At 41.9% G+C, this 144,179-nt stretch overlaps 1 long non-coding RNA gene across 6 annotated transcripts; it reads right to left on the bottom strand.

Moving 5' to 3' along the window:
• Positions 1–35,047: 35,047 nt before the first annotated feature.
• Positions 35,048–124,132, bottom strand: LOC113939149. Of its 6 annotated transcripts, none has more exons than XR_003525137.2 (7): positions 124,031–124,130; positions 121,531–121,761; positions 101,059–101,174; positions 99,796–99,967; positions 97,892–98,017; positions 45,741–45,844; positions 35,048–35,724 (listed from the first exon to the last, which is right to left on the bottom strand). It is a non-coding gene; the product is annotated as an uncharacterized LOC113939149 (long non-coding RNA). The 6 variants fall into 6 exon arrangements; XR_003525143.2 differs by lacking the exon at positions 35,048–35,724 and adding an exon at positions 42,085–42,502 and having other exon boundaries at positions 121,531–121,640; positions 124,031–124,132; XR_003525136.2 differs by lacking the exon at positions 35,048–35,724 and adding an exon at positions 42,085–42,502.
• Positions 124,133–144,179: the final 20,047 nt, after the last annotated feature.

Here is a 144,179-nt window from a genome sequence, read left to right as displayed (position 1 = left end):
GCAGAAGGCAGCACACAGCAGTCATGACACAGCACCAGCCTAGGAGACCTGCCTTGCTGGCCCCCAGAGGCAGGGTGTCAGGCACTACAGAGCATGGAGCTGTGAGAAATAAGGAGTGGAGAAGAATTAGTGGTGGGGTAACAGTCACATCCATCTTTTGCTGAAATGGTTCAGACCCTAATGTGGATCTGTGAAGGTTTTCATTCTTTTGGAATTTTACCTGGCATTCAGTTTATAGCCCTCTACAAAATTCCAATGTGTCAATACTGCAAAAGCCTCTGAGTCAAAACGTTCTGGGATATAGGCAGCTTAAACCAGAACACAGGAGAGAGTGGGAATATAGAGGAATTCCACAAAGGAACTGGCCAGTTGCTGTGCCATCTTGGTGGGGGCAGCGTGTCAGCTGGTCAACATATGTGTATAAATTACCTGAACCATAGCTGGAAATCAAGTAGTTGTTGGAATATATGCTTCACAAAGAGCTGTCCAATGAGTGGAATCAGGTTACAGACATCCACAGGGAATATTCGAGGTCAGGTGATGACTATTATGCCACATAGTATGTCTATATCAGAACAGGAGCCAGGTCAACAGTGGAGAAATAAGGACTCTGAGGAGGAGCCTGAACAAACTTATGTAGGCAAGATGTCAAGAATTCTGCCAAGTATAGAAGATAAGGGTTCCAATCCCAATGTTGTAATTGGAGTGAAAGCCAAGACCCTAGGCTTAGCAAGGAGTGTAAATGGAGCAAAAGTTAGGTAAAGGATGACTCCAAAGTTAGACTCACAGCAGCAAAATGATTGTTGCTGATTATCCCACCAAGCTCAATGGTTTCAGTTACATGGACCTGAAAAAGAATAAAAGTTGAGAAATCTGGTAATCACCCAACCACCACTTTACTTGAAGTACTGAAATCTCAGGCAGAGTGACATGGCATTAACTCTCAACCCTGTAGTGTTCCTACCTCTATAAAGTGTGTGATACATCAGTGTGAGGTGCCCTAAGAGATCTAGTCTTTCAGTAAAGTGGAAACCCATTGAAATTCAGTATGTTCCCATATGAGATTGGAGAGTTCCATTATTATGTTATTTGATCATTTCTTGTCTACCATAAATCTTGCTAGATATTTACCATGACCTTGAAGATAGAAAAGGCTTATAAAACTAGTATCTGTCATATATTGCGTGGAACTTATATGCTAGGCTCTGTACTGAGTGTTTTTTCCTCTTCTTCAAGCCTCACAACAAAACTGTAAAATAACCCTCAGAGGGGGGTGGGGGGACGGAGTAGCCAGGTGATGGATATTAAGGAGGGCACAGGTTGTGATGAGCACTGGGTGTTATACACAACTAATGAATCATTGAACACTACATCAAATATTAATGATGTAATATATGTTGGCTAACTGAACATAATAAAAAAATAAAAAGAAAAAACTGTAAAATAAAAAACATTATTTCCATTCTACATACAAGAAAACTGATATCTGGATTGTGTAAGTAATTTGCTTGACATCACAAAGATGATAAGCAACAAAGTGATAAGTAAACTCCTCCCTCCTTCTCTTGACCACATGGTATTTTTACCTCCCTACTTTGCTACCTTATAAAAATTATCATTCTGAAAATGGCTCAAATGCATGAAAAATTCAACAAATATCTACATCTGTAATGCTTCTCAAAAAAAGAAATAAAATCTATGCATCAGACATTTGGGGATAATTGATTACTTTAGTATATCAACAGCCCATTGTGAATGAAGGAAGAAAGTTCTTGAGGAGGAATGCAAGGAGAATTTCTCAATCAAAATTCTAACCTGGGACTCTCATTGGAGAAAACCAATGTGATTTCATTGAAATGGACATTAAGGAATATAAAACAGGGTTGGTATGGGATTTAAATGGACAAGAAACCAGTGCATTCTGAATTTGTACTTAACTTCCAAGAACAAATTGTCAATCAGAGTCCAATTCCAAAAACGTGAAAGAAAGCTGAAATGCCATCTCAAAAAATCTCCAGAAATGGATATGTCCTTTTGAGAACAATCATCACAGCACAAATATCAGAGCTTATAAGAGCCTAGAAATGTAAATGTGAATGTCACAAGGACATTTATATTTTTCAAAAGTTATCTCTAAAAAACTGCCCCCAAAATGACAGTATTATACTTAGAAAAGTGAAGGCCAGACCTCATCTCTCCATCCTTGATATTTGCAAGACCCAAGAGGTTAAAAGTAGAGCAGACCAGAAGAGCTTCAAATAGGGGACTAGAGTGCTCTCCTGATCTACTGGTCCTAAATACCACACAGCTCAGGGTGTTCAAGGCCAAAAAAGGTACTCAGGAACTTACCCAAAGAGAAGCTTTGGGCCAAAAAGCTTCCTGGACCAGTGTTCTCCAAAGACCACCATTTGGGAACCACTGATATATAGAAATAAGGACAAGATTAGAAGGCATGGGATTTAGGTCTGACCATGGCATCTACACTTCCATATCCATGTGATATTGGACTAATTAGTCATCTTCTCTGTGCTTGGGTTCCCTACTCTTAAAATGATCTGATAATGCCAAGGACTGCCAAACTCACAAAATCTCCCTGAGAGCCAAATGAAATGAAGGATGTAAAGGTATGCTCTTAGATAATATGGTTCATATGTAAAATGGTGTTAGTAACTCCCTTAAGATTGAATTCTTTTCCAATTTTTCTATTTTTAACTTTTAACTCATTTTAGTTAGAATTATAAAGATAACCATAAAAAAAAAAAAAAAACACAAGCGTGCATATAGTTCTACAGGTTAAAAGCTGATCCTTCCGGAGAGGAGCCTGGGAGTGAGGGGGGGATAGGCTGGGGATTTATGTGTTTCATTATTGCTCTTCAGGACCTTTGATTCTTTGATAATTGCACATTTAACTCCAAGTAAACAATTTGCAGATAGATATGTATCAATTCGCACCATCTCAATTTCTTTTTCCCAAAACACTTATGTCACTATTTTTGTTTAGCTATTGACTAACTTTAAAATTTACACACTGTCTTTGATTCCTTTCTTTTATTCGCCAAATATTGACATTATCTCTTAAGCAAATTTTAAGATGAATTGACTAGGAAACTTGCCCTTCCCTTCACTTCATCACCTTGCCCCCCACCCCACTTCCACTCATAAATTTACAGTTTGGGTTTACATTGTCAAGGTTGATAATATTTACATTTTGTATCAACACTGTTCTAAGCATTAGCTACTGCAGGAATGACGTCCTTAAGACTTGACTCTTTTAGCGTGTTTGGGATTCCTAAGTATCTGTTAATGTCAGTAAGTATACATTTAAAAAATGAAAAAAAGTTGGGTGGGGGGAATATATTTGCCTTCCATGGAGTGTAAAATTCCTTGACCAAAAAGCCTTGATCAACAGATGTAACATTTAGAAGAAAATTAAATGCTGAAAACATTTTTCCCCAAGAAGTTTAGGAGAGGGATGTGTGGGGTAGTGTCCATGAACAATAAAACTCTTCAGTTGTTTTCTAGTCCAGGTTGCCTGCAATGAACGCAAGGAATGGTGTGGAAGAGTACTGAGTCAGTCAGAAGGTATTTATGTGCTCACCCACACATTCCTGTTTGCACAGTAATGACAGATAAGTTGTATACATCAGTTAAACATCATGGAGGTTGGCTCTTTCCAATCACCACCCACTTAATCTTTTTGTTGAATTGGCACATCTGAAAACAGTCGCCCTGGACCCAGTGTCAAAACCAGACGGGGTTCACTCATCAGCCATTGCTCAGGTTTTTCTAGAAACAGCACCAGTAGAGAGCCTTGTCTTTCTTTCTTTCTTTTTTAAGATTTTATTTATTTATTTGACAGAGAGAGACCGTGAGAGAGGGAACACAAGCAGGGGAGTGGGAGAGGGAGAAGCAGGCCCCCCGCAGAGCAGGGAGCCTGATGTGGGGCTGGATCCCAGGACCCTGAGATCATGACCTGAGCCGAAGGCAGCCGCTTAACTGACTGAGCCACCCAGGCGCCCAGCAGAGAGACTTTTCATCAGCATTTACAAATTTGTGAAGGATTAAGGTGTTCATCAGATATGATCTTAGCAAATTTACACATGTAATTCTTGCTGCTTCATGATCAACAGAAGCTTTGTCACCACAGATTTTCACATATTTTACACCCTGACACTTTTTAAGTTTCTGCAGCCAATTTCCTGAATATTCGCACTTACCTTCAGTGTTTATTTCTTCATGGGCTAGCCTGGCTGCTTTCATGATTAATAAACTGATCGTTGGCATATAGTTACTTTGTTTTCAAATCTGATAAATCTAAAATCAAAATCTTCATTTTTTTGACTAATGCAATGTTTCACTCACTTTCCTTTAGTTCTTGTTTGTTGTTGTTACTATAAAACATCAACAAATTGTCTTATATTTCACTAAGTTATATGTGGTGGTGGTTCCCGTATTATATTCTTTGATAAGACACCTCACAGACATACTGTCCCAGGTAACCTTTCTCCTTGCACTCCTTGATCTTAAGCTTCACTACTGAGTAAATCTTTAACCTAAGCATTGTGCTTGTTCCTTTATTTCTCAAATCCTCCTTCAAGAAAAATTTCTTTTAGTGCAAAGAATGTAGTTAACTGACAGCCTTCAGCTATAGTATGTTCAGGATTTGTTTCAGCTTTTGAGCCAATTCCATGTTCTTCCTAGCCAGCCTCCAGCCAATGACTAAGTACAGGGAACAACAGGGTCTGACCATCTACCTCATTAATGAGCAGTCTTTGCTCCAGAATGCCTGTTGATCTGACTGATACTTTGTCTGGCCTGAGGTTCTTCCTGCCCAGTCCCGCGTCCATCCCCTCTTCATTTCTTAGAAGTAAGACCTGCATGGCAATCTGAAGACTTTCCCAGCCCAGTCCTGTTTCCATTCCCTTTCATCTCCCATAGGCATTATGCTCCAATAAAGATCTTGTATTCCTCACTCCATCTCACTGTCTACTTCCAGGAAAACCCAACAGACACACTGGCAATCTTCTCTTCAAGATGAGCTGATAGGTAGCTGGCTATCATATTAGTGAACTCAGACCATCCTGGATTACATGGATGCACTCTAAATCCAATGATGATTGATTTTATAAGAGACAGAAAACACAGATGCAGAGAAACCCACGTGAAGATACAGGCAGACATTGGAGTGATGTAGCCACAAGCCGAGGAACACCAGAAGAGTAAGAAAACATAACCACTCAGTGATCGAATATTAAGTATCTACAATCTAACATATAGGTAATCAAGAGAAAGCAGGATGATACCCAGGTCCAAATCTTACAAACTCACAAACACTCATGTGCATGTACATGCGTGTGTGCACACACATACCACTTACACATACTAGTAGCTCATTTTGAGCACCTCTCTGTGTCAGGTACTTTGTTAGTCCTCTTATACATTTTACTTATACATAAACTTTAAATATATCCCAGAATGTGAGGATTTTTCTAAGTTTTGAAGTTTATTTATGTGAAGATATGTATGATGATGTATGAAGTAAAGAATGTGAAATGAGATCAATATGACAGGAGGACTTTGTGCTGTGAAATGAGGATAATAATGCTCTCTTCTTAAAGACAACAGACTAGTTTCAGGTATATAGTGATTCAACAGTTCTATACATTACTCAGTACTCATCACAATAAATGTACTGTTAATCCCCTTCACTATTTTGCCCATTCCCCCACCCACCTCCCCTCTGGTAACCACCAGTTTGTTCTCTGTATTTAAGAGTCTGAGGTTTTTGTTTGTTTGTTTGTCTCTTTTTTTCTTTATCTGTTTGTTTTGTTTCTTGAAGTCCACATATGAGTGAAATCATATGGTATATTTCTTTCTCAGACTGACTTATTTCCCTTAGCATTAGATCCTCTAGATCCATCCATGTCACCTGTTAATACTTTATAAGCTTTTTCTTAACTTTGGAAGGATTGTTTGGGAAAGGGAGCAATGGCATATGATAAAGAAACATCTGTCTGAAAAAAAAAAACAACAAACAGACTAGACATTTGGGGCTTAGCCCAGGACACGGAGAATAATAGCAAAATATAGGCTCTCCATTGACCATCTACAAATAATGACCTAGAAAAACAAGGTCCACGGAAGCTATACTTTATTGGCAAAAATCCAATCAAATAAAGAATGATAATATCTCTTAATGAACTGCTGTGTCTGTGTCATTTCAAAATATTTTTAATAATATATATTTTTCCATGTAATAGATTAAGTTGACTTAGTGGATAGCCCTGCTTTGCCTTTTGTTATGGGACTGACCCTTATTTCTAGTTATATCCTTCTTCAGGCCTCTGATATGTCTCTTTCTTTTTTTTTTTTTAAGATTTTATTTATTTGACAGAAAGAGCACAAGCAGAGGGAGAGAGAGGAAGAAGCAGGCTCCCCGCTGAGCAAGGAGCCCGATGCGGGACTCGATCCCAGGACCCTGGGACCATGACCCAGGTCGAAGGCAGCCGGTCAACCGACTCAGCCACCCAGGCGTCCCTGCTATATCTCTTTCAAAGATCTCTTAAACATACGTTTTTACCTCTGCCCCCTCTAAGAACCCTACTTAAAACTGTAAATGGATGAAAACAACCAAGCAAAACAAATGATGGACATGCAAGGGAAAGAGAACATGGAATAAAACAACAACATTTGGCAGCTAAAAGGAGGATGAGTAATAATATTTACAGCAGACTTGAAAAAGCTATATCCTTGACCAATAGCAGAGTAAAACCAAGAAGCTACCTTTTCCTTCCTTAGAACCTTCAGAGGGTTTAGGGATTAGTTATAGCAAGTACCTTTGAAAGTGAGTCCAAAAAAGGAAGATTAGTTCAAAGTCTATTTATAAAGTAGCTAAGTACTCAGACTCCCACCTTCACTTCTTATAGTTGGGTAGATGTTCCATTTCTACCCAACAGAACACAAAAGTCCTATTCTTTGGAAAGAATAAATCAGAGGGTTATCTTTATATACCAGGCCTAGATATAAGGCTTGGATTTCATACTAAAAATAGGGATAACTTTCTCTGCTAGAGATAGATATCTGTAATGATGAGACTACAGAATAATTGGAAGTAATTTTGCAGCAAACACACCAGAAGATAAACAGCCAGATGAACATTTTTCCCTATGATATATACACCTTGTGAAGCTACACACTTCTTACAACAAGCTCTAAATTTTTTGGAAAACTTGGAGGAAATTAACTATAAGCCATGTTTTTTGTTTTTCTTTATCCACCTTGATGGTAGACTTTATTATAAGAAACAACAATGGTTCTTCAGCAAATAAAGTTAGCAATCGTAGTAGATAGTGATACTTTGGCTTATAAATATACAAATGCAATGTAAAGTAGCAATTCTTCCTGTCTGGCTCATAAACAACTCAAAAGGCTTTCAAGTGAAATGTCCTAAAAATGTTCTGAGTTATTGTATGAATATATATGCTGAGATTCTGACTCAAGATAATTGATTGAACCTACTGACTTGACAGCTCTCAACAGAATGACCATAAAGGAATAAAACAAGAAAATCCATAAGAACAACAACAACAAAATTAAGAATGGACTCATCACAGGACAAAAAAAATGGGAACAGATTCATCACAGGGTAAGAGGTTTCAAAAACGTTCTGGAAGATGGAAACCAGATGGCATAGTGGTGGATGACAGGAAACCGAAGGAGCTACAGCCTGGAATGTGTATGGAAATTGCTGCCCTGAAATCTTGGAACAATATCCTGACAGAACATTACAGAAGTCCTAGACTTGGCAGCCAAAGGTAGAATCAAAGGTAGTCCTGTGAACTGGGGCTAGAAAGAGGGGACTACATAAATATCCATTTGTGGAACAATTAACTGCACCCCTCATGATCTGTACTCAGAAGAACAAGCAGCCATACTTTTTACTTGTAGGCAAAACAGTAAGGTAAAATAGAGAGATCTTCAAGACTGGAAATGACAAGGACTTCTGGGAATTTTACGGATGGGGCCACCTCTGGAGACAAATGGTACATCTGAAGAAGCAACATCATGGACACTAGGATCCCCAGCCTCAGAAAAGTGTCTGGTGTCCATGGAAACAGAGCTGAGTATTGGCATGTGGGGGGGCAAGGAATATATAGGAAATCTCTGTACTTCCCACTCAATTTTGCTGTAAACCTAAAACTGCTCTAAAAATTGTCTACCAAAAAAAATAAAATAAAATAAAATAAAATAAAATAAAATAAAATAAAATAAATATATAAATAAAATATTTTAAAAATTAACTGTCAATGGATGTTAACACTAGTGGGAGAGAGTTTGATTAAGAGTGTATTTACAAAGTTTCAAAGTATTTACCACAAATTATTTATTAATTACAAGGAAAGAACTGAATCTCTACAGTGTAGAAACCTGGTATATACCACTATAGTCCAGCAATCAGACATCACAAATAATGAGAAATAACATTATGCAGCTTCTGATAGATGCACCAAGGACAGCAGCACCTTTCTGCTCTTCTGGCCAGATACACATAACCTGAATCCAATCATAAAGAAACAACAGACATCCCCAAATTGATGGACAGTCTACAAAATTACTAGTCTGAATTCTTTTTATTTTATCTTATTTTATTTTATTTAAATTCGATTAATTAACATATAGTGTATTATTATTATTTTCAAAGGTAGAGTTCAGTGATTTATTAAAAGTATCAATTCACTCCCAAGATGTAATCCAAGCTGCCACTATTTCTGTCCTGAATGATGGCACTAACCTGTATGATGGTTTTGTGCTGTTCCAAACTATCTAATGTGGTTCTCCACATTCGTTCTCTGCCTTGTTCTGGGTTCAGTCAGACCATGAGGGAAAAAAGCAAAATTTGGAAGGCAGAAGGAACTCACCAGCCATTATGCCCTAACAGTTGGTGTAGGGAGATAGATGCTAGTGTAGCTTGTGTATCTTGCTATTCATCAGCTGGCTCATCTGGTTGATGCAGAGCAGCAGCCAGACCTGCAGATCCTCCACCTTCTTCCAGATCCTTCCCTTCATCATCTCCAGGTCCTGAGCCAGGTGTGTGTGCAACTGCCTAAGGAAGGGCTCCAGCTTCCTCTGCAGGTCACCCAATGTCATGAGAGGTAGTGAAAAAAGAATACAGGTTCAAGTCTGTCCTCAGTTGCCAAGCTTTTCATCTGGGTTGCCAACCCTCCTGACCTGTATAGTGATTGTAGACCAAAACTGGATGGAGGCAACAAGCCACCCTTAGACATTTATACCAGCTCCCACAATTCTGTAAGGTCTAATCCCTGTCTGATTGGACTATAACTGATTTACACCCAGAATAGGTCTCTTCCTATTCCTGACCCTCTCCAATACACCACAGCAGAATGAATTTTATAAAATATAAAGCTGATCATGCCAACACCTCCTTTTCTAAAACTTTCCAAGACTGCCCATTCTTCCTGGGATAAAAATAATTGCTCCTAACACCATCTGCAAGTCACCCGATCTGGTCCCTAAGCATCTCCCCCGTGTCACCTCTTCTTCGGCTCCCTCTTGTTCTCTTCTCGAGCCACATTCACCACCTTTGGTCCATAGTTCTCACCAGGCTTCCTTAAAGCATGAGGCCTTTCCATATGCTATTCCCTGAACGCAGAACTCCCTTTGCTCCTCTCTTCACGTGATCAGTCTCTTCTCATCTCTCAGATCTCAGCTTATGCTGAGCAAATTCACCATCCTGAGTATTCATAGCTTCAAACTAGTCTTCATGTTAGTTGCCATATAGTACAAAAAATCAACTTTACTTCTGTTCATGTGATCTCTTGAACAATATCTATCCCCTCTACCAGACTGTATGTTGCACGAAGGCAGAGTCTGTGTGTGGTTTGGTTCATCATTATATCCCCAGAACCTAACACAGATTCTGGAACACAGACAAATAACAAAGAATTGTTAAATGGATGGATGCATGAATGAATGATATTGCTTCTGTGTCTTTATACTAAATATTCTTTTTTTTTGCTTTAGCAACTTGGAGTGGAATTCTGTGACCCTTAATCAAAATAGTCTTGAATGCAATAACCATCTCACCAAAAACCTACAGCATGTAGTTTTCATCTACAAAATAAAAGCAGTAATTGTCACCTTGCCAATCTTGCTGAGCTATTGTGAGAGTCAAACTAATTGATCAAAATGAAAAAGACTTTATAAAGTTTGGTCATCCCTGTTCAGGCCTACTCTGCTCGGCCCACCTGGATCTTCTAGATCCTGGCTGCACCTGATGAGAAGAAGCTGGTTCTCATTGTAGGATCTGCAACTGCATGTGTGGATGCCCAGTCATTGTTATACAGCCCAAGATAATGGTATAAATTGGCACTGGTGGCTTACAGAGAATTTTATCCAGATCCAGGAGAGATTCAAGTAATGCCTTGCTAAATGGCAGAGTGTACAACCATAGAAGGCAAAGTGCTTACGTTTCAGAGTGACATAGAAATGTCAGAAGCTGTTTGAGCCCCTATTGGACATGCAGAATATCATTTCCACCCATTAAGCATGTCACCGGTGAAAAACGGGGAGATTCAAGACGATAAAGCTCACCAAATATGTAGCCGCCTGATGGCCTCTGGTAACATTTGCTGACAATATCCAGTGGCTCATGGCAGCGAAATGTAGCTTCTCTGAGAGCACAGTGTGTACGTGTACCAGAGGGTTCCTTTAAAGCAAGCTTCCAACTCCAACAGTGGCTCTGCTTCTGAAGTCACAGCTATATAAGATAGAATGGGCACCAAAGCTCTCTCTTCAGTTACTATGACCCCCAAGTATCCACAAGGGTTAGCCCAGCTAAATCCTAGGAAGGCCAGGCACAAGAAGTGGCCTTTAAATACACACACACACACACACACACACACACACACACACACACACACACGGGGAGGGGGGTAGGTAGGGAGGGAGAGAGAAGGAGAGGTTGAGAAGCAGACAGGTATCAAGGCACCTGACCACTTAACACATTTCAATGCCTTCCTATTGTTCTCATGATAAGGACCAAATCCTTAATGAGTCCTTAAGGTCCTTGATAGTCTGGTCCCTGCTTACCTCTCTAGCCCCTTCATATTCCATGCCTGTGCTATCATACAGTACTTACTTCATCTTATACATGCCCACACTTACTTTCTCTTTCTCTCTCTCTCTCTCTCTCTCTCTCTCTCTCCCTCTTTCTCCAGCCATATGGACTTCCTTTTGTTCCTCATTCTCTCCATGGTCTTTCTGTCCAGACATATGGCCTTTGCACATGATGCTCCCTTTCCTTGGAAATGCTCTTCCCTCTTTGTCCATTGGGTATTGCTTACCTTTTCAGACCTCAGCTGAAGCATCTCTTTTTCAAGGAAGTCTTCCTTGACCTATCAACAAGGTTAATACCATGCCTATAAGGTCTCCCATTCAAATGTTCCTCTCCTGATTTTCAATTCACTTATGTGCCTATATGATTGATGTTTGACTTCGACCACTGGGGTGGGGCTAAGAGACTTGCCAAGTTTTGTTCACCATTATGTGCCCAGTCATTAGCACAGTACCTGCCTCTAGAAAGTTTCAATAAGTATTTGTGGAGGAAATCACTGAATTTTTAGCTATGTTCAACACAAGATTTGATTAATGCCTCTATGACTATTGATGTGCTTTTATTTTCCTTCTGTAGGATCAAGGGTAATATAAAAAGACTAATTTAGCCTCTTCACAAGACCCATGTCTCTGGCTCACAAATGTGGCCACCTCTCTTACATTCTTCTTAAGAAAACAAAGAGTCCTGACATGAGAATTGCACCATGAATCCATAAGTTGATAGCCAGTAACACTGAACTCAGGCATTTCCCCCTTTTATTATTTGTTGGATGATGTATGTTTTTGAGGCTATCAAAATAAGCTACAGGAAAGCTGCCAATGTGTTTCTGAAGTGACTTTTGGCAATCTATTTCCATCAACCTCATGCGGTTCTGCACCTATTAACACATCCCTTTGAGATTCGATTTTATTCCAAACTCCATCCGTTCTAAAGCACACAAATCAAATTAAACACCAAGAAATTTCATCAGAATATTCCAATTAATTTTAACCCATTTCACTCAGTCTGACAGTTCCAAACACTGAAATTTATTTCATTCTTGCTGAGTACACATGAACTGATTTTGCTTCCACTGGATCCTTTGCTTTTCACTCCTCTGCGAAGCATCTCTAAACATGTCTACTACCACACCTTTAAAACTTCTAGAAAATCTTCTCAATTCCTAATAATTTGAAGGGGTCTATGTGTTGCTATGAAGATTTCAATCCCCTCCTTCCCTCAGTAGCATGACCCATTTGACATCACAGAATAAAATGGAGAAGCCAGACTGACCACAGGGGACTTTAAGGACTACATAATTGCCCTGACCAATAAGAACAAACATTATGGTGCTCAAGCCTGCCTCAGTGTAGAAGCTGTGTTCTCATATAGAACTAAACAGAGAGTATATTTCTTTTCAGAGTTTGAAATGATGAGAATGAGCACTCTGACATGTAAATCTTATACTGGTTACCTTTTGCTATAGTAAGCTCAAAAGATTTTATTTTTTCCAGAAAGGGATATCAAAATACATCAGGATTGAGACATTTAGTGAATGTGGTTGCTAGATTTCTTCTAGTTTTCTGACAGCAGATGTGGTGAAAATGGCATTCTGCCTGTCCATGATGAGGTCCATAAGCCACAGTGGATTTATATACTCAATCATGTTACCCTGAAACTCCTGTATGATAATTGTATATATTGTTGGCAAGTTTTGGCACTGGAACTGGCATTCATGTTATGGGTGGAATTCCTCATTATGCCAACCAGAATCATCTTGCTGAACTGTTCAGAGGCTGCATAGTAATCCCTGTGTGTTACACATGAGAAATCTGTGTAGCAACAATCTGAATGTGGACCCATGGAATCCTTTGTCTCCTACCGACCACCAGTCCATCTAGAGCCTTAACTACTTCTGTATGATTTTGCCATTTAACACTGTGCTAGTCTACCAACGAACAATGTAAGCTTTTCAGTATGCATCTAAAAGCTTCTGTTAGCTTCATTCCCACACTACATATGTTCTATGCTATATAGTAGCTTATTAGCTGAGTGATCTTATCCATTCACCATCTTCTCTTGAACCTCAATTTCCTCATCTATGAAATGTGAATGGTAATATCTACCTTATAGAAATAATATCTACTCTTGTGACACTAATAGGAAAACCAGAAATAAGCAATGACATAGCTTAAGCCACCTCAAGTGGGTAACACTTGACTAAAACATAAAGGCATCATCCAGATCATCTTGAGCTTTGCCTTGTCATGAGGTTATCACAATACGTTACTAGTATCAGTCTCCCCTTGAAAAAGCTGTGGTCCCTGGAATTGCCATGTTAACATAATGAGGATAGGCATCAGTCCTACTTGTGGTGGTGAGATTTTTAATTTTTACCCCTCCTGTGAAGTTAATAGTCATATCAGTAACACACAGTAACATGTCTCAAGTCCAAACAAATGTGTCCATTTTGGTCAAGGCTGTATAATTTTCCAAGAGTACCTTAAGAGTTTCTTCATGGTATCTAGCAAGGGATCTGGCACACATTAGGTTAGCAATTAGTGTAGAATGAATGGGAGGAAAGGAGAGATTAAGGGAAAGTCAACCTCTCTAAATTAGAGGCTGAAGAGTATTTATGATTCATCATTGGGAAGTGAAATACCACCTCAATTTGCAGCAAAAAAGTAAGAAACTACCAATATGCTTCCTTCATCTGAGCAGGCCCAATTCTACAGTTTAGGGATTCAGTCACTCCAGCTGTGAGGAGGTCCCTAATCACAGAGCTGGTAGCATCTGGAAGCTTCTATTCCAGGGACTTTAACCTGAGAATTTCATTTCACATTTCCAATGGCAAACTTTGTTCACACTATGTTCCCTATGTACCATTTCTTGTCTCTTTTGTATTTTAAAAATGTGAAAATCCTTCAAAATATATCCAACACTTTATTCTATACCCAAAATGTTACTTAATAGCATGATGATCTTAAACTCAGGATTTCCTGACTATATAGTCTTGAACGAGTTACTATGTGAATCTGAATTTTCTCCTCTTCGAGATGAGGAATGTAATACCAAGTACATATGGTTATCATGAATATTAAATAAGTTATATTAATATAAAACATTTAGCAAAGTGCCTGATATACTTAACACTCAAAAATTATTGGTTATTTTTATTACTATTCTTGTTAGTATTTTGACTCATCATTATATGTGTATGCATATCTGTGTGGGGGAAGAAAGCATGCATATACATATATTCTGTTGTCTTCACAAATGAGTTACATGTTCCTGAAAAGCAAAAGCTATTTATAACACTTTTTATGTGTCTTTCTTAGTGTCTAACTCAATGTTATGTCCACAATAAAGCTAAAAAAATACTTACTCAAAGAAAGAACCCAAAGAAACAAGAGGGCACAATTCAGGAAGTGGGTATTTTAGTTTACATCCAATGCCTCTAATTTTCCTTTTGATTCTAGATATTTCACTCAGAATTTCAGCACATCCAAATGAGATATAGGACCATGAAATTACAGAGCATTGTAGAATTATACACCCTAAACTTACAATAAAAATGGGACTCCAACTTCCAGCCTCCATGAGAGGGAGTCCATTCATTCATGCATTCAAATGACATTTATTTGGTTTCAGCCATAATGCAGTCAGTGAACAAGATAGATACAGTCCTTAAACTAAAAAGCATGCATTCTATTGTTGAAGAAAGAAAAATAATAAATATTAGATAGATAGGTAGATAGATAGGCAGAATTGCTGTATAGAAAAATAAATCAGTATTAAAGTATGAAGAATGACTAGAACATGGAATGTTTTTCCATCTTTTTGTTTCTTCTTCAATTTCTTTCATGAGTGTTCTGTAGTTCCTAGAGTATAGATCCTTTACCTCTTTGGTTAGGTTCATTCCGAGGTATCTTATGGTTTTTGGTGCTGTTGTAAATGGAATCATTTCTCTAATTTCTCTTTCTACAGTTGCATTGTTAGTGTATAAGAAAGCAACTGATTTCTGTGCATTGATTTCGTATCCTGCCACATTACCAAATTGCTGTATCAGATCCAGTAATTTGGGGGTGGAGTCTTTTGGATTTTCCAGATAAAGTATCATGTCATCTGTGAAGAGAGAGAGTTTGACTTCTTCTTTGTCAATTTGAATACCTTTTATTTCTTTTTGTTGTTTGATTGCTGTTGCTAGGACTTCTAGGACTATGTTGAACAATAGTGGTGAGAGTGGGCATCCTTGTCATGTTCCTGATCTTAAGGGAAGGGCTCTCAGCTTTTCCCCATTGAGGATGATATTTGCTGTGGGTTTTTCATAGATGGATTTTATGAACTTGAGAAATGTTCCCTCTATCCCTATACTCCTATATACACCTATATACACCTGTATACTCCCTATACAGGAAAGGATGCTGTATTTTGTCAAGTACTTTTTCTGCATCAATTGAGATGACCGTATGGTTCTTCTCTCTCCTCTTATTAATGTGTTCTATCACATTGACTGATTTGCAAATGTTGAACCACCCTTGCATCCCGGGGATAAATCCCACTTGGTTGTGGTGGATGATCCTTTTAATGTACTGTTGGATCCTATTAGCTAGGATGGAAAACATTCCATGCTTATGGATCAGAAGAATAAACATTGTTAAAATGTCTATGCTAGCCAGAGCAATCTATACCTTCAATGCCATCCCGATCAAAATCCCAATGACATCTTTCAAAGTGCTGGAACAAACAATCCTAAACTTTGTATGGAATCAAAGAAGACCCTGAATCGCCAAGGAAATGTTGAAAAAGAAAAACAAAGCTGGGGGCATCATGTCGCCCAACTTCAAGCTATATTACAAAGCAGTGATCACCAAGACATCATGGTGCTGGCACAAAAACAGACATATAGACCAATGGAGCAGAATAGAGAGCCCAGATATGGACCCTCAACTCTATGGTCAAATAATCTTCAACAAAGTAGGAAAAAATACGCAATGGAAAAAAGACAGTCTTTTCAATAAATGGTGCTGGGAAAATTGGACAGCTATATACAGAAGAATGAAATGCAACCATTCTCTAACACCATACACAAAGATAAACTCAAAATGGATGAAAGACCTCAATGTGAGACAGGAATCCATCAAAATCCTAGAGGAGAACATAGGCAGTAACCTCTTTGACATCGGCCACAGCAACTTCTTTCAAGATACATCTCCAAAGGCTAGGGAAACAAAAGCAAAAATGAACTTTTGGGACTTCATCAAGATAAAAGGCTTCTGCACAGCAAAGGAAACTGTCAACAAAACAAAGAGGCAACCCACAGAATGGGAGAAGATATTTGCAAATGACACCACAGATAAAGGGCTGGTATCCAAGATCTATAAAGAACTTCTCAAACTCAACACCCAAAACACAAATAATCCAGTCAAAAAATGGGCAGAAGACATGAACAGACACTTCTCTGAAGAAGACATACAAATGGCTAACAGACACATGAAAAAGTGTTCATCATCACTAGCCATCAGGGAAATTCAAACCAAAACCACGCTGAGATACCACCTTACATCAGTTAGAATGGCAAAAATTAACAAAACAGGAAACAACAAATGTTGGAGAGGTTGTGGAGAAAGGGGAACCCTCTTACACTGTTGGTGGGAATGCAAGTTGGTACAGCCACTTTGGAAAACAGTGTGGAGGTGCCTCAAAAAATTAAAAATAGAGTTACCCTATGACCCAGCAATTGCACTACTGGGTATTTACCACAAAGACACAGGTACAGTGAAAAGAAGGGCCATATGTACCCCAGTGTTCATAGCAGCAATGTCCTCAATAGCCAAACTGGGGAAAGAGCCGAGATGCCCTTCAAAAGATGAATGGATAAAGAAGATGTGGTCCATATATACAATGGAATATTACTCAGCCATCAGAAAGGATGAATACCCAACTTTTCCATCAACATGGATGGAACTGGAGGAGATGATGCTAAGTGAAATAAGTCAAGCAGAGAAAGTCAATTATCATATGGTTTCACTTACTTGTGGAACATAAGGAATAGCAGGGAGGACACTAGGAGAAGGAAGGGAAAAATGGAGGGGGGGAATCGGAGGGAGAGATGAACCATGAGAGACTATGGACCCTGAGAAACAAACTGAGGGTTTTAGAAGGGAGGGGGGTGGGGGGATCGTTAGCCTGGTGATGGGTATTAAGGAGGGCACATACTGCATGTAGCAATCGGTGTTATATGAAAACAATGAATCATGGATCACTACATCAAAAACTAATGATGTATTGTATGGTGACTAACATAACATAATAAAATTAAATTAAATTAAAAAAAAAAAAGAATGACTAGAAACTAGGGAGAGAGAAAATGCTACTCCAGCCAGGATGGTTGGAAAAAAGCATCCCCAAGGAAGTGCCACTTGAGCTGAAGCCTGATAAATATGAAAGAACAAGCCACATGAAGGTCTGAAGGAAGATGGCTAGGCAAAGCACAGGCAATAAAGTCGTCATGAACTTGGTATGTTTTAAAATAATAAAATAATAGAAGATAAGTGTGTCAGGGAAGTAATGAGTAAGAGGAGAGTATTAGGGAGTGAGTGTGGAGAAGTGGGGGTGGGGGGACAGACTCCAAATGGCTGATAGACACACAAAGGTATTTTTTTAAATTATGTTTTTATCAGTTTCAGAGGTAGAGTTTATTGATTCATCAGTTGCATATAACAGCCAGTGCTCATTACATCACGTGCCCCGCTTAATGCCCATCACCCAGTTACCCCATCTCCCCACCCACCTCCCCTCCAGCAACCCTCAGTTTGTTTCCTAGAGTTAAGAGTTTCTTATGGTTTGTCTCCCTCTCTGATTTCATCTTATTTTATTTTTCCCTCCCTTCCTCTACGATCCTCTGTTTTGTTCTTTAATTTCCACATATGAGTGAAATCATGATAATGGTCTTTCTCTGATTGACTTATTTCAGTTAGCATAATACCCTCTAGTTCCATCTACATTGTTGTAAACGGTGAGATTTCCTTTTTTTTTTTGATGGCTGAGTAGTATTCCATTGTGTGTGTGTGTGTGTGTGTGTGTGTGTGTGTGTGTGTGTGTGTGTGTGTATACACACCACATCGTCTTTATCCATTCATCTGTTGATGGACATCTGGGCTCTCTCCATAGTTTGGCTATTGTGGACATTGCTACTATAAACATTGGGGTGCAGATGCCCCTTCAGATCACTGTTTCTATCCTTTGCACACAAAGGACTTTCAATTTCATTCTAAATGCAGTGGGAAAGGCTCAAGTAAGTGAGAGTTATTAGATTTGTGTTTGAAGTTTTTTTCCTCCTGACACCAACCAATTTTGACACCAACTGGGTATTTTACAATTCAATTCAATTCTAACACTAACTATCTGGAGCCATATGAAGATGTGACAATTCAGACTGCCACTCCAGTCTAAGATGGCAGATCCCACAGTTTTAAGGGCTTGGTCCCATAAGACTGCCCTCATGTCAGACACCAGTTGTACATATCAGGTCCCCAGTTACCCACACTTCAGTTAAACTTGCCTATAAAGTCAGAAGTTCCCACTCACAGGACTCAGAAAACATTTTCCTCTCCCCCTCCAATTTCTCCCCCTTTGGATTTCCCTCCCTTCCCCTATGGTCCTCCGTGCTCTTGCTTATGTTCCACATATGAGTGAAACCATAAGATAATTGTCTTTCTCTGCTTGACTTACTTCACTTAACATAATCTCCCCCAGCTCCATCCATGTCGATGCAAATGGTGGATATTCATCCTTTCTGATGGCTGAATAATATTCCATTGTATATATGGACCACATCTTCTTTATCTGTTCATCTGTTGAAGGGCATCTCAGCTCCTTCCACAGTCTGGCTATTGTGGATATTGCTGCTGTGAACATTGGAGTTCATGTGCCCCTTCTTTTCACTACATCTGTATCTTTGGGGTAAATACCTAGTTGTGCAATTGCTGGGTCATAGGGTAGCTCTATTCTTAACATCTTGAGGAACCTCCATACTGTTTTCCAGAGTGGCTGTACCAGTTTGCATTCCCACCAACAGTATAAGAGGGCTCCCCTTTCTCTACATCCTCACCAACATTTGTTGTTTCCCGTTTTGTAAATTTTTGCCATTCTAACTGGTATAAGGTGGTATCTCATTGTGGTTTTGATTTGTATTGCCCTGATGGCTAGTGATGAACCATGAGAGACTATGGACCCTGCAAAACAATCTGAGGGTTTCAGAGGGGAAGAGGGCCGGGGGAGGGGGTAATGGGGTGATGGGTATTGAGGAAGGCCCGTGTTGTGATGAGCACTGGGTGTTATACTTAACTAATGAATCATTGAAAACTGCATCAAAAACTAATTAGGTACTATACAGTGGCTAACTGAACATAATAAAAAAATAAAAATAAAATAAAATCTAATTTGTCTTAAAAAAAGAAAACATTTTCTTAATTATTATTTATTTACTTACTATTACCAATTTATTATAAAGGACAACTTGGGACTAGCCAAACAGAATTGATGCATAGATCAAATTATGGGCAAGGGACAGGGAGGCTCCATGATCTCTCTGGGCACATCATCCTCCCAGCACCCTGATGTGTTTACCAACCCCAAGATTTCTGAACCCCTTTGTTTAGTAGTTTTTATGGTTTCATTACATAAGCATGATATTAATCATTGGCTATCGATTTATGCCCAGAGTTTGGGGTTGGGAATGAAAGTTCCAACCCTCTAATCAAACCTTGGTCTTTCTGGTGACCATCTCCTTGAAACTGTCTAGGGACCCCCCAGTAACCAGTCATCTCACTAACATATAAAGATACTCTTATAACTCAGAGATTTCCAGGGTTTTAGGAGCTGTGTGTGCCAGGAAAAGAGGACAAAGACTAAATATGTATTTATTGTACCACAGTGCATCTATTAATAGATGTATAAAGAAAAGATTTTTGGAAGGACAAAAGTGAAAGCAATGGGGCACGAGCCAGGCAGCTGTTGGCATAATCCAGGCAAGCAATTAACCCACAGTGGTTAGACTACAGTGGTAGCAGCAAAACTGACCAATAGGCCTCTTTGTGGATACTCCTAGTAATGGTGATTACTAAGAATGCAAGAATAACAGCTCCATTAGAGGACAGAGGATAGAAAACAGAGGATACTCAGGAAGTCTAAATATTTAGAAATGTCTTCTCTAAGCACTTTGACAAGAAGTATCAAGACTGTTGGAAATATCCATGTTCCTTGGTTCAGAAATCTCACAGTAAATAATTCATCTTAAAGAAATATTTTAACAAAAAAGAAAGAAGGAAGGAAGGAGCAAGGGAGGGAAGAAGGAGGGAGGGAAAAGAAAGAGATATGTGGAGTTATTTATTGTGGCATCAATTGGGAGCAAAAAAAGCCCTTAAAATCTGATCATAGAAAGATGATGAAGAAAATTATGGTACTATAATTAAGTGGATTTTTATCAGCCACTAAAAATTAAAATTATGAAGAAAATTCATCATAAAAATATTTGTGGTAGAATGTAAAGCAAACAGAGAGGACTGTGAAATATATGTCAGCTTATACCCACATTTTTACATGGGTCTATATGTGAACAAGGCTTGGAGAAAAGTTATTAATGTGTTAAAAAGATTGAAGGTGAATTTTTTTTTAAATCATTTTCCATGAATTTTATAGGCAACTGGTTTTGATTTTGGCTTCTAAGATTTTGTGTTCCCTGGAGAATTGTCCAGACCAAGGAAATCAAACTGCTCCCCGGTAAATAAAACATAAACTTCCCCCAATAAATTTAACCATAACTCTAAATGAATCAGAGGAAATTGCTCTCTTTTGGAATCATAATTCTTTCTGCAAGGCCCAAGGCCAAGGATGACAAGGTACAAATGTAAATCTGGAATCAAATCTAGAAGGTTGTATGTCATTTTAATGTCTTGGAACAAAGAATATACTCTTCTAACACTTTGTTCTCCCCTTCTGTAGTTCCCATTTCTCTTCTTGATGGAACAAAAAACACTTCCAGGAATGGATTAACATTCTTTCTATCAGCCTTGTTGTGCACACACCAGGGAGCAACATATCCTTGTAATAATATCAACCCACCCCCAAGAATTCAGCTCAGTAGATAACCACGTCCCATGCTTTGTTGGTGTTTGACTGCCTCTAAAATGGCATAACTGGAATTTAAAAGAGATGCCACTACATCCTACTGAGTATCTTGCCCCATGAAAACCTAAATGTAACATCTCCTAAAGACAACCAACTCCCCAAATGATAGAACACAGAGGATACAATGATAGAATCTTGAATTAAGAGTATGTTACACAGACTGTTTTCTAAAGAATCAGGATGCCTTGAAAATAAAATCAAGAAGAGACTTAAGAATCTTACCACAGTTGTTCTCCAAGGCCTAGTTGGCTTTAACAATCAGAGGCCCTTCCTCCTTTTAAGTCTGTGACATGAGCAAAGCAAGAATTTACCAAATATATGGTGCTCATAAGAGTCCAGAAGTAGAAAGCAAGGTCTTTGAATTCAGGGAATTTATTATCTCATGAGCATGAGAGATTCACACCAGCATCAAATAGAGAACAATGAAGACGTGTAATGAAATGCTAACAGTAGCAATGAAGTTACGTGGTAGAAGGGACAGAGCTCCCCTTCTGTCAAGACTTAGTCTTACCTTCCAATTAAACCAGTTACCAATTAAGTGACTTTAAATGAATCATTTTATTTTATTTGAGCTTCTGGTTTTTTGTTGTTTTTTTTTCTGTAAAATGGGAATAATAATAACAATCATCAGGCCTCATATGTGTGAGAGTCGCCCAACACAGGGAAAAAAAGTTAGGAAGGATGCCTGCGGTTTTGAATTTTATGCAGACAGTAGATCACAATTTCAAAAGTACATGGCATATCTTGAGGGTCAAAATAATTGCCCTCTTAAAAACTATATATATAATGGACACAAACTGACGAAGGAGCATCCTTAAGTCCTTTTGTCACCACTAAGAAGCAGGCAATAAGAGCACTTTGGAGGAGCTTCTGAGTTGGCAGCCACCCTGGAGGTTGGTATCTGTCTACTTGGAACCAGTAAAGGTTGAAAGAATTCACTTGTACACACAATCTAGTCTCACAGAACCAGGGAAATTCCTGCTCTCCTGGGTTTATGATATGGCCCTTCCCCTATATGAGCCTCATGTAAAAAGTTACTCTATGAAAAACTTACCTTATTTAAAAATTGAGTATTTTCAGTGGTGCCTAGGTGGCTCAGTCAGTTAAGCATCTGCCTTTGGCTCAGGTCATGATCCCAGGGTCCTGGGTTCGAGTCCCACATTGGACTTCCTGCTCAGTCAGGAGTCTGCCTCTCCTTCTCTATCAGTCTCTCCCCCAGCTCATGCTCCCTCTCACTCTCTCTCTCTCAAATAAATAAATCTTTAAAAAATATTGAGGATTTTCAGAAAAGAGTCACCTTCTTCAAAATACAATGCCTACTACATAAAAAAGAAGAAAGAATGGAAGTAACCTAAACGGCAAAGAACACTCACCAGGAATATATGACCATGGAAATTATAATGGCAGATAAAATTATCAAAATTAGCACCATAAAAATTAAACAACTTCCTCTTTAAAACAATGGGTATAAAGGTTCAGTAATACAAGATAAGTTCTAGAGAATGCTATGGGATGCGATGCTTATGGTTAACAATATTATATTGTACATTTTTAAAATCTATTAAGAGGGTGGATCTCATGTTAAATGTTCTTATCACAATGAAATAAAAATAAAAATTAAACACACACACTTACACATACCCACACACATGCACATTTCCAAAGTAAAGAAAACATTTGTTCAAAAATTCTATAGCCTTACCAAAAAAAAAAAAAAAAAAAAAAAAAGTCGTCAGCTTGTAGAACTCAGGGAAAAAATAGTAAGGAAAGTAATCCTAAATGAAGGGCACAATAGGAAGGTAGAGAGGACAATTAATACTACCAAAAACACAGTAAGGGCCAAGAGAAGAAAATTAAGAAAGGCATATAAGTGAAAAGATACAGATTAGAGACTTAAAGTAAAGAACATAATAAAATGGAAAACAGGTAAGAGCTGGGGGTCATGAAGGAAGTAACCAGAAAAAAAATAGGGAGAAAAGGAATAAAACTCAGAAATAAAGTGAGCTTAGGGGCGCCTGGGTGGCTCAGTCGTTAAACGTCTGCCTTCGGCTCAGGTCATGATCCCAGGGTCCTGGGATCGAGCCCCGCATCGAGCTCCCGGCTCCGTGGGGAGCCTGCTTCTCCCTCTTGCACTCCCCCTGCTTGTGTTCCCTCTCTTGCTGTGTCTCTCTCTGTCAAATAAATAAATAAAATCTTAAAAAAAAGAAAAGAAAGAAAGTGAGCTTGACTATATCAACTGAAAGGCGTATGTCCCAGTAAAACTTTACAAACCATTAACACAAAAGTATACAATAATAAAGTTAACAGATTTCAAAAATAAAAAATTTTTCAGACAAAATAAGAAGATCAAGTCATTTCTAAGGGCAAGTCATTTCTAAGATTAAGTCATTTCTTGGGGCAAGTCATTTCTAAGGCTGGCCACAGTCTTTTCCACAGCAACCTTTAACCTATAAGAACAAGATTTATGAAGCGCTCTCTGAAGAAGAGAAAGCAAGATACAAGAATTTTATAGATAGGTAAAATAATGTTCAAATACAAAGACAAAACAAATATTCTCAAACAAGAAAGTACTTGGGAAATAGAGTGTCCATGTGCCCTTCTTGAAGAAGCTCCTACTGGGTAAAATTCAGCCAACCAAGAAATCATTAGAAAACCTCTAGCAAATGTACTGGTGGTGAGCAGTGAGTCCGTTTAGAAATAAATGTATGAATACTAAAACAATTGTAGAAATTATGACTGTTAAAAGAAACTCAATGTAATCATGACTGTGTAGAGACTATATAATTAGCAAGAGTTTAGAAGAGGTAAAAATGTTGAGAGGTAGTATAACCATGCTGAGTCCCTCATATTACATAGCTGAGTGTTGGGGTTAATGTAGAGCATGAAATCAGCCATAATACCTAGCTTGCTAAAATGTAATACAGAGGCCGCTGGGGGCGAGGGAAGGTTTCCGACAAGGGCGTGGGCCTTTGGAACGCTGGGGCCCGCGTGACCACTCTGCCATTGGAATGCCACGGGGGGAGTTGCCTTTCCCGAAGCTCTCTTGGCCCAAAGAGCCATCCTGTGATCTAAGAGATGTATGCATTGTCCCTTAGGCTATGTTTAGTAGAACACGTAAATTAGCATATCTTATCTTTCCCATAAATCCTCTCAGTCTCCGTAAGACCCCACGTCACACATCACGTGCTTGAGACACAGTGATAAGGATTTGTTATTATCCTGAAGGACCAATAAAAGCCGGAGCAAAGAAGAGCAAAGGGTCTTCATCTCTGTGCATTGACCCCCTTGCCTTCTCCTCTCTTTCACGGCAAAGTTTGGAGTCATCTTTCATCCGTTGGTACAGGGTTTGCTGGCCATTCCCCGCAGCTGAGTTCTATAACAATAATAATTATTTTTTATTTTTGTTTTTTATTATTTTTTTATTATGTTATGTTAGTCACCATACAGTACTTCACTAGTTTTTGTAGTGTTCCATGATTCATTGTTTGCATATAACACCCAGTGCTCCTTGCAATATGTACCCTCCTGAATACCCATCACTGGGCTAATAATAATATTTTTTAAAACCTGACCAGGGAACGTTAAAAAAGAAGTTTAAAATACTCAGGAATACAGTTAATGAGAAATCTGGAAGAACTATATGAAGAAACTTTAAAATACTTCTAAAGGATATACACATATAAAAAAAATTAAGCCAAGGAAAGGTATAATGTGTTCTAAGATATAAAGACACAATGTGTTAAATATGCTAATTACTCCCAACATAGTATATACATTTAATGCAATCCAGATAAAAATTTAAATTTGATTTTACCATAAATTTCAAATAAGGCACTCTGGTTCTAAAGTCTATATGCAAAGACATATTTTTAGTATATTCTGAAAATGAAGAGTAATGAGACAGGAAGTACTCTAATCAGATACTGAAATATTTTATAAAGACTACAAAAATTTAAATAGCATTATATTGTCACATGAATTATAAAAACATTGGAATGAAATGGAGAACAGAATCAATATGTATTAAACCTCAATCCATAAGTGAAACAGGTGGCTTTCCATACAGTTGAGAAAATACAGATTATTCAGTTAGTGGTGTCAGTATAACTGAGTACCCGTGGTGGGGGGGAACAAAATTATGCTTGATTCCAAATCCATTCTTCACAACAAAGCAAATTTCAACTAGAGAAAATATTGAAATGACATCATCAGATCATAAATGTTCTAGAGGAAAATAATTTTTTGAATTGTAGAGGTAATTTTTAAATATAATTTCTGCAGGGTAAATAAGTATGACATAAATTCCAGAGCCAAGAAAGGGAAAAATGAATAATTTTGATTAATACTTTTAAAAATACATCATGAAGGGAACAGGAAGCTTCCAGAAAAAATATACAACTGGCTCTGAACCATATAGAAGATGTGCAGTCTCATTATAATGATATGCAAATTATAACCATAAGGAGATACCACTCCCTTAAATATCAGATTGACAAAAAGTTTTTTTAAAAGCTTAACAAAATGGTTTGACAATTGCATTTGCAGTGGGAGTAGAAGTTCATCTGCTCTATGAAGAACAACTTGGAAAAATCTATTAAATATAAAAATGTATACCCAGCAATTCCACCCTTTGGAATTTATCCTTCAGGTATTCTTGCACTTAAAAAAAAATGATATATGTATACTACATAATTATTTGTAGTGGCAAAAGTTTCACAGCAATCTGAATTTCTATCAGTAGAGAATTTATGTAAATCATAGACAGCTAATAACAATGAAATAGTACACAATGAACAAAAGAATGAGAGATTCCTCTATGTACCGATATGGAATAAATTTCTAAGACATATTGTTAAGTAATAAAGGCAAAGTACAATGTGTATACAGTAATACAGTATGAGTCTGTGTGTGTGTGTGTGTGTGTGTGTGTGTGTGTGTGTGTGTGTGTGAATATGTATTTGAAAACTCATAGACTATCCCAAGAGGAATTCACAAGAAACTGGTAGTAGTGTGTATCTCTGGAGAGAGGAGATGGGTATCTGGTGGACCGAAATAGAAAAAAAGAGCTACTTTTCACTGCCCCCTTTTATTTGATTCTGCTAAATTTTGCATTATCTGATTTTAAAAAATGGATTTTTTAAACTATTGTCTCAGGCAATTAGAACCAGACCAGGAAGAGGGAAATGAAAGGTTTCATTTTTTATTATAAGCTCACTTCTGTATTATTTGATTTAACATACGTTATTTTTATCTTGGTTAAAAATTCATAAATTAAGCATAAAAATAATTTTAAATACTCTGTTCTATTTAAAATACTCTATCCCACTATTCAGCTGTTTGTTCCAATTTTAGGAGTAGAAAATATGTCGCTGTAGCTGTAATAGAGACAAAATGTTCAACAGATTATGGGAACACAAAAAGAGATCGATTAATTCTGCAGGTGGATGGACAGTTACCAGGACACTCAGAGATGGAATGCACAGGATGATAAATTCACCAAACACCGGTGCAAAAGCCTTGTGGGTATGGGGTACAGCATGAGCAAATGCATGGAGGTGCACAGAACCTGTCATGTTTGGGAGCCACAGTGATCTGGTGATGCATGGCGGTAAGAATGGCACAGAAGAAATGGCTAGAAGTTGCAAAGGAGAAAGGGCCTCGAATGCCATGCTATGAAATGTTGACTTTATTTAGTACATCAGTGGATCCTAAACCTGACTCGTTATCAGAATTACCTAGGGTAACTTTGTAAAACTAAAAATTCCCACAGCCCTCCTCCATACCAATAAAATCTGGCTCTGATAGAAAGACCTGGGAATCTGTAATTTTATATTAAAACCCCTCTGCTTCAGCCATAGACAAAGGAGAGTCATCAGAATTCCATTTATGGTGTTTGGGTCACCACTCTGTGTGCAAGGAGAGAGGAAGGGAACCGAATGTCCCATTAGGAGGTTATTGGGAGCTAATCATATGTATAGCCTCCCTTCTTATACCTGTCAGGCTAAAAATTAAGATCTCTTCCCAGGCACTTAGAGTTGTAAACTCATTCTCTCCTGGACTATGCTGAAGGTGGAATAGGAATGGAACTGAGGAAAAAGTGGAAAGGAGAAATAGCTCCTCTGTTTGATATACTACATTTTCCCTGCCCCTGCCTCCAAGCATCCTCATTATGTTCCTGCGGTGAATACCTAGTCAGGAAGAACATAAGAGATACAAGAGCAATCAAGAACATTCACTAAGATTTTTCCTTAGAAACAAGGCCTTTTCCCCCCTCTCTTCTTAAAACAGCAATAACCACAACCCATAACCAGTCCCTGTCCTGGGCAGCAGATTTTGTGTGACCTTTTGATAAGCTGACTCAGTTGCTACCCTCAGGTTCCAGACTGATGTTAATTACACAGATGATGCTCCCCAGAAACTGGTGCTCACGAATTCCTCCAGAGTCCTCCTGTCAGTAAAAGTTGTGCTTCATTGATTCAACACAAAAGTGATGAGCACAGAAGTATGAAAATGCGTTAGACATGGGTCCTGCCCTCAAGGATCTAACCCTTCCCTAGTGATCAAGAGATCAGCCACAATTCCCTCATCCTGCCAGGGTCCTGTCAGATCCTAGCAGTGAAGAGTTACCATGATGTGGTAGCAGCCGACAGGGTGGGTAGTTGGTAGAATAATCCTGGTGAACTTTGGTCTCAAGCTGAACACAGAATATTAACCTTCAAGGGGTGCCTGGGTGGCACAGTTGGCTAAGCTACCAACTCTTGGTTTCCACTCAGGTCGTGATCTCAGGGTCATGAGATAGAGCCCTGCATGGGGCTGCAAGCTTAGCATGGAATCTACTTAAGATTCTCTCTCCCTCTCCCTCTGCCCTCATACACACACACTCTCTCTCTCAAGTAAATAAATAAATAAATAAATAAATAAATAAATAAATAAATATTTTTAAAAAAGATAAAAGAATCTTCGGTATCATTTAGTCCAATCACCTCATTTCATAGATGAGAAAACTATAGTGCAGAACAATACAGTGATTTGCTTAATGTCACACAAGGAGCAAAACTGAAGCTGAAATCGAACATAGCAACTTCCACTCTGAAATTCATAGGTTAAGTGATTATAGTTTCAAGTTCCAATACCATAACTAACTTTCCCAAGTAGGGCATGAGTGTCGTGGGTATTAGATTCACTTCATCTCTTAAGATAGATGAAGAAATTAGAGAACTTTTAGTTAGAGGGACAGGGGATCTATTGACCCACAGGACGGAGATGACAAGACTTTGGTTCATTCACATGCCCAACTTCTGTAACAGTTATTAAGTGTCTGTGATCAATAATAAGTAATACAGATAAGGTCCCAGCTTTCTGACTTGAATATTGTCAATCATCTCACCCCAGACACATGATAGTAAAAGGCTAATCTGTGCTTTTTTTCATCTCTCCTGGCTCCAAACCAATAGTCTGCCCATATTCCTTTTTTCCCTTCTCAAGTTTCTGTCTCAAGGCATAAAACAGAATGACAGATACACAGCATCTATGCTATTTCTGTCTGTCTACCATCCTTGGAAGACATCACTAATCGATCACAGCACTCTTTCCACAGTATTGCAAGGACATCTTAGAATCTTTCCCCACACAACTCTAGGCAACAACTGTCAATCCATCTAAGATGACATATGACTCTAAGGTACATGGATTTTGCTCATTTTACCTTCCTACATAATCCCAGCCTGAACTGAAACCTAAAATAGAATTGCTTGAAGGACAGAGTGAAAGGAAAAGCCTCAGGAATGTTCTGATAAGTAACACACACACACACACACACACACACACACACACACACACAATGGTTGTAAGACTGCCCAGAATCAACTCAAAATGATTCAATAAAAATTTACTGAGTGCCAGCACCATGTAGGATGAGGGGTATACTGACGTGAATAGACATAGACTCCATCTTCAAAAGTTTCCACACCAGATGGGGAGAAATTTCTATAACAGATAATTTTTAAACAATATGGTAATGACTATAACTGGGTAAGCTCCACGCCTCCGGCAGGGATCATGACTCTATTTTTCACTATTGCATACCCACCACTCACCACCACATGTGGCATAGTAATGGCTGTTAAATGATCGAGGCAGAGGTCACAATACTTATTTTTTTCTGGAATAAATGGGCAAAAGCCTTAAGGAAAAAGCCAAAGTTTCCTGCATCTTGAAAAAATCAGTAAGAACCTTCCAGAAGAAGAGACACGCATAAAGACAGGAACTCCTATTTATAACTTTTCTCCAAAATTATGATAAAAACAAAATAAGCCACTTGTCCTCCAGTTGTTTGTAGATAACAATTACCCACTTTCCAAATGATTTAAAAGAGTGCTTCATGAATATACAATAAAGAGAAAGGTATGACTAGTTTTCATCAAAGCTGTTGTAATCCATCTTTATTTGTTCTAGATGTCCTGGAAACCCCAAATTCAACAATGTTCAAAGATTCCACCTGGTACGTGCTGTCAGAGTGATTTTTTTTTAAAGACTTTATTTATTTATTTGAGAGAGAGAGAATGAGAGCTAGAGAGCACTAGAGGGAAGAGGGTTACAGGGAGAAGCAGACTCCCCGCGGAGCCGGGAGCCGGATGTGGGACCCAGTCCCGGGACTCCAGGATCATGACCTGAGCCGAAGGCAGTCGCTCAACCAACTGAGCCACCCAGGCGCCCTCTCAGAGTGATTTTTATCAGTTTTCTTTTGTGGAACACTAATTAAAATCAATTAGGGTGACATGTCATTGACTGGCCTGGTTTTATCAGTGCATAACAAAGAGACAAGAGAACAGACTTGAAGGGTAATAATCTGCTACTTGTTTTTACTTCCTAAATTGCAGATGTCTGTTTCTAATGGATGAACAACTGAAATTTCAAAGCACTTACTTCAAGCATAACTAAATGTCTTCCATCAAGCAGCTATATTAGAGATTTGATTAACATTATCTCTTCAAATGTGCTTTAAAGAATTCATTCTTGTTTTTCATGGGGAATATCTTCAATCTTGCCTCTCTTTGAACTTTGATAAGTCTTATAGCCCCTGTGCCCCCACTTTTGTACTTGATTATATACTCTTCTACGTGGCGCATCAAAATTTTATGTGTGCTAAGTCATGCGTCTACAGCAAGGTTGTGGGTCCACAGCAAAGAGATCAGATCTTCTATTTCCTTTATGTCACATATAAAAGGAAGGAAACAGGGCAAGGAGAATAAAGGAGAGAAGAAGGGAAGGAAAGAAAATAAGAAAGAAAAAAAAGAATGAAACATGCACCTACTAGACATCCATTATCTTCCATGAATGGCACTATGTGCTTTGTATAAAATATGGCACTTAATCCTTTCAAGAACACTATAAAATAAGCACTTCTTTCTTTTTTGGAAATAAGGAAACTCAAACACGAAATTGGTAACCAGCTGAATGGCAAGAGGCAGAATGAAAAGCCAGATCCATCTTTCATGTTTACTTCTCCTTCTGAAAGAAGTTGCCCTGCCAAAGCACCTTCTCAGGTGACAGCGACGAGTAGCCATGTCATATACTATCAGACTCTGACTCACCCCCCATCCCTTGGGCACAAGTAACTGAACAGGACTTTGGTATCTGAGGCATAGCCCTATCCTGTATGAAAAGATGAAGCCATTCAGATTATTTCTATTATTGACCTAAAAAGTAACTGAGAGACAGAGTCAGTTAAGAGGGAGACACAAAACCAAAAACAATGAATTAAGAAATGACCTGTCGAGCCACAGAGTAGAATGCATTTACAATAGGTATAACCAACAAAGGATTTATATGTGTATGACATAAATAGTTCATATAGATCAGGGAAAAAAAGGCAGACAATGTGATAGGAAAATGGTGAAAAGATTTGAACAGTACCTCACAAAAGAACATATGCTATGTAGGGTGGCCATATAATGCATCATCCAAACTGGGACCACTCAATAATTATACCAGGACAACAGGAGTGAGCCAGGACTGACCCAAGGCAAAACGGTATGTGAGGTGCCCCACCCAAGTAACATCAAACACATACAAAGACGCTTACCCTTAGGGGTCATTCAGGAAATGCAAATTAGGACTACAATGAGATACTTCCACATACCCATTGGAATGACTGAAAAGGAAAAGGCTGATAATACCAACTGTCAGTAAGGGTGAAGATATGGAGCATGTAGAACTCTCCTGCACTGCTGGGGGAGTATAAATTGAGATAATCACTCTGAAAAGTCTTGGGTAGTATCTACCAAAGTAAAATTTGTATGTCTGATAACCAGTTCACCTCTCAAATATAAATACCAAAAAACAACAAAAATTTGCATAGCAGCGTCATCCATAACAACCCTGGACTGGAAATAACCCAAATGGCTATCAGTAGTAGAATGGATAAACACGGTATAGTATACTCATACAATAATGACTATATCATAATTAAAATGAATGAACCAGTGCCACACAAAACAACATGGATGGAAATCACAAATATAGTACTAAATACTAAGAAACTGGACTCAGAGTAAAGGGTATATAATTACATTTTTATAAATGTTAAAACACAGGCAAACTAATCTATGGCGTTAGAAGCCAAGCTACCAGTTGCCTTTGGAGAAGGGCTGGTGACTGGGACAAAGGTGGAAGCTTCTAGGAAGCTGGTAATGTTCCATTTCTTTATCTAGGTGGTAGTAATTCAAGTATGTTCACTTTGGAAAAAATCATTGAGCCCTACACCAAAAATGTGTGCAATTTTTTTGTCTGTATACTATACTTCAATAAACAAGTTTATGAGTAAGAAGAAAAAATTTTTAAAAAGAGAGAGAGGAAAATTTCCTGAAGTAAAGTAGGGCTATGAAGGGCAATATGCAAGCTAGAGTTATAGGAAGTAAAATGAAAGTAAACAGAGGAAGCCAGTCAGTAAAGAAAATAGAATGAGGGGCGCCTGGGTGGCTCAGTTGGTTGAGCGACTGCCTTCGGCTCGGGTCATGATCCTGGAGTCCCGGGATCGAGTCCCACGTCGGGCTTCCTGCTCAGCGGGGAGTCTGCTTCTCCCTCTGACCCTCTTCCCTCTCGTGCTCTCTATCTCTCATTCCCTCTCTCTCAAATGGATGAATAAAATCTTTAAAAAAAAAAAAAAAGAAAAGAAAATAGAATGAAACATGTAAGCAGGTAGAAGCTGAGCAGCCATGGGAGAGAAACCATGGGTTCATGAAAAAGAGACAAATAGAACAGCCAATAGTTTGCACTCCCTCTAATTCTGACGATTTTCCTATTCCTGATCCCATCTATATGTTTTACAATAATCACCCTTTTTCTTGATGCAATATAAAAGGCTCTCCATAAAAACAAACAAGGCTAGGGGCACCTGGGTGGCACAGTTAAGCGTCTGACCCTTGGTTTAGGCTCAGGTCATGATCTCAGGGTCCTGGGATTGAGCCCCGCGTCGGGCTCCCCTGCTGAGCAGGGACTCTGCTTGAGGATTCTCTTGCTCTCCCTCTGCCCCTCTCCCCCACACTCTCGTGCGTGCTCTCTCTCTCTCTCTCTCTCTCTCAAATAAATAAATAAATATTTAAAAATTGTTAAAAATTAAAAAATAATAATAAAAACAAACAAAATTAACTAAACCAATGTTTTCTTTCTCAGACCTGCTAAAAGTACAATCTTGGGAGCTAGGGAGCTTATCTTCATCAAAAGCTATCTGTGTTATAAATGAAACCAAAATAAAGTGAGATCCATGTGGGTGATGAACCCTCATGCCTTCCATGACAAGAGTTAGATGATTTCCAAAACATATTGCAAATAGAGAAACCTCATCCTGATTCAAATCCATCATCTGTCCTGATGAGTGGTACTCAAATAACAGATCTTATGTCATTTCATGTTGACACATATTTACTGAGCTGTACTACAGATCATATACTAAACACAGGGGTTATGGAGCTAAATATAACATGACTTCTCTTGACCTCATAGTTTTATTCGTTTTGTTTGTACTAAATCTCCAGCACCTGGAATAGCGTCTAGCACCTAAAAGGTGCTTAATTAATATTCACTGAATGATTTAGTGAACGAATAAGTAGAATAGATACACAAATAATCACCATGCCATGGAATATAGAAGCCTGAATAACAGACTTTAGTGATACAAGGGAAGTTGTTATTTTCCAATAGAGGTGAGATAAAGATACATAGAAAGAACTATTTGGTTGAGCCCTGAAGAATTTTCTCATTTATTGACAGACAGTAAAAGACATTCCAGGCAAAGAAGACACCATGGGAAAAATTATGGGCATGTATGTGTGTGTATAATGTATTCACTCTTAAAGAGTCAGAAAATGTAGGTGGCCCACAGACCACAAAGTAAATATCCCACTGGTCTCCTGAATCAGCTGGTCAATTCTGTCCACACAGAATAAAGAGGGATGAAGAATTATTCAGAGGATATGTGCTACTAGAAAAAATGAGTACCTGAGGGCTGAGTCCTCCGGCTTCCCAATCTCCCATGAGGGATTTCACATGGAGTTTCACAGAGCCCTCGCATATGTCTAAGAGGTATTGCTGCATAAACCACCCTGGAGTGAGAGACAGAGGGCAAATGGACAAGGTCCCAGGGCCTCCATCCCAGATTTAACCAAAACAGCTCCACTCTTTAATCTGTTTTCTGTAAGATTTTAGTGAGAACATCAGTTATTCTCTATATAACTGCATAGTTTTTCTACTTTCTAAAAAATACAGTTTTTGAGTAACTAATCTATTAAGTGCAAATTCACGGAATAGCTGTACAGACACTTGCTGCACTATTAATCACTGTAAATGAAAAGAAAACTATTGATTTTTATTTTTTTGAAATTATGATCTACGCTGGAATTCCCAATCTACAGGGGAGTAGAACCTCGTTGTGATCTTTAACACCATACAAGAAAAGACATCTGTCACAACTGTCTCAAAAATGAAGGATCTGTCATGTACTGATTTCGATTACTTCTCTTCATTCTCATATACTATATTGTGTCCTTTTATGTTGGTATGCTTTGCACTGGGACCCATGAGCCCCCTTCAAACACGTCTCTTGGTTGCCATGCTGTTCTGGTGGCGGGGTGTAAGAAATAAAATATTATCTCAAGCTCTTCTCTTAGATTTCCCCATTTAGTCTCATTTCGTGACTTTATTTGCATGCATTTACATTCTTCATTCACTTATAAAATCAAAGGAGCTTATAAGCCAGTTTAATGGGCTAACATCCAAGATGCCCATACCATTTCCAGAGAGTTGATGTATCCAAGTGATTCATTTCCTGTGTTCCTCCCTCTGACGCTTCCAGTGCCATCATTCCCCCTTTACCAAATGAAATTTTATAATTTTAACAATTTTTAAGTTCCTGACGTAATATATGCGTGTGTACATAATAGAAATCGACCAAATACATATATATAATATATGTGACTACATCACCTGTATATAAAAGACAACAACAAGGCACCTGGGCGGCTCAGTCAATAAGCGTCTGCCTTCAGCTCAGGTCATGGTCCCAGGGTCCTGGGATCCAGTCCCACATCGAGCTCCCTGCTCCGCAGGAAGCCTGGCTTCTCCCTCTATTACTCCCCCTGCTTGTGTTTCCTCTCTCACTATCTCTCTTTCTGTCAAATAAGTAAAATCTTTTTAAAAAATAAAATAAAATAAAAGACAACAACAGTGAACTTTAGATCCTTCATTTATTAGCTCTAAGGCCTTGGCTTCCAAGGTCTTAAGATTTTTAATTTCAATGGTAAAAGAACCTCGTGAATGTTACCGAATACTGAAGAGTAAAGGATGAAGAAGTTCATTCATTTAGCAAATACCGCATCTCAGGTACTCTTCTAGACACTAGTTCATCCAGGCAAAAAAAAAATAGAGAAAAAGCAGAAAAGGCCACAGGAATCATGGAGGCTTTCCAGAGGTACTGGGGCCAATAGCAAAATTTCATTCTGCTAATGCAATAAGAAGAGTTGACCAGCCAGTTGGCAAAGACAGGGCTACGTCGTTTTCCCACTGGTAGAAATCCATGGCCATATCTCTTCTCTTCCTAAAGTGAAAATCTTATTGATTCAGGGCACTTGCTTACAGCTGCAAAAAGCCTCAGGGAGCAAGTCAGTCCAGCCAGTTGCCTGGTTCTTCCAACTATTCAGCAACTTTTGGAACTTCTGATGATGAGTTGGATAGGCTGTCCTCAAGTCACTAAAGCATAGAACCACCTTGTGTGACCTACAGTCTTCTTCTCTTTGGTTGCCCCATGGTCTTGCCAAAATCATACCTGTTCCCAATAAAATTTCATGCACCAGCTCAAATGAGCTATTTCTGGTCTTCTCCCACTTTCACATGGCATATGTTCTCAACTCAGTCCCAGGAAAATTCTGGAAAATTTGTAACAGAAGAGGGAGAGGGGGTCAGAACCTCAGCCCAACCATACCCCCAACACATGTCGCTGTCAGGACCAGGTATTTTTCCACAAATGGAGCTCATTCCTCCTCTTCCTCCATACTGCACCCATAAAAGATCTGTTCTATTTGTAAAGCTGTTAATTGGTTCAACTAAGCCAAGGCTAGAAAAGGACCAAGCAGTATGAAATAGAGGGAGAGCATGGGCTTTGGACTTAGACATGAACTCTCATGGCTGCCAGACTCAACTTACCTGTCTTGACTTCTAGCTTCACCACATGGTTGATTCCTAGAGCAAGTTACTTAACTTTTTCTTCTTCTATAAAGTAGAGTAACATTCTGAATTCTAGTTTTGCAGGGTTACTGTGTAGATTATATTAGCTATAGATATGTATAATAGATCTATTTTATATATATATACCTATTTCATATATAAAATGTATATAAGTATGTGAAATAAATTATATATATATGATTTAAGTATATATAATGCACTTAGCACAGTGTCTAGAAGTATTTTATTATTATTATTATTATTAGGTATTCTAGTTATCTATTGTTATATAACAAACCACCCCAAATCTTAATGGCATAAAGCAATAGCTATTCTATTCAGCTCACAGCAGGGATAGTGCTTAAACTTGGGTTGTGTGAATGTCTAAAAATGGCCAGGGCAGCTTCACTAAGGCTCTGTGTCTGGGGTTTCCATTCTGACTATCACCTGCATTCCTTGGTTAGTCTCCCCATGGTCCTGCTGAGTCTGGAATGTCCAAGATAATTTCTTTACTCATATGTCTGGCAGTTGTGCTGGAATGACTGGAATAGCTGTGGCCGGTAGGGCATCTCTCTTTCTCTCGCCATGTTGCTAACTTGGACTTCCTCGAAGCATGGTGGTTTTGGGGTAATCAACTTCTTACTTGACAGCTGGCTTCCCCAAGAATGAGCACATTCATTCCAAAAGACACTGCAAGGCTTCTTATGAAGTACCCTTTTGCCATATTCTATTGGTCAAGAGCAAGTCAAGGAGTCAGCCAAGATTCAAGGGGTAAGAATTACACAGAACATGAGTACCAGAAGGCATGACTCATTCAAGTACCATCTTCATAGATAAGATATTAGAGTTTTCCCTCTGGCCTGTAATGATACACATCCTCCCCACATGCAAAATAAAATCACCGGAAGATGGCCACATCAGTGTCTCTCATCCCATATGATCTTCTGCAGTGTGATCTTGACATTTTCCTATCAAAAGGGAGAGTGTATTTCTCTATCCCTTTGGTTCTGACAGAGCCTGTGACAGCTTTGGCCAACAGGTTATGGTGGAAATGATGTCATCTGTAGCCCTAACTGGCTGGGAGCTTCTTCTTCTTGCCATCTTGGAAGCTAGCCCCCATACAAGAAGTGTGATGACCTTAAATCCACTATGCTGTGCAAAGTACAAGCCAAGGCCCTGGAGGATGAGTTGTGATGTAGTAAGAAAAAAAATGGCCAAAGAACACCAAGGCACCAGGCATGTGAGAAAAAAGCCATCTTAGACATTGAGCCCAGTTGATCCTTCAGATGGCTCCAAACCCAGCTGCCATCTGACTGCAACCATTTGGAGAGCCAAAAAGTAAGAACCTCCCAGAACTCTGACATAGTAATAAATTGCTGCTTTAAGCACCTACATTCCAGAGTGGTTTGTTAGCAGTAAAGAGATAGCTGAGAATGCCAGCTATGTGATATTGGGCAAACCACTTGATCTATCTGAGCCTCAATTTCCCCAGGTGTCAGAGTGGGGACAGAAAAAAATATTCATTCCTTTCCTATCTTTAATCACAGCTGAGACAGAGATCTTATATTTCTTTTCCATACTCACGCAGCATGTTTAGAGGGAGGATGTGCTTCCTCTTGATTTGACAGGGATATAAGAAAGCAAAAGCATGCATTATTGATGCACAAAAACTTTTCCCACCTCTTCTTTGCTGACATCAGCCTGAGTAGCTCTTGCACTGTTACTTCTATATAAAGATGAGAGACCAGCTGCCTGACCTCCAGTTTGCCTCTTTTGTCCAAATGGGTATCTCAGAAGGAAAGACATCTTGCACTCAGGAACCTTCCCTGGGATCCAGGGCCTTGCACACACCTCTAGCCTTTGCATATTTGTCTGCTTTTAAAGGGGGTAACTTCTTCTAAAACATTGTCACTGTGAATACCAAAAGGAAAATGACAGACTATTTTGGAAGTCCAAACACTACGCATTCCTAGGACTGTGACCATTATAGGCACTTAGGATTCAATGAATATTGAATGAATGCAGAAAAGGATAGCTCGTCTCATTTTTATTGAAAACTTCATTTCAAAACCTCTATTTCTCAAAGAATGTTCACGGATACATCACATTACAGTTACCAGGGTGCTTGTTAAAAATGCACATTCCAGAAACATTGAATCAGAATGTCTTGAAGTGGAGGCCACGAATTTGTATTTTTCAGAAGCACCCACAGTGATTACAAAGAGCACTAAAATTCAAGAACCAACTCTAAATTCCCATGTTACTTTCCAAGTTTGATTTGGGAGCTATCGATTGGCTAAGACTGGGAACAAAGAGACCCAAGCAGGATTTAGAAATTCTGGTGCTTTGCATACCTTTCACAGAATTAATCATGCCTATGGGCTTCTTCTACACCTAAAGGTATAAACCGTACAGATGGTTCACTGATTTTTTAAATCTGTTTTTGCTTAATCTGTCTAAATGTAAAACAAAAATGAGAATACCTTATTATAATTTCCAAGGCTTCAGGAAAAGTGTCTATTTAAAGGCATGAGGAGGGTTTAATGGCAACAAGCAATTACTTCTTTCCCAGGTAAATGAGCATGAGAACTTTTTTGCCCTGACCAGAGTCTCTAAGTGAAAGAAGAAAGGATTTAGAGGACAACCTAAAACAAATCAATTAACTTTCCCGTGCCCCATTTCCCTCACCTGCTAGGAGAATTTCTATGAGGATTACATAGGGTCACCATATTGCACAATTCACATTATGGTCTATGTGCCGTGCACAACTTGCACATCTGTACATAGAAGTCCAAGAGAGAGAAAATCAATGTGTGTGAAGGCCTGCCACATACTGTAGGGAAAGTAAGGGATTCTTAAACGGGGTGGTGATGGGGAGAAAAAAGAAAATTTTATTTGGATCTGTAAAACAGAAACCTGAGAAAGAGATTATATAGATATAAAATTATTTGATGGAAGCTATTGCCCTGATTTAGTAAGACTGTTGATCAGCCCAAAAACATACACGTGTGCACATGCAGACATCCACAAACAGTATGTTTGTGGACGCTTTAGGTTCCCCAACCATATTTTGAATACCTCCTCTTTTCTTCTGAAAAAAAATCCCCTTTTTCCATTTTTGGACAGCCCTGCTACTCTTCCAATCTCTGGATATGTGATCTGGGTAGGACTCCATATTCAGCTACAAGGGTGGGAAGCATAACTTATGCCTTAGCCAATCAGCACTCTACCTTTTGCTAGGAAGAAGGGCAGGAGTACATGACCAAAGCTGGACCAGTCTGAGTCAGTCTCGGGACTTGCACGAGCACTCCTGGGAAAGGCTCTCACTTTCTCTGCTGTACTTGAACTGAGACAGGTTGAGGCCAGGTCTGCTGCGGCCATTTGATACCAGGAAGGGTGAGGCTAGGGCTACTCCAGGATGAGGGGAACACCCTGGAGTTTGAGTGCTGGATCCTACCTTGCCGGACTACCTTCGTAAGTCTGCCTATTCCCCTTGATGTTTCTGCTCAGGTCGGTCTGCACCGTTTCCCCATCACTTGCAACATCCCAAAACGAATACTATACACAGCAACTAGACCCACTCTTTGACTAATTCATAACAGAGTTACTTTATCTGCTGTTTGCCTGTCTGCTGGTAGTTATTGCATTGATACCTCAAGTTTAACTATGCTGAATACATAATTTATCATCCAAACCAGGACGCTTTTGAGAGTGGAAGGGGCATTATTATTATTATGACTTAGGTCAGGACAAAAGTATAAACCAAAGTAAATCACGCTCTATGATCACCATAATTTTAACCAAATGGCCTGGCTGTTGATAATTTGAAGACACAACTAAAGTCCATATTTTTTTAAGTGGTTTGCTTCACAGTACTCACCACTGTATTCCTGACATTTAGAACAATGTCCAGCACAACACTGATATTCAATATTTATCTAATGAATAAAGCATTTCAAAAACATTTCAGTGTGTTCATTCATGTATTTCTTCAACAAGTACTTCAGTATGTTTTATTATAAGCCAATCATTGTTCCAGGCACTGAAGATACAAATGTGGGCAAGAGAGATAGGGTCTCTGCCCTCCTAGAGTTTCCATTCTTGGGGAGAGGGACAAGACAACACACGAGGGAGCAAACAAGCGCTATCTGGTTGGGGCACATGCTGTGGAAGAAACGAAACAGGGTGGCATCTGGGGAAAGAGACATTTTCAAGTAGTGGGATCAGGAAATATCTCTCCAAAAAGTTGACATCTGAACTGAAGCTGAGGCCATCAGGCAAAGAGCAACAGGGGCTCCTACAGCAAGGATGAGTTCTCTGCCCGCTGCTCTGCACTGCCTACCAGCTCACAGCATGACCCCCACGGTCACACATGCCTGGGACTCTGGGAGCTGCCACTGGACCAACCTTGAGGAGATGCCCAACTGGTTGAGTAGAGGAACCACAGAAAAAGGCACAGGAATGAATGCTATAAGCACCCCAGAAGTGACAGCACCCTGGGATCAAGGGTGGGCACCAGAGGACGAAGTGAGATTTGGAATTAGGAGTAGAGCAGTGATTCCAGGCTCTGGGATCAGGCTGTGGGTTTGAATTCTGTCTCTCTGCATATCAGTTTTGTGACCCTGAGCAGATAATCTTTGTGAGATCACTGTCTCATCTGTAAGCCTAGGATAATTATAATAGTATCCTAATATGTACTTAGGGCTTAGCACAGCATCTGAGAAGCCGTAAGTGTTCAGTAAATATTAGCTATTATTGTTAAATAGTGAGAAGAGACAGTAACTATTTAAATACGTTCCAGAATACAAAAAGAAATGGCCTTTCTGCTGGCCTTTCCACTCAGGAATCTCACGGTGTGCTCACAGTAATGGGAGTTCTCAAACAGACTCGGACTGAACACTAGGTCTCTGAAGGAAGTGTTCTGCCTTGAAACTAAATAAGGACTTTTTTTTTTCAATTATCAAGGAAAAAATAAGTTTGAGATCACATTTTTTTCCAATTTCAAGTTTTCTTCCCAGATACTCTTTTCTTAAACTTTAGACATCTGCTACCTAAAGTACTGGCAGATGAGAATGAGTGAACAAGCAGCAAAGAAATATTACCAGAAAAACTCCGCAACAGCCGAGCATGTTTAGACCAACATCTTGTTCTTTTAGTGGATATGTGTACTCAGGTTGTGGTTTTTAAATCAGATGCTGACTGTCAGATTGTCTGGAAGTAAAGCTGTTCCTATTGCATAACCCAGAATTAAATATACCAGTATTTCATGGTGTTCTTTCAAGAGCCATGCTTTCCAGGTGCTCTATCTCCTAAATAAATTCAAGAATCACTCTAGAAAAGTTCAAAGCCCTTGACAGAAAGTTTCTAAGTCATCCTCCCACTCTCCTAGGAGCTGAAAAGTGGAATTTGCTGGAGATATAAGGGTGGCACGCGCGCGCACACACACACACACACACACACACACAAACATTAAATTAAGAGAAGGGGGCGAGGATACTGTTATCTCCTTGAAGAAGAAAATGAAACCCAGGAGATGATGATTTTCCCAAGGTCACTCAGGAAGTTGACAAAGGAACTAGAAGTAAGAATGACATCTCAGGGAGTAATAGTTCATATAGGTCTCTGCTGTGTGCATAAAAGTCACTGAGCTTCCCAAGGGCAATAATAATGAACAGTGTGATTTAAGAACTCTAACTGCAACATATTTTGAGGTTTCTAGTCCCAGAGGCCAAATAACTAAAAGGATCTCAAAGCAGCAGGCAGAAAGTGTCTGGTCCTTTTAATGGATGATGCCCCAGATGGCATGGAGTTCCCCACTGCACTCTGCATATCCATCCAGGCCACTCTGTCTTTGATTATTACAGGAGAGAATCCTCTCCATCAGTTACGCCCAGTGCCCAGCCTAAATGCTACTCGTCCCATGAAGTCTGGTTGGAATCTAATCTCTCCCTACCCCAAATATCTTTCTTTACTGATGGCTTTCACCTGTTCTCCAGTAAGATGCACATGAGAAATACCTTGATACGCTTGCATTCATTTTTTTTTATTGATGCCATAACAAATTGCCACAAATTTAGTGGCTTAAAACAGCACAAATTGATTATCTTACAGTTCTGGAGGTCAGACATGGTTTTCATTGGGTTAAAATCAAGGTGTTGGCAAGACTGCATTTCTTTCTGGAGGCGGCCGGGAAGATTCCATTTCCTTGGCTTTTCTATCTTCCAGAGGTCACAGGCATTCCTCGTGTGTGCATCCCTTCTTCCATCTTCAAAGCCAGTCACATAGCATCTCTCTGACCCTGCTTCCATCATTATATCTCCTCTTCTGATCACAGCCAGAAAATGGCCCCTGCTTTTAAGGACTCCTGTGATTATACTGGGCCCACCAGGTTAATCCAGGATAATCTCTCAATCTTGGTGTCCTTGATTTAATCACACGTGCCACATCCCTCTGCCATGTAAGGTAATGTATCCATTGGTTCTGGGAATTGGGATGTGAATATCGTTAAGGAGCCATTATTCAATCTACCACAGTCCACCCTTGGCCCAAAAGATTCATATTTGTCTCACACACAAAACACATTCTCTCCATCCCAAGTCCCCTGCAAACCTCATCTGACTATAGGATCACTCAAAGTTCAAAACCTCGTATAAATCAAATCAGATCAAAGAACCCAAATCTCAGGATCTAAGTCATCTAAATTAGGCAAGGGGGAGGCTCTGGGTATAATCCATCCTGGGGTACAATTCATCTCTATCTGTGGGCTTGTGAAACTCAAGAGATAAGTTATCTGCCCCCACATGCAATGCCAGGAATGACATAAAATGACAGTCACGGATATTCCTTCTCCAAAAGGTAAGAAAATGAAAGGGAAAAAAAAAAAAAAAAAAGAGTCAAGCAATTTTGAAATCCAGCCAGGAAAATTTCATTAGGTTTCAAGGTCTGTGAATGATCCTCTGAGGTTTGTGGCTCCTCCCTCTCGGCTCATGGCTCTCCCGCTCTGGGCTTGAGCCTCTGTCACCTGAGTCGTCTTACTTTTTCATAAAAGGTGGCACTTGCTTGCAACTGAATAGTTTTATCAGCTTGTTTCTTACCAGTACAATGTTGAAAGCAGACAGCCTTCTTTCATATAGTAATCTCTTTCAGTCCAAGCCGACAGTACAGAATTCTCAAGAACTTTGTAGGTCTCCTGTGTGTATCATGGGAATTCACATGCAAGTCTCAACTGTTCTCGGGTCCTCTGAAACCTACTCAAGTTTCAGTTCCCTCCTTCAATCTCAATAGACACAGAGTGAACCTGGAGATGGGGCTCACAGTGCCCTCAGAAATCTCTACCATTGTCCAACACTCTTGCCTTCCTTTGGGATATTCCTTTGGATAACGGCAGGGGAGAAAAAATATTCTTAAACCATCCTCCATTCATAACATGCTGTTATTTATGGCATAAAAATATGTGCTCCATGAGTCCTTGGGACTCTGAGTTTTGAGGCTCAAAGCCAGGGGTTCAGCCAAGAAGAAAACTGCTGCTCTCTCCAAAAACATGGCTCCTGCAACTAAAAGCCTGAGCTTTGAGTGTTTAAAAGACCATTCAGCTATTCATCCGACTTCATCATTCTAGTCAGTGTATGTAGAGAGTTCTACAGACTCCCACAGATGGAAGAATTATGCTGGGCAAAGAGGATCTTACATCTGCTAATAATCAGATTATACACTGAAATATGTTATACCAGTTCTCTTGGTAATTCTCAAGGTGGAGATGAGTATCGCCATGTACCATTGAAGAAATAGATACACAAAGCATGAACAACTTGCTTAATCACACCACTTAATGAAGTGTCGACCTGTATATTCAAAATTCAGTCTGACTTCAAAATGGAACTGAGGCAAGCAGTTCTTACAAATCTTCAAGCCAGAGAATCCTGCTAACGCTCAATTTCCACAGTTGTCAAATGATAATATGGTTCATAATCCCTCATGCACAATTCCAGAATTTTTTTGATATTGTTTGCAAGTTTTGTGCAAAATAAGACCTGAATTGATATTTGATGCCAGTTTTGTCTTAGTGTTTCTACCAATCACATGTGTCTCTGCCGCTAATTGATATTTTTTTTGTTCAATTGTTGGAGGGAGCAGGTGTGGCTTTTAATTACACTCTGAAAATGTTAAAAAAAAAACGTAAAAATATCCCAATGAATAATAGAAGAAAAAAAAGTATTATTTTTATCAATAGCCAAGAAAGAGGAGTTGTTGCAGAAATTGTGGTGTGTCTGTGAGGTCACTTATCATTGAATATAAAGTGGGAACCAACACTATATACAACTTAGTGAAATTGAAAGACAATTTGTTGATGTTTTACAGTGATTATGACAACCAAGAACTAAAGAAAAATGAGTGAAGCATTACCTTGAGGAAAATATAAATATCCTGATTTTGGATTTATCAGATTTGAAAATAGTAAAGTGAATGTATGCCACTGACTTGCTTGCTGATCACAAAACCAGCCAGGCTAGCCCATGAAGAGGTAAACACTGAAGGCAAGCGTGAATATTCGGGAAGTTGGCTGCAGAAACTTAAAAAGTATCAGGGTATAAAATATTTGAAAATCTGTGGTGACAAAGCTTCTGTTGATCATGAAGCAGCAAGAATTACATGTGTAAATTTGCTAAGATCATATCTGATGAACACCTTAATCCTTCACAAATTTGCAAATGCTAATGAAACAGCTCTCTACTGGTGCTGTTTCTAGAAAAACCTGAGCAATGGCTGATGAGTGAACCCCGGCTGGTTTGACACTGTGTCCAGGGCGACTGTTTTCAGATGTGCCAATTCTACAAAAAGATTAAGTGGGTGGTGACTGGAAAGAGCCAACCTCCATGATGTTTAACTGATGTATACAACCTATCTGTCATTACTGTGCAAACGGGAACGTGTGGGTGAGCACATAAATACCTTCTGACTGATTCAATACACCTCCACACCTATGCTTGAGTTCATTGCAGGCAACCCGGACTAAAAAAGTTTTTATTCTTCATGGACACTACCCCAACATCCCTCTCCTAAACTTCTTGGGGAAAAAAGGTTTTCAGCATTTATTCCTCCCTCAAAGTTATATCTGTGATACCATCTTATTGGTCAAGGAATTTTATATTCCATGGAGAGCAAGCATAAATTCCCCTCCACCTTTTGTTTTCCTTTAGCTGAAAGCCTGTTGCAGTGAACAAAAGTCTAGGAATCCAAGACATACTAAAAGAGTTGAGATTGTCATTTCTGCAGTAGCTAATGCTTGGAACAGTATTAATACATCAATATTGACAAATGCTTGGCACAGGTTTTGGACTATAGGGATGTTTGAAAAATGAACCTGCTGATGAAGACTTTGAAGATTTTATCAATACTGAGAATAGGATCATGCCAAACTTCATGGATGGCACTGAAACTGCATCAGATGAGCACGTAAATAAACTAGAAGTTAGCACAGAAGTGCTGAACACGGGCACTATTGTGCTCTCCTGCAATGATGAGAAATCATCGAAAGCATGAGCTCAGTAGTGACGGCAATGGTGATGACACTGTAAACCCCAATTAAGCATTTCCATAGGTGACAGGTTTATGAGGATCCCAGGAACAAGGCTGTACCTCCACAGGGAATGGAGAATCTCCTTCTGCCCTTCCTATTCCTCCCCACTGAACCTAGATTTTTGTGAAGATATGCACATACCTGATGAGGTGGGACTTTTGTCTTGCGGGTAATTTGCAGAGTTCATTTAAGTTGTGAATTATCTCTATTGACTCAGCTTATTTCTGCAACTTTACAAGAAGCACCTGCAAAATGGCATGAGCAGATAGGAGGAACAGAGTGAGGAGAAAAAGGGGGATATGGAATATTCCTAACGTAAGTATCTGAGGAAGAATGTAGGACAGAGCAAAAGCGCAGGTTCTTGGGCTACACTTGCCTGAGTTTGAATCCTGGTTTGGCCGTTTGCTAACTGTGTGATCTTGACCAGGTTGTTTCACTTAACAGTGAAATATTTCCCAGCCAAGGTCACATTGTAAATGAGGGCAATAACAGAAATGATCTCACTGGGTTATTGTGAGAGTTGATGAGTTTAAACCACTTAGGATAGTGCCTGGCACATAACAAACACTAGAGAAATGATAGCAATTATTATTATCAGCCCCCTGAGAAGGTGATATTGAGACAAGCGCTTCACACGTGGGAGAGACTTCAAAATATTAAAATAATGGATGAATACATGAGGGGCCTATATTCCACTCCAGATACTATATCCTTTTATTCAGTTATTGCCAGTAGTCAAGCTAACCCTCTGTTTTTGTGTCTATACTCATCTCAGCTCACCCGAGTCAGTGGCCATGAACATGACCCCCCAGAAAGCAGTCAACATAAAGGTATTTTAAAATGATAATACCCACAATAAATTTAAGTGTATGAAAATGGCCACTCATCAAAAATTGTTGACAGAAGTATAAATTGATGAGGAAATGCTCTTCTCTAAACTTATCCCATAAAATAGTGTAGACAAGGAATTACATCAAAGGACATTCACTTCCTCTAAGGGTTATAGGACACGGGTCCTGCTGAAGCCTGAGGGCTATTATTTATTTTTTTATTTTTTTTAATTGTTATGTTAATCACCATACATTACATCATTAGTTTGTGATGTAGTGTTCCATGATTCATTGTTTGTGCATAACACCCAGTGCTCCACGCAGGATGTGCCCTCTTTAATACCCATCACCAGGCTAACCCATCCCCCACCTCCTCCCCTCTAGAACCCTCAGTTTGTTTTTCAGAGCCCATCGTCTCTCATGGTTCCTCTCCGCCTCTGACTTACTCCCCTTCATTCTTCCCCTCCTGCTATCTTCTTCTTCTTTTTCTTTTTTCTTAACATATGTTGCATTATTTGTTTCAGAAGTACAGATCTGTGATTCAACAGTCTTGCACAATTCACAGCGCTCACCATAGCACATACCCTACCCACTGTCTATCACCCAGCCACCCCATCCCTCCCACCCCCCACCACTCCAACAACACTCAGTTTGTTTCCTGAGATTAAGAATTCCTCATATCAGTGAGGTCATATGAGGGCTATTATTTATTGATAACCTGCATATGCCAGACACGGTTAAGGATGCTGTATATTCATTTTACCATTGGCACATTGCAAAAACTCTACAAAGAAAATTTTATGATCTGCATTTTAAAGATAAGTAAACCAGAAAACACAGTGGTTTCCTTACTTTGCCACAGTCATACCCCTGGTAAGTCAAAGAGCATGAACGTGAATCCAGATCTATCTGATACTCTAATGTGCCATTTGGCCCTGTGGCACACCTACACCTGCTAATTACTGTTATTATTATCCCAAGCCCATGGCTCCATGATTCAACGAGTCTAGGACGGTCGCTCTAATTTTTACAAATGTCTTCATCACCCAGCTCTCTGGAAATTAACTCTCTCGAGAACCCTCAAGCTAAGGGCAAGTGGTTGCTGAAGCTCATTTGCCTATGTGTCAGCTCCGTTCTTCCCCCTTTCCTTGCTCTGCTCTGATCTACAAACCACACTTCCTACCCATCATGTCCACTAGCTTCTCAATAGTTTTGCCCAGTGGAAAATATTGACAGGAATTCAGGAGGCGAGAGAAGGGCAGAAATCAGATATCCTAGTTGACTGCCTGGCATGGTCCTGTTCTCCTGCCTGGCTACCGACTGAGGCAGACTGGTAGAATGATAGTCATGACATAGGTAGGTCTCTGGGGCTATGCTATAGATTTTCCTGAAGCTGAAGAACTGATGACAAAAAAAGGTCAGTGGGCAGGACATCCAGAGTCTGGGTTTGACTTCCTGAGTCCAGCTAGCTGCTGTGACTTTGGACATACCATTTCTCTCTATGTCTCAAGTTTCTGTGTCTAGAAAATGGACACATTGACACTTTCTAGTCCTGTGAGGGTTAATTTCTAGTCCTGGGTCCATCGTCATCAGAGGCAGAACTACACCCTGCACTGCTCCCCTAAGCCTCTGGGACATGGGGTGCACCTTCTACACCCACCTACGAGGCAACAGATCATGGGTGCCCTGGCCTCCCGGTGTCTTTCTCCACCCAAAGCAGAGGCATCATGCCCTGCATACCCACTTGCTTCCTGATGCCTATCCTCAGTTTCCCTCAGGGAGCTAGTTTTTTGAAGGGAGACATGTTGCCTGGAACTTCCTCATTCTCTCCATGGTAAGGCATGGATCAGCCATCGCATGTAATATAAATTCATAACTCCTTGTGAACAGTGGGAACAAGTGATTTTTGCCCTGAAGATTTTTTCAGAATTCAACTAATTGGTTATGATCATTAGCAGAAATGTTGCTCACTTGAGAGCAGGCTAACTAGAATATTATAGGCAGTTATTCCTACCCAATGCCACACACATGCCAGTGCAGCAAACATCTTTATTAGCATGAGGGTTCTGTCAGCTCTACTAATGCTACCATGTATAAGGCCTGCTTTGGTTTCATAGAATCTTCCTACAAGCCCTCTTGGGCTGGTTCCAGCATCTGCAAAAAGGCCCCAGACACAGACCTGTCCTTGAGAAGACCCCAGAAAGAACAGAGTCTCAGTCTATTTTTAAATTGTGCCCTTTTTATATAAACATAAACCTCTCCTTTCCTTCCTAATCTGACATTTAAATTAAATCACGAAGTAGATCAAGCCAATACTAAGATATTATATGGTTTTTTTTTCCGTAAAATCAAGTCAAAGAAATTATATGCTCTTTCACACGTGAGCTATCCTCATCTCCCAGGAACTATGATATACTTCCCCAGGGGTAATTCGTCACTCCTGCTCATGCTCGGTTGAGAATCACTGATCTGGAAGGAAAGGACTGTATCAGATCTTTCAGCATAAAAGACGAGTGCTCCCCACTTTTAGCTTTTTAAACGTGGATGTGGAGGAACCAGGAGGCAAGGAAGACAGCCCAGGCTTTGGTGGTGGGCAGGCCTGGAGCCATCTCCCAGCAGCTCCACTCTTGAAGACCTTCATCACCTAAAGGAAGGCGCCCAATCCTTCCAACTCCAGTTTCCATGTTTCCTAAATGGAGAAGAGAGCAACCACCACATGACAGGTTCATTGTGAGGACTGAATCAGATGTGTGAACTAATATATGTAACAGCCCATATACTGAGGCTTTTCTACAGAGGGGGTGTGTCGAGTGCTTTATGAGCTCATCTACCCTTCACAATGACCCTTTGAGGTAGATACTGCCATCCCATTTTAGAGAAGGGAAAACTGAGGCTTCAAGGAATTAAGTCCTTTGCCCAGACTTCTCAAATTACCAAATGACCAAAAAGGGACTTAGTCCCAGATCTGTCAGAGCCCCTGAGCAGAGTTTTGAACCATGATGTTATATGCCTCCCAACATGCATGTTAGCTCCCTTCCCTTTGTGAGCATAACCAGCTACTTAAACTAAGACCCACTGCAATTCTCTGACTTCTATAAGAACAGGTGTATTCGTCAGCTAGGGTTGCCATAACAAAGTACCACAGACTGGATGACCTAAACAACAGAAGTGTATTTTCTCAAGTTCTGGAGGCGAGAAGTCTAAGATCAAGGTTCTAGCCAATTTGGTTTCTGGTGAGAGCTCTCCTACTGGTTTGCAGACAGCCGCTCTCTTGCTCTGTCCTCCATGGCCTTCCCTTAGAGTGTGCATGGGGTGAGAGATAAGATTGAGAGAGAGTGAGCACTCTGATGTATTTCCTTAAAAGGACACTGAATCCTATCAGATCAGGGCCCCACCATTATGACCTCATATAACCCTAATTACTTCCTTAGAGGCCCCACCTCTGAAGACAGCCACACTGCGGGTTAGAGATTCAACATATGAATGGGGGGCGGGGGGCACAAACATTCTGTCCATAAGAGTAAAGGTTTTGACTATATTCACCCTTCTACCCCCGGCACTTAGAACTGTCTGGTACAGAGTTGGCACGTAGCAAATATTGGTTGAGTAAATGAATGAGTTAGTAAATGAATGAACACAAAATGAACTTGAATTAATATAGGACACTGATCTAAACCTTTTCACCAGCAGGGATTCATTTTATTAATTTCTTCCCATGGGCCTCATGCTTTGATAAATTTCATCTTCTTAGCTGAGACTAGTAACAAATTGGTTTTTCCCATGTTTAATTAATCAAAGACAGATAAATTGCTAACCAGTACTTCTAATCAACATGAAATACATAAGCACTGTAAACAGGCTGAGTTGTTTAATTCTGGGCTGAAATAGATCAAATGACCTGTTGGCTTAGGTGTCCTTATTAAAAGCAAACGAGCGATTATTCCCAAGACTTTAAAATTCCAAAACTAGCTTATGAACTGATAAGGATCCAAGGACCCCAGTTTGGGAAACACTTCCCTGGTGCCATCTGTGTCATAAAACAAATCTTACAGAAGGCTTGGGTTCCAATGCAAGAAATTAAGAAACATGTACATTTGATCAAAATTATCTTTGAAAATCCATTAAATCACCCAGATTTGAGGTTTTTGTGTATGCAGTCTTCTGCAATAATAAATGTCTATAAATTTGCCGTGTATATGAAAACATACAGCACATAATCAAGTATATTTGGGCATATCATATATATATGGCAATATATTGTGATATATAATTATATGTAATTGAATATCCAGGGTACATATATGATTGAATTGAAAAGTTAAATGTGCATATGGCATGACTCACCATAATATCTTCATATATATAAAATAACATACATAATAAATATTTAGATTATAAAGAATGATTAAACATAAGTGTATTTACAACCCGGTTTAAGAAATAAAACCTTTCCAAGAGTTTCTAATTCCTTTGTTGTAACCATACCAACATTCCTCTGTCTACTATCCTCCCCTAGCTTCACACTGTCTTGCATTTTGCTTTGTTTTTCAACTTTACCAGGTGTTTGTATTACTAAGGAATACATTGTTTGGTTTTATTTGTATTTGAACTTTATATAAATGGTATCATATGGTATGTATTCTTGAGTGATTTACATTATGTAAATATGTTTTTGCCAACATTATGCTTCTGTCTGTATGCATGTGGCTATAGTTCATTTTCACTGCTCTACAGAAAGTAATTTTTCAACTTGAAATGTTCCTTTCCTGAATTTAGTTATTTTTATCTAATTTAGCCATGTAATATGAATGCATTAACACAGAACTCTAACATGTAATTGCTGCAACAAACAACCCCCAAACTGAGGGGCATTAACAAAATAAGAGTTTCATTTCCTGCTCTCATCACAGCCCCAAAGCAAGTGGGTAGCTCCGCTGAGCTGCTTTTCTCCAAGAAGTAACTCAGGGATCTAGACTCCTTCCATCTTGTGACACTGAGATCTTCAACATTGGGTTTCTGGTAGCCTTGGAAGAACAGAAAACAAGAAAGCCCTCTCAGGGTACAGGGGAAGCTGAGAAATACCTCCTGTGTGCTCAGGAAAAGGAAATGGAGTTGGTGAACATCTCATGGTCTCTGTCACATTTAAAATGCTATAGAAGAGTTCCCTGGGTTTAGGACTGGAAGATAGGCTGGAACAGACTTTAAAAATTACCTCTCTTCATTTTATCATTCAGTGAATGTTTTTTTTAGCACCAACTACATGCCAGGCAATGACTGAATGACATCTATAGCATCTTTGATGGAGAACTGTCAATCCTCAGCTTGAACAGCCCCCAGGTCAGGGAGCCCAGTGGCCCCAAGGAAGCAACTGCTATATTCAGACAGCCTAGACTGCCCCACTATTCATAATGCACATGGCAAGAAGTTCCCAGTGACGACAAGGACCAGGGTGTGTCTGCACCTGTGCACAGCTGAAGAGGACTCAAGATGACCCTCAGATCAGATTTGTTGAAAGGGTCACTGATGCTGAAGTCATCTACAAGGATGACAGTAATTCTGATTCTGAACATAATACCTCACTGACTTTCTCTTTTTATACTGTTCCAACAAATTGTCATATAGTGTTTTCCAACGTTTGGATGTATTAGATGTCTCCAAATCCCAAAATAGTTGAGCCAGCTGGGTTTTGCCTTTACCCAACTGTTCCCCAGCTTTTCTACACACATACACACACACACACACACACACACACACACGCATACTGAGACCAATTTATTATTTTAAAACTGTTTAACTTTTAAAAATTTCATAATACTCCCAGTACCTAGCAACCTAGCACAAGCACACCACATCTCTAACACAGATATTTCCCAGGGCTAAGAAAAAGTTCTCAACATCACTCGGCATCAGGGATTGGTTTTCAAAAGAGGCACCAGTGCAAATAAATCTCATTCCCAGAAAGTAATACTGAAACTCTTCTCTACTCAAAAATACTTTGAACTCGGTGAATCCTAACTCCCGTGCCTTATCTCTTCTGTTGGCCTTGAGTTTGGAGTTTGACTATGAAATCAAATCACCATTTTGCTCCTGTATGTATATGTACACACCCCACAGAAAAATTTAGGATAAACAGCTTGAATTCAGATGTACTAGTTATGTTCAGGCCAGAGACTGGCAAAATTTCTGTAGAGGGCTAGATAGTAAATATTTTAGGCTTTGCAGGCCATATGTTCTCTGTTGCAAACATTCAACTCTGCTGATATAGCACAAAAGTGTCCAGAAATGAATGGAAATGACTGTGCTCCAAGAAAACTTTCTTCATAAAGCAAGCAGTGAGCCAGATTTAGCCGAAGGACCATAGTTTTAGGATTCCTGGTTTCAGCCACAGAGCCTGCAGCCCTTGAGAAAGCAGCAGAACCACCCCAGCATTGGGTCAGTTGTAGACATTCCCAGTGTCCATCTCCTGAGGAAAAGAAAGTGAAACTAGAAGGCAGGTCTGAAGTCAAGCAGGAAACGGCTCTCCTGCCTTTGAGCTTCACTTGACTGCATCTCAACTTGGAAGATTGACAACTTGCTGGTGGGTAAGAGGTAAGAGGAAAATGATGTGCTCCACCATTTGCCGCACAGAGGCACTTGCAGGCTTTAACAAAGAGGAAGCCTTGAACTTCCTTCTCAACTAAAAGGAGCGCAAACCCCTTTTATGCACCACTTTCTCTAGCACCCACCATTCAGCTGTGCCCTCACAAGTGCCCTGCTCCATCTCCCACTGCAGCTGCCATCCCCGCCCTAATGGGTCAAAATTCAAATTCCTGATGAACTCTCCCACACCTGCTCCTCCTCCAGCCATCCCCATCTCAAACTGCCACCTTTACTCATTCCTCCACTCCTCAAGCCAAAGAACCTTGGAGTCATCCCCTCACCCCCATCAACTCTGGTTTCAACTCAACCTTCTCATCATTTCCACCTCTGCTACCCTGTTCCAAGTCATCCCCACCTCTGTCTGCCTCTCCAGTCCCTCGGAGATCTTGGCAAGTCTCCTGACTTTAAATACCGTATGTCTATACATGGCAGCTTCCAAATGAACACTTCCAACCCAGACCCTCGCCTGAGATTCATGTGTATTCTTTCTGCAGCCTGTTCATCTCTACACGAGCATTATTAATAGACATCTAAAACTTAACAGACACAAATGTGCACTTCTTGCTTCCTCTCTGACTCAGCTTTCCAGCAGTTTTCCCCATTTCAGTACATTGGAATGCCATCTTTCCAGTGCCTCAACCAAAATCTAAAATACCTCCCTCCCTCCCTTTCTCACTCTTGCTCTTTCTCCTTCTCCATGCCCCTCCTCTCTCTCTCTCACTGTGTATCTGTCTGTCTCTTTCTCTCCCCTTTTTCTTTCTCTCTTTCCCTTCCTTCCTTCGCCCATCTAACCCACACAAATCCTGCCTGCTGTACCTTTAAAGTGAATTCAAACTCCAACAACTCCCACCCCCTACACTACACCACACTCATCACTTTCTCAGATGACTATAATAACCTTCTGCCTCCCTGCCTCCAACTTTGTCTCCTTGCAGTCTACTCTCAACCCAAAAAGCAGACTGTTATAACTAGTTGTTCCCTATGATAATTCAAACTAATTTTATAAGAATTGCTTGCAATAGGGGTGTCTGGGTGGCTCAGTCGGTTAAGTGGCTCCCTTCCAGCTCAGGTTGTGATCCCGGGTCCTGGGATAGAGATCCTGCTCAGCAGGAAGTCTGTTTCTCCCTCCCCTTCTCCCTTTGCCCCTCTCTCCCTACTTGCACATGCTCTTTTTCTCAAATAAATAAAATCTTTTAAAAAAAGAAGTGCTGAGTGCCTGGGTGGCTCAGTTGGTTAAGCAACTGCCTTCAGCTCAGGTCGTGATCCTGGAGTCCCAGGATCGAGTCCCGCATCGGGCTTCCCGCTCAGTGGGGGGTCTGCTTCTCCCTCTGACCCTCTCCCCTCTCATGCTCTCTCTCACTCTCTCTCTCTCAAATAAATAAATAAAATCTTTAAAAATTTTAAAAAAATAAAGAAAAGAAAGAAAGAAAGAAAAAGAAAGAAAGAAAGAAAGAAAGAAAGAAAGAAAGAAAGAAAGAAAGAAAGAAAAAAGAAAGAGAGAGAGAGAGAGAAAGAAAGAAAGAAAGAAAGAAAGAAAGAAAGAAAGAAAGAAAGAAAGAAAAAGAAAGAAAGAAAGAAAGAAAGAAAGAAAGAAAGAAAGAAAGTGCTTGTGGGCTAGTATCCAAATCTATAAAGAACTTCTTAAACTCAACACCCAAAGAACAAATGATCCAATCAAGAAATGGGCAGAAGACATGAACAGACATTTTTCCAAAGAAGCCATCCAAACAGACACATGAAAAAGTACTCAACATCGCTCGGCATCAGGGAAATCCAAATCAAAACCTCAATGAGATATCACCTCACACCAATCAGAATGGCTAAAATTAACAAGTCAGGAAATGACAGATGTTGGTGGGGATGAGGAGAAAGGGGAACCCTCCTACACTGTTGGTGGGAATGCAAGCTGGTGCAGCCACTCTGGAAAACAGTATGGAGGTTCCTCAAAAAGCTGAAAATAGAGCTACCCTACGATCCAGCAACTGCACTACTGGGTATTTACCCCAAAGATACAAATGTAGGGATCCAAAGGGGTACATGCACCCCAATGTTTATAGCAGCAATGTCCACAATAGCCAAACTGTGGAAAGAGCCAAGATGTCCATCGACAAATGAATGGATAAAGAAGTGGTATATATATACAATGGAATATTATGCAGCCATCAAAGGGAACGAGATCTTGCCATTTGCAACAACATGGATGGAACTGGAGGGTGTTATGCTGAGCGAAATAAGTCAATCAGAGAAAGACATGTATCATATGACCTCACTGATATGAGGAATTCCTTAATCTCAGGAAACAAATTGAGGGTTCCTGGAGTGGTGGGGGGTGGGAGGGATGGGGTGGCTGGGTGATAGACATTGGGGAGGGTATGTGCTATGGTGAGCGCTGTGAATTGTGCAAGACTGTTGAATCACAGATCTATACCTCTGAAACAAATAATACATTATATGTTAAAAAAAAAAAGAAGAAGATAGCAGGAGGGGAAGAATGAAGGGGGACGGAATTGGAGGGGGAGATGAACCATGAGAGACGATGGACTCTGAAAAACAAACTGAGGGTTCTAGAGGGAAGGGGGGTGGGGGGATGGGTTAGCCTGGTGATGGGTATTAAAGAGGGCACGTTCTGCATGGAGCACTGGGTGTTACACGCAAATAATGAATCATGGAACACTACATCAAAAACTAATAATGTTAATGGGTGATTAACATAGCATAACAATTAAAAAAAAGAAGTGCTTTCAATCAATGTTAACAAATATAACAAACATTCTAGTTCAAAAATAGTTTCACTTATGTAAACTCATTTTTTACCTCATATCTGTAAAAAATAATAGCATTTTTTGAATGTTTACTGTGGTCTTTGCTTACAGTGTAATCTTAATTGATTAACAAAAGAAACTTGTGAAGTAGCTACTATCCACATATTTTAGACAAGTGAATTGAGGCCCAGAGAAGTAAAGTAATTTTCTCAAAGACACACAGGACTGAAACTGTAATTCAAACCCACATCTCTCTGGCTATAAAGCCTTATTCTGCTTGACCTCGTTATAGTGTTGCTGTAAGGGAAGACTTGGGGCAAAATGAAGCCAAAAGAATAAGCCCTAGACTTGCCTTAGCCAGCACTGAATCCTAGCGGTACTACTGTGGGACTTTATACAGTTTGTATAGCCTCTGCAAGCCTCAATTTCTTCATCTGAAAAGTGGGGCAATTAATACCTCTCTTGGTGACTGTGAGGACAGAGTGAGATAAAGTAGGTAAAATGTGAACACATTTTTGTTATTATTTCTGATCTGATAGGTGAAGAAAAACGGAACCATGAAATAAAGTGAGTTACTCAAAGCTAAACTGCTATCAGCGGAAGAATCAAGAAGAGATTAAATCTGTGCGATTTCTGACATTCCACATGCCATTCAGGCAGTTTTGCATGGTTCAACCTAAGAGGTCTTCTGTCCCTGGTTCTATGCTCTATTTTCTCCACGATAGATGAACATTTGAGATCTGTGATGTCAGCAGCTTTTAAGAACCTTGGTATGAAGGATTCTCTAGTGATCAGTGTCTGCAGGAAGAGAAAATGTGGGTACTTCTTCTCAATTTCAGCATCATCACATTTTTAGCAGCTACAGCAACACACATTCATTATGTCCCAATGTCCGTGAGCCAGAAGTCCAGGCACAGCTCTGCTGGGAGATCTGTTTAGGGCCTGTCGAGGATGCAAGTATCAGCCAGGGCTACAATCTTGCCTGAGGCCTGACTGGGAAGAATCTGTTTCCAGCTCATGTAGGCTCTTGGCACAACTCCATTCCTTGGAGTCGCAGGACTGGGAATTGGAGTTTCTTGCTGATTGTTGGCTGGGGACCACCCTCAGCAGCTAGAGGCTTCTCAGAGTCTCCTGCCCCATGGGGTTTCCCTGCTTGGAAGCTTGCTTCTTCCAAGTCGGGAAGGGAGACAAAGAGACTCCAGACAGACAGACCCTACAATCTAATGTAATTAATCACATTGTCACATCCAGGTAGTCATGTGTAGCTAGTCATCTCAGCCATATATTGTTGGGTAGAAGCAAGTCACAGCCCCACCCACACTCAAGGGGAAGGAAGGACCTAAGGGCAGCCCCAGGAAATAAAGATCTTGAAGACATCTTAAGAGTCTGTCTGGCATAAAGGGGATGGCAACAGAACCACATGGGTGAACATACTGATGATATGTGATTGTAGCAAATAGTAGGAGGGATTAAAAAAAAAAAAAAGTCAGCCCACAGCTTGCCATAGGTTACCTACTCCTATCATTGACCGAACAAACTGGCAAGCAAAGTGACAGATTCAAACCATGGGTTTGGAAATCTTCAAGTTCTACACTTAAGATTAATGTATGTTAGATATGTCATAACTCAATAAAATAATTCTGGAGGTTTTACTATTTCTTACAATTTCCCTTTAACTAGGCATAATTTATTTCTTCCTATGAGTTGTATGCTGGTTGTGTAACCTGATTTTTAACAGTATTAGAGTTCTGATTATTTTCTTTATTATTTTAAATAACAAAAGTAATTCTAACTTAGTTCTTATTCAACCAAAACAAAACAAAAATCCCGATTTTAACATATTGTTACCCCCTGAAGAGACTGGAAAAGTCAAGCATGGTTGTTTCATTTTAATGCTTGATCTCTTAAATAAGCTGACAAAGAAATGACATATTTCGATTGAATTTATCAAATGTTTATTATTTTTTGCTACCAGTTATTCAGGGTAATTATGGCTCTATAATTCAGTAAACATGTTCTGATGTAAACAACCATGAAAATTGCATTTTTGAATGCTCCAACTGTGCCTACAACATAATCAGAAGCAGTAATTTATTACTCAGACTAATAATTAGAAGTAATTAACTACTAGAAGCAATTAGAAATAGTAATTTATTTCTTAACATAATGTAATGAGCTGCTTTTTCAATGCACATTTGAATATTTAGCAACCAGTAATTACTTTCAGAGAAAAGAAAGAATTGTGGCTGTTTAGTTAACAATCCTAGATGCCTGCCTCATGTGTCAATCTGGCCCCATTACCACAGAGGTTTGACAAGCCACTGGGTAGAGTCCTGCTGAACATGAGATTTCTGTGACACACTTGGAAAGAAATGGTCTCAGGATTTCATATCTATGCAATCGCTGAGGGAGTGTTTACTGAATGTCTGCTAAGTACTGTATCATCTGTGCTAGGTACTCGTGACAGGAAAGTAAATGCAATAGACACATTCCCTCCCCAAGAGAGGTCACATTTTAGAGAAAAGTATAGACAATGTGGTATGCAGCTTGAGGGGAAAGTAAGTACAAGGTGCTGAGGGAATATAGCATAGGGAAGAGCTTTTTGTTTCGTTTTTAGTAACTCATCAGCACAGGGAATATCGTCAATGTACTGTCATAGAGACGGATGGTGACAGATGGCAGCTACACTTGTGAGCACAGCGTACGTGTAGAGATGTTGAGTCACTCTGTCGTACACCTGAAAATAATGTAACATTGCATGTCAACTATATTCAAATTAAAAAAATTTAAAAAAAAAAGCTTCATCAGCATTCTCTGACTGGTGTGTAAAGCAAGGTATTAACTAGAGAAAGGAGAAGAAGAGTCTCTGGCTCCAGCAAAAACCCAGGTGAGAAGCCCCAGAGGTGGGAATGAGTCAGGCATCTCCACAGTACGGGGAAGACCCCTCAGACTGGAACAGACAGAGCAGGGGCAAGAGTAAGAGTCGGCCTGGTCCCTGCATGCATGGCTACACCAGCCACATTAAGGTGTGTCGTCTTCACCTTAGGAATGAGGATTCTAAGCTGGGGAATGACACAATAAGATTTGTCTGTTTAAAAGATCCTTCTGGCAGCTATTCAAGGTAGAATGAGGGAAGGCAAGAATGGATGCGGGGAAACCAAAGAGCTTGCTCAGGAGAAGTGCAGTGGAAAGATATGATATCTTGAACCACAATGATGGCTGTGGGATGGAGAAATATAGCCTGAACCATGAATATTTAGGCAGGGCTTGATGACAGACTGAGTAAGAATGGTGACAGAAGGAAAAGGGAGCTGCTTGGTTTCACTGAATGGAACCATACACTGACCTAAGGACTACAAGAGCAGCTTCGGGTTGCATTGTTGACTGACGATGCTTTGGGGGATCTGTTGAGTTTGAAGTGCCCAAATGCATCAGATATTCTGTTAGAAGACAGAATATAAGTGGGTTTGGAGCTTAGATGGCAAGCCTCGGCCAGAGGTATGGATTTTGGAGTCTCAACAGCATATAGGAGGGTCATGTACCTGGCAGAGAATTGACAGTAAGGAAAATTCAAGCCAGACTGAGCCTGGAGAACCTCCATCTGCACAAGCCCCATAGATAAGCACTCTGCATCCCTCCCCCAAGACACCCTAGTTATTTCTCTGGGTTCCCAGGTACGCTTACCATTCTTCCCCTTCAGCTCCCTCAAAGATATTCTCTGCTGCTACTGCAGCTGACACCACCTAATAAGAACCAAGTGCTGCTCTTCTTCCTGGGACTTCTGTTGTTCCCAAGGCTGGACCCTTAAGGTAAACAACAGTGCTATGCTCTCCTCAGCCTTCACCACATTAACACATGCACACTGACCTCAATGCACAAACAGGAATAGCCCTCTCTGAAACTCTGAATTGGGCATTCTCTTCCCATGTGACACACCGTCTACTTTCCACATAGGGACCACGCATGGCCCTCATGCCAGGCTTAGGGGAATGGATGTCATGCTGATCTCTTTGGTGTCCCTTTGCTCATCTGTCCTAAAACCATCCATTCCCGGGGCTCATGCACAAAAATCCTGAGGTGAGGCTAAGCCCAATTCATTGGATGAAACCAGTCTCCGCAAACCCAGCTTTGTTTCAACCACACTACCCTTCAGAAAACAGTCAGTGGTAATACTCTAGTCTGGAACCAACACTGATGAAATCAACAGGCATTTCTATAGTGATTGTAATTTATAAAATCAACACATATTAACTTATTTAATTTTCATAACAACCCTGGGAGGTAGATGTCATTATCCTCATGACAAAGATGAGGAAACCAAGACTCCTGGAAGTTAAGTGAATTACTAGAATCACATTGCTACAGTTGGCAGAACAGTAATTGAAAATATTTTTAACTCTAAATTTTTGACACTTCTTATTACACCAAACTCAAAGCTACTCAAGCTAGAAAAATTATAACTGATAAAAGATTTCATAGATCTATGTCACCATCTCATGTGAAATCTGAACCATAAACGACAGGATTGTCCAGGACAAATGATACTAAGAAAACTTTAATCACATCTAGTGATGAAAAAGCTACAGAATTCAGTGGCAGAGTCATAATTCCAGGAAGAACCTATTGGGAATATTGACGCATGGGATGATACAGGGATGATAAAACATTATGAATCCAGAGACAAAAACAAATGGAAAGCAAACGATCTAGATCTCTGTTTGTTACTGTGGTAGGAAGTAGAAACATAATTGGAACCGTGTTTTCAAAGTGTGGTCCCTCTCAGGAAATAGAATCACTCTGAGCGCTCATGAAATCCTCATTCCTGGCCCTTCCCCAGATCTACTGTCTCAGGATTTCTGGAGATAGAACCCATTAATTTTCATTTTAAAAAGATGTTCAGTGGTTCTTTTGCATCCCAAAGTTAGAGAACTACTGAGATAGACTGCAAAACCGGATTAGCCCGGTGGCAGAAAATGAGAACAGCAGCTGGGACAAACTAAATTTTCTCAATATAATGATTTTCACAGTAAGCATGAGCCTTAGAAGAGCCCTTGGACAAGTTCTAATCAATAGAGGCAGGTGTTGTGGGAAAGAAAACTGAGTTTAGTGGTGGAAATTTGCATTTCCTACTTTGCCAGATCACTGGGAAAATCACTTAAATTCTGAGCCTTAGTTTCCTCATCTAAAAATAGTGAAATTAATTCCTGCCTTGCAAAGTTATTTTAAGCACTAAGTAAGATTCGGAGGGTGGAATGCTGAAGAACTGTAAAGCTCTATGCATGCATGTAAAGTTCTATGCCTTTGGTTTGGTGTGTGGTTTTTTTTTTTTTTTTTTTTTTTTTTTTTTGAGTCTTTATCCCATGCGGCACCACTAATGGGACCTCAGCTATTTGTAAACATCAAAATCAAGTTTATGACCATAGGGCCTTGACAAGTGGAGTTCTCAATGCCCACGAGAAGCTGGTTTCCTATTTAATTTCACTGCAACACATGCATGGCTGCAGGATATCAAGCTAACTGTTGCCAGGGAGAGGAAAAGATCAGAGCCATGCAAACTTCCTCCATTTTTCAGTATCCCCATTATACTTTCTCCTGTTGGCTCCAAAGCTGGGCCCCACTCCAACCCCTCCCACAAAACACACAGATTATGCTCTCAAAAGCAGAAGTTATCTTTATGCATTTTCTGAATGATATGCTAAGCCATAGTTCTCATGAAGAGCTTTTTAATTATCTTGTCCTACAATAGTTTATTGTTGTACTATCTCCTGAACTCCTAAACAGGTAACACCACGAAGTTGATTCTACTGTAAGAACACCCCTAACTAAATTTAAAATATCACTGCTTCATCCTAGCTTGGACTGGCTTTCATATCCTGTTCATCTACCCAGCATTTCATCTCGTCCTCAAAATATCTGACGTGCATTTCATTTCCATGGTCAGCCAGCAAGCATTTACCCATAATGAATCCTGCCTCTACAAGTAGTTGAATCATTCCACCCCAGAATTCCCGTTATCCTCTTCCGCTTTCTTGGCACTAGGAATGAATTTAATTCAACTGGGAATGAGTTCTGCTACTTTCCTAGGGAGGCAAATTAAGCGACCCAGCATGTGGTTACAGGAATCTTAAGAAGCAGAGTGTTGGAAAGTGAAAGATGGATGAAAAGGGGAAGAAGAGAGAAAAGGACTTGACTATACCAAGTACCTGCTACATGAAAAGCACTAGGTAAGAGCTTTATAGCCATTGCTTCATTTAACTAAAACCCTGCTCCCCTGACCTGACACTCACAGACTTTAATCTTAATCTCTCCTGGCAGTTCCCTACATTTGGCTGCACTTACAGTGGAAATTTCATTTTGCTTGAAAATCCATCCTGGGAAAGACACAATGAATTTTTTCTAAGAACATGAACTAAACTTCCTCATCACTCAACCCGTAACAACAATTTATGCACTATCATTAACTGACCCCCTTTGGCAGGTATTATGCAGGAAGATCTGTTGCATAACATCTCTGTGACTACTTAAACCACTGACTTTACTATGCCACTCATGCTCAAGCACAATGCCGAAGGACCCTTACAGCTTATCTAATCTATTACCCATTCCCCCACTTCAGAGACAAGAAAACTAAGGGCAGCCTGGTAGACAGGCAGCCCCCATAACCTTTATATTTTTCTGTACATCAGCAGGTACTTAAAAGGGTAGAGAAATTCCCAAAACCCACCACCAAGTAGAGGTGACTTCACCTGCTATTTCTAGGACTTCTATTTATCCTTCTACTAAAATCTATTTTAATTGTTTACATTGATTTACCCAATTGTTTACATTGATTCTGGGGACACTCAATAACTTAGCCCTGAGCAGAACTGAGATGCATCCAAATCACAGCAGCATTCCAGCAACCAATGAGCAAAACTGGCATGTCCTGCCCCATAACTGAAATCACAGTCATTGGAGCTCAGCTTCAAGGGACTGGCCCTTCCCAACACCATTCCCACTCTTTCCATTCTTCAGGGCCACTGTTCAATGTCACTACACAGTACTCAGGAGTAAATAGGATGCAAAGATTGTGGGGTGATCTCTATTTTTACAGCAGAGAAGTAGAGGCCTAATGACACCCAGAGCCAATGACTTGGAATCAACCCCATAATTCTTGGACTAGAGAGTCTTTTCCAAAATTTTCCTCATCAAAAGAAAGAAGAGTCATTTCCTGCCCAAGTCAAGGGTCACTTTGTGTTGAGGGGGAAAGAAACCCCACTGAAGCTATTTTGAAAGCACTAGGGGTTTTCTTAAGATGTAACAAGGAACCTCACAGAAAACCCAAGATTTAAACAAACACAGATGGATCTCCCGGGGCTGGAGCTGGAAGTCAGAAATGTCAGCTTCTCTCTCTGCCTCTCTGAGCTCTACTTCTCTTTGGTGTCAGTTCCATTCTGTCTTCTCTAATCAGGACCCAGCCCCGTACCTGAGGTTGAACTTTCCATGACTGCCAAGTAAGCACCTTTAATATACTGACACCATCGTCTCTTCATGCACTTGTACAATGATTCATTTTGGGTTATGTGTCTGTCTCTGGTCCAAGCAGCAGTGGCTGCGGGATGATTATGGGCCACATAAAGCAAACAATTATAGGGATTGAGAATGAGCAGGTCAAACAAGAAGAAGCTAGCATGGCTGATGGCCACCTTCAATGCAACATTCAACTATGTCTCATGGTTTCTCCCTTTCCTCTTGCCTCTACTTCTCCTCTTCATAAAATACCAAAGGATGAAAGAATCAAGGACAGGTCCAAAGCAGGGTTTGGGATTCCTCTAAATAAACAATAAGTTCATGACTCAGGAACAGAGAAAAGATATCTGCTTCTCCTAACACACACACACACACACACACACACACACACACACACACACACACACACACAAAACACAGACCAAGTGCTTTGCATATACAAACACATTGGTAAACACTCAACAAATATTCACTGAATGACATACAAATGAATAAATTAGTGAATGAATGAATGGACAAAATATATATGTGAAGGTGTGATTTGCATAGCAAGTAGTATTACAAAATTCTAAAGAAATGTTCTGCCCACGTGTGATTAACTCTTCTTCCATTCCATTAGTGTAACACGGAGGGGCAACACCTCAAAGAGGTAAAGAGCACGGACTCTGGAGACAGAATTCCTGGGTTGGGTTGGTGTGAACTTGGACAAAAGACTTAACTTCTCTGTGCCTTTGGTGCTTCAGCTAGAGAATAGGGACGAAAATAATAATATTACCCTGTAGGTTTGGTGTGAGGATTGAAAGAGTTACTGTATGAAAAGTTCTTGGAAGAGTTTCTGGCATAGGAAGCATTATACAGAATTATTATAATTAGACTTGACAAGTGAGTTGTTTCCATAATGTAATTCAACAAATGTGTACTGATATATGAACATCACAGACATGTTTACACCCATATGTGTGTATATGTATACACATATAGAAAACATATATACTGCATGTGTGATGTCTATGTATCTATCCATCTATGTATCTACCCATCTATAAGTGTACATAGATAGTTATATCTATGTAGTGTGACCTTAGGAGATAGGATAAGGATTAGTCAAGCAATCAGGTAAAGGCAACAATTGCATAAGCAACTAACCCAAGAGGTTGAATTAACAAGAAAATGCTACATAAAAGTACCCACGTGGTGATGAGAAATAGGAATAAGAGTTTAAGTCTGCCTGGGAATTTTCTCATGTATGGCTCAGAAATTCCAATGGGTAGGAAAGTTTGCCCATTTGTAGAGGAAATGAGGTCCAACCTGGATCAACAAGAGCCCACCCACAGGATGAAGCAGGGATGAGAGGCAAAACGTGAGTAGCAAAGGCATTGTGTAAGTCTTGGGGGATAATCTGGAGCCAAATCCTGACCGGAGAGTCATAGGACCTCATGTGGGAGGGCAGGTTGGATTGAAGCCAGAGAAAATAATGCATTCCTCTCCAATTAGCATCCTGGGTAGAGCTAATATGGGCTGAAACAAGCCCAAAATGTGCCAGGTACTAAAATCAATGAATAGCACTTTCTGGGCAAGGACAATAAGCTGGGACTGCCCCTTCCTAACACTCTGTCTCTCACAACCTCTCACAGCCTTTTCTCACCACATTTGTTCAGCACATTCCAGCTGCATCTACTAGCTATCAGGAGGTGTACTGATGTGGGAAACCATACCTATGGAGGAGCCCTTTCTCCTTTCCTCCATACAAATACAATGACATTGTCCTCTGTCTCCTCAAATTCAGCTGAGTTCTTCACTTTCTGCTTGTGGCCATAGACTCCAGAAGAAATTCTCTCTTTTATTTTTTTTTTGTTTGGTTTTTGTTTTTTTTAAAGATTTTATTTATTTATTTGACAGACAGAGACAGCGAGAGCAGGAACACAAGCAGGGGGAGAGGGAGAGGGAGAAGCAGGCTTCCTGCCGAGCAGGGAGCCCCATGCGGGGCTCGATCCTGGGACCCTGGGATCATGACCCGAGCCAAAGGCAGACGCTTAACGACTGAGCCACCCAGGCACCCCAGAAATTCTCTCTTTTAGACTATGCTCACCCTACAGGGTTCTTCATGGGGTTCTGGGAAGGAGTTTGTGTAAGTAAAAACCTACTTCCCAATTGACTCTTAGATTATTTTAAGACTGCTACATCCTCATTTGGAATTAATCTGCCATGAGCATTTACTCTGTGTCTGTCTCAATCACTAAAGCTCTGTCAGGGTCTAAAAGAATAAATCACATTGTGTTTAAGAACCACATATTTTTTAAAAAATCTCTATCCCATTTAATAGAGCCAGAACAGAAATTGAGTTGGCCTGAGGGCTTAAGAAAAAGCTTTAAAAATTGTTACAAGGCCTGATTCAAAAACAAATATCATATAATGAAAACAGCATGCCTTCTAGAAGTCAACACATCCAATTACCACCTGTGTGGCCCTGGATGTGTGGCTTAACAAATAATCTGCCGCGAAAGGCTGAAATGAAAATTCAGTGAGACAATGCTTGTAATGTACCCTACTCAGTACGTGCTCCAGAGTTTGCCTCTTTCTTCTTGTCCCTCTTGTGACAAATGAAATATTCAGCAGAAACCAAGGACCCAGAAAAAGGAGAAATGGCCACGGTGGGACCCAGGGCAAATGTGGTAAATTTTCATTCATCACTCACTCAAAAATCCTTACGGAGTTCCCAGTTGGAATGGTTTTCAGGACCAGGAGTGGATGTTGTGAGCCATATAAAATTGAGAAACAGACATGGATTCTACACTCAAGAAACTTAATATCTAACACATGATAAAGGACATACATATAAAACATTAAGGGATCAGATTATAATTGTGAACTAAAAGAGATACCAATAATTATTTTAGGATTTCAGAAGGTAGGAGATGATAGGTAGTTGCTATAGATGGAGAAGAAATTGCCAGCTAAAAATAAAAACAGACAGGTAGCCTGACAAAGCATTTAAACTGTCCTTAAAAGACTAAGTTAGAGCCACCGATAGGGGATTTTATCTAGAAGGAGTGCATAAAAGCAGAGCTAAACTTCCAGGTCTTGATGAGGGCCTATTATGAGCCAAGTGTTGTTCTGATCACTTTTCAAATGTTTTCTTATTAATCCTCACCCTAATACTGCAAGGAAGATAGTATATCTCCTGTTCACAGAAGAAAAAACCATCTCTGACAGAATAAGTGACCTGCTCATGGTCACACAATGAGAGCTGAAGCTAGAATCTGAGCCGAATTTGTCTGACTCTTGAGTGGCTGCTCTGAATCACTCTGCCAATGCACAGAGGAAAGGATATGCTGGATGTGTCTGGCACACAGGGAACAGTCTAGCTTGGCTGGAGTCTAATGTTTAAACACAAACAATAAGAGAGATATAAGAAAAAAAGAATGGAGAATTTTTGAAAAAAAAAAAAAAAAAACGCCAAATGTTAGTTTAGGAGTTTTTGCCTGTTTTATATTTCAGAACTAATTCAGAAAAACAGATACCAGAGAGATAATCTGCATGTTTTCCATTAAGGAAGGCTCTAAGCACAAAGACAAAAATGAGAGAGAAAGAACAAGTAAGAGGTCTATAGCAGGAGCTTTCTCTTATACCAATAAATCAATCAATCAGGATAGGATAGGTTGTGCTCCAATTACAGATAACTCCAAAATATCAGCGATTAAAAGGATACACTTGCTCATATTGCATGTCTATTGAAGGTCAACGAGAACGCTCTTCTCTGTATCACCTTACTCTAGAACCTTTGCTGAAGCAGCTGTCACCAATGCCAATCTTGGCAGAGGCAAGAGAGCTCTTGATGGTCTTGCATCTGCATTTAAAAGCTCCATCTGGAAGCAACTGGCATCACTTCCATTCCAGCTCCTGGTCTCATCTGCCCACAGGGTGTACAGTCCTAGGTTATACTCAGAATTGGAAAACAAGAATCCCCAGCAAGCAGTACTAATGGCTGCTGCCAACAAACTTGAGGTCTGAATGTACCCACGGTATGTTAAGATCTCATGTGCTGTCATCTGTAGGGATGACTGCCTGCTCTGAGGAAGGCGTAGCTCTCTCTGGGGAGGGTGCAACAAAATGTAACCTCACACCATCCCTTAGATTGGAATGAATGCTGAGATTGCTTTATTATCTTTAGTGTGGTAAGTATGAAAGCCATAGGGTAAAATGCTCAAATAGGAAACTAGAACTCAAAAGAGGAACTTAAAAGAAGAGGGAATCCTGATCTCTCTCTGGGTATACTGTTTTGCATCCTTAACATACTTAAGGATGCTTTCCTGAGTAGTAAGAGAGGAAAGAACTCAGCCAGGAGAAAGAAGGTGGAAAGCTCATCCAAAAGGCAATTTATAAGAGAGTTCAGATCTATGATTGCAGGTCATGGTGTGTGTCTCCATTCTGCACCCCTGTGCGTTTAGTAGCATGTAGAATGTTTACATGTATCAGTCAGGGCTCTGCTAAATTGTTCTTTTGCTCAGCTAGCTAGGAGGCATTTGTGTGACTGCTTTCACAGTGGATTGGCTTGGGGCTGGGCTCAGCTGGAGACCCTGGGATGGTTAGGCTCTTCTCCCTTACCCTCCCCATATAATCTCAGCGCCTCTCCCTTTTTATGTAGCCTATCCATGTGGCTTCTCCATGTGATCTCTCCAGCAGGGTAAATAGATTTCTTACATGGTAGCTCAGGGCTCCCAAGAAAGCAAAAGCAGGAGCCTCTAGGCCTTTGTAAGACTTAGGCCATGAACTTGCACGCCTTCCCCGTGTCTCTTGGTTAAAGAAAGTTACCAGGCTAGTTCACATCCAAGGGAACATTAGTCAAGGACATGGATACAAGAAAGTATGGGTCAATGGTGGCAATCAATGTAACAGACCATCACCATATGCTTGCAAGTTTGGAGGGGGAGACTAACCATGAGAGACTATGGACTCCGAGAAACAAACTGAGGGTTCTAAAGGGGAGGGGGGTGGGGGGATGGGTTAGCCTGGTGATGGGTATTAAAGACAGCATGTATTGAATGGAGCACTGGGTGTTATCCGAAGACAATGAATCATGGAACACTACATCAAAAACGAATGATGTACTGTATGGTGACTAACATAACAAAATTAAATTAAATTAAATTAAAAAAAAGAAAGGTAAGATTCTTTTTTTTTTTTTAAGATTTTATTTATCCACTTGACAGAGAGAGACAGCGAAAGAGAGAACACAGCTGGGGGAGCTAGAGAGGGAGAAGCAGGCTCCCCGCTGAGCAGGGAACCTGATGTGGGGCTCGATCCCAGGACCTTGGGATCACAACCCGAGCTGAAGGCAGACGTTTAATGACTGAGCCACCCAGGCACCCCGAAAGGTAAGATTCTTATAGTCACAGCCATTCCATTCCCTGAAAGGTAGAGTGTTTCGAAAATACACAGACAGGCCTTAAGGAGGGACCCCATGACTACCCTCTAAGAAAACTTCACCCACACCTCTCACCCTCTACCACAAACACTCTACAAAAGTTAGAAGAATTAACTCATGTGCCCTCTTAGAAAGCTAAGCTAGTTTTTCCCCAGACACATCCTTGGGAGAAACAAGAAGGATAATGCCTGGTCACTCACTTTGGTAAACACTTTCAGAAACAAATTATCGAAGTCCTAGCTTCATGCATTCTATGATAGATCAGATCTGAACCAAAATGAAGGATAATAGGGAAACAGTAATGAGAATTTTCATATGGGGTGGGGGGGGGAATGACATAGCCTTCTTATTTGCAGAGGGGCCAAATAGTTCACAGAAACCACATCCCAAAGAGAATGACAAAACCAGGATAAAGAGGGGAGAAGCCACCACCACCTCTGTGGAAGGGATTTGAACTTGGACACAACAAAACAGGGCGGGTAATAAACAGGTGGGAGAGAGTAGTGTGGTTTATTTGATGATACTGTTTTCAAAATAAACCCAACTAAACATTTTATTAGATTTTCCAGAAACTCATCTCAGAGACTCTTTATCCCTTCTCTTCAGCCTGTGAGATCTTAGTGACTCTCTGCTTTCCTACCTGAAGAGTTAAGGTAATAAGTAATGTAGAGAGCTGAAAATTAATAAGGTTCTAAAGGAATTCTATAGGGTTCTAGAGGAGTCTGAAACTGAGAGAATCCTGCAGTGTTTTTAATCTTTTGTTTCAGAATCAGAGTGATTAGGTGGATGGTCAGAAACTGGTTATTAGATGTATTAAAGTTCATCCTACTTCATGGTCACACTCATTGTAACTATTCTAGCTCTAACATTTCCAGGAGTAGAAAAGAGAGCATGCATCCCCACCACCACATTCATCAAACCTTACCAGATAACATGGAGAGCCAGCCCTGCTTGCTCTAATTGCGAGCTCAAGCTTTGACAACAGGAACATGGGGATTTTGTAATAACTGCTGTGTCAGTTAGGGTCCCAACAGGGAACAGAATTCCACTCAACAGGATTTAATAAAAGCGAATTGATGACCACTGATAGAATTAAGAGGACCAACTAATGATATGGAGGCACTCAGAGACTAGTCACAGCAATACGCCATCACAGCCCCTTTGGCTGAAGGGATAATGGAACAAAATAATGTCACTGCAGTCTGGTGAGACCTGAAAGCATGGAGAAGAAAACAGCAGGCAGAAACTCTAGTGTAGAGGGTTCCAGCCACTCTCCAAACTGCAACACTGAAATATGAAGGAGGCAGGAATGCAAATACACCAAACTTTCTCTCCCCAAACATTCCAAACTCTCCAATCTCCTTGTGGTGTCTTTCATCAGCTAGGCCAAAACATGAGCCAGAGAACAATGGGGCCTTTAATATAGTCCAAATAAATCAGTCTCCAGCACACACAAACCAATGCAGGAAATGGGGAAAAAATGAATGGGGCTGGGGAGGGTGGGGAAGAATCAAACCGAAAATAACCTGCACCATCATGAAAAATAGGAGAGAATGGAGAGTAATGAGTCACAGTTGTAGTGATAGGAGTATATCCAACCTTAAAAATATTAATATTATATTAAAACATTCACAGAGAAAAATAATCTTATTCAGTCCATATTACAGATTTATTACATATTATAGAAAACAATATGGGTGGAGCTTAAGAGTCATTATAGAACACAGCTGAAAAGAACCAAAGATTCTAATTTAAAGGCCTAGCACCACCACACTGTGAAAATTTCAGCATCAAAAATAATTATTATAATCTTATGGGTTTTTAAAAATATTTTTTTTTATTTGAGAGAGAGAGCATGAGCGGGGTGAGGGGCAGAGGGAGAAGCAGACTTCCTCCCTAGCAGGGAGCCTGAAGTGGGCTTGATGTGGGGCTCAATTTGGCGCTCAATCCCAGCATTCTGTAATCATGACCTGAGCCAAAGGCAGACGCTTAACTGACTGAGCCACCTAGACATCCCATAATCTTGTGGTTAATTGAACGAGGTATACTTATGAAAGCATATTAGTTTGTAATGATACTTCAAATAGGAAATTAAACATAAAGTATAAAAAATTACAGGTATAAAAATGAAAGAATGGTGAATACAATAAGGTATTTTTTAAGAAAGTTTGGAGTATAGGTATATATGAATATTTTGTTTCTTCTATTCAGGATATGTCTATTAAAAAGTTTCAATATTCTGTCTCTGTTAGTGGAGAAAGTAAGTACAAAGAACAGAAAGTGAGACAAACACTCCTAGAAATTTTATACAATAACCGAGTACCAAGATGCCTTACAATATGTTCCAAAGTTATGAAGAAAAGAAGACACTACATGTGAATATGGATTTACAAGAAATAAAAGCTCTGGAAAGGGTAAATATGTAGATAAATATAAAAGACAATTTCCCAAATTTCAAAATCTTTAAAATATCATTGATGAATTAACACAAGGATAACAAATTAATATGGGGCTTAAAATATATATACAAGTAAAATATGTGACAACAATAGTACAAAAGATGGGAGGATGAGTTTGAAAATACAGTTATAAGTTATATGAATTACCTGTGAAGTGGTGTTATGTTACATGAAGCTAGACTATGGTACGTGAATGCTGTGTATCGTAAACCCTAGAGCAATCATTACAAAATAAAACAGAGATAAAGCCAATAAATCAATGATGAAAATAAAATTCTAAAACACACTTAAAAGGTCCAAAAAAGACTGAAAAGGCATAGAGAACAGATAGTACATATATCAATAAATAGCAAGGAGTGGATTTAAGCCCAATTATATTAATAATTGCATAACATGTAAATGTCTAAACATTCCAATATAAACAGAATAAAAGAGAAAGATTATATGTTCATTTCCATATACACATAAAATGCATTTGACAAACTTTAACACTTACTCATGATTATAAAACAAAAACATTCAACAAACTAGGTATAAAAGAATAGTCCTCAACCTTATGAAGAATGTCTACAATAAAACCAACTACTAACACTGCATTTAGTGGTAAAAGATTGAACATCATATTTAATGGTGAAAGGCAACACACAGTCAACAAGACAAGAATTTCTAGTCTCAGCAGGTCTGTTCCACACTGTACTGGAGGTCCTAGCCATTTCAATAAGGCAAGAAAAAAAGGGCAACATATGGATTGGAAAGAAAGAAAGAAAACTGTCTTCATGAACAGAAAAGATAATCATGTGCAAAATAAAAAATCCTAAGGGATCTAGAAAATAAGTCACTAGAAAAAAAATGAGCAAGATGACAAGATAAAATCTCAATATATAAAAAAATCAATTGATTGCCAAATACTATCAATAAACAATTGGAAATTGAAATTTTAGAAGATACCATTTATAATAGCATCAAAAACACATGAACGACTTAGAGATTTTTTTTTTAATATGTTCAAGATCTGAACACTAATATGCATAGCAGCTTTATTTGTAATCACCAGATCAGTAGTTGTCCAGGTTCAGGTCTAGGGTCATGATGGGGACTCACCAAGATTTTGGGTAGTGATGAAAATATTCTATGCATTGATGATGGTTTGGTCATTTGGTATATGCATTTGTGAAGATTCATGAAAATGTACACTTAAAGTGGATGCATTTTTGTACATTAATTATATCTCAATAAAGTTGAAAACATTTAAAAAGGTAATAAATTCCTTACAAAGAAAAACATGGACATAATTTTGTGGAGGAAATACCAGGTCACAAATATGGAAGGTGTGAACCTAAAAGGCCATATTAGCATAGTTTATTTTTACTTATTAGTGACTTGTGTTTGAATGGCTGTGGGCAAGGCAGAGTTCTTGTGCCCTGAGTGAGAGTCAATTAATCTAAAACCTAGGTACTGAAAGCTTGAAGATATTCATTCTCTTTTTAGTCTGGTAAGATCACTGCTTCCCTGAATGGCTGTTAAAACATTATTATTGAAAGGTCTAGAAAGATCCCAGCTAAGTAAGGAAATACCTTAGAAAATATAAAACCAAATATAGAATTAATGAAGAAATGAATTGAAACCACAATGGTGACATCTTAGAATAGGTTCGAGTACATACATAATAATATGTTTTATAATAATTCCATTTGTGTTTTGCCTACAGTCGGATATGTGTGCAGCATTTAAAAGAATAAATTATACTAAATTTGAAGTTGCAATTAATTATTTGAGAGCATTTCATTAATCACACTTCAAATCCATAATAATACTCATGAAAATTGGTCTTCAAACTTTTGATTCTTAGACATATGAATTTAATAAATTGTATTTAAATAAATCACAAATGTTAGTATTTATATCCATGTACAAAAAGCACCTCAGACATTAGAGCATTTATCAATATAGATGAGGAAACTAAAGCCCATAGAAATTCAGTCATTTGTTTAGGGTCACAGGGCTCTCTAACTCCTGGGACCATATTTTTCCTATCATGTTATATTATTTCTTAAGGTGAAAGAGAGAAAGATTAAATATATTCTAGAAATACATTCTAGAAATATATTCTACACAAGAGATGATTAAGATATGGGTACTAGTGGTAAATAAGCAGGAATAACATAAGACAGTATGATATAGTAGAAAAAAACATTGGACCAGAAGTCAGGGGAGCTAGGTTTTTACCAAGGATGACCACTCACTAGCATGTGAACTAGAACAACTCCCTTCCTCTATCTAGAGCAACAGTTCCCAATAAAGTGCCTGCTATAGAATTTCCAGATACTTTCCTACCCGAATATATGAATGATGGAAGTAGAAGAGTCAATGACATTGTTGCTCCCCCGCATAAAGAGCAATAAAATTTTATGGGCGCCTGGGTGGCTCAGTTGGTTAAGCGACTGCCTTCGGCTCAGGTCATGATCCTGGAGTCCCGGGATCGAGTCCCGCATCGGGCTCCCTGCTCAGCAGAGAGTCTGCTTCTCCCTTTGACTCTCCCCCCTCTCATGCTCTCGCTCTCTCTCTCATTCTCGCTCTCAAATAAATAAATAAATAAAATCTTTAAAAAAAAAAAGAGCAATAAAATTTTAAAAATTAGAAATTTTCTAATTTCCGGGACAGAGCAAGATGGCGGAGGAGTAGGAGACCTGGATTTCGTCTGGTCCCAGGAATTCAGCTGGATAGGGATCAAACCATTCTGAACACCTACGAACTCAACAGGAGATCGAAGAAAAGAATAGCAACAATTCTCTGAACAGAAAAGCGACCACTTACTGGAAGGTAGGACGTGCGGAGAAGTGAATCCGAGGCGATATTCGGGAGGATAGACGGCAGGGGAGGGGCCTCCGTCGGCCGCTTCTGACAAGTGCTAGAGCCGCGGAGCACAAAATCGGAACTTTTAGAAGCCGGCTCCGCTGAGGGACGTCGCTGCAGTGGCTAAGCGGGGGGTGGAACCCTCGCGGGACAGTGTGGTCTCAGGACCCTCGGGGTCACAGAAAGACCGGGGGAGCCTGAGTGCGGCAGAGCTCCCAGGTATCGGAGCGGGGAAGCCGGCTGCAGAGACGGAGCCGAGGCGCGGGCTCTCAGCTCGGGGTTGCCATAAACTGCGATCTGCGGCCCAGTCGGGCCACTGCTCCTCCAGCAGGGACCCAACAAGCGGCAGATCCGGGGAGACTCCCCTCCCTCCCCCGGGAGGAGCGGCGCGGGAGCGCACCGCAGGGATCTGCTGGGTTTGGAGACGCCACACGGGGTCGGGTGCCAGAGATGGAAACACTCGGTCACAGGCCGGGTGAGCACGGAATGCATCCGAGAGCGATCGACTAATTTTCTCTGGGAGCACACTGAGGAGCAGGGTCCTGAGTTCTCGGCTCCTCCGGGGCAGAGATTGGGAGGCCGCCATTTTCACTTTCGTCCTCCAAAGCTGTACGGAGAGCTTGCAGGCAACAAAAGCTCCCGAGAGCAAACCCGAGCAGATTGCTTAGCCCAGACCGACAAGGGCGAGGCAATTCCGCCTCCAGCAAAGACATTTGGGAACCACGGCAACAGGCCCCTCCCCCAGAAGATCAGCACGAACAGCCAGCCAGGACCAAGTTTACCGATCAAGGAGAACGGGAAAACTCCAGCGCTAGGGAAATACCGCACATAGAATTCATGGCTTTTTTACCATGATTCCTTGGTCTTTCAAAATTAATTTTTTTAACTGTCTTTTTTTTTTTTGAATTTTTCTTTTTCCATTTTTCAACCAACATCTTATCAATCCCTTTTTTTAAAAAAAATTTTATTTTTCATTTTTAAAGTCCTATTCTATCCCTTCATAGTAGTTACCCTTATTTTTGGTATATATATATATTGTTCTCTCCTTAAAATTTTGAGAGACAGTTTCTTCTAACAGATCAAAATATATCCTAAATTTCTAGTGTATGGCTTTGTTCTAGTCTCCTGCCTGATCACATTCTCTCCCTTTTTTATTTCTTTTTTTTTTAAATCCTCCTCTTTCTTTTTTCAACCAACTTCTATCTTATCAATTCATTTTATAAAATCTTTTATAATTTTCATCTTTACAGTCATATTCCATCCCTTCATCATGTTAACCCTTATTTTTGTACATATTTAAGTTTTTCTTTCTTTAAAATTTTGGGAGGCACTTTCTTCTAACAAACCAAAATACGCCCAAAATCTAGTTTGTGGCACTGATGTATGCACCAGCCTGATCATATTTGATCATATTCTGGTTTTTGTTTTGTTTTGTTTTTGTTTATTTTTATCTTTATCTTTTTCTTTTCTATTTCTTTCCCTTTCCTTTCCCCTATTTTCAGGTCTTTTCTGATTTGTTTAGTGTATATTTTCTGGGGACATTGTTATGGTGTTAGCATTCTGTTCTCTCATTCATCTATTCTCCTCTGGACAAAATGACAAGACAGAAAAAATCACCCAACAAAAAGAACAAGAGGCAGTACCGACTGCCAGGGACCTACTCAGTACGGACATTAGTACGATGTCAGAAATAGAGTTCAGAATGATGATTTTAAAGATACTAGCTGGGCTTGAAAAAAGCCTGGAAGTTATTAGAGAAACACTTTCTGGAGAAATAAAAGAACTAAAATCTAACCAAGTCAAATCAAAAAGGCTATTAATGGGGTGCAATAAAAAATGGAGGCTCTAACTGCTAGGATCATTGAGGCAGAAGAGAGAATTAGCGATATAGAAGACCAAATGATGGAAAATAAAGAGGCTGAGAAAAAGAGAGAGAAACAACGACAGGATCACGAGGGCAGAATCCGAGAGATAAGCGATACGATAAGACGAAACAACATTAGAATAATTGGGATCACAGAAGAAGAAGAAAGAGAGAGAGGTATATTGGGGCAAATTATAGCAGAGAACTTCCCTAATTTGGGGAAGGAAACAGGCATCAAAATCCAGAAGGCACAGAGAACACCTCTCAAAATTAATAAAAATAGGTCAACAACCCGACATCTAATAGTAAAACTTATGAGTCTCAGAGACAAAGAGGAAATCCTGAAAGCAGCTCGGGAGAAGAGATATATAACCTACAATGGTAGAAACATTAGACTGGCAACAGACCTATCCACAGAGACCTGGCAGGCCAGAAAGGACTGGCAAGATATCTTCAGAGCACTAAATGAGAAAAATATGCAGCCAAGAATACTATATCCAGCTAGGCTGCCATTGAAAATAGAAGGAGAGATAAAAAGCTTGCAGGACAAACAAAAACTAAAGGAATTTGCAAACACAAAATCAGCCCCACAAGAAATATTGAAAGAGGTCCTCTAAGCAAAGAGGGAGCCTAAAAACAACATAGACCAGAAAGGAACACAGACAATATACAGTAACAGTCACCTTACAGGCAATACAATGGCACTAAATTCATATCTTTCAATAGTTACCCTGAATGTAAATGGGCTCAATGCCCCAATCAAAAGACACAGGCTATCAGATTGGATATAAAAACAAGACCGATCAATATGCTGTCTGCAAGAGACTCATTTTAGACCCAAAGACACACCCAGATTGAAAGTGAAGAGGTGGAAAACCATTTACCATGCTAATGGACACCAAAAGAAAGCTGGGGTGGCAATCCTTATATCAGACAAATTAGATTTTAAACCAAAGACTGTAATAAGAGATGAGGAGGGACACTATATCCTACTTAAAGGGTCTATCCAACAAGAAGATCTAATAATTGTAAATATCTATGCTCCTAACATGGGAGCAGCCAATTATATAAGTCAATTAATAAGAAAAGCAAAGAAACACATCAACAATAATACAATAATAGTGGGGGACTTTAACTCCCCCCTGACTGAAATGGACAGATCATCTAAGCAAAAAATCAACAAGGAAATAAAGACTTTTAAGTGACACACTGGACCAAATGGACTTCACAGATATATTCAGAACATTCCATCCCAAAGCAACAGAATACACATTCTTCTCGAGTGCCCATGGAACATTCTCCAGAATAGATCACATCCTAGGTCACAAATCAGGTCTCAACCGGTACCAAAAGATTGGGATCATTCCCTGCATATTTTCAGACCACAATGCTTTGAAACTAGAACTCAATCACAAGAGGAAAGTTGGAAAGAACTCAAATCCATGGAGGCTAAAGAGCATCCTACTAAAGAATGAATGGGTCACCCAGGAAATTAAAGAAGAATTTAAAAAATTCATGGAAACAAATGAAAATGAAAACACAACTGTTCAAAATCTTTGGGATACGGCAAAGGCAGTCCTAAGAGGAAAGTGTATAGCAATACAAGCCTTTCTCAAGAAACAAGAAAGGTCTCAAATACACAATCTAACCCTACACCTAAAGGAGGTAGAGAAAGAACACCAAATAAAGCCTAAGCCCAGCAGGACAAGAGAAATAATAAAAATCAGAGCAGAAATCAATGAAATAAAAACCAAAAGAACAGTAGAACAGATCAACGAAACTAGAAACTGGTTCTTTGAAAGAATTAACAAGATTGATAAACCCCTGGCCAGACTTAATCAAAAAGAAAAGAGAAATGAGCCAAATCAACAAAATCATGAATGAAAGAGGAGAGGCCACAACCAACAGAAAAGAAATACAAACAACTATAAGAACATATTATGAGCAACTATATGCCAGCAAATTAGATAATCTGGAAGAAATGGATGCATTCCTAGAGATGTATCAGCTACCAAAACTGAACCAGGAAGAAATAGAAAACCTGAACAGACCTATAACCACTAAGGAAATTGAAGCAGTCATCAAAAATCTCCCAAGAAACAAAAGCCCAGGGCCAGATGGCTTCCCAGGGGAATTCTACCAAACATTTAAAGAAGAATTAATACCTATGCTTCTGAAACTGTTCCAAAAAAATAGAAATGGAAGGAAAACTTCCAAACTCGTTTCATGAGGCCACCATTACCTTGATCCCAAAACCAGACAAAGACCCCATCAAAAAGGAGAATTACAGACCAATATCCTTGATGAACATGGATGCAAAAATTCTCACCAAAATACTAGCCAATAGGATCCAACAGTACATTAAAAGGATTATTCACCACGACCAAGTGGGATTTATCCCTGGGCTGCAAGGTTGGTTCAACATCCGCAAATCAATCAACGTGATACAATACGTTAACAAAAGAAAGAGCAAGAATCATATGATCCACTCAATAGATGCAGAAAAAGCATTTGACAAAGTACAGCATCCTTTCTTGATCAAAACTCTTCAGAGTATAGGGATATAGGGTACATACCTCAATATAATAAAAGCAATCTATGAAAACCCACAGCGAATATCATTCTCAATGGGGAAAAACTGAGAGCTTTCCCCTTATGGTCAGGAACACAGCAGGGATGTCCACTATCACCACTGCTATTCAACACAATATTAGAAGTCCTAGCCACAGCAATCAGACAACAAAAAGAAATCAAATGCATTCAAATCGGCAAAGAAGAAGTCAAACTCTCGGGCCCCTGGGTGGCTCAGTTGGTTAAGCGACTGCCTTTGGCTCAGGTCATGATCCTGGAGTCCCGGGATCGAGTCCCGCATCAGGCTCCCTGCTCAGCGGGGAGTCTGCTTCTCCCTCTGACCCTCTTCCCTCTCGTGCTCTCTATCTCTCATTCTCTCTCTCTCTCAAATAAATAAATAAAATCTTAAAAAAAAAAAGTCAACCTCTCACTCTTTGCAGATGATATGATACTGTATGTGGAAAACCCAAAAGATTCCATCCCAAAACTGCTAGAATTCACACAGGAATTCAGTAAAGTGGCAGGATATAAAATCAAGGCACAGAAATCAGTGGCATTCCTATACACCAACAACAAGACAGAAGAAAGAGAAATTAAAGAGTCGATCCCATTTACAATTGCACCCAAAACCATAAGATACCTAGGAATAAATCTAACCAAAGAGGCAAAGAATTTGTACTCAGAAAACTACAGAATACTCATGAAAGAAATGGAGGAAGACACAAAGAAATGGAAAAATGTTCCATGCTCATGGATTGGAAGAACAAATATTATGAAGATGTCAATGCTACCTAGAGCAATCTACACATTCAATGCTCCCGATCAAAATACCATCCACTTTTTTCAAAGAAATGGAACAAATAATCCTCAAATTTGTATGGAACCAGAAAAGACCCCGAATAGCCAGAGGAATGTTGAAAAAGAAAAGCAAAGCTGGTGGCATCACAATTCCGGACTTCCAGCTCTATTACAAAGCTGTCATCATCAAGAGAGTATGGGACTGGCACAAAAACAGACACATCGATCAATGGAATAGAACAGAGAGCCCAGAAATGGACCCTCAACTCTATGGTCAACTCATCTTCGACAAAGCAGGAAAGAATGTCCAATGGAAAAAAGACAGTCTCTTCCACAAATGGTGTTGGGAAAATTGGACAGCCACATGCAGAAAAGTGAAACCGGACCATTTCCTTACACCACACACAAAAATAGACTCAAAATGGTTGAAAGACCTCATTGTGAGACAGGAGTCCATCAGAATCCTAAAGGAGACCACAGGCAGCAACCTCTTCGACCTCAGCCTCAGCAACTTCTTCCTAGAAACATTCCCAAAGGCAAGGGAAGCAAGGGCAAAAATGAACTATTGGGACCTCATGAAGATAAAAAGCTTTTGCACAGCAAAAGAAATGGTCAACAAAACCAAAAGATAACCGACAGAATGGGAGAAGGTATTTGCAAATGACATATCAGGTAAAGGGCTAGTATCCAAAATCTATAAAGAGCTTCTTAAACTCAACACCCAAAGAACAAATGATCCAATCAAGAAATGGGCAGAAGGGGCGCCTGGGTGGCTCAGTTGGTTAAGCGACTGCCTTCGGCTCGGGTCATGATCCTGGAGTCCCGGGATCGAGTCCCACATCGGGCTCCCTGCTCAGCAGAGAGTCTGCTTCTCCCTCTGACCCTCCTCCCTCTCATGCTCTCTGTCTCTCATTCTCTCTCTCACAAATAAATAAAATCTTTAAAAAAAAAAAAAAAAGAAATGGGCAGAAGACATGAACAGACATTTTTCCAAAGAAGACATCCAAATGGCCAACAGACACATGAAAAAGTGCTCAACATCACTCGGCATCAGGGAAATCCAAATCAAAACCTCAATGAGATACCACCTCACACCAGTCAGAATGGCTAAAATTAACAAGTCAGGAAATGACAGATGTTGGTGGGGATGCGGAGAAAGGGGAACCCTCCTACACTGTTGGTGGGAATGCAAGCTGGTGCAGCCACTCTGGAAAACAGTATGGAGGTTCCTCAAAAAGCTGAAAATAGAGCTACCCTACAATCCAGCAATTGCACTACTGGGTATTTACCCCAAAGATACAAATGTAGGGATCCAAAGGTGTACGTGCACCCCAATGTTTATAGCAGCAATGTCCACAATAGCCAAACTGTGGAAAGAGCCAAGATGTCCATCGACAGATGAATGGATAAAGAAGAAGTGGTATATATATACAATGGAATACTATGCAGCCATCAAAAGGAATGAGATCTTGCCATTTGCAACAACGTGGATGGAACTGGAGAGTGTTATGCTGATTGAAATAAGTCAATCAGAGAAAGACATGTATCATATGACCTCACTGATATGAGGAATTCTTAATCTCAGGAAACAAACTGAGGGTTCCTGGAGTGGTGGGGGGTGGGAGGGATGGGGTGGCTGGGTGACGGACATTGGAGAGGGTATGTGCTATGGTGAGCGCTGTGAATTGTGCAAGACTGTTGATCACAGATCTGAACCTCTGAAACAAATAATACATTATATGTTTAAAAAAAAGAAGAAGAAGATAGCAGGAGGGGAAGAATGAAGGGGGAAAATCAGAGGGGGAGATGAACCATGACAAATGATGGACTCTGAAAAACAAACTAAGGGTTCCAGATGCCGATGGGTTAGCCTGGTGATGGATATTAAAGAGGGCACGTTCTGCTTGGAGCACTGGGTGTTATACTCAAATAATGAATCATGGAACACTACATCAAAAACTAATGATGTAATGTATGGTGATTAACATAACATAATAATAATAATAATAAAGAAATTTTCTAATTTCCAAACAGAAAAATAGTGGTAGGTAAGATCAAAAGAAAAACCAATACAAATAAACTCAATCAAATAGTTCAATGTAAATGTAGAATTCAGAGTAAAGTTCAATGATAAATTTCTCTCTAAGCTTTCCAGAAGCCAAAGGAAAAAGGGAAACAATCAGCTCTGAGAAACAGTATAGCACAGTTTTTAAAAGAGCAGACTTTGGAGTAAGACTCTCTGTGTTCATATCTTAAATCTACCACTTCCTGTGTGACCTCAGGTAGGCTTTAGGTTTTCTTATCTGGAAAATACAATGATAACAGTACATAATTCATAAGATTGCTACAAGTATTTAATGTAGTTAATAGTTGCTTGGCATAGTTAATTCACGTACAACACAGTGCCTGACATCTGGAAATGGGTCAGTGTTAGATCTTTCAAATTTTACTTTTTACATTAAATACAAGCATAACATTAGTTTTGAGGATGGTAACTCCAGCTGATTCCTGTTTTAGCAACACACTAAGAAAATTTTATAACTGTTTGAAACCTTTGTTTATGTTCATTAATGACTTATTCTTGCCTAGAAGCACACAGTAATGAGTGGTAAAGTGTTTTTAAAAACTGAAAATCCCGGTACAAAGACCCAGTACAGTGTCCAGATTATAGTAAATGTTCCATAAATGTTTGTTATATAACAAGGTATGGCACTGAGTACCAGTAATAGCAATAAAATTAATAAAAGTTAATACATTCTTTTAACATCTCCCACAGGGTTTTCTCAGATGCCTTAGCATTTTTTTCTTCCCTTTTGAAATCTTTAAAAAGAGTATCTCTGATCCAGAAGAGAGATAATGAGGACAAGAACCAAGCGCCACTCCGCCCCCAAACCTTACTGAAATGGCAGGTCTTTTGCAGGTATTCATTGTCAAAGGTGGCCATTCAACAAGCATTTATGGAGTACCTACAGAGTTGCAGATTCTTCAGTAAGTTCTGGGATGCAAGGATGAGTAAAAGCCCTCAGGAAAGGAGCCTCTCAATGTCAACATTGAGTACCATGACCTCAAGGAGAATATGATCCAGTAGAAGAAACAAGACACACACCAATAAATGTATCAGAACAAGGAATATGTAAATGCCATAAGAGCAGTGCAGACTGAGTACCAGAGGAATCCAGAGGTGGGGGAGATTGCATAAGCCAAAATACTTGAAACTAAATACTGAAATGTGAAGAGTGTGGACAGAAAGCTCATTCCAATGTTGCCATGCCTGGGTTCTGTGTTTCCCATCTGAAGGCTATCATGAAATAGGTCAGCAAAAACGAATTCTAGAATAGATCCTAATGAAAGTCTCAGACAATTGAAATCCTTCTTTGGTGTTTGACACTTGTCCCAGGGAAAGCCTGCTATGTGTCAACTCTGATAGAACACAACAACCAATGTTTAAACATTCCATCTCCTCAAGTTGTCTTTCCAGAATGCACCCAATTCATCTTGTATGAGGTGAAAGACGTGTCGGATTTCTGAGTGATGAAATCATTAAAAAGGAATCCAGCCGCCACATGCAAGATATTGCTATATTAATATTTGATTCAAGGGAATGTGGGACAAGTTATCAATAATTCAGTCATCATTTAATATCAGAGACATGGAATGTGCCCGACTGTTGTATTAGTTTACACATTAGAGTGACTAAGATGTAGCGTGTTATTGCCACTGTCAGATTTCTTATGTAACACGGTGACAGCATGGCTTATGAGGACTGAGATGATATACTTATTCTGCCACCCAGATCCATAAAACAGTTGGGAGCAGCTAGGCTAGCCCTACTGGGAGGAGTTGTAAAAAGAAATGTAGACTACGATTCTGTTTTAGTTTGGATTCTTCCAGAAGAAGCAGTCTCTGAAATGGGGATTCAAATGCAAGTAGTTTATTTGGAAGGTGAAGAAAATACTACCAGGGGAGTGGATGAGACAAGGGAGAGAAGGCAGCCCATTAAGGGGGAGACCAGAGTCAATAGCCTGACCTTCAAAGGCCATCTTGTGCTGGTGTCTGCCCATCTGTGAACCTCAACCTCCACAGCTACAGCCAAACTCCCTATTTCACCTGAACATCCTAAGCACATTCTCACCTCTTGGTTTTTGCTTGTGGATGTGGCGATGCTGGTGTGTGTGAGAGTTACTTAAGAAGCTCATTAAAAGGGGGCGCCTGGGTGGCTCAGTTGGTTAAGCGACTGCCTTCGGCTCAGGTCGTGATCCTGGAGTCCCGGGATCGAGTCCCGCATCGGGCTCCCTGCTCAGCAGGGAGTCTGCTTCTCCCTCTGACCCTCTCCCCTCTCGTGCTTTCTATCTCTCATTCTCTCTCTCTCTCAGATAAATAAATAAAATCTTTAAAAAAAAAAAAAAAAAAAAAGAAGCTCATTAAAGGGACCAGCACCACCATCACCCGCTTCTTCCCCGGGGGATGCCTCTTTATACCTTTGCCTCTTTGGCAAAGGACCCTCAGAAAATTCCCTCTCCTGGCTTCATGAAGTATAAAAATCTAAGCAGTGTCATTTTTCTTACTTTTCCCTCATCACTCTGGTTCATAAGAGACTTTCAAGAAGTCTTTTCTCCTTACTATCAGAAAGTGGCTCTTTCCCCCCAATCTCTATAGTGATAAGCTTTCAAGTCAGAGCTAAAAAGTTTTGGTGCCTCGATACCCAAGATGCTAATTGTGGAAACCTATGATCTCATCTTGCCAGGTGAGCCACAGATGTTCTCAGGGATAGTGGTCCACAAAGCATGCTTCAGATGCTAACTTGAACTCATGCACACACAAAGGCCTGACTTCTGCCTCTGCCAATGCCCTGGATGCCGTTTCGGTCCTGCCTCTTATCCAAATAAGGGGTTTGATTCTCAATCCTAAGGGCCATTAATCTTAACAAACATGAAGAACAGGACTGTGTTGTGACTCCAGACTTTTAATGAAACGCTAATTTGAAATCCCATATCCATGTGTATGCCAATCAGTGGGGCAAAGCCAATCACCAACATTACCCTTTTGTTGCTGATGGAAGTCCAGGCAGAGTTTCGTTAGCTAGTACTTGGAGGAGCCATTTATTGCATGAAGAAAGTGACAATCAAGTAAAGACTAAGAATCATTTTGAGTGGCAAAGTTCCAGTTCAGCCAAAACTAAACAAAAATGACCTAAACAAAGACTGGAGAAGTCACTGGTATCAGGGAAATTAGATCAATATTGTGGGGAATTTTCAGGGAGCACCCAAACCTCTCTTCCTCAACTGAACAAATTAAAAATTAAAACAACAAGCAGCAGGTAGAGGATCAAAATGTCACCTTCACCAGCCAACCACATATGTCACCTCATCAGCAAGGTACTAGGTTCTAAGTTCTTATCCTTGTACATGCTATAGAAATCAACAACTGTGCAGAAACAGGAGAGGGGCTTAAGGGAACCTCAGCTGGGACCCCATCTAAGGATGTGTTTGGTACTCCTTCGGAAACAAATGCATTTTTAATTTAAAAGTAGTAAGTTGTGTTTATATGAGCGGCATGTGATTGAAATGGTCATTTCCATTGTTGGCAAGTGTGAAAAATGGAAATATCCACCCGGTCTGTAATGAGGAAGCAGAAGCAAGCTGAGGACAAAGCACAAGCTGACACCCCACAAACCCTTCCCCTACTACTCCTGGGTGGGATATGTGTGACATTCCATTAATGTTAAGGTCTTGCTTGAAGGAAAAACAACCTTAACTTGACAAGAGCAAGGCCTCTGGTATCCTGTGAGTCTTCTTTAACATATGAAAATCCTTTTGAAACCTCCCTTTTCCTTACCTCCTCCAACTCCCAAGTATATAATCAGCAACCCCTCACAACCCCGGGGCAGTGGCTCTTTCTGTCCCCATGCTTTAATGAAACCACCATTTTGCACCAAAGATGTCTCAAGAATTCTTTCTTGGTTGTCGGCTCCAGACCTCACCCAACCAAGCCTCACCTATATTCCAAAACTACATCAGTCTGGAGGGGTAAGAAATAACGCAGACACTATGAGGAGACCAAATCTGTTGATACAGAGCAGGAGACTGGAAGTATAAGAGGTTCTAGTGAAAAGTGGCCCCTCCAGAGAGCAAATGGCTGATGCAGTCTTCTGAAGGATGCAGAAAAAGCTCAAGCGGAGTGGGTAGCAGATGCAAATATATTTCAGGCTTGCCGGTCTACCATTTCAATCACGTCGGCTTCAGCAGTGACTTTGCCTAAGTAAGCAACTCCAGAAAACTTGAAAAACAAAAGCATTTTGATCCATTTATTTTAGGGACAGACCCTTTTCCAGACCACAGTAACATCCAACAGATGTACAGCAAAGATGGATTTGTTACTAGACTTCTCTTTACAGCGCTACAAATGTATGGGGCTAATTATATAACCACCTGCGGTTGTACAGATGGAAACATCTCAGCTCCAGCTGGAGCTCACACCAAGGCTAGAAGATGCTTGGCAGCAGCAGTTACAAGCTTTGGCGGCCGAGGACTGTAATGGTTTGGCCTGTTTTTCCTTTTTGGATTCCAAACTACAGCTCCAGCGGACAGAGATTGCCTGTGCTTTACAATCTTTCTGCTAGGGGCTGGGCTGGCTGGTATGGCTGGCCTTTTGCAGCCCTGGAGCCTTGGTTCGCCTCCTTATGATTCAGTACTACTTTAACTCTCACCAAAGAAAGGGAATTTACTTTATGCATTTATTACTTCTTTTAGTCCACTTTATTGAGCTGAAAAATATAAAGAGTATTACAAATAGGGGTGCCATGTATTAGTCATGATAATAATGGCTAATAGGCTTGTACCCTCTTGAGAGAGGAGGAGGAGAAATCGCAGGCACACCTAGGGAGGAAGAACCTAGAATTAAGTCCAGACAGAGTCTATTCGGGGATTTTCCACCACATCCCAGTGCTCTCTGCCCCTCAAAAGCTTGCTCTCCACACCTAGGGAATTTCGTATTTCACAGATGTTTGAGAATGTCTCCTAGATTATTTTATGAAGTCGGGACTGCTAGCAGCAAGAATGCAGAGAAAACAAGTTTCGTTTGATGTAAAACTTCTGAAAATCTGAATGCCATTACGTGCTGGCTTTTTCCTGCTTCTAAGGAGGGTCTTCTCAGCGCTTTAAGAACACATCTACAAAGCAAAACAGCATAATAACCTCCCCAAGGCCTGGCTGTGAAAGACAATGGAGGTGTTAATTTTGTGTGAACCTATGGTCTGTGTGCTTCTTTTGAGATACTGAAAACCAGCTTGTGGTTTATTGCTTCTCTCTGAAATGGTTATTCCAACACATCACACACAGCTTTGTGAAAACCATGAGGCAGTTTTGAAAACGTGATGAGGTAAGGCATCTGCTCCTAGGGCCCTAGTGATGTGAAGTTAGAGAATACTCTGCACTGAACTCCATTTGTAAACCGATCCTTGGAGAAACTGATGGTGCATCATTCAGAGTACATTGAGGGCTCACCAATTATATTCACTTCAGGTTTATCTATTACTCTTTATTACATTCCTCAGGTAAAGTGAGACATTATTCCTAATAACATTATTCTAGGATTTTAAGTCCCACTGACAAAATAAGAAGTGTAATGTCCAGAAAAGGCCACTTGATTTACCTAAGGTTGCAAAGCAGGTACCTAATTAATTAAACAGAGAAGCCATCATAGACTGGGGTGGCAGCTCTAATAACGTGGAGGCCTTTATAAGCAAACCAAAATCTAAGCTTGTAAATGCCTCAAGGTTAAAATGCGTCAAAACGCTCAGGGCAACCAATCACAAACAGCCAACAAGGCTTTAAGCTATGGCCAAATAATCTTCCTTCTTTACTTCCACAATTTATAGAAGTCTTTCCCCTAGACAGAGTGCAGAAGAGTGCTCCTAACCATTTCTGGGGTGGCACTGCCCTATTTAAATTGATTTTTGCTCAAACTTCTTCTCCTACTCCCCCTTCCCATTTTATTGAGATATAGGTGACAATCAGCACTGTATGGTGTACAGCATAATGATGTGATTTACATATATGCGATATGATTGCCACAGTAAATTTAGTTAACATCCTCATCTCCATCATAGAGGCACAGAAAAAAAAAGAAAAAGTTTTTTTCCTTGTGATAAGAACCCTTAGGATTTACTCTTTTACCTTTCAAATTGTGAAAATTTCTAATGGGCAGCCTCACTAGAATGGAGTCAGGAGGTTTAGGAGCTCTCATGTCCTACCACTCAAAGTCAATTGGGAGACTCGACAGGAAGAGGCAGATTTGACTTTATACGGACTTGACCTTGCACATGGATACTGCTTGATGGGGGAAACAAAGCCAGAAGAAAATTTATTAAATTTCCTTACTACTTACAGCCCATTGACAAGTCCTTGAAATGGGCAGAGTGACCTTCCTCTATGGACTCAACTGCCTCGATGTTAATGCTCTGCTAAGGGCAAAAGGCAATCTTAGCCCAACCCCCAGAATCCTATAAGTCTACTTCAACATATAAAAATTCCTTTGGAAATTTCCTTTATCTCTAACCCCCTCCAAGATACATGTTGGCAATCATTACCCAAGCACGTGATCCACCGATATACATCTGAAGGGTCTCATGACTGAGGTTTTTTTTTTTTTTTTTTAATTTTTATTTATTTGACAGAGAAAGAGATCACAAGTAGGCAGAGCGGCAGGGAGAGGGACAGGGAGAAGCAGGCTCCCCACTGAGCAGAGAGCCTGATGCGGGACTCGATCATGACCTGAGCCAAAGGCAGGTCTGAGCCACCCAGGGGCCCCATGACTAAGGTTTTATTAGATAGTAATAAATGACCTTTTCCCAATAATAGCTAGACCCTCAAGGTCCTGGAAACCTGGTTTCCGAAATTCTTTAGAGACTTAGCTATTCCTAACCCCTTCCCAACTTAAATGTATATACTGGGCCACCCTTCATGACCCAGGTACAGCTCTTTCTGCCCACGGTCTTGTCCCCGTGCTTTAATAAAACTACCTTTTTGCACCAAAGACATTTCAAGAATTCTTTCTTGGCTGTCGGCTTTGAACTCTAACATCTATCCTACATCACTGCTCTACGATTCCAACAGGAAAAAGAGATGCTTTCCTTATTCCCTGGGCAACAGCCCAGCCAATGAAAAGCCAACACACTTTGAACTCCCAGGTTATTCCAATGGACTTTTAGTTGACAATGGCCTTCCCAACTTCTCCTTTTTGCTTAAAAAAGAGCACCTCTCCTATATTCCCCAGACTTGCCCACGGTTTTGCCAAAGCTTGTTTGTCCCAGATTGCAATTCTCTTTGATTCCTAAATAAAACAATCCTTTGCTAGTAAAATAACTAGAGGTTTCTATTTTTAAGGTTAACAGAATATACCATGCAGCAGTGTTAACTATAGTCATTATGTTGTACATTGCATCCCTAGTTTTTATTTATCTTACAACTGGAAGTTTGTTCTGAAATAAACTCCTAAAATTTAATATGCCTAGTTTATCTTTAAACACAAGTTGAAGCAAAATTGAAATTTCAGGTCTCCAAATCATTATTCTGTTAAAATCAGGCTGCCAGATGCATATTAGCTGCTACCGCGGGTCTAGAAGTAAGTGGACATGAAGGAATATATTAAAGAAAAATATGCTAAGCAAAATAAGTCAATCAGAGAAAGATAATTATCATATGATCTCACTCATATGTGGAATTTAAGAAACAACACAGAGGAACATAGGGGAAGAGAGGGAAAAATAAAACTAGATGAAATCAGGGAGACAAACCATAAGAGACACTTAAGCATAGGAAACAGGGTTGCTAGAGGGGAGGTGGGTGGGGTAGGGTAACTGGGTGATGGACGTGAAGGAGGGCACGAGACGTAATGAACACTGGGTGTTACATAAGACTGATGAATCACTGAACTCTACCTCTGAAATTAACAATGCATCATAGTTAATTAATTGGGTTTAAATTTTAAAAATTTAAAAAAAGAAAAAGAAAATCGCCCCTCCCCGGGACAGAAATTCTAATCTGGGGGAAGACAAAACTTTAACATAAACAACTAGAAAATAGTATAAGAGAGGAGGATTATCAAGGGCAAAGCACTTTGGATGTCAGAAGATGAGCATTCCTAATATCTGTGGATTCTGCCTCTGATGGACCAAAATCAAGGTGTCAGCAGGACCATCCTTCTCCCAGAAGCTCTAGAGGAGAATCCATTTCTTGCTTCTTCCAGCTTCTGGTGGCTGTATTCACTCTTTGGCTGTGGACACAGCATTCCAATCTTCAAGGCCGGCAAATTCAAATACCTCTTTGCTCTGTCTTCACACTGGCTTCTTTGTATGTATGTCAGATCTCCCTCTGCCCCTCTCTTAATCCAACGCCTTAGACCACTCGGCCACGCGACCCCGTTCCTCTGCCTCCCTCTGAAAAGAATAGTTGTGATTGCATTTAGGGCTCCCCTGGATAAATCAGAATAATCTCCACATTCCAAGATCCTCAGCTTCATCACAGCTGCAAAGACCCCCTTTTTGCCCTATATGGTAACATTGAGGCATTTCAGGGATTAGGACGGAGCCATCATCTGGAGTGTTGGGTTTGGCCAGCAAACCTTGAGATGGTGAATGAAAGGATTACTCCCAATGCCTTAGTAGGAGAAAGGAGAGGCCTGCGAACCCGATGCTCTAGTGGGGGAAAGCTTTCAGCCAAGCTCTGTCTCCATTTTTATTGTGAGTTTAATTAACATACCACATGCAAGGCAAGGAGTTTGTGAATTACGTGACCCCTGCAGGTGCCTGCATTTAAGCATTTACTTCCTAGATGAGATCTTTGAGCCACAGTAAGAATCCCGGCCATTCAACCAAGAAATTTCAGAGGAGGCCCAGCATTCCGGGCACTCCTCCTTTGCTTTTCACTTAGTATCATCCAGGGAGGCATATACAAGTCAGGTTTTATCTACACAGGCACTGTGAATCCCCACACTGGAGGACCATTTTTCAGCCTACCACACTACCCAATTCCAAAACTTCCTACAAAGCTACAATAATCAAGACAGGGTGACCTCAACATAGGGATAGACTGAGAGACTACGAAACAGAAGAGTCCAGAAATTAACTCTACATTCAAGGTCAACTGATTTTTAACAAAGTTCCAAGGTGATTCAACGTTGAATCATTGTCTTTTCAACAAATGGTGCTTGAGATAATTGGAATAAAAGAAATAAAAGAATTAAAAAGAAAATACCTAAGACCTTCCTCTCATGCTTAAGCAAAAATTGACTTTTAAAAAAATGGATAATAGACCTAAATATAAAAGCTAAAATTATAAGACTTCCTGGGCCCGAGTTCTTTCTGGGAACATTTTGCCAGGAAGTCAATACTTTTCTCACCTAAACTAAACGGGCCTTCCTAAAGGACACAGTGCAGAAACAAACTGCAGAGAAGCAAAACCACAGAAGGCATGCGGAGACTCGTTACTGCAGATCCCAGAGCCTGCAGAGCTCACTCGACAGAACTCTAAGGAGGGAAAAAGAATTCACATTTATTTTATCTGACTTATGCTTTCTCTACAATATCTCACTTATCTTCCCAATAACCCTCTGAGGCAGTGAACATAACTGACATTTTACAGATGAGGAAACCGAGGCCTGAACGTGATTTGTGCAAGGTCACGAAGACAGTAAAGAGACCCAGAATGCAGATCCAAGTGCGCCTGACTCGACTACTGCCTGTCTTTCAGAATTCTGTGTGAATTTAAAGTGCTCACACCCGTAAAACAGGGAGCAGGGTGCCTGATGCACCATAAATGCTCTCCATAAGTATTAAATTACACTCTCCTCGTTTGCTCACCACTCCAGCACAGAACCGTTAGTTAAGGAGGAGGGGAGGCCACCCAGCAGCTCTGCTTCACTGGCCCCTCCGTGCAAAATTCAGGCTGTAAACGCTGCTGCCCACGGATCGCAGGACAGAGAAGCTCCCCCAGGGAAAAGGGCTTATGCCTATTTAGGAGGATTTGCAGCCAAGACCACCAAGCCCTTTCAACAGACCACTCGGCCCCCCGCCGACATGGAAGAGAGGCCCCATGAGGTTGTTAAAACCGACACAAGAAGAGGACAGACCAGGCGGGGAAAGCAGACCAAAACACACAGGACACAAGGAACTTAATAAGTCACCGACCTAGGGCGCCTGGGTGGCTCAGTTGGTTAAGCGACTGCCTTCGGCTCAGGTCATGATCCTGGAGTCCCGGGATCAAGTCCCACATCGGGCTCCCTGCTCAGCAGAGAATCTGCTTCTCCCTCTGACCCAACCCCCTCTCATGCGCGCGCTCTCTCTCTCTCTCTCATTCTCTCTCTCAAATAAATAAAATCTTAAAAAAAAATCACCAACCTAGACAACAGTGACCAGTCCCTAGCATCATTAAGTTACAATAGTAGGCTAACTCTTTAGCAGATCTGTAGATATTTACCCAGTCATTGCTGTTAAAGGCAAAACGGGGGCTAATTAAAACAGCAATAGAAATGGCGGGCATGACCTGCTGATGACAACACAGGAATGAACTGAGAGCCCCAGCATGCGCTCTACTGGGTGGAAAGGAACTGTGGAAGGCTTAGATGACTGACGCAGCATCTCATTAGCGCTAAGGAGCGTTTTGTGATAATAGTAACAATGAACGTTCACTGAATACTTGATTTGCTAGATGCCTTGCCTGGGTTATTTATTATTCACAATGGAATGAGATCCTCTCTTCACAGACGAGGAAACTGAAACAGAAAGTGCAAACAGGCGGTGAGTTTAAAACTGGAGCTGATCTATTCAGCCTTCAAAATGAAGCCACGCACTCCAGCTCTATGAATGTCCCCTATCCCCCCAAAGTGGTCTAATAAGACATCTTTCCTCTCCTCTCCTCCCACAAAAATCTGGCAGGAATCGTGGTTTATAAATAATCGAATTGTCTTTCTTACTTCTCTGGCATTTCCTTAGGGGATCTGCTTTTAGAATATTCCAATAGCACTCTTGCAAAGTGCATTAGTCACTATGGAAACAGTTAATTCATTGATAAGAGTGGAGAGCTTTTATTAATAAGGATACAACAGCATATGTGACCCATAATGAGCAGCTCTGCATAGAAAGCCATTCCAGAAAAAAAAAATAAATGTATAGCATTATGGGACTGTGGACTTAGCACAACCTGCCGCAGGAAGTAAATATAGGACAGCCACTTCTGGCGAGTCCATTTGACAAATCCCCTGAGGATTATGAAGAACCGGTCTCCCTGGACCCCATTTCCCAGACCTGCTACTTGCACAACAGCAGTGAACTGCCTGCCGAGCACAAAGTGGTCTCTGTCCCGCCCCCCCAACCCCATCATCCTGGAGGACTTTCAAGTGACTTGTGAGGTGGCCAAACAGTTCCAGGGCCTAATGAGCTCCCCCGCCAACTGAAGCACTCCCTCCCCAGACCCCATGGCCTTCGGAACAAAAGCTGCAAATTGCTTTCTGACCTTTGAAGCCATCCCAGGAAGTCCCAGGTGGCCCGAAGGAAGAGCTTCCTAGCTGCGCCTTTAGCGCTGGGCACCCTCTGATCAAAAGTGTGGGCAAAGGGCAAGAGAACCAGCCCCTGATGGGCAGCGGCTTTGGCGAAGCGCGGACGCCTGGAGCTAATCATGGCCGGCTGCAGACGAGGGGACACTGAGGGGCCTGTGTCTAAAAGCCAGCCTCGATGCCTGCTGTGAGGATTTGGCCCTGCAGACACAAGGCAAAGCAAGGAGGCTCTGGGTCCCTCCTCCTTTTTCTCTCATCCCTCTTCTCTTCATCCTTCCCTGGGCAGCGTTGCCTCGGCTTTCAGGTTTCCATGCTCAGAAGGCAGCAAAGCCAGGGACAAAGGGCCTTTTACATCTAGACCGCTCCTCCCCTTCCCAGCCTGCCGCCCCCATGTTTTCAGACAGCCCACATTTGAATTCTGGCTCCAACACCTGCCAGCAGGGTGACTTTGGACTTGTCCCTGACTCCGCAAGCCTCAGCTCCCAGGTCAGACTGTCCTGGTTTGCGTGATAGCTGGTAACCTTGCAAAAGTTACTTCTCTCCGCGTATAGTCTTCAATGCCAACTGAGGATAATAATAATAACACTGTCTCATAAGCAGGAGCTACTCACAGGAGGGCCGCCTGTGAGTCTGGAACCATAATGGGAGGATGTGGGTGGGAGGAGCTGGAGCCAGGAAGGAGACCCAGCCACTGCGGGTGACAGTGCTTGGCCTAACCAGCAGCCAGCAAGCCAGAGAGTCTGGGAAGTGCAGCTTGCTGGGTGTGTCCTCTGCAGTATAGAGCAGAGCAGGAAAGGGTGGGAGCTCTGAGTGCCAACATGCATAGGACAGCATGTTGCCCCATAGGGTTGTCTGTAAGGCTGAATAAGAAGCCAGGAAAAGCCCCTACCCAGCACAAGGCCTGGCACCTTATGGGTGAGCAATAAATATTATTTGATGGCCTACACTGAACAAAAGGGAGAGGAAGGAGTTTTCACCCCCTTTTTATCCTGCCATAGGGCTTGAACTGGGACATCTCATCTCATCTTTTGTCCTCAGACTGGAATTTACACCATCAGCTCCCCTGGTTCTTTTTTTTTTTTTTTAAGATTGATTGATTGATTGATTGATTGATTTGAGAGAGAGAGAGCATAAGAGGAGGGAGGGTCAGGGGGAGAAGCAGACTCCCCATTGAACAGGGAGCCTGATGTGGGACTGGATCCCAGGACTCCAGGATCATGGCCTGAGCCGAAGGCAGTGGCTTAACCAACTGAGCCACCCAGGTGCCCCTCCCCTGGTTCTTAGGCCTTCAGACTCAGACTGAGCTACACCACTGGATTTCTGGGGCTCCAGCCTGAAAGCTGTGGGACTTCTCAGCCTCCATAATCGCATGAGCCAATTCTTTTTTTTTTTTTTAAGATTTTATTTATTTATTTGACAGAGAGACACAACAAGAGAGGGAACACAAGCAGCAGGTGTGGGAGAGGGAGAAGCTGGCTTCTGCCGAGCAGGGAGCCTGATGCAGGGCTCGATCCCAGGATCCTGGGATCATGACCTGAGCCAAAGGCAGACGCTTAATGACTGAGCCACCCAAGTGCCCTGAGCCAATTCTTTATAATAAATACCCTCTTATATATATGTCCCATTGTTTCTGTTTCTCTGGGAAATCCTGACTAATACAAGAATCATAGTCATAATAGCTGTTGTGGTGACAGGACCATGCAGACAGCTAACCTCCATGGTCATGTGGGTCCCTACCTAGACTGAACAACTTTGTCAGCCATTGGAACTCTGCCCTCATGAGTCTAGTCTGCAGAACCCCCGCCCCAGTTCCAGCTGCAACTCAACAGCATGCATACCTTGACTATCTCTCTCTGCATTTTTTTCTCTTGTTCCCAAAGCCCGGACTTTGTTGAAAAGTGTCACAGAAATATGTCAACCAGGTTCATACCAGAATGCTGCTTACAATTGCTGTTATCCTCTTGTGTCCCTAGAACACTCTCTTCACTATGGCCCCTCTCAAGAGATCATCCCCACTTCCTTCTACTAAATCAAGATAAAAAATAAAACAAAACAAAAAAACTCGTCTTCTCTCCCAAAACTGAACTGTAAGGTGGAGGACAGTGGTTAAGGGTACAGACTGGAACTGAGTATGAAACCTGGCTCCACACTTTCTATGTGCAGGTCACCTAATCCTGCTGAGCCTCTGTCCCCACATCTGTGAAATGGGTGGTTCTGACAATTAAAAGAGAGACTCCGTAGAAAGCAATTAGCACAGTAACTAATACATTAAGTGACCAGCTAAAGTTAGTTATTATTTCCTATCATTGTATCTCTGTCCTTTACCGACCTTATATTTTTTGTGTGTCTCTCTTAGGAGAAAATCTGTCTCTTCATCTTTATAAGTATAAACTCACCCCCTATTCTCCAGTAACCTTTGTGGATTACTTTCCATCAATTATCTCGGGTTTTTTTCTGTTTTCCTCCTCTACTCAAATGACTTCTTTCCATATTTGTAGATAATTGATATGAGAAAAATACAAACAGGAAACAAAAATTCTCTTTCTTACTAATAAAAGAAATATGCATTAAAATAAGTTTGAATATCCATTTTAGATCTAGCAAAATAATAAAAATGAATGCTTTCATTTATTCTTTTTTTCTCCAAATGGCACCATCAGGAAAGTAGAGGAAAATAAGTTTGGTGGCAGCACTATAAAGTGACACAATCTTTGCAGAAACAACTTGGCAAGTAGTGACAAGAGTCATAAAAATGTTTATACTCTTTGACCTAGAAATACCAATTTGGAGAATTTATCCCAAGAAATTAATTTTAAAGGAAAAAAATGAGTTCTGCAAAGATGTTTATAGCTGCCCTAAATATTATCCCTAGAAACTAGAAATAGTTATTCTTAAGAGACTGACTAACCTGCTCAAAAACTGCATATGCTAAGAGAGGATGTGGTTGGTCCTGAGATGTGACAACTATGATGGAAGAAAGAAAATTCTGTGCACCCATTGTTAGCCTAACTGCCTCCAAGAACTCCAGGCAGGTCTGAAATGGACCCACAGGGCCATGTGAGGAAAGGGAAGCTGGAATCAACAGCCATAAAAGTAACAAACAATAACAAATTTGTCTTCTAAAGCCATAAAATGGACACAGGCAGTAGAATTTTGAAATAATTTGGGCTACAAATGGCTAAATGTTCTTTGCTCTCGCTTCATTCAGTTGATAGAAAATTACTGCAATCCTAGCAGGTGGCAGACTGAGGAACAGTGACATAAAGACAAAACACAATGGTCCCTGCCATCACAAACTTAGAATCTAGACAGCTACGCAACAGAAAATCTATTAGCAAGAAGGAAAGCATGGATTTCTCTGAAAATACCAAGATGATGGACCAGGAAATGCCTTCTCCGGAGGAGGTATCCCTTGAGCTAAGAAGAGAACTTGTCCAAGCAGAAAGGGGGTAGGAAAGAAAATTTCAGGCAGAGGGACAGTACTAGAGGGCAGATAATTTATGGAAAAGAGTGTGGTGCCTTCCAGAAACTGATGGTAGTACAAGATAGCTGGATCATGTCATCCTGGAGGGCAGGTGGAAGTAAGACCAGAGAAGTAAGCAAGAGCCAGGTCAAGAAGGGCCACCATGTTGTCAACTGTGAACTATACACAGAAGGTTCTAGAAAGTTCTGAAAGATTTGAATAAGGAAAGTGACAGAATGACAACCTCTGCAGATGAGTTAATGATGTCTAGGTGACTGTTTAACATGAATTGTTTAATAGAGTGAATGGGTAATCAAGAAGAAAATATCTATTCTTAAAGGAGACTCATTTCCTTCCCTCTGCCTGTTAATATTCTTCAGCCATGTATCCTTTATCTTAAAACAATAGAAATGCTTTTCTTAACCATGTTGCCTATCATAGGTATCACTGCCCAGTTTTTTAGATCTGTGGCTAATATCCCCTAATTCTATGCTTCCACCCCACACTCTCTCCTGAAGCTCCTTCAATCAGGCTTCTGCCCCTGTGATCCTACTAGACCAGTCTTCTCAAGCATTTCTATCAAACAAACCATTGATTTATTGTTGCTGTGAAGCAGGAACCATGTGAAGATCTAGGATAGAAGGGAATAAGGCAGTTCAGTCCTCAGTTATAAAATAAATAAGTCACAGAGATTGAAAGTACAGCATAAGGAATATAGTCAATAATATTGTAATAATGTATGGTGACTACACTTACGATGGTGAGCATCTGTAATGCACAGAGTTGTCTAATCACTCTGTTGTACGCTTGAAACTAACGTAATGTCGTGTGTCAACTATACTTCAATAATAAAAATGAAAGTAAAAGACAGTCCGGTCCTCATGCCTCAGGAATATATGGTGCACGGGATAGGACGGATAGAACCCAGAGATCAGCAGGTGCTCACTTGCCTGAAGTGACCTAGATAAAATGAGCCTAAAACTCTCAATTCCATTGGCTTTGTAAGCCAATGTAAGTCCTTCCCACAAAATTTCTACAAATGATTCCAGAGGTCTCACTCCAAAATCATGACTTACTCTACCTCCTACTTCTGCCTAGGCTGTCTCTGTGCCTTGGTCAAGGGGGCCACCGGGATGGAAAGTTCAGCTCCTTTTATGGCACTGCTTCTCCCCACAAAAAAGAAAAAAGAAAAAAAAAAAGAAAAGTCACTTGGCACCAAGAATTTTCACACATCCTAAAATTCACTGCATGATTTATGGGGCAGAGAGAGGAGACCAAGCGCATATTTACACGGAAGTGATACCAGCACACTGAAATTGTTGCAGAGGCCATCTACCATGGGGAGTGGGGGGCAGTTGTAGAGGCTGGGGTTCACTGCTTGTTGCCCCATCTCCCTTCTGCCTCCATCCAGCCTCTTGCCCCTTTCTCAAATCATTACTCCTCTGCTCCTGGGATTCCACATTCCTTCTCCATTCAGCATTCGGTAGGGTCCCCTTGAAAATGGCATGTTCCTGGGATTTCAATCTTGCCTCTGCCACTTACTAACTCAACAGCTTGGGAAAGTCACTTACTTGTCTGAGCCAGATTCCTCTTCCATAAAACAAGGATAATCATTGGTGTAATATTTTAAAGCAATTAATGAGCTTTTCTCTTTTGCATTTCTGCATACATAATCTGTGTCATCAATCTCAATGCACCTGGGGTAGAAGTGAGAAAATTATAGTAAGACCTCAAGGAGAAAGGAAGGAATTATTCTTGCTAGAATTTAATACCAGACAATGGTATTGAGATGTAGGTTCTGCCAAGAAAGAAATTTTCCTAAATGTCTTTATCTCCCTCCTTTAACATATTGGGAGTTTTCCTTGTGTGGTTGTTATTACACTTATATAAGGAGGTCCCAGTCCAAAAGAGAGAAGAATCGGAGACACCTGTCCTTTCTCATATCAGTGGAAGATATAAGGGAGGTAGGTGGACAGCAACACCCCATCATCTATCTCGAAGCCAAAGTTCCAGAGTGGAGATGGGGTGTTCACTAAGTTGGGGGGTGTTGCTGGTAGACCAGTTAGGAGATGGTTGAAGTAATTAGGAAGATTTCATGGAGACTTGGACTTTGGTAACTGTCAATAGGAATTTAAAGAGAGAGAGATGGGATACAAATGGCAAGGTGATAGAATCACCAAGTCTTAATGATTGCATATCTCTCCAATTTACAAATTGTCTTTATTAACTGCTGCATTTGTTGTTTTTGAGATCATTTCCTCCTCTCCCAAATTCCATGATGTCATACTACCTAGTCCTTCTGTCTCCTCTCTGAATTTTCATCCTCCCCTATGCAAAAGAGTTGGCTTGTTTTTTTTTTTATGGAATAAGTGGATAAAGAAGTCTGTAGAGGAGGAAATGGTCTGCTTTATTTCAGGGCTATGCTAGAGTTTGCAATCTATTGTGCAACAAATTCTACAAGATTTTCTTTAATCTTAAGAAAATGTCTCATAATGTTAACCCTGGTAAAATTGCTATTACACAAGAGAATACCTTAATCCAAGGTGGGGGGAAGCTAATCTAGAATTTACAGTTGACAATTAATCAATATTTAGTATAGTGTAGTGCTAAACATGTTGTCATTAATAATTATTACCTGTATCTAACCTACCAATAAAAGTGGCTATCAACTGCTTTCTGTTAATTACTTTAGCCAGTTTAATGATGATAATGATCCCTGGCCTCTCTAGGGAAAGTAAGGGTATACAAAGCACTTTCTGATATCTGGTGGCATCTCCAGAGTATATGAGGAAGGTAGTGGCGTGCTATAGTATCTGTATTGTACAAAGAAATTAACTAAGGCCCAGAGAGAATATATAAATTGGGATACAAAGAAAGTAAAGAAACTCTCATTTAGTATCCTCTTAGGAAATACATTTCTATTTCCCATTATCTGACTCCTCCCACATCCTCCAGGATTCCTGAAAGATTATTGATAAAGAGATCTGCTGACAAGCACCCTCAATGCCCTTCGATGAAAGTGCTCTGGGCTGAGACACTTGAACATTTTCAGTCCTTTTGGCAGGGGGTGGGGGGAGGGGGCTTTCATTTATCTACTGGGGCTTAACCACATGGGGGGGTCTCTAATATTTCCAATCGATTCCATTCATCCTGGTGGATAAGTGTACATATATGCTAGACCTCTTCTGATGTAAGTAATGGAGAACCAACTCTAACTTCCAAAGGAAGTTAAGGCAAAGGAAATAAGGAGGTTAATCAATGTAAAGGAGAAGAGCAGGAGTGTGACAGGGTCTGAACACACTGGAACCACAGGCTGGAATGTACCTAGACTCCCACACTGGTTTACCAGTTTGTATCCCTGATCCTGTCTCTATAGTGCCTCTAGCTTCTACCATTATAAACTAGGTTTTTATATTAATGGTACATATATAATCATTGAATGGCCCCACGTTTTCTGTCTTATGGATTTGCTCACCTGGAAGTGACAGCCTTCAAGGATCTCTTTTGCCTCAATTCCAGAAGTTCCAAGGGAAGGATTCATTGGCCAAGCCTGAGTAAGCAGTCCAAACCTGGACCAGTCAACCTGGCCATGGAACCAAGTTATGTTTTTATGACAACTCTCCTTTGGTCAAAGATACGGAAAACCCCTAGAAAAAGGAGGTTGGATGGAAAAATTGAGAGGCTGACCACAAAAAAATGTAAAAGTAAAACAGGCACAAATACACCTGTTTACCTCTCCCATGTTCTTACCACACCACTTGACCCAAGCTGTAGGAATATATACTCTTTGTTATCTTTCCTACTCTAAACACACCTAAACTCATCTTTTAATTTTTCCTACACTTGTAGAGCCTCAGCTTACTCTTTCTGATGTTGACATATTAATTTTTATAGATGTCCACCTCATTTGTTGCCTTAGGATCATTTATAATTATACACTCAATGGTAAATTTGCACAACTCCCATACCCATGGTGCCGTCTCCTTATTTGAAGTCTTTATTTTGAAAGGAATAGCTACATTTTCCCTAAATTTATTACAATATCCCCAGCTTGTGGTAAAAGGTGCTTTAACAACATAAATCCTATCCATTCATTTATTCCAAGAACACTTAAGTATCAGGCACTGGGCTGCATTCTAGGATGGGGAGGTTGCTGCCCGAGAAGGAAGAGATCCCCAGAGATGACTCCTAACATCTGTGAGAGTCTGGCAGGAAAGGCAGATATGAGCACAAATTAAATAGGGTCCAGTATGGTAAGTGCTAAGGGTGATCTAGCCATGATGTATAGAATCCCTGAGACAGGAGGGACTGAGTCAGAGAAGTAGCTGAAAAGGGCAAACGTCTCTGAACTGATATTAAAATGTGCATCTCCTCCTTTTCCAAGGAGGAGACTGCTGGAGTCACAAGATCATAGAATCACTAACCTTGGAAAGAAAAGTGACCTGAAAGATCATTCAGCATCAATTTCTGCCCAGCGTACAAATTTCTCCTACCAACCTGTCTCTGCCTGGAGGCCTCGCATGATGGGGACCTCACTGGGATTACAGAATAGGTATTGGTATGGTAGAGAAATCAAAGGGTTTGGGGTCAGAGAGACCCGGACTCAAAATCCAGCCCTTACTAGCTCTGTGACTCCAGACTGGCCATATAGCCTCTCGGAACCTCAGATTTCTTGCCAGGTAAGTGTCATCACATTACCTACCATATGGAGTTGTGGGTGGTGATTTTGACTACTTACCTCCTTGAGGCAGCCCATTCTATTATGGAACAAATGGAATTGATAGGAAGCTCATTGTTGGATTAAGATGAAATCTGCTTCCTGTGTACTTCGGATCCGTCAGTCCTGATTTTGTGCTTTGCATGGGAGAAAGAAAAAAGAAGCCTTTTTACTCCCCTATCTAAGAGTACTTCAGACTGGACTATGATAATAAAATACCAGTCCCCCTTTTCTATAGCTCTCCTCTCCCTGCTGTGGTCAATTCTCCTGGCTTATTGCATCCCTGACAAATCTTTATATTTTTCCAAATTCAACCATCTCAGCCCTCAGAGATTCAGACTACTGGCCCTCGCAGTATCTGCTTATTTCAACAAACAGGTTTTAAATTAAATCTTAGGAAACACAATTCACTTTCAATAGAATCGCATAAAATGGAAGCGTCAAAAGTTGGAGAAAGTATAACTGTTTGACAATTGAAGATTGAACCATGAGCTAGAGGAATTCAAACCAGCTCGCTGGATCACACAGTAGATGTTTCTGTTACAAAGAAAATGGTGTATAGGATCTCCCGCCTCTCCAAAATCAAATTCATTGTGTTCTGATAAGATGCCAAAAGGAATCCCATTTACAGATGTAAAATATTCAAACTGTAGGCTCTGTGGCTGAATGGTTCTATTGCTTTTGGTTCTCTTGTTCATCATCTTTAGCATTGCAAAACAAATAAAATGAGCCTTCTTTCCTAAGAGAATGACAAATTTCTTATCGATCCCCATATAACTCAAACTCTTCTGACCAATGGTGGACTAACAGTCCAATTATTTTAATGTATTTGCAAATTGAAAATAAAAATAATATGCATATACATATTACATGTATATTGTCAAATTCACTTTCTGTATATATTTACCAAACACATTTTGTAAGGGTGTGAAGGAGGGGAATCAGGCAGCACACCTTAATATTATTTTAAAAATTTAAGGGGAAATGTAGCAATTTGGAAATAACTGCAGACTTCAAAAATTCCCATTTTGCTATTTATGTACCATTTTTGTATATCCTAGCAAGTAAAAGAGTGAATGAATATCTTGTAATGAGATTTGGAGTCATGGAAGGGACCCACAATTGCCAATTACACTGTATTTTAATTCAGAGATGCTTCTTTCAAAATCGTATGTTGATCTGACATTTCCCTTGGAAAATAATGGAGGGAGAAAACATTTTTCAAAGCTCTTGGGGCAGTTATTCAGACACCAAAATGCTAAGCAGGCCTGCACACAGGGGGAAGAGGTCCTTTGTGAGTGTGACCCTGCTGTTTGGTAGAATTTTCAGAGTCAGCCTTACTGCAATGAAATATAGTTTATAACCATAATCAAGTGTTGTTTGGAAAGATCTTTTTGGATGTGAGAAAACATTTGTAGTGTGTGATGCCATCAAAGAAAGGAGCTGATGGCATAGGGGTCATTGATGAGTTCGGTAGCATTAAATAAAGACACAAGTCAGATATTTAATGGGAAAGAACAGATGTGAGAACCTCTGGAAGTAGAAGAGCTTTAACAGGCAAGTAGAAGGAAGAACTCCTGGGTGGAGACAAACAGTCTGGAAGGGCCTTCGCTCTGGAGCTAAGGCATTGTAGCAGAGCTGGCTAGAGGCCAGCCTTTACATCAGACTGTAGAGGACAATCTGCTAGCATCTAAAGCACTACTTTTACACCTATAAAATAGGATGATAGTAATACCTACCTCAACGGGAAACATTTAGAATAGGGCCCAGTACATGGGGAAAACACAATTATAAGTAGCTGTTAGTGTAGGGATAACAGTAAGTACCCCTTAAAGCCAGGCAAGGGCGTCCACATGAGTTAGAGTGTTCTCGTGATTTTGTAAAGACACTTCTGGTACCTACAGTGGGTCTTGGGCAAGCAGTGCCATCAGGCAGGTGCACCAAGCCGGACCTGGGTGCTGTTTCCCCCTTTAGAGATGCTCTCCAACTCTCATACTCACTCTTGCTGAATGTGTGTGGAGTTGACCAGATGCCCCATGGAGCTCCAGGAATTGTGCCTATTAAATTGCTCAGGAGGGGCACCTGGGTGGCTCGATCGGTTAAGCATCTGCCCTTGGCTCAGGTCATGATCCCAAAGTCCTGCGATCTAGCCACGCATCATCATTGGGCTCCCTGCTCAGCGGGGAGTCTGCTTCTCCCTCGCCCTCTGCCCCTCCCCCTGCTTATGCACTCTCTCTCTCTCTCTCTCTCACTTGCTCTCTCTCTCAAGTAAATAAATAAAATCTTTAAAAACAAAAATTGCTCAAGAGCCTAATGGCTGAGCTGTGGTTCCAGGAGGGTGGCCTGGCAAGAGGATTGCTCTGAATGGCCAGTGTGATATTTCTTTTGTGGGAATCATCCAAGATTTAGCCAGCGAAATGGTACTAATATGTTGATTTGGGGTGACTCAAATTCTTTAGAAAGAGGTCCTGTAAAAAATATCTTCCAGAGCCCCTACACACCTTAGGGGCAGCCCCAGTAATAAGATGTTATTCTTAGCACTGATACCCTTTTTCTGTTCCCATTTAGGAAGAGGACTCACACAGTTCAGGAGAAACATAGCCATGCAACCCTAGATGATCCAGGATACTACAAAGACAAATAATTTCAAGCCCTTTAATTACTTCAAACCAGCAAACCACTGTAAATTACTGGGAGGGCGCCTGGGTGGCTCGGCTGGTTAAGCGACTGCCTTCGGCTCAGGTCATGATCCTGGAGTCTCGGGATCGAGTCCCGCATCGGGCTCCCTGCTCAGCAGGGAGTCTGCTTCTCCCTCTGACCCTCTCCCCATCTCATGCTCTCTCTCTCTCTCTCTCTATCTCATTCTCTCTCTCAAATAAATAAATAAATATTTTTTTAAAAAATAAATAAATAAATTACTGGGAGATGGAGGTGAGCTCCCTCCTAGAATCCCACTTCCCATATTGGAGAGCAGTCCTAAACCCTGACTAACCCCAGAAGGTTTTAGATGCCTAGATAAGAATTTTAAAACTTACTACTAGTCAAAAGAAATAAAATTAAAATGATGATTCCATATGTTGCCTACCAGGAAAAAAAATCATTTTAAATAATAATTCCAAATATTGATCAAGATAAGGTGTAGTGTAAAATGGTTCAACCTTTGGGATGGCAATTGAGTAGTATGTGTGAAGAGAATTCAAATGCGTGTGCCCAGTTATAGCACTTCTGGGAATCTAGCCTGAGGAAATTATCATAAATATAGAAAAAGCTGTCAACTTTTCTCTACATAGCAGCTGGCCTCCATCTCCTCTATTTTCCTGTCTTGTAAGAACTTCTGGAGAACCAAGTAAAACATGAATTATACTTTAGGCTATTCCTGATGACAGATATAATGGATTTACTCATATTTTCTTATTATAGCTGGCATTTATTGATTCTTTACTAAGTGCCAAACAGTGTGTGACATGTTTTATATAGGCTAATTCATTTAATACTCATCACAACACAACCAAGTACATCACTTGGGATTCCTTCAACCTCAGGAAACAGAAATCCCAGCTCCACTGGCTTAAACCACAGGGAAGTTGTAACCGGAAGTCCAGAGGTAGGCAACGCCACAACTGATAAATTCAGGGGTGATCACATCATCCTCTCTGCCATCCTCAGGCAGCCTGAACTTTGTGGTCACAAGATGGTCACCACAGCTCCAAACCTCACATGTAAGACATAAGTATCTCACAGAAATGGCCCTATGTCACCTTGACCAGAAATGTATTCCATGTTCCAGAGCAATCAGCACAGAGAAACCTATGGTTGTGCAGAGTACGAATTACATAACAAAGTTGGATTTGGGTTAGAAAGCACCAAAGGGCAGATGGACATTGGGTAGCAGCCAACAATCTCAGCTAGGAGTGAGATATTTATTTTATCTATGTAGCAGGAAAGGAAGCTAAAGTCTGGGGAGGTTAAGCAACTTGCCAGAGGTCACTCAGTCCGTGAGTGGAAGGGCTAGGATTGGAACCCAGTTCTACCTATCTAGAGTCCATAATTAGCACTGTGATGCATTCCTTTTCCACCTATGTGTATACAAATATACAAAAAGTTCTGCATTAGTCAGGGCTCTCTAGAGAAATAAAACCAATAGGATATATATATACGTGAGTGTGTACGTGTGTGTGTGTATACACCATATATGTGTATATCATATACATATATATACATATATAGCATATACATGTGTATCCTATACATATATGATTTATTATAAGGAGTTGGCTCACATGATTATGGACCCTAAGGAGTCCCATGATCTGCTGTCTATAACCTGGAGACCCAGCAGGACCTGTGGTATAGTTCCCATCTAAGTCTGAAGGCCTGGGAACCAGGAAAGCTGATGGTGTGTGTCCCAGTCCTAATGCAAGAGAAGACTGATGTAGCAGCTCAAAAACAGGTAGAGGGAGCAAATTCTCCTTTTTTTTTTTTTTTATTCAGGTCTATGTTGGGTGGATGGGGTCCACCCCATAGTGGGGAGAGCAATCTGCTTCATTCAGTCTATCAATTCAAATGTTAATTTCATCTAGAAACACCCTCATGGATACACCCAGAATAATGTTTAACCAAATATCTGCTCATGCCATGGCCCAGTCAAGCTGACACATGAAACCATCACAGTTTCTCAATGGAGATTGTTTGTTCTCTTACTGTGCTCATTCCTATGTACTTCTTTCATGCCAGCAAATAAGAAGCACCTGGTCAGCCATGGTATTAAAGAGGCATGAAGTACAGGTCTGTGATTCCTGAGATTAAGAATTCCTCAAATCAGTGAGATCATATGATACACGTCTTTCTCTGATTGACTTATTTCACTCAGCATAATACCCTCCAGTTCCATCCACGTCGTTGTAAATGGCAAGATTTCATTCCTTTTGATGGCTGCATAATATTCCACTGTACCTCTGAAACAACTAATACATTATATGTTAAAAAAAAAAGAAGATAGTAGGAAGGGAAAAATGAAGGGGGGGAAATCAGAGGGGGAGACGAACCATGAGAGACTATGGACTCTGAGAAACAAACTGAGGGTTCTAGAGGGGAGGGAGTTGGGGGGATGGGTTAGCCTGGTGATGGGTATTAAAGGGAACATGTACCGAATGGAGCACTGGGTGTTATACACAAACTATGAATCATGGAACACTACATCAAAAACTAATGATGTAATGTACGGTGATTAACATAACATAATAAAATTTTAAAAAGGGCATGAAGAAGAAAATTAAGTTACTTCCTCTTTGCTCTTGATTGGGAAATGCTACACAAGCTGGGCAAGGATCCTCATTTCATTCATTTTCTCATTTATTCATTCAACCAGCATGTAATGGAAAGAATGGACGTTTGGCCTTCACCACGTGTGGGTTTCAATTCCAATTAAATCTTGGCTATACAAGTTCCTCGTAAAATAAGAAATGGAATACAAGTGATAGTGATTGTCAATAGTACCAGTAGAAACAGAAATAATAGCAGTTTGACAAAGACAAATACTAATAAGGTAGGGTTCCCAGCCCTTTCTTCTCCTGGCAACTAAAAAGACTTTTCTATTGCCCATTTAGCTCCTTCTCATCCCCTGCCCTCTTCTATCTTTGCCTTCTGGGCATTTGTTTGTTTTAATACAGAATAGGAAGGATGGGGAGAAAGGACTCAAAGAAACCAAGGAAGACACAAGAGAAAGGAAGTCCAAAGCCACCTGATCAGAAGCAGACAAAGAAAAGGATTTGAGGAGGCAGGTGTTAGGGGTCAGCTGTGGGGAACGAGAGGATGAGAAGCTCTTAAGATTCTCTCTTTCACTTTCCCTCTGTGAACGAGAGGAAGGGAGGACATGGCTCTGCATTTTGAGACAGATTTTCATTCATGATCTTCAAGGGATATAGGTAACTCTTATAAGTGCTTTGTAAATACTTTTCTTTACTGAAGTATGTTTCTTTGAATGTGGCAGTGTATGTGAGAGTGTATGTGTATGTGTATGTGAGAAACTATGTAGGGCCCTGGGATTTGAGTAATACTAAGAGTAATGGTAACAGTAATACTAATCATGGTGGGCAGTGGCAACCACCGGGGCAGAAACAGTAGAGGTATGGAGAATTGGGCAAGCCACTTTCACTCTTGAGACTTTAGGCTCCTCATTTGCAAAATGGGGGAATTAGAAACATTAGAAACTACTTCTGAGCTCTAATATTCTGTGTGTTTCTATCCATATCTACTAAGCACCCAGTCCTGAGTTAAGTGCTAAGGGAGAGACACAGGAAATATAACAGATGATTCCAGCCCTCCAGGACTTGACGGAGAGGAGGGCCTTCTTGCTATTCCTTCATATTCATAACTTAGCCCTGCCTCAGGGCCTTTGCGCTTGCTCTTTCTTCTTCCTAGAATGTTCTTGCCCCAGATAGTCACATCAGCCCCTCCCTCACCTCATCCGGGTTTTTGCCTAAAGACTCCTTCCCAGTGAGTTCTTCCCTGATCACCTTACTTAAAATTACAATACTTTATGAATCTGGGAGGAATACAAGCATTTAGCTCATGGCAATATTTAAGGTTTCAAAAAAAGAAGAGGAAAAGAAAAGAATGCTTATCACCTACTGTGTGACAGGAGAATCTCAAGAGAGCTGGGGTGATTAGTTTCTAGTCATGAGGCCGGATTACAAGGCTTTTTTGGTAAAATTTAGTTTTATGGCTTATTTTATAATTAACAGTTCATAAAAGTAATAACACTTACCAAAAAAAAAGGTGCAACTCCTTTCTATCTATCTGCTTTCCCCGTTTAATTCTCTACTACACTTGTCATCACCTAACATGTTACACAACATATTTATTCATCCAACATCTGTTATTCCACATAAGAATTTATGCTGCATTAAGACAGGATTTTTTTTTTTCTGTCTTCTGCACTGCTATATCCCCAGCAACTAGAACAGTGCCTGGCATGTGGTAGAGGCTTAATAAATATTTCCTGAGTAGATGAATAAGAGACATGACATGACTTGGTCAAAAAACCAATCAGCCTGCATTTTTTTGAGAGAGAGAAAGAGGGAAAGAGAGAGAGAGCAGAGGGAGGGCAGAGGGAAAGGGAAAGAGAGAATCTTAAGCAGGCTCCACACTCGGCATGAAGCCGACATGGGGCTTGATCTCAGGACCCCAATATCATGACCCGAACCAAAATCAAGAGTCAGACACTTAACCAACTGAGCCATGCAGGTGCCCCATCAGCCTGCATTTAATACATGTAAGAAGGAGAAATAAAAGCACTGAAGAAATTCAGAGAAGGAAAGGAGGCACATGAGCCAGAACACTTAGGAAAGGCTCATAGGGCCAGGGCAACAGGGCTGTGCATGGAGAGATGACTGGCATTAACAATGGGGAGATAAGAGGGGAGGACTTTTCGGATTTTACAGGGAGTGGCAGGGTGGGAAGAAGGAATGTGGAAAGGAGACAGAAAGACAACATTGAAAAAGCCCATGGCCTCCACATGCTATGTTCTGGGATAATCAAAAAGGAGAGTCTACCTGGAATGGAAGAAAGGACCACTTTAGCAAGTAGAGGGAGGTCAGGACAGGGGAGCAGTTGGAGACAGTCCCAGGAAGGTCAACGACGCCCAGACACACCATGTGCCATGCCCAAATTTCCCATATATTCTAGAGGCTGAGTTGATGGACAGCTCGGCATGCTGGTATTGAACACTCACTGGTGACAACATTGAAGCTAACCACTGGAAAAGAGAAAGGGTTAAAATAAAGTACCTGTGATCTCCTCCAGGAGAAATTATAATGCTAATGTCAGTAATAGCTACCTTATCTCATGAACATGGCACGTCACATGTGATACAGGTTCTCCAACTTGTCTGATTACCTAATCCTGCATAACACACTACCACAAAACTTAGTGGCTTAAAATAACCGTTTTATGTTTTTACAGTTTTGTGTGCCAGAAATTGGGGTGGGGAGTGGGGCTCAGCTGGGAGGTTCATCTCAGATTCCATGCCACAAGCTGGGGTGACTGATGCTAAGGGATTCACCTCACAATGGCCTTCCATCACATCTCTGGCACTTGAATGCTCCTTGGCCTCTCTCTGTCTCCCTTTCTCTCTCTCTACATCATCTGGGATCCCGCCATGTGGCTTAGACTTCTACATCACAGGGACCTTGGAATAGTCAGATTTCCTACACAGCAGCTCCAAGAGCAAATGTTCCAAGAGAGAGGAAGTAGATGCTGCCATTCTCTTAAGGTCTGGGCCCAGAAACTGGCATGGCACCTTTTCTGCCATGTTTTCTTGGCGGGAGCAATCAAAGAGTCTCCTCAGATTCAAGGGGATGAAACATAGTCCCCATTTCTCAATAGGAGGAATGTCAAAGAATCTGTGGTCTTCTTTAACCCACCATAGCAATCTGAAAATACTATTTTTGTTTCTGAAAGAAGCTGGAGCTAAGAAAGATGAGAGTAACTTATTTAAAGAGAAAGGCCAATAACCTAATAGTTAAGATGATAGTAATGAGAGACTTGATGAAGCCATTCTTAAACTTACTATAAATCCACTGTAGTCAGCCTAGTCTAATCTTTCCATAACACTAGACAAACAAATATGTGACAGTGACTAGAGACTAGAATGAGGTTAATATATAAAGAAACAATATATGGCCAAGAAAATGGCAACTTAAGTCCCTGGAAAAACCGTAGTCTAAAAAAAACCTGACTCATACCATATTGAAATACAAATTACAGACGTATTAAGAAATGTAGGGGGAAATGTGTATAACCTTGAGGTAGCAATATGGAAAGATTAGATGGATAGATGATAGATAAACGGAGAGAGATCATTCTGTAATCTTTATTATTTTATGACAAAATATCATAAGCCAAGTCAAAAGACAAGTACTAGAATGGAAAATAAATACCTGCAACACGTGTGGCAGAGAGATGGCTAGCCACCTACCAAAAATTCACACTCCGAGATAGCAGTCCAGCCAAAAACCATAGCTGCCTCTTGCATCAATGTTGCATCAGCAATGAATGGTGTACGGCACTTTGAGAGCAGAGCTTTTAAGAAGTTGGTAGGGATTCTCCACCCTGCTTTTCCTTTTCTTTAGCTATATGCAGAGGACTCCAAAGCCATAATGAATGGGAGAGCCATAAGATGGTAAGAATCCAAGTCCCTGAAACACCAACTGGAAGAAAGCTGCCCACCTGCAAACCAGGAACGCTCACACTGGACTGTTAGAAGAGCAAGAAGTAATCTTCCATCATAATTAAGCGACTGAGATTTGGAGGTTCATTTGTTATAGAAGCTACTATTATCCTAATTAATCCAACAAATTTAATAAGTGAAGGGTTAATACCCCTAATACATAAAGAATATCTACAAAATTGACTATTCAAAAAGAAAAAAAAAAAATCAGAAAAATGAGAAAATTATAAAAACAGTCCAAATCACTAGGAGAAAATCCAAATGGATAATAAGTATGAAAATATTCTTAGAACATTTTTACTAGTATTCAGGGAAATGCACATCAAAGGAACTCATCAGACTGACAATTGAAGAGGAGATAATAACCAGAGCTGATAAAAATGCAGAGAAACAAGCACTTTTGAAAGTTAGATTGCATGAATTGCTACAGTTTTGAGGGGAAGGTAATCTGCCACTAGATATTAAAATTGAAAATAGGCAAAATCTACTTATGTTTATGAATGTATGAAAAAATTGTACATACAGTTGCTACCTAATATTTGCTCAATAAAAATACTAGTGCAGGAAGCAATTATAGAATAAAATTATCACGTGAGTCTTCATAGCCTTTACTTCTCCTTTGTTCACAAAGAAAAGTCCTGTAATTGTCTATTTAGTTTCCCTAATCCTCCTCTTCTCCTCTAGAGAACCAAGAGTCCTCTAGAAGGAAGAGACCAAGGAGAGTTGCATTAAAAAAAACTGGGGGTTGTGGGGAGAGACATAAAACTGCTTAAGAATTACAAGGAAGTAATTCTTGGGGATAGAACCTGGAGAGACCCTGGAGCAGCCACTAGGTCTGAGCAAGATGGAGAGAAAAGGGAAGGAAGAGTACACGATGTTTCAGTAAATAAAATGGACCTCCCCCTCTGGTGTTCTCTGAGGAAGTCAATAAAAAATGGGTATGATTTACTTTTTCATAACTTTTGCTCTTACTACTTTTTTGTTACTGGGATGACCTCTCTCTCAGACTGGACCATATACGTCCCTGGAATAATGAGGATTACAATTGATAATATACTATATTCTCCACTGTCAACACCTGTAATGCACCATTTCAGTTTTCGGGCCAAACCATAGTTCTTTCATTCACTTAACCAACATTTCTTGAACACCTACTGGGTGTCAGGGAATTACTGATTTACAGTCTACGGGGGGCAGAAGTACTAGAATATCCTGGTATTCTCACAGAGACATTCAAAAGTCAGCCACAGCAATCCATACATGGATGCTGTTGTCTTCAAATAAAAACTGGGAATCAAAGTCTGCGGGGGTCTGGAGAAAGTGTAAGTGTGATTTAGCAGTTGATGTGGCAAAACATTGAACTTTCATTCTTTCTGACTCAAACTCCTTCTCCTGGACCCCTCCCCTTTCCATATAAAAACATCCTTGAACTGAACTTGTAGTGACAACCTATCGTGATGTCTATACTTAAGCCTTGTCATACGCCAGAAACAATGACCACCCAACACTCGGTGGCTCAGGGACTGCACATCCTGAACATCAGCACAAACCTCACACACAGCCATTGTCCATTTGCAACCAATGACGATCAACACCGAGACACAAAAATTGCACAGAAACAAGTGCCCTAAAAATATTACATCAGGCTCCCCTGAGTTGTCAGCCTGGTTTTGTTCTCTGCAAAGAAACCCACTGATTGCCTATTGACTCTGATGGGCATGATAAATATCAGAGAAAGCCTTCCCCAAGCTCCCAGATGTTATTAGGTAGATGAAGAGAGAAGCTGAAGTCATACAGACGCATGACTTCCAAATAGGCAGAATAAAATAGATATTGTGGTATGAGTGGGAAAGGTTAAAACAGCTCTGGAGCTAGTTCACACTTAGCCCCTACATATTTCATGATGCTGGACATGTTTAGGACCCCAATACCTGCAAGATCTTTGCAAGGCACCTGTCCAAGATGAGCAAGGCGCTTGACCTATATGGGTTTCAGTGCTGCTAACTGTAAAATGAGGATATTCAGGGTTTACTTTTTAAAAAAAAAATATGTATGTATGAATATATATACATACCCAAAATAGTGTGTGGTATATGGTATCATTTAAATAAGTCTCCTTTCACATTCTCTTCTACAGCATTGCTAAATGTTACAATGTCTGGCATAGCAGGCATTTGCTTTCCTAAAGGAGTCCTGAAGAGAAGAAATACAAGACTGAGTGGCCTTTGGGACAGAGTCCATGTTTTCAACAATGAGTCATTCAAACGCAAGTATAGCTCAGTGAACTGTATAAAAGCTGGAGATTAGGAAAGCTGGAATCTGGTTCTCAACCACTCACAAAAAAGAACGGTCCATCCCAAAATGTCAACAGTGCTAAGACTGAGAAGCCCTGAAATCACCACATTGTGATGAAACCCAAGGTAACCACTTGTACAGGCCATCTAAAAAGAGAAAATACCTGAACTGTTCCAGCTGCCCCAGCCATACCAGCCCAGATGTCAGACATGAGCGAAGGCACCATCTTGGACATTCACATCCCGTAGAAGCAAAGTGATGAAGAACCAAAGAACCCAGAAGCATCTAGTTGAGCCAACCTGGACGTCTCTAGCAGTTAGAGCCACCTCAGCCAAAGCCCCTCCCCTCTGAGAGCCATCCTCACTGAGTGCTATTTTAACTCATGACCAACAATGTCATGTCACTTCGTTTTGGAGTGGTTTATCCACAGTCATAGATAACCAGAACAGCAGCCTGTTTAACAAATCTCAGAGAAGAGATTAACCTTTAGAAACCAGGAACCTGGTTTGGGGAAGACTGGAACTAAGTAGACAGTGCAGGCTAATCCAACCTTAAGCCAGTTATGCCATCTGTAAAATGGGGATATTAATTTCTATTTCTCGAGATATTGAGAAACTTAAATATGATCAAAAGTTATGTACTACTTATGATAGTAGCTAGCCTAGCCGGGCCACAGCACAAGTAAGTTTAGATTGGATTTGACCTGGTTTGTCTTCAGAACATAGAGCAAAGATGACCTTTCTCTCAGACCTTCGACACTGAGTCATGGAAAGGGACACGAAGTGGTTGTGTGTCAGAAACCTCTTACCCCCCGACCCGCCTCGTGCAAATAATGCTCGCAAACCATGTCAAGCAGAGGCCCACTTCTAAACCTCACTTGAGTTACTTAATATCTCAGTATCTTAATATCGTCCTGTGTAAAATAAGGACAGTGATACTATACTGATCTCACAGAGTGGGTCTGTGGATTAAATGAGAGAAGTGTATATGAAGCCCTCAGCACAGCGCCCGGCACAAACCAAAATTCAGAATCATCTTCTGGTCTATGACCCACCTACTTCCTGGGCATCCCTGAATCCCAGCAGTGGGCATAACCTAGACCCTAACGGGACCCTTGACAATAGCAATAAAATAACTTGGCAACCAGGAAAGAAAGTGGCTCCACTTCTCCTCCCCATTAATAAGCAAAGCATTCCGTGAAGCCCGTGGACATCTTCAGAGAGTCAAAGAGGAAAATCCCATGACTCCTTCTGAGGTCAGGACATGAGGAATCCCCTGCTGTGTAAACACCCGGGATGGAAACCCGTCCCACATGGACCAGGCGGGTACATCTCTTTGAGTAACCCGCACCTACGCTTTCATTTGCGGGTTTTACCATCCAGGGTTCCAACCAACAAACACAACTGTTCTGCAAGAAAAAAAGAAGTACCAGTTAGGTCCAGATTTTTTTCCAGGCCTGAGGAAAAGACCTGTCAAAAAGCCATGACAACATCTGTCAGCAAGATATTAGGCTGTTCGTTGACACACATGTCCTGTTCCCTCTGTTCAGCCTGTGGGGTTCATTACAACTCAGGACCATGCCCTTCTGTCCCAAAGAGTGCTCCTATCTTCCCTCAGGACTCAGGAACCTGGAAGCAAAAAGCTGCTACCCCACTCAAATCATCCAAATGAACAATCCCAATGGTGGGATTCCCCAATTCAAGAGGCCTACTCTGGGGCACCTGGGTGGCTTAGTAAGTTGAGCGTCCGGGACTCTTGGTTTCGGCTCAGGTCATGATCTCGGTGTCCTGAGATAGAACCCTGTGTTGGGCTCAAGGCACAGCGTGGACTCTGCTTGTCCCTCTCCCTCTCTCCCTCTCAAATAAATAAAATCTTAAAAGAAAAAAAAGAGGCCTATACTCAGTGTCCAGGACAGTAAATGAAGAATATGTACAGACAAATATGATTGGATTCCCTTGGGAATTGTGAAATGGTGAGGAAAATGGTAAAAGCTTTTATTTGAAAAATGGAGTCCCCCTCTGGTCTGTAGTACACAGGGTTTGAAATGAGCCTGAGAATCTGTTCTAAGGAAGACTGCTGGATTCAATGATTTATGCCATAAATCCAGGGGACTACCCGCTGCCCCACCACACACACACACACACACACACACACACACACACACACACACACATTACACACCCAATTAAAACAGTTGACTTTTTTTCCAGGTATGACATCCATTTAGAGTCCTATTCATTCTACTCTCTCCCTGGTTTTACACAATCTCCAAGATTCACAAAAAGGCTCAGCTATGAACGAAACAAAATTATTCCCAATATTTGGGCAGCAAAGTATTTTCATATATATGATGAGTGGTGTCAGGTGAACATGACAGTTTAAGTTGCAAAACACCTCCTTCCCAGCACCTCTCCATCATCCCTTGCTGGGTATATGTTTCCAGACTGCACTTGCCACCTCTGGCATATCATACTCTCCTTATTCATGTGTTTCTTTTTTGTTTTGCCTGAACAGAATGTAAGCTCCATGATGGGGATATTTTCCCTATTTGGTTATGGCTCTCTCCAAGGAGCCTACAACAGTGCCTGATCCACGCCAGGCACTCGTCTAAATTAAGGTTCACTCAGGAGACAGGATCCACAACAGCTTCAAACAGAAAGAATTAGAATTAAACATTAAAATTACTACATATAATTACATTATTACATATGTATTACATAAAATTATTAACCCAATAACTAAAGGAGTAAAAAGAGAATTCTAAAGTAGCCATCTAGGGCTGGGTGAGCCAAGGGAAGAGGCTGAAATGCTTAATTATTAAAACTTGGGAACCTGGAGAAGGGGCCCCATGAAGCTGAAACTCAGGCCTCTGAGAAGGGGGACACGGCTGAGCAGAGGCTGGTGTCCCTGAGCTCAGCGGAAAACGCCAGGGGACAGGGACCCAGATCAGAGGAGGGGCACTGCCTGGCTGATGTCTTTGAGGTGGGCGTCAGGAGGCTGAATCCAAATGCAAACTGGCTTCCGTGGCTGGACATCACTGCTTCCGGGAAGATGCTTACTGGAACCGGAAGCCAACAGAAAGCCCCAGGAAGCACATGAGTTCACAGAGCTAGTGAATAAACAGTGAAGCTGACTTAAATCTTAAGTCTCTTTGGTCCAAATCCTAGCTGAGGATTTTTCCAACTCAACAGGCTGAGGAAGATGAAAGCAGCCAGGACAGGAAGGTGGGAAAGGTCAAGGCAAGTGGAACGGGGCCATGGGGCCCATCATGGTGGTGGCGGCAGGGAGAGGAGTTCAGATTTATTACAGCAGAGGCAACTGTACGTTTTTAAGCAGTGGAGTGAGGGTTGGTGTAGAAAAACAAAAACAAAAACTATTATTTCCCTGGTATTATTACGTACCAGGGAAATGTTTTACTCACAGCACCTCATTTAACACTCCTGAATTTACAAATAAATTAAGGGGAAAAAAAATATTAACTAACAGGAAAGGGTCCTAAAGTGCTAGAGGGATGGAAATCAGGGTCTGTGACTCCACCGAACCCAAGGCTCCTTCCAGGGACCACACAGGTGTTCATTTAGGAAGAGAGCAGGGCATTGTGGCAACCCTGATGGGGAGCAGATCCTGGAGTCCGCTGCAGCAAAATTAAAAATAAGCGCCCATTTCAGTGCTTCTTTCTAAAGTGACAGTTTGTCCCAGGTGAGCCTGGGTGGGGTCTGGGAATTCCTGAGTTTACCACAGGTGGGGTTCGGTTTATTTGGCCGAACAGGAGCAGGAGGTGGGGAAGAGGGATGGAGTTGAGGCATAGACACCCAGAGGACGGAAGGGTTCAGAGGGGGGTGGAAGGACAAGATGGAGTCTAAACCTCGCACCCAGGGGCAGGTCCAACCCTGGGAGATGCTGGAACATGCCGAGGGCTCCAGATGGCCCCACCCCAGGGCAGCTAACCCGGGCAGAGCAACAAGAGGCCCTGTTCTCAGGGCTGTCACACTGTCCCCAGTGCCTCACAGAGCCCTGACAGGACACCCCCAGCAGGAGAGGAAGAATGTGGCAGACGCCACAGGAAAACCAGCACCTGTAAGCACCTGTGAGACATGTGGGGGTCTCCCAGGGATACCCGGGAAGGGAGAGGACTTGGACTTTGCAGTTTGCAGTGGGCACGGGCACGTGCCTGTGTGTGTGTGTGTGTGTGTGTGTGTGTGTGTGTGTGTGTAAGCTCCAAGTTTAACTGTTAATGAGACTCCAGCTATATCCATGAACCTATGAGGCCTGGAGACACAAGCTCCATGAGGGGGAGATTTTCCCTATTTTGTTTATGGCTCTCTCCAAGGAGCCTACAACAGTGCCTGATCCACGCCAGGCACTCATCTAAATTAAGGTTCAATCAGGAGACAGAAACCACAACAGCTTTAAACAGAATTAGAATTAAACATTAAAATTATTACATATAATTACATTATTACATATATATCACATATAATTACATAAAATTATTAACTCAATAACTAAAGCAGTAAACAAAGAATTCTGTATAGGTCACTGTATTATTTCCATCAAGGACTTTAGCAAAGGAAAGAAAGAAATGATGAACAGAAGGAAGAAGAGGCGAGTCAAGGGAGGGGAGAGGAGGGGAGAGGGAAGGGGAGGAGGGGAGAGGAAGGAAGGGAAAGGGCAGGAGGAAAGCCTCCTGCTTGTTCAACTTAGTCACGGGCACCGAGCCCCGCCCCTGCAAACAACTGCCCTGAGAGAGTCAACTTTTCTTCTTTTCTCTCAACCAGAGCAAAAGAAGCTGTAATGAGGTTATTTATTCCCCCCAAGAAGCACTGTGGTAATAAGTCCCTTAGCTGACTGCTTTCGGGCTAAGCTACCCCACAAATATATGAAATGCCCAAACCCAGCAATCAGTACAGCTAATTGAAATGCCAACTTGAAGTTCACTAGATGAGGACTGCTGGGGTCGCAGTCATTACCAGCGATTAAATGTTATGCGAAAAGATCCATGAAGAGACACAGTTGTAGCAATATGCTTTAACCCTGTACCCGCTGTGAGAGAAAGAAAGCCAAACCCTGGACAAGAAAGCTGGACTGGGACCAGAGCAGAGCTTGCCTTGGGGGCTGAACAGGGGCACACAGACCTCTCGCTCTCTCAAGTAAATAAATAAAATCTTTAAAACTAAATAGATAAAAAATAAAGGGCCTCTGATCGGGATGGCATACCAGACCCAGGGATCAGGTCTGGGTGTCAGTCATGGCTTCACCTCTTTTTTTCTCAGCTGTAAAGCAAAGATAATAATATCCATACCTTGGAACTGCCATGAAGGATCCAATTAATACGTAGTTTAAACGCTGAGATGAGGGCCTGGCGAATAGCTATTAGTCAACATGTTCCCTGGGCACCACCGGATGACTGATCCAGTCCAGAGGGGGAGAGGTTGGTGGTGGTCAGCCATGCTTCCCCCGCCGGAGGAGACTGAGCGGAGCCTTACATGGCCGCCCAGGTGCTGAGCAACCGTTGGGTGATCAAATGGGTGAATGTCCTCTGACTACACCCTGCTCCATGTCTCTGAGCACAGGGCTCTTCGGGCGGCCACCTTCCCGCCCCCCTGTTCTTGTGGCTCCCCCGCGTGCAGCCCACCTGTCTGTAGTCCCTCCTACCCTGCCACCCTTCAGTTTCCTTCTCTGCTTCCTCTTCCTCATAGCACCCCTGAGACAAAGGGGTCCCCCAAATTTCTAACCTCTACCAGCCCCCTTCCCTCTGCCACACTGCCCCGTGTACCTGCGCCAGGCTTGGGAGGAGAGACGCATGTGATGGCCCTCATCTGGGTGAATGAGTAAATGGGTAGCTTATAGCTTAGGGAGCACTCCCCATGGGCCAGGCCTTTGATCTGCATTACGCTGCTTATCCTCGCTTTACCCCAACGGAGGTATTAGCATCTCATTTTAGAGCTGAGGAAACAGGCTACTTAGCCCCAAGTCACACAGCTCATAAATTGTCAGGATTCAAACTCAGGTCTCCCTGACTCCAAAGCTCTCACTAGATGGAAGGCCCTTGAGGTCAGAAACCATGCTGAAAGCTTCTTGTATCCCCGTGGTACCTTGGCAGCACGAGCTGAGCACACAGCAGGTGCTAGGTGACTGCTGAGTGCCAGGCCGACTCTGCCCCAGGCACACACTTGCCTGAGGAATCCCTGTCAGCCAGGGAAGGGGTTAACAGCCCTGGCGGAGGGAGCCTGGCTCCTGCAACCTGCTCTAAATAATGAGCCTCTGGTATTCTTGCTAATGACATTCTCCTCTCACTGCTTCAGGTTTTACTTGCTGTAGTAATGAATTAATTAGTGAATATGGGTGAGAAGCTCTTTGAAGTTGTAAAAAGCCCAGAGTATAAATACTAAGAAAAGGAACCAAATAGACTCCACCAGATAGCCTGTTTAGGTCATGGAGGCTGAGCATCAGCTCTCTGAGGAACTGTGCAGACAGAACAAAGGAAAGGAAGAAGGGACCCCCCCCCCCACCCAGGGGTGCCGCGAACACACCCACACACCAGGGCAGTCTTCAGAGGCTCCCTGTCACCTGGAGTCTGGCAAACAGTCCACCTGGTCTGCTCCTTCCCGCGGAATACCGCTGATTGCCTGGCTGACTGTGTCCGGGAACAATCTGAGGCCACCTAGAGGCTCGGCAGAAATAGCGCCACGCTACTGGTGTCCTAGAGGTTGTACGACTGGTTTAACTGCTCCGACAAGATCTCTGCATAACCAGCCACCCCAAACCCAGGGACTTACAACAACCATCACTGACTTTTATAATCTCCAGGTCAGCTGATCGATGAGGGACACGGCTGGTGTGTGAGGGACATGGCTGGTGTGGTTCAGCCCTGCACCCTCTCAGTCCCGTGATGGGATCAGCAGCTAGTGCAGGTGTGCCCTCCTCATGGTGATGGTGGACATGCAAGAGGGAAACCCACTCGCTCAAGCCGCCGTGTGTCTCAGTTGCTAATACACCATTGGCCAGAACAAGACCTGAGAATGAGAGGAGACCAGAGACAAGAAAGTGTCCCCAGTGACAATGGGAGGACACCGTAAAGTTACTTAGAAAAGGGGCTGGATAGAGCAGGGGGAAGGGCATTAGGAGAGTCTACCATGGGGACTGAGGGGTAGTATGGTGGTGGCAATCCATCCAGGTATTTGACAGCCACGCCCAAAGACCCAAAGTCCTTACCCTGCTCTTTCTGTATGGCAGCTGCTAGAACTCAACAGTGCCTGCCGCCTGTAAGCAGGACATGAGCGCCATGGTTCATTGGTCCCAAGCAGCCTGCTGCCCTCATTTCTGCTCCCTATCTGGCCCGTGACAGCACTAGAGGCTAAAACCACCATCATAATGGGCACTTTATCCTTAACATTGCAGGTAGGTAAATACATACCTGCCATCATCTAGACCGAGGAGGCCACTACTGAGAAAAAGTATTGCCGATCCAGCTGTCCCATGGGATGAATAGCTAAATAATAATGGCGGGCAGTGGTTGACCATCCAAGCCTGGCAAAATGCAGACATGGGAACCTCATTCCCTGTAGGGACCGCCATCAATGCTGTGTCATATCTCCCTCTCCACCCCGTAGGGACATCCCATAGTTTTCGGTCATTTTTAGATACTAATAAATTAGCCCAGTGCAGTGGAACACACGTGTCATGTCTAGTTTGGTATTCTCCCCCTCCCCTCCCCCCGCTCGGTGCTCAGCCTATTGGCCAAACGGACTTGGTGGGGAGGAGGAGGTAGTTCCCTACCCCATCTGTCTCCACTCCTAGCTCCTCCAGAGGAGAAGAGGGGATTATAGAGAAGAGGAGGAAACCCTTCTTCCCAGGCAGGTGCTCTTAGGTCCTACGAGCTCTGAGTGGTTGGCATCCAGATGCTGGCTGTCTCCCAAAGCACACATGGGAGAACCTACAGGGTCTCTCCAACACACAGCTTCCTAGAGTGGCAGATGCACTCTGGAACAATCTCTTCCAGTCCCTCCATACCCACTTCATCTCTCACCCTGCAACCCACGCCGCATCCCGCATGGGCCGGGTGCCAGCAACACAATGGTGCCAGGCATCTCTCATGCCCCATCTCTCGTCCTCTCGGCCGTCATTTTGCCCTGGCTGTTGCTGAAGTGACAAGCTTTAGAATCTCTCTTCCGCCGCCTCAGGCACCCCCTGCTTTCTGCCATGGTGTGCTGGAGTCTGCTCAGCCCCTCTGGTGTAGGTACAAAGTGGAAGTACAGGAGCGCTAACACCGCCTGGAAACTACATGACCAGGAGAAGACTAAAATGGTTTTCCGTGACTCTAGTGACAATCCCAAGGCAGGATCCCCACAGGATCGAGACCCAGTTACCCACAGCTGTAACCCACCTCAAGAATGTACCGTTAGGACTGGCTTTCCCTCCCTCTACATCATTTTTCCCAGAGCCTCCACTCTCGATCGCCAGGATTACTCCCCAAAATAAATGACCTGCATGTGAGTCCTTGTTGTAGGCTCTGCTTCGGGGAAAACCAAGACAGCACAGCAGATCATGCTCAGCAAACTTCCCCTGCAGCAACACTTGGTTTATGTGAAACTCCCACATCCTTGCCATGCCGACAGGATGAGGTAGGCTTCCCACTACCACCCGACCCTTGGTCCTGCCATTCCTTTCCAACACTCTTCCCTGCAGAGTCAGCAACTGTGCCTCTACCAGTGAATTCTTCTTGGAAGGAAATTCTCATGCAGACACAAAAGACATGGACAAGTAGGTGTAGATGGGGTGCAGATGGGGCATCGGTGCAGATGGGGCATCGGTGCAGATGGGGCATCGGTGCCCATGTCAGTTACCCCAGCTTTGTAACCCAGGGAGTCATTCAACCATGCAGAGTCCTAGAGCTAGAAGGTGCCTCATTTCCACACTCTACGCTTCACACAACAAAGCCAAAGGGAAGAGGAGGGGAAATGACTTACCCAAGGTGACTCATAGGTTCGGGGCAGACACAGGCAGGATCAGAGGCTTCCTGACTCCCAGGCCAGTGCCTTTCCCACATGGCCACCACTCTCAGGGGAAGAGCATCGTGCTACAGTGAAACAAGCCGAAACTATGAGGTTCTATATACAAATGTTTGGATCCCGGTTCTTCTTACTAGTGGTGTGATCTTGATGAAGTTATTCAACCTCTCTTGAGCTCAGTTGCATTACCTGAAAAATGGTTATAATAAGGCCTTCCTCATAAGGTTGATGTGCTAAATAAGCATGTGATTAGGAGAAGTTTTTACAATTATTACATAACCTCTCAAGGCTCTGGGTTTCGTATCTAAGAAACGTTGATAAATAATATTCAATATTCATATTCCTGGACCTTGGGGATGTCACAGTAAGAATATATATGAAATCACTTTAAAAACAAAAAATATTACACATATAGAAGACATTATTAGATTTATTATTACTTCAAAACCAAAATAATTCTATCTGCCATCATTCAAATTATCACCCTGCGATTTCTGAGTAAAATCATTGTTGCTCAGACTTTTCACAGTGGTAGGTACAGGATAGGTACCCATTTCCCTGGAGTTTCCATAGAGTAAGAAAAAGAAAAAAGACTCGCAGAATTACCTGAGGCCCTAAGACCTGAGAATATTCTCTTGTTATTGCTTTGCCATGGTCAGAAGGTTGGTACCCCCAAAATGTTCTTAAGTGATAGACAAAGATATTCCAGAGTGAAAAGGGAATTATTGTCCCAGAATTGGGGAAATAGCGTTTCTTAAAGAGTTTTACCAAACTAAGGCAATCGAAACTAAACCTAAAGACAATGTCACCCGAACCCAGAAAATCACTGACCACAAAAGGGTTCTTTCAAGAAGAATGTTAATAATTATCCTCTATTTCCTAAAGTACAGTAAATATACCAGTGACGGTGCATAAAACAATATACATACAAGAAATTATCAAGACCTGAACCCAAGCATCCACATATTCATTTGTGTGTACATACATGTATATGTCTATACGTACAGACATGCATACATGCCTGCATGTATACAGAGGGAAATTAAATGACTCATCAGTGCTCTTGCACTAGGCAGTGGGGATGGACCTGGGAGCCTCATCCAGGCCTTGTGTTTCTAGAGCTTATCCTCCTTCCATTCTGCCTTGTTTGCTATCTTGAAGACCTTGGCTCACTGTTTCTAGTTAGTGACCCACAGCAAAACCCTGAAACCCTGTGATTTGTCCTAATAGGGAGCAAGGAAGCACAGACTGGTTTGACCATAGTCGTTTCCTCCGCGAGGCTTGGGGGGAGGAGAAGGCACCCACAAGGCAGGGGATGCAGTGGATGGCGGCAGCCCCTGAAGGAGAGGGAAGCTGATGGGTCCCAGGGACAGGCACGCCTGGGAGTTGGTACCTGAGTAAGGGGCACTTCCTGATCTGATCGAAACTGTCCATATGCCTTTGCCTTTGTGGGAAAGCTCCGTCCTTACCAATATCATGTCTGAGAAAAAGTGACATTGATTGCTGTTGATGGCGACAGTCTACACTATCAAGGGCTCACCCCTCTGGTTGTTGTGACAGGACACCAAGACCACCTCCTGGGGCTTGCTCCTGGGTACAAAGAGAGGTCAGTGGTGTCCTCGGTGACACCCAAATCAACCCCAAAATTCAGGTGAGGGGAGGTACTCTTGGCCACCCCTGAAGCCTGATGCTTCCAGCTGGATCTGGAGAGCCAGACCTGGAGTTCCAATAATGAGGAGCAGCCCCAGCAGGCAGGGGCTGGAAGGAACTCAGGGACATGGAGATCTGAGGTAAGGGGAAAGAAATGGTCTTGTGAGTCCTGGTCAAACCCAACACGCTGTTTCCGCCAAGGCCCTCAGCCAATCCAGTCTCAGGCATAAACCTGCACCAGCCAGTCTTAGGAACCCACCCTCAGTCCTCTGTTATCCCCATATCCTGAAATGGTACAAAGGCCCCCAGCCTCCCTTCTGTGGCCCTGAACTGAGGCCGGTAAAACTGGAACGGTTCTGACCAGTACTCTGAGACTTGAAAAGAACTGAACCAGACGGCAGCCCGGGTCACAGGGCTGGGAAGGGGGCAAAGAATAGCCAGGACCTCCAAAGAGACCCCCGTAACCAAAAGTTCACACTCAGAGCATCTAAGGAAGGCCAACTTGCGTCTCCCAGAACTTGATGCAAATGGAGTGCTCTTTGTAATAGAGTTGTCCCCCTTTCTTCACGGAGCATGTGTTCCAAGGCCCCCACCCCCATGCCTGAAACCGCAGGGACTACCAAATCTTATACAGACTATTTCTTCCCATACATACATACCTATGATGAAGTTTAGTTTATAAATTAGGCACAGTAAGATATTAACAACAGTAACTAATAATAAAATAGAACAATTGTAACAATCTACTGTCGTACAAGTTATGTGAATGTGGTCGCTCTCTTTCAAAATCTTATTGTCCTGTACTCACCCTTACTGAGCCCACCTGAGATGGTAAACTGCCTACGTGATGAGAGGAAGCGCGGGGAATGACGCAGGCACCGCCACGCAGGGTTATCCGCTTCGGTGGCTGACGGCCACTGACACTGGGGAGAGGGAGACCTCGGGAAGGGAAACCACGGAGAAGCGGCACTCAGTACCCGAACACGAGGGACTCAATAGCACCACCTTCTGGCAAGAAGAAAAACTACAAGCAGCAGGATTGTGAAAGCAACGTTAAGAGAAAGCCCCCCTAGCCGGCAGCTCCAACCAGGAGGAGCTTCAGAAGTCATATTCTATAGGTCAAGTCTTTCGTTTACCAAAAAGGGAAACCGAGGCCCTGAGAGGGGAGGAGACTTCCACAGGACCAAACAGATAGCTGGTGGCAGGGCTGACGCTTGAATTTGAGACTCCAAGCTTGTCACTGAAGGACTTCCACATAAAGCTCCGGAAAGCAACCTTGTTTCTTTAGTTGTAAAGAAATAAGAGAGGGGACTTCATGCCCCCACAATCGCTGTGCCAAGTAGCCTGCTGATGTAGATTACTACTGTCCCCACTGTGCCAGGGAGACTGTTAGCTGGCTCAAGGGTCTCAAAACTCCTGTTCAGGTGTGTTGGTCTCTGATCCCAACGCCACGTTCGTTGCCTCCCACTGGACTCAGAACTGAAGCCTGGAAGATTTCTATGGCAGCCGCCTTCCTGTATCGGGTAAGAATGCATTCACTCAATGTATCAGAAAGCCTGATGTGCACCCCCGAATTAAAGCAACAGGGCTTTATCTTGCTCACCTCTCAAGTCATCTGGAGGTAAGTGGTTGCTGGCATTTATTCAATAACTTGGTAATGTCAAGGCGAGCAGCAAGGCTGTTCTCTTGACTTTTTCTCGTGCTTATCACGCCAAGGTTTCGTGAAGCTACTGAATACAAGACCATAAGAAGGAGGGGAGAAGCACTGCCTACTGTACTTTGCCACTTTATCAGGAAAGGCATCATGCTTCCCAGAGCACCGGTGGATTCAGAACCCAGTGACAGAGACGCCCCCGCCCCGTCCTGCAGGATGCACCAGGCACTATGGAGTTGCTCTTAGCTAGGAAGATGGGAGGCCCTGATACTGTCACAGGGGTTCACCACGTCTGCCATACCACGCTGTCCCCTGAAATCTATAAAATGCTTCAGATCTCACCTCACCTTCCACCCCATCATCCGAATGGTTATTAAATTCTGCATTTCCTATTCAGAGGTTCCTCTCAAATCAAGCCTCTTGGTTCCGTCTCCTCTATTAGGGTATCATTCAGGGTTTCATCATTCTTCATCTGATAACTTCAATGGTATCGAAAAGTCCCTTGTCCTCGGGCCCCCACCGACCTCTCTATCCTTATTTGTCTTCACTGAAACCGCCACTTATAAGCAACACCAGCACGCACTTATGCTGTTACTGGCTTCGTTCCTTCACACTCACCACTGCTCTGCCTCCTCGACCATAAGCTACCCAGCCCCATCCTACCCCACCAAATCCACAGCCCTACTCCAGCCAATGTGTTCTCTTCTCATCCTTCAAGATGGCTTACATGACCATTCCTCCAGGAAGCCTTCTTTGATTCCCCGTGTTGGTTATGTGACCCTCTGTGCTCCCATAATACCTAGTCATGAATTCCACTGTCATCTAAACACTGAGGGCTCCCAAACCCCTACCCTCAGCCCTGTCCTCTCTGTGGGTCTAGATTTAATGGCATCATGACCTTCCTCTGTCAATTGGGAATACATTCACTCAATTTATCAGAAAGCCTGATGTACACCCCTGAATTAAATGAACAGGGCTTAATCTTGCTCACATATTGAGTAATCTGGAAATAAGTGGTTGCTGGCACTCATTCAATGGTTTGATAATGTCAGGGCCAGCAGCAAGCTGTCCTCCTGACTCTTTGAGGAGGTCCAGTAGTAATACTCTTTTCCCTGGCCAGGTCTGAATTAATTGAGAAATAACTTGTAGAAAATCAATACATAATCTTTTTACTGATAAAAACTGACCCTGGAGAATATATATTACAAATCTGAGCAAGTGGGATTCCTAATTCCATGGCCCGGAATTAGACTTATCCATTCAGCTTCTTGAAACTGAAGCAGGCTCCAGGTCCGCGCACGCTCCGCCCCTGCCGACCTTTACCTCCCAGCACACTGTTCTCAAGTCTGTGTCTAGCTCCGTGTCTCCATCACATTGCTCGTCCCATGCATCTTGCTCCATGTTGTGTCCAGAGGGACCACTCTGACTTGCCCTTCCTCTCTGCTCGTTCTCTGTGCTGCAGTCAGAGTGGTCTTCCTAAAAACCGTATCTAATCATGTCGTTCCACGCACAGATGAGAATGACCGCCCCTGAATCAGCAGCCCCTCTTGGCTCTCATCTTTCTCCCGGATGCACGGTACATCCGAGAGTGCTCTCCAATCTCACTGATCAGTGGCAAGAAACACACGATAGCATGTCAGAGCAATGTTTTGCAAATAGAAAGTGCTCTCAGAATGGTTTCATCCTCCGGGGACAGTCCCTGGCTTTGATGGGAAGTGGCTGTCTGACCACTTTAGCAAAGACCTGTGTTCTGGAATACACCCAGAGCAATACCTTGTCATCTGCTAAAAGGTTTCAGAGCAAGAAAACATCCCAGGTGAGAGAAATATGGGCAACTTCAAAATTGCTGGCAGCAGTGAAGCCCTGACTGCTCCTGTCTCGCTGGGCACAGTGTCTGGGGGATCTTACTCTCCTCTGTTGTTCGGGACGGGGCATAAGGAAGAGATCCTTGCAAGACAGTCTTTTGTCTCTGTTGACGGGCTGCTGGTCTCCCTGTGGGTGGAGCTCTGCAATGTCCTCTGTGAAAAACATCGGGGTCTGGCCCCAGGACCCCAGCTCCAACACTGACCAGCTGTATTATACGATCCTGAAAAAAAAAATCATCCACTTCCCTGAGCCTCAGTTTCCATTTTCATCGCCAGATCTCTGGAAGGCGTCTTTGTTCTCTTCGTCTTTCAAATCTATGCAGTGTTATTTCTTCCCCTTGCTCCCTCAGCTCTGGCTACGCCAGACTTTCTGCTCTTTCTAACACATTCCAGGCACACACCTCAGGACTTTTATGCTGGCTTGCTTTCTCCCAGCTTGCAAGGTGGCTCTCTCCTCAGGGCCTTTCAGTCTTTGCTGATCATCCTGCTTGTAATTACAGCCCCACCCCAACTCCCCAGCGCTTCCTGCCTCTTCTTCCTGCTTTATTTTTCTCTATAGTAGTTCCCACCTTCTAACACACTATGCCATTTTCTCCACTTAAGTTTGCCTCTCTCCCACCTCCTACTCCATTACAGTGGAAACTCGAGGCGACATGGATTTTGTCTGTTTTGTTCACTGTTCAGAACAGGGCCTGGCACATTGCAGGGGCTCAAAAATATCTGTTGAGTGAGTAAATAATTTCAGCACATGTTTATTGAGCACCTACTATGTGTCAGGCTCCGGGACACAGAAATGAATAGACAGCTCCTCAAGATGTGTCTAGCAGGAGTGACAACTAAGGGAACATATAGCTCATCTACCAATAAAACAGGGGCAGAAATGGAAGGACGAGGGGATTCAGGGATAATTCAGAGGGAGAACTAGCTCATTCTCTTGGGAGGAGGGAAAAGTCAGAGGATTCCCACGGGACTGATTCCTGCCCTGAGTTTGGAAGGAAAGTTAGCATTTCCTAGGGTTGGAGGAGCTGGAAGGCTGTTGCAAGGCAGAAGCTTTGTTTCAGAAAACACCAAAGGCAAGATTCTGTCATCTGCTAAAAATTTTCTATTATGAGCAGCAGTGTCTATCTCTTAGATCACTTAATGGATGCTGAGTGGATGAATAAATAAATGACTCGAACAAAAAGAGACAATCTAAGACAACTTCTACTTGTACTACCCTACATGTCCATGGCGCTATGGTACCTGACCAAAACCTTCTTCCAGACAAAAGAATCTCCCAACACCCCAAAAAGAAATTTTAGCATTATAGCCTTCTTTGAGGAAGAAATTGTTCCCAGAAGCCTCAGTGAAAAAGCATGTTTGCAGAGGAAGGTGATGTCCTGAGCTCCCAAAGCAGATTGTTTCATTAAAAAACTTGAAATGAGGGACACCGCGGTGGCTCAGTCAGTTAAGCGTCTGCCTTCAGTTCAAGTCATGATCTCAGGGTCCCGGGATTGAGCCCCACATCGGGCTCCATGTTCAGTGGGGAGTCTGCTTGAGATTCTCTCTCTGCCCCTCCCTCTGCTCATGCATTTTCTCCCTCTCTCTCTCTCTCTCAAATAAATAAATAAAATCTTAAAAAAAAAAAAAGACTTCAATTGACACCTGGAAATAAGCAGCATGCTGAGAGCATGAGAGGATAGGTGAATTTTCATGGAGACAGCAATGGCAGAGAACAAGGGTGGCAAACCACAGCTTCCCACCCCCTGCTTTGCGCAGCCTAAAAGCAAGAAAGCACTTGACATCCTTAGAACTTGACATCCTTAGATGTTGAGAGGGAAGGCTAGGGGAGGAACCCAAAGAAGAATACAATTTCACAACAAGTGAGAATGACATACAGTTTGCATTTCCATGTCCATCAGTAAGGTTTTATTGGAGCAGAGTGCACTCATTTGTTAAGCTGTAGTCCACGGCTACTCCCAGATACAGTGGCATAGCTGAGTGGTTAAACAGCAAGTGCAGAAAGCCTCAAACATTTATTTTCTGAAGACTTAGAAATGCACGACTGTGAGGTTCTCTTTGGCAAATAATACTAGCCCAGAAGCTACCGAAGGTTAAAATTCAGGGCAGATTAAGCTACCCCCTACAGGCTCACTACCAGGTTATTTGAAAGCGTTCAGAACTCAGACCAGATAGTACTTGTGATGGTTAATTTTGTATGGCAACTTGGCTAGCTCATGGTATCCAGGAATCTGGTCAAACATCAGTCTAAATGAGGTGAAAGGTATTTTTTAGATGAGATTGACATTTAGGTCAGTAGAGTTTGAGTCAAGCATCTCACCCTCCTAATTGCTGGTGGGCCTCATCCAATCAGTTGAAGGTCTTAAGAGAAAACAGACTGAACTCCCTTGAGGAAGTGGGGATTCTGCCAGCAGAGTGCCTTGAAACTCAAGCCGCAACATCAACCCATCCCTGGGTCTCCAGCCTGCTGGCCTGCTCTGGATCTTTTATATATGTAACCAATAAGATGTGTGCGTCTGTATGTACACACACACACACACACACACACACACCCTACTAGTTCTGTTTCTCTAGACTAACACAGCTTCCAAGAGGAAATTTTTGAGCAGGACTTGAAACACCCCTTTCGCTTCTCATAAGATCTATTGTTCCACTTTAAGTGGATGCAGAATTAGAAAATGAGGGAGAGGAGAGGATTTTTCAACAGAAAGGAAGAAAAGGAAAAGGAAGAAAGCAGCCAGTGGCCAAAAAGGCACCTGTCTCAATTCAGCTCCTCCAGGAAGCCGACACCGACACGGAATGAGCAGTGCGAGAGACTCTTGTGGAGGGAATGGTTGTGTAAGCTGGAGGTAGTGGGAGTGGGAGGAGGCAGAGAAAGGCTCCAGACCACGATGCTGGTCTGACATCGGTGAAGGGAGAGGGGGGAAGAGAGAAAATTAGGTTGAAGAGCCTCACACTGCAGTGCAGCTCAGAACTTTTCACCCAGCCCAGTGGGGAGCTCTACTGTGAAGAAGGCCTGGAGAAGGGTCCAGCCCTGGACCCTTGGCAGTCCCCATAGCTCCCCTGAGCTCGGTTCGGGCTTCTCTTCCAGCACCGCAGTGGATCCCAAGGGCCCAGACTGCACTGCTCAGGGCAGGCCTCCCCTGAAGGGAGATAGCACCTGGCCGCCTCAAGCCCTCACAGGGCTCCCCTACTTGCATGGACGGTTGGGGAGGCTGAGCAGGGAATGGACACTGAATCCACACTCTGTTGTTCCTTTTCATGGGTCCACAAGCTTGCCTGACCAAATACTAAACTATTCATGTAATTTTAGGAAAGTCACACATAACAACATTGTTGCCCCATAATATTCACTATATCCAATATGATAATCATGGTGGACAGATGCCGCGGTCACCACGGCACCTCCTTGGAGAGCCACCTCCCTGTAATTCTCGACACTGTTGTTCTGGTGGGCGCTTTCGCCAGGACTTCAGGAGGGCAGGTCCCCCCTGCCTGGCCAAGCAGGACATTTCAGCCTAAGGCTGCATGGTGAGTTGAGAGAGAAGCTCATGATCATCACGAGGAAAATCAAAGCCCTGTCAGGAAAACTGTCAGGAAGCAGATGCCCCTGAGTCTCTGGGATCACTGGCTGTCACGACAAAGCCAGTGTGGCAATATCTTGGCCATCGTGTGCTGAGGGTCCCCAAGAATGAGGCAACAGAAGGGAGTGGACCTGAGAGAAGGAGAAACCTACAGCCTAGCTAAAATGACTTTTTACAGAAAAGGAGGCAAACCCGAGTTTATCACTAACATATTTTCACTGAGAAAAGTTACTAATGTGGTGTTTCCTCTGGAAGGAAATGGAAATCAGAAAGAAGGTTCTAGAAAGAATAGTAAACAAGGAAATTGGTCTTTTTTTAAAAAAGTGGACAAATCTAAGCCAACATTTACGAGTCAATAATAAATCAGTTATTCAATTAAACCCTGGTGATTAATTGGGGATAAAAACAAGAATGAATGTGAATAAGGGACAAGAATAATATGTGAGGTCAAAGGAAGGACACCAGGGGTACAATAATCCAAAGTCCTTGCATTTTTCAGGAGTTTAGAGACATAATTTAACTTCAGACTTGTTTAGTTACAATGTATGTTAAAATTAAGGGAGACCAAAAGAAACCTCAAGGAAACTAAAAACACAGGAAAAGGGAAGTAGGGAAGAAACATAAAAAATGTCAAATGGAAAGCAAAACAAAGTGACAGGAGTAAATCCAAATATATCAGTAACCAAAATAAATAATAGACTAAACCCTCCAGTAAAAGTAAAAAGTGTTTTCAGGTCTGGGGCAGGAAGCATATAAGTCTGGAACATATTGCTATACCAGGGGGCAAAGAAGTTATCAAAGATGACAGGAATCACATCGAAAGGATTCAGGAGCCCATACGAAGGGGCTCCCATTGTTCAAAGATGGGATGATTTGAGCATCAGTAAGAATAGTAACTGCAGCCGAGGGAAACGCAAAAAATGCATTTGCAACATCAAAACTCATCAGATATAATAGCAATTATATCAGCTAAAAATTGCAATGGAGTGAAATACATCATCAAATATATCATAATGGTAACTTTAAAATGGTCATTTTTAAGGAAATAAATTTAATTTGTTTAAACTAATAAATAAAAGGGGGGGAAATCAAGCCTTTATCCTGCCTTTCCTGTATTAACAATACCACAGGGCAACCAAATAATGGAGTAGGGAAATTTCTTCTTATAGAGGAACCCCAGCTCATCAATGGAGAAAGGTTATAGAACTAGAATTATTTTGGGCGCCTGGGTAGCTGAGAGGGTTAAGCGTCTGCCTTTGGCTCAGGTCATGATCCCAGGCTCCTGGGATCGAGCCCCACATCGGGCTCCCTGCTCAGCGGGAAGCCGTCTTCTCCCTCTCCCTCTGCCTCTCCCCCTGCTCATGCTCTCTCTCTCACTCTCTGTATCTCTGTGTCTCAAATGAATAAATAAAATATTTAAAAAAAGAACTAGAATTATTTTAAAAAGGAATACAGAATCACCATTTTGCAGCTCTACTAGAATAATGGATCTAGTACAAGGGTTGGCAAATTTTTTCTTAGAGGCCAACTAGTAAGTATTTTAGGCTTCACGGGTCGTAGAATTTTTGTCACTATTCAGTTCTGCTGGTATAGCTCAAAAGCAGATATAGACAAAACATAAAGGAATAGATGCAGCTTCATTCCAATAAAACTTTACAAAAACAGGAGCAGTCGGAATTTGGCTCAGGACGGTCACTGTAGTGCACTGACCCCTGACCTAGACCATGATCATCAGCGTTTGCTAACATCCGTAAAAAAAGAGACAATCATACTGACCATGTGTTCAAGCACAGTGCAATTCACTGAAGAAAATTAGCAAAAGAAAATGATAATCAGAAATTATACTCGGCATCAGGGAAATCCAAATCAAAACCTCAATGAGATACCACCTCACACCAGTCAGAATGGCTAAAATTAACAAGTCAGGAAAGGACAGATGTTGGCGGGGATGCGGAGAAAGGGGAACGCCCCTACACTGTTGGTGGGAATGCAAGCTGGTGCAACCCCTCTGGAAAACAGTATGGAGTTTCCTCAAAAAGTTGAAAATAGAGCTACCATATGACCCAGCAATTGCACTACTGGGTAATTACCCCCAAAAATACAAATGTAGGGATCCGAAGGGATACATGCACCCCAAAGTTTATAGCAGCAATGTCCACAATAGCCAAACTATGGAAAGAGCCAAGATGTCCATCGACAGATGAATGGATAAAGAAGATGTGGTGTATATACATAATGGAATATTATGCAGCCATCAAAAGGATGAAATCTTGCCATTTGCAATGACGTGGATGGAACTGGAGGGTATTATGCTGAGCGAAATAAGTCAATCAGTGAAAGACATGTATCGTATGATCTCACTGATAGGAGGAATTCTTAATCTCAGGAAACAAACTGAGGGTTGCTGGAGTGGTGGGGGGAGGGAGGGATGGGGTGGCTGGGTGATAGACATTGGGGAGGGTACGTGCTATGGTGAGCGCTGTGAATTGTGTAAGACTGATGAATCACAGACCTGTACCTCTGAAACAAATAATACATTATATGTTAAAAAAAAAAAAAAAGATAGTAGGAAGCGGGGGAAATGGGTGGGGGAGACGAACCATGAGAGACTATGGTCTCTGAGAAAAACTGAGGGTTCTAGAGGGGAGGGGGTGGGGGGATGGGTTAGCCTGGTGATGGGTATTAAGGAGGGCACGTTCTGCGTGGAGCACTGGGTGTTATACGCAAACAATGAATCATGGAACACTACATCAAAAACTAATGATGTAATGTATGGTGATTGACATAACATAATAAAATAAAAAAATTAAATTAAAAAAAGAAATTATAAAATATACCTCTAAAAATCTCAAAGATCAAAGAAGGAATCAAATGGGAATGAGAAAATATTTATAACTACACTATAACCAAATGACTGTATGCCAAACTTGTGGAATTTACCAAACGTGACACTTAGGGGGACTCTACAGCTTTAAATATTATGTTAGAAAAGAAGAAATAGTGGACATTAGTGAGCTAAGCTTACAAATATTTAGGGAAGAGACAACAGAATAAAAACCAAAGAGGAGAAGTTAATAAATTGGAAACAAAAGTATACGATAAAAGAAAAGGCAAGTCAAAAGCTGACTATTTGAGAAAAACAATAAAACAGACACAGCAGGAAAACCAGATGACAACCACACTTCAAACAGGCTGGGTCGAAAGGAACCAAGAGATTTCACATTAAAAATACTACAAATGACAGCTTTAAAAGGTTAGAAAGGAAGCTAGTGTTTTGTTAACGACTGATTAAAAATAATTAGGGTTTATTCTGGAGGTTTGCGGTCCTCTACCCAGATACTTGTTATATTCTTTGTGTTTTACTCAGAATCCACTGTTTTGTACCTGATTTTTCCCTTGAATTCTTCTGCTCCACCGAACGTCCCCCTCCCTAACCCATAACCTCCACCTCGACTGTCCTTGAGGAAAAAGAAGCCATTAGGTGGCAGCCCCTCCCCCACTCACTCCCCCGAATTCACTAACCCGCCTGGCCTGGACCCATTCTGTCACAAGCTCAAACCCTGGCAACCATGCTTAAATATGGCTCCTCACTAGTATTTCACCTTATTCCTGCTCAGTGTTCTTCCCACCAGGTCTTTTCCACACCACCAACAACTTCATTAACACACAGGTGAACTAGTGCAGCAACCTCTTACCCTGGCTCCCTGATTCCTGGTTGTTGTCCCCCACTCCCAACTCACCATGGCAACCATGGACAATTTAATTTCACTTGCAAAGAAAGAAAGAGGGGCACCTGGGTGGTGCAGTCGGTTAAGCTTAAGCGTCTGACTCTTAATTTCGGCTCAGGTCTTGATCTTAGGATCATGAGATCGAGCCCCACACGGGGCTCGGCGCTCCAGTGAAGAGTCTGCTTAACCCTCTCCCTCCCTCTCTAACCCTCCCCCTGTTTCTAAAATAAATAAATAAATAAAATCTTGAAAGAGAGAAAGAAAGAGAGAGAGAAAGAAAGAAAGAAAGAAAGAAAGAAAGAAAGAAAGAAAGAAAGAAAGAAAGAAAGAAAGAAAGAAAGAAAGAAAGAAAGAAAGAAAGAAAGAGAAAGAAAGAAAGAAAGAGAAGGAAGGAAGGAAGGAAGGAAGGAAGGAAGGAAGGAAGGAAGGAAGGAAGGAAGGAAGAAAGAAAGAAAGAAAGAAAGAAAGAAAGAAAGAAAGAAAGAAAGAAAGAAAGAAAGAAAGAAAGAAAGAAAGAAAGAAAGAAAGAAAGAAAGAAAGAAAAAAGAAAGAAAAAAAACCTAACTATGCTCTCAAGCTCCAAAGTCATCCACAACTCCCTGTTGCCTCTCAGATGAAGACCAAGCGTTGTTGGCCATTCAAGCCCGTGGCTCCCCACTCACATCTTGCCCTGCTCCCATCCTTGCTCAGCGGGGAGCCTGCTTCTCCCTCTGCCTGCCTCTCCCCCTGCTTGTGTGTTCTGTCCCTCTCTCTGACAAATAAATAAAATCTTAAAAAAAAAAAAAGAAGGATTGAGGAGCTTTTCAACCTGAATTAAAACAATGTTCTGAAATCTGCCTGTGTTTAGAAATGAGTGGGGAGGGGCGCCTGGGTGGCCCAGTCAGTTGAGCATCTGCCTTCAGCTCAAGTCATGATGCCAGGGTCCTGGGATCGAGCCCCATCCATATCTGGCTCCAAGCTCGATGGGGAGTCTGTTTCTCCCTCTTTCCCTCCCCCCACTCGTATGCTCTCTCTCAAATAAATAAATAAAATCTAAAAAAAAAAAGAAAAAGAAAAAAAGAAATGAATAGGGACCGTGGATGGACTGTGCTGGGTTTGTAGGTTGTGGCTCTGGCCGATTTCATTTGACAGCAGTCCCATGAGATCTGACAGCAGAAACAGTGGCTTCACTCAGTCGGCAGACTGCAGGGTGCTGCATGACGGTGAACAGGTCCCCAAAGCTGTGGTCAGGATTCAGGGCACTCCTTCCTGATGCCACCTTCATTCCTCACCTGCAGATGTGAACGTGAGCCATGAGTCATCGATAAGTCATCAAACGTGAGTCATCGATAGAAGGAAATCCATTACAGCAGGTCCGAAGCCCACCACTCTGTGCAAGGAGCCAGGATGGCCCCTTCACCTCTTTGGTTCCCTCTTCAAATTCTCCCTCAAACTCCACCCTTTCTGACCATCTCGCTTCCAAAACCTAAGCCCCCCTTACCTCTCCACCATACTTGTAAGCTTTCCTCACCTACCTCCCTGATTCCTTCTTGCCCTGCAGCTACACCAACTTCCCCCAACTTCAAACTTGGCAGCTTGCACTGCCTGGAACATTCCATGCCCCTTCTTCAGCTAGCTAAACCTATTCACACTTCAGATTTCTATTCAGCAAGAACCTTCCCAGAGCTCTTGCTGACCCCTCCCAATCTAAAGGAGATCCCCGACCCTCCATTTTCTCCCATTACAATTTCTAAGTATCTTTTCATCTGTGTATTTTTTTGCATATCTGTCTCATTCACCGCTAGACTATAGGCTTCCTTCACCACTCTGTTCTCAGGGCCTAAGAATGCTGTTTCAAATACAGTAGGTGCTCAATATTGTTTGATCAATTGGATTTTTGATTGATTGATGGGTCTCTGAAAGGGGAACATCGCCAAACAACTTTAAATTGCAAAAAAGAAAGGCTTTTCCTTCATTAGGGAAAGAGGTTTGGGAAATGATAGAAGGATCATGCTGCTTTTTACAGCTAAAAGTTACAGGCAACCGTGTGGATCAAGCACGGAACCAGACAGACCTCTTCCTGACACACACAACCTGTGTGATCTTCAGAAAGTGATTTAACCCCTTGGAACCTTAGTTCCTTTCTGACAACTGGGAAAATAATACATTTTTGAGTTATTGATAGGATCATATGAAATAAGGAATATGAGAGTATTTTATAAAATCTTATTTTTTAAAGATTTTATTTATGTATTTGAGAGAGAGAGGGAGAGCACAGGGGGAGGGGGAAGGCCAGAGGCAGAAGGAGAAGTAGGCTCCCCACTGAGCAGGGAGCCCAAAACAGGGCTCAATCCCAGGACCCTGAGATCATGACCCGAGCTGAAGGCAGACGCTTAACTGACTGAGCCACCCAGGTGCCCCTTTATCAAATCTTACAGCCCTGGAGAATTCATGGGGTCTGAGTTAAGGCAGAAACAGGGGAAGCAGAAAGAAATGGAAGTGTACAAAGTCTGTTTGGGATGAATGTCCCACACATATATCCATACATCAGCACTGCACTGTGTTGGACAGTGACGCCCCCAAATTCACATCCCCCTGGAACCTGTGAGTGTGATCTTTGGAAACAAGGTCTTTGTAGATGTGATCAAAAGGTTAAGATGAGGTCATGCTGCATTGGGGTGGGCCCTAATCCAATGACTGGTGTATCTATAACAAGAAGGAAATTTGGACAGAGACCCAGAGGAGCAGACCATGGGGAAACAGAGGCAGAGAGTGGAGTGAGGCTTCTACAGGCTAAGTAATGCCAAAGACTGCTGGAAAGCCACCAGAAGCTGGGAAGAGACAAAAAATGGTCCTCTCCTAAAGCCTTCAGAGAGAGCGTGAACCGGCCCACACTCTGATTTTGGACTTCCGTCTAACAGAACTGTGAGAGAATGAATTTCTGCTGTTTTAAGCTCCCTAGTTTGTGGTGCTTTGTCACGACAGCCCTAAGACACTAATACACACACACACTTGCAATTTGCCACTTTGATTACCTACTGGTGGTACATGCATCACACCTTTGCCCTAGTGAGGGAGCCTTTGTAACCAAGGAAACAGCCCTAGTACTTAGCCTTAAAAAGCTACCAGGAAGATGTCTCCGCCAAAGATAAAGAACAAAGACGAATTGTTCCTCTTGAACTGCCTGCTCCTTGGATGATACTTGTCAATGTTAACGCCCCAATTCTCCGCGTGCACGTAATGCCCACCAAGACTGCAGCAGCACAGCCAACCCAAGCTTTCCCTGCTGCTCAAGGTCCAACCAACATCTGGTTTACCCTCCTCCTTACTCCGAATCATTGGGGAAACAATTCCATCCCCAGTTCAAACTGACCAGGGAATGACTTCTGTCTGCAGGCCTACATAAGCAGACTCTACTCAAATGACCCATAAGTAGAACCCAACCACAGGAGTCTGGAATGCCAAGGCAGGCCTGGCAGGAAGCAGATGCCACACTGTTATTCAATGTGCAAGGGGTTCATTGCAGTGAAGGAGAGAAAGGGCAGGAAAGGAGAAGCCTGGGAGGGCTCTCAGACAGGGAGGTGGGTCTGAAACCTGTAGAGGAGACAGCAAAAGAAGGAGTAGGGAGGAAAATCCTCAGACCGCATCTCAGGATGGCCAACCAGCGTGACGAGGAGTCTTAACACCAGAGCTTCTCGTTAGGGGCAGCCTGCAGTGAGCAGGTACACCCTACCAGGCCCAGTCACTGGCTGGGAGCAGCCCAAAGAAAGCAGGACCTCAGTGCTCCTGGGATGGCAGCTGGAGGCTGTTGATCAGGGATGCTCCCTGTGACAGGTTCTCTTGAAGGAAATCTGAGCAATGGGTCTCCATGGCCACCATATTGGGAAGGTTTGAAAAAAAAAAAGAAAAAAAAGCCTGTGCTCTGTGGGGCCCAGATAGATACGGGAAGAGAGTCAGATGAGGGATAAATTAGAAATAAAATCCAAGTATGTGTCCCCCGTAGCTTACAGGCCACTAATATAGGTAATAGACTCAACACCTAAAATATATTTCTATCTCTACAAAACACTTGAAAACCCTATCATTCCCGTTACCATACAAGCAAATATGAAGGGACTACTGCTCCATCAGACAGGTGAAGCCACTCACTCACGGTTATACAGCAAGTCCAGACGGATCTGGAATTCAGACAATGATCATGTAACCCCCACACTGTCACCATGTCCTTCCCAGGAGACTTGTGCAAATTCTCTAACCAAGACAGCACGAACTTGACTGCTCCTACCCATGCTTCCCATTTCCTCCCGACGTGGGGGATGTGTCCTTATAGAATCCGTACAGGGTCACAATATCTATTTCCTCCTCATTTCACACAGAAAGTCAATGACACCCAGGCAAGGGGAGGGCCATGCTCAGGGCTGCACAATCAAATGGAGATAAGACCCTCCAATTTCCAAGTCTATCCAGGATTATGACCATGAGAAAGCTGACGCCTGGATTTTGAGACTCTACTTGTGCTGTGGGGTGCGTGTTTCTTGAGCATCTACTGGGGGTCGATCATTGCCTTGGCCCTGGAACATGGATGAGACCGGGCCCTGGAGATCCTGCCCTCTGGCAGCTAATGGCTTCAAAGCCTTCCCAGGTGTGGCTTAGAAGTGCAGCTCCAGGATTCCCCGGTTTGGTTCTAAATCCACAGAAGAAAGAACACAGCTTTTCCCTGCTGTGTGTGAGCTCGTGATGTTTTTTCTTATGTCGGTGAGGTCAATTACTGTCCCGCAGTTTTACCATAAAGCTTTTCAAGACTCTCCAGTCACTGCTCTTATTAATTACTGTATCAGCTGTTTTACATACCCTAATTATCTCCCCATGGCACAGACAATGGCCTTTCTTAAGATTTTTTTCCTACTCTTTCTGGTAAAAATAGAAAATATGAATATGTATGTATTTTTAAGCTTTTTCAGAATTTAAACACAACATGAGTGCCATCTGCTGGTTAAAATGAGAATCTCTGCATTGGTTCCTGCAGTTTCAACTGTGAAAATTCTACTACTAATAAAACTAACAGTAAAATAAAAATAGCGGTGTATTTGAAAATAATCTTTTAAAATGCCATTTAGATACCTAAGGCATTCCTCTGCTAAGTGCCTTAATCCTCATAGCATAATTAATTCTAAAATATTCTTGTCATGAATATCATACAGAGCTAACACTCAGTAAGAACCTAGGATATATATATCATCTCATTAAATCTTCATGACAACCATCTTTGTTGGGGTCTGTTGCTCTGCACATTTTAAAGATTAGGAAGGAGGAAGCGACTTGCCCAGGAAGTAGGGGGCACAGCACCAAGGTTGGAGTCCCCATGGGCCAGCCTTCTATTCTGCCCTGACGTTGTGTAATAAGCTTAACTAAAGCAAACCAAGAAGTTGTGTTTCCAGTACATAGAATGAGTCACGGTTTGCAAAGCTCACTAAGGTACAAAACTTTGTGCAGTCCCCTCGACCACCTCACTGGAGAAGCTGTGTCAGTCTCCTCCTGAAGAAATTCTTGCCGAGGGGTTGAGTCCCACCCAAATGTCACCCCCAGAGGAGAAACAGGACTCAAGCCTGGGTCTGCTGACTGAACCTCGGGTGATGCCCACCTCGGGATGCTGCGGTCCTATCCCCCACAAGTGATAGAGAAGGAAGGGCATTTTCATCCGATGTCCCCTCCCCTCCCGAGGGTCTAACAGGACCAGGCCCCATCTCCGAGGACAGATTTTTTAAAATGTTGCTTTCTGAAAGTTCCCAGGGGCAAGAGATCCGACAACTGAAGCGGACCTCAGCCCTTCTCACATATTCCCCCCCACCGTGCCTTATGCCTTCCACAGCCACACCCTCCGTGTGTGTTCCAGAGGAAGCCCTTCCTGAACAATCCGGCTTTGAGAACAGCAAATGCCTCCATAAACCGTGAAGCCGGTTGGAGACCACAAAGATGGAAAGACTAACTGTCATGTGCTAGAAGAATGTGCATTGTTACCATTTTTAGACAAGAAGACTGGGTGTTCCACAACAACTCATCAATTCCACAGTTTACTGAGGGCTTCTGTGCTCCAGGCACCATGCCCCGGGAGAGGGGTATTCAGAAGGCTTAAGGCAGTCACCACTCAGCAGGAAGCCTGTGCTCCTTCCCCTTCTCTTAAACTGACACAACAAAGACCAATGTGTATCTGCAGAAACGGCTACCTCCTGCTCAACAGGGGAAGCAACCTGGTGCAGCAGCAAGGATTGAGCATTAAAACACCTCTCCGGAGACGCCTGGGTGGCTACGTCAGTTAAGCGTCTGCTTTTGGCTCAGGTCATGATGCCAGAGTCCTGGGATCCAGCCCCGCGTCGTCGGGCTCCCTGCTCAGCGGGGAGCCTGTTTCTCCTTCTGCCTGCCCCTCCCCCTGCTAGTGCTCTCTCTCTCTCTCTCTCTGACAAATAAATAAATAAAATCTTAAAAAAAAAAACACCTCCCAGTTCCTCTGACTCTGCCATGTACGTGCTGTGTGTCTTCAAACAAGCTACTTATCTCGTCTACCATTCAAGTATCTGCCCAGATAATAAATGAAAATAAAAATTATATCTAAACAGCAAAGTGCCAAGCAAATACTGTGGTAAAGTATTGGCCATTTTTCTCAGGGTCATTTTCCCTTTTTCCATAACTAGGAACATGGCTGCTCAAAATAAAGACTACACTTCCCAGACTTACTTGCAGAGAAGTGTGGTCACATGACTAAAGTTCTGCCAGTAGGAGGTGAACAAAATGTCATGTGGTAGATTCTGGTAGATTCTGGAGGAGTTCCTTAGAGGCAGCTGCCCCACCCACTCTGCCCCTTCTTCCCACCTTCCCTCATGCTGTGTTTAGAATATAGATATGACTATGGAAGCTCTGTGTTGGGCCATGAAGACAGTGGCTAAATTCTAAGGAGAGTGGAGTGGAAAGTTAGAATGGCCACAGCCCCAAGGACTTTGTAGAAAGAGCTATCACAGCTGTCCTGAACTGGATTGTCTGTGGTTGCTTACATGAGAGAAAAGTAAATATCTATTGAAGCCACTGTCATGTTGAGTGCTCTGTCATCCACAGCTTAATCTAACTCTAATTGATAGAAATATAGTTGGCCATCATGACTTGCCAGAGTCAATGGGCATTGTACAGTACAATAGAATGGATAAGTAAGAAAGTCAACTCCTGCCACAAATAATACTCAAGGAAATACTATATAAACTTCTGTTAAGGTTATCCAGAACTGAATCTTCCACCAGCTAGATTCCAAGGACCAGTAGTCCAATGGGCATGAAACCAATGTGCCTGGAAGGAGCCATGACAGTCATCAACCATATCATGAATAATTCATGCAAGCTATATTCCCAAAACACCTACCAGGGTCCAGGTGCTGGGACTACAGGGGAGCCAAGGTGTGGTCCCTACCCTCAAGTGGCTGATGGTCTGAGAACAACTGAGAGCACACTTGCGGGGTCTGTGCTATAACAGGAATGTTTGAGGTGTTCCAGAAACATGGGAGTAGAGATATATGGCCTCTCTGGTAGGAAATTAAAGGAGAATCAGGGAAGTTTTCATAAAGGAGACTTTTGAGCTTGATCTCAATGGGTAGATGAGAGTTATCCAGAAAAAGAAGAGTGGAGAAAGTATCCCAGGCAAAGCCCAAAGTGCAGAGGCAAGAAGGTGTGGGTTGAAACCCAGTGTGGCGATCCAGCAGGACCCAGCTGCTGCAAACAACAGAGCAACACCTGGGGGGAGCCGTCACCCCAGGAGTACCCCACCAGCCTTCAAGACAGAGAGGCAAGCCTGGGTTTCACTTTCCAGGGTGACTCAGAGCATGACGTAGGATGGCTGTGGGCTCCCCAGTGGTTTTTCACGGGGACAGCTTCTGCATTTGGAGTCCTTGCTGGTGAGTAATGAGACAGACAGGCTTTACAGATAGAAAGTGAAAAAATATCCGAGTTCTCAAAGCGGAAGGAGGGAGATGTGGGTCAAGCAAAAGAGAAGTGAGCATTATTAATTCCATTTTTAGAGACCACACGAGGGCCAGGCTCGCTGCCTCCTGGCCTGCCCCATCAGAATGGAGAATCTCAATCCCACAGCTATGTCAACCCCAGAATCAAGTGGAATGTTCACAGCACCTCACCAGATGTTCCTCCCTTTTCTTCTACATCAGAACTGAAGCATCCCCTTCTGTAGAGTATTTGGACCCAGCTTTGGGGTCTCTGAGAGCCGTCCCTGCCCTGCCTTGCTCCCCTGGGAGCTGCCTTCCAGAAAACCAGGACACAACTCCCGTCTTCTTGGACCTTCTCACACACTCAGCCCCTGGCCCGGCTGGAACTCGGCTCAAACCCTGTGTAGAAACGGTCTAGGTAATAAGGATGCTGTTTGGAAAAACAAAATGTGCCTGTCTCGCGTAAAATCCTCTGTGAGGATTCTCCCAGCAATCCTTGTGGAAAGCATGTTTATCCACCCCGCTCGGATGAGAAACTGAGCTTTGACCTAATTGTACCAAGGCTTGTTTGTACCAAATCAGTGTCCCCCCCACCCAACTGCTTTCCTGAGGAGGAGGTGTCCATTCCTGACCCCAAAGCCCCAGTTTTGCATGACAAGTATGAGTAAAGAGACTCACTGTCAGCCTTCCAGCTGACACCACCCCGTGCTGGGGGCCACAGAGATGCAAAGAAATGGGAAGTGTGGCCCTTACCTTCAAGGGCAAGTTCATTTAAGAAACATGTGCTGTGTATCAGGCACTGTGCTGGCTGCCTAGCACGAATCATGTATTTAATCCTTAGAACAACCACAGTGAGGTTGGGGTTCTGGTCCCTATTCGGTAGACAAGGAAGCAAAGACATGGGGAAGCTAAAAATGATTCATCAAAGATCTAAGAACAGGTAACTAAAAGACGCGGTCCCCAAACCTGGGTTCTTTGTGCCACACCAGAGATCACCACTGTGTACCATGTGGATTCCTGGGCACCACCCCCCCAGACCGGCCGCATCGGCAGCTCTGCGGGTGGCACCCAGCGAGGTGCTCTGAAAACCATTTCCCTCCATGATTTTATGGCTGGGAAACTGTGAGAACCTGCTTATGCCAGCTAACCCCGAGTTGGAGAGTCAAGGCCTTCGAGCCTCAAAAACCCAGTGATACCAGACAACGGGCCAAGATTTGTCACCGCGAGGCTGATGGCACAGCAGCCAGATCCCCTGGGTTTGAAAGCTAGCTCTGCCGAATCCTAGCTGTGTCACCTCTGGCAAGTCGCATGCCTCACTGTGCCTCAGTTTCCTCATCTGAAATATCGGGCTCAAAATAGACAAACCTATAGGGTTGTCAGAAGGATTGAATGAGCTAAATGTTCAGAGCGTTTAGTGCCTGCCGCAGAGCAAGCATCCAAAATATTGTCATCGTTACATGGTTAATGGCCCAAAGGGACACAGGAAAGAGGAGAACATCTGACACTCTAGTTCCTGAAGGAGGAGGTCAAAGGGCAGAGCCCCAAAGGATCTGGGTGGATAAAGTGAGAAGAGATTAAATAACAGTTTTCTTTAGTTTCGGGGCTGGTTCTTATGGGTCTGTTTGTTATTCCTCGGGAAATGTCACCAAGAGCCAGTCAGTGCCGTCGAGAAAGGTTGTGAATCACCCTGCAGGGCTGAATCACAGTCAAAGCACAGCTTCTGGGCATCTTCTTGTGGGGCTGGTGGTCACTTCTTTCAGCCCTGACTCCCTTCCCTGAAAAGTGCGCTGTGCGTGCTTCGGATGGCCGCCAGGGGGAGACAAAGGGGACTCCGGTACCTTGGGGATGCGGGCGATTTTCCACGGATTTGCTCTCAGTCATGCCATTTCCCGGACTGAGCATGGCCTCCCTTTAGTCCCTGGACGTGTTGTCAACTTCCCAGCCGAACTCCTCGGATTCAAACCAACCTCGGGCCAGACACTTGTGTTAGGGGTCATGTGAGATAGGAAGAACTAGGGGGCATTGTCCTTACCCTTGAGGGTGAGGGCACGTGAGGAATGCCTGCTGTGTACCAGCCTAACATAAATCGCCTCACTTAATCCTTACAACAACCATGATGAGGCAAGTTTTGTATATTCATTGTTCAAGGCTCAGTTCAACAGGGACAAT

Source organism: Zalophus californianus, chromosome 4 (genome assembly GCF_009762305.2).
Source record: "Zalophus californianus isolate mZalCal1 chromosome 4, mZalCal1.pri.v2, whole genome shotgun sequence".
NCBI lineage: Eukaryota > Metazoa > Chordata > Mammalia > Carnivora > Otariidae > Zalophus > Zalophus californianus.
Note: the sequence above shows the minus strand (reverse complement) of the source record. Positions and strands in the feature narration are given on the sequence as shown.